Here is a 144,179-nt window from a genome sequence, read left to right as displayed (position 1 = left end):
GCTATTATTAAAAATACCAACATTTAAAATTTTTTGGTGAATAGTGGTGTCACTCCCACTGTATGTGTCACCCAGTGCGGTCCGTATCCCCCTAGCAATGCCACTGCCTGGTACACACATTCATTTCTTCTTCTGAAAATGGGACAATGATGGTGACCTTAAGCCAGTGTTGGTACCAGATTGCTGGGAGTTCTTTAGCAAAATTGTGTCCCTTGATGGCACTGTTACTGAGGTTTCAGGTGTAAGCCTGGTCAAATAGGCCCTCCAATAAACAGGGGTCCTTAGCCACTGCCTGACCTGGCCAAGCCCTGATGTCACCCCTGCCTTCAGCCATACAAAAGCCAAGAAAGATTGCTGAATTAAAATCAAATACAATGGTTACAATTCCACTTTTTATTGACTGGCTTCATATGCATTAACTGTGCATACATTTTACTCTTTGGGATGCTGTTACCCATTGCCCTATATATACCCATGCACAAGTCCATTAAGCAGAAGTACATGGTAAGTTGAGGAGCTTAAATGCAACAGAACTGGATCGTGGATAGGGCTGGTAGTGATGTAGGGCACACTCCTAACCCCTTATGTCAGTGCTTTCCAGCACTGACATAAGGGCAATGCAGCTCTGAGGTAAGGGAATAAACATTCCTTTACTTTGAGGAGGCCTCCGTGAGTGAAACCCAACTGCAGGATGCAGCACATGTTCCATTGGCACCGCTGTGCCAGTGCTGGAAAGTAGTGACATAAGGGGTTAGGATTGTGCCCCTAGTGTGCTCAACTAACATACTGCATACACAATCAAAGGAAGATGCAAGGTTCTCATTGGGATATATTCTCATGAACACCACGGATGACATTTCAATCTTTTGTAGCACACAGCAAAGAGATTTAAACTGAGGGAGGCCTGATCCTCTGGAGGTTTAAGTCCACTCTTAGATAAAGTCAAGATTTAGTTGCAACAAAGTAATATTTAAGAGTATTTGTGTTGGTTATTTTTAACATCTCATTAGAGCAACATTATCAACACAGACCAAATAGTCACATTTTAAGTAAAGGGATTTGTGCCTTTGGAGTGCAAATGTGGTACATTTAAATTGGTTGCAACATTAATCAGTGTCTTGAACCAGCTAGGGGGCCCAAAATATAGATGCTCAGGAAGAATAAACACAGCCGGTCTAAAACCAGGGGAAATTTATCACTTCCCTAAATGGCATTCCTGGTGGAAGTTTCCCTTCCTCCAAGTATCCAGATGGAAGCAAATTTTCCTCCAAGTGTACAACATTACATCTGGTATTACTGAAACAAGAGAACAGCTGGTTGAAAGGTGGTAACATGTCAAATAATGAGAAATGCACCTTTAAAACCATTCATTTTTCTGCAAGAATAAAACAGAATTTGAGCTCTGTTTTCATCCCCACTCACACAAAATATCCAATTATTGTCACAGGCAGCCTTGTTGGGGTCTTGATCGTGGATAAAAGTGATTCCTAAGCTCTCAGGTTGCCAGCTGACCAGAACACACACATTCTCTCTCTCTTCATCCCCATTAACAGTAGTTTCACTTCACAAGCTGGCAACTCTAGTAGGACATTCTTTCTCTGAATATCAGCTGAATCTACATGCTAGTTAATCTAAAGTGCATAGATGTGCAGCCAACAGTTGAAGCAGATTCATCTTTACTCAGAAACAAATCTCACTGTATTCCATGGGGCTTGCTCCCAAGTATGTATGTGCTTCCAAATATTTGTGTATAGGACCCACACTCTGATTTACATCCACTTCAGCCCCCTGAAGATACTCCTGTAAAATGGGTCGTGAATACAGCTGTGGCTTACTTTTAAGGTTCCCCTTCAGTTCATCTCCCTTAAATGATCATTCATCAAGTTCAAGAGCAAGGCTGATTGCAATTGCTTTAAAATTAACCCTACATAACCTATTGTGTTAAAGCTATAAGTCACTCATGCCAACCATCAGTGGGACTTAGAATGGAACTGTATGCACCAGCTTCCTACAGTCTCTTTATGTGCAGGGTAAGGAAAAATATCCTATTATTTGTTTTGATTCCTGAAGGGATGAGAAGTGGAGGGGAGGACTTTTCTGTATTCTGGAAAAAAATGTATTGGTTAACTCTGTGGGGAAAGGGGGTGAAGTTACTATTGACAAGTCTGCGAAGATATCTTCTAAACCATGGGAAAACATGGAGAAATTGTTTAGACTCACTGCATTCAAATCCATTTGTGGGTGAATTACCAAAAAGGGAAAAAAATGCACTTTCGCGCATTGTTGGCCTGAAAGGCTATCTATTTATCATCTCATAAGACAGCTCCAATGATCTTTATCTGCTTTGCCCACTTTCTGACCCAAATTCAGGGGGTTTTATGGAAAATTGCAGTCAGTTTGATTGATGAAATCCAAAGATGTCTAAAATGGCACCAAAGATCTCCAACTGTGCAGACTCCAACCGAGGGCTTCAATGTTGGCATTGTTCCTGCAGGGTGGAAAAAAAGTGGAGAAAATGAGCAAAAGTTAGGGAATTTCTGTTTAAGAAAACTTCAAATTTCAATGAGGATCCCCAAAACCATTATCCTTATTCACATGGGGGCAAAGTGGGTGAATGTCCCAGTGATTTCCCACACATGGGGACAACAAAACCCAGCTTTTCAGCCATGCTGGCTTTGTAAAATGCTAACTAACCATCACAGGAAAGAAAAAGAAAAGAAAAAAGAAGCAACTCTCATGTTAAAATCAAATATTAAACAGAAGGTTGAAAAACAGCATCTAGTTCTAAGAGGAAAAGGGCACTGGGCATAATCCAACCAATGTTAGGCACTCTTAACTGAAGTCTCATTCATTTTAGTGGCAGTTCAGCACATGCTGCTCAGTTAAATCCTTATACCTCTTCACCTGGAAACAAATCCCACTGAATTCAAAGGGACTTAAGTAAATGTGATAGGACTGCAACCTTACAGTCCCAGTCCTGAGCATGTTTGCTCCATGATAAGCTCCATTGAGCTCAATGGGGTTTATTCGCAAGTATACCTACAGGATTGCAATTTTAAGCTCTCCCATTGGATGGATTGTACCAAATTGTTGTTACTTCCCACTATTTCCTACCCGCAGGGTGCTAGGCACTGTATGGGAATATATAACTTTGGCTTTTCTTTTTCAATAAAATAAAATATAATGATGTATCACTGAATGAGTTTTACATTATTTTCAAATTAGTAATTTCTTATGGCAAACAGCAATGCAGAAAAAGTGAGGGCTCAAAATACATATTCTCCCCTTTCCTGATCCTCTGTTTTGCAATCACCATGAAACTACAACTTGTCTTCTAGCATTTAGCAAAGGCTCCTAGCCAACTCCTCACAAAAGTGTTGAATAGCCCCAAGAAGGCAACATTTAGGGCCCAATCCTCTCCATCTTTCCAGGGCCAATGCAGCCATGCCAATGAAGCACACATGGCAACCTGCAGTGGGCTGGCATTCATGGAGACCTCCTCAAGGCAAGGCAACATTGTTCCCTTACCTTGGTGCTGCACTGAGGCTGCACCAGTGCTAGAAATTTGGGTAGGATTGGTCCTATCCCTTGTTCTTTAGTCCTGCCCATTTAGCAGCACACTCTTCCACTAGAGACCAGGTCCCTTCTTCAAAGAAACAAATATAAAGCAACATTATATAATAGAGTGCTCTGAGCACATACAGAGTGCTTTTACCTCACAATTGAAACTTTACAGACTGCCTTCATCAATGAAGGAGCAGGGCTTCCATGGGAGCCTGACATCTGCCCATATGTCTCCTGACAACATTTTGAGAGCACAGGCCAAAATGTCCTTTAAAGTTTATACTCTATATAGCTGAACTGCCAAACCACCATGGAATCAGTGGCATAGCTAGAGGGGGGGCAAAGCACTAAGTTCTGCAGGTGTCTGAATGTGCCAAGCAAGCGGCTCCTCCCCCTCCCCTTCCAAGCTATTTTGGGTGATGGGAACAAAATGGAGGTAAATGCCTTCATTTTGCTCCCACTGACCGGAATGGCTTCAAAGGGGAGGGACTGCTAGAGCAGCACATTCAGGTGCCTGCAAAACATAGTGCAGGCTATGCCACTGATTCCATGGTAGTTTGGCATTTCATGCATGGAATGTATGCTGGTACTCCATACTGGACCATACCCTGTTACTTTCACCCCAGACAATAAATAGGCAAGTAAGCGTGGGACAAGAATTGATCAGTGACAGAGCCATGGTCTTTCTGTCTCACCTAGGGTATTTACAAAGACTATGATGTTCACCTGCCTACTGGCTGAAGGTGCTGGCTTCCTTTTCTTTATAAAAGCTAGAATGTGGCCATGTTGCTAGGACCTGGTGTTTGATGAATGAAAGTTCTCTTTATAAATAAATAAAAAAAAGTCTTGGGAGCTGCCTCTTGCTATCTACCCTTGAAGGAGCCAACTATAAATCTTTCTTCATTTTAACCAGGATTAACCTTCTCCCTCCACCCCCCTATTATTTCCCCCCCTCTCCTCCTCCAGGCTAAGTCAGGCTGCTGTGTTAAGCTGGCCCTGATGTGCCAATGGGTTGGACCAGCTGCTCCTAACTAGAGACAAGCCCTTGTCAATTAAGCCATTGAAGAGCAGGTCCTGGGAGCCCTGGGGGCAATTGCGGCAGCCAAGCAGCATGCAGCCCCTGCAATTAGTATCCATTTGGAAAGGGACCTCTGGGCCACAAATGCACAGGCAGGCAAGCAAGGGAGGAATCGAAAACTCCATCAAGCAGCTCTGGCAGTGGCAGAGAGAAAGAAATTGGCTCCAGTGATACTGAACAGACACCCAAGATGTGAGAGGAAGAGAGCCAATCTTTCCGGAGATGGGAGGCGATTGCTTCCTTTTCTCTTCCATATGGCAATGTAAACGGGGTAAGGAACAAAAAAAATAAACACGCATCACTGGGGGGAAACAAGATCAATGGGCACATTCATTGGCCTGCAAGCAGAGAGTTCCTCCTTTTGTGACTGGGGTGTCACCTCAAGGCAGCTGGTGGCATGCAAGGCTCCCACGGGGTTGGCCTTTGGCCCAGGGGGAACTGGACAAGGCAAGGGAAGGCCTGCTGATGGCTCAGGTCAGGAAGGCCAAGGCGTCAGTAGGCTGAGCCAGGGCTGTAGCTGAACAAAACCCCCAAAAGAGCAGAGGGGAGCCTGGGGGATCATTAGTGGGGGGTGGGGGGTGGGAGGTGTTTGTTTAAGTCATTAGGAAGTTGGTAGCTAGGGATTGAGGGAGGAAGGCAGGCAGAGGGTAGCTCAGGCCTAGACTCTGTGACCCCCACCAAGTTCAAGAACAGAACAAACAAGCACAGGCCATTAGGAACAGCAGTCAACTAGGAGGCCACAATAGACAAGGAGGGGAAAAAATGAGATTGGGCTTCAATAGGGGAAAAAGGATGAGGTAGGAGGGGACAACCAAGGGCAGGGGGTCAATGAAAGTCAACAGGAGAGCAGGCTTAATGATGGCAAGAATTTAATATCAAAAATCCATAAATCTGCCGGCTCCCAATAGGCAGACAAGGAGACAGCGTCAGAGTCAACATTCCCTCAGCAATAGAGCCCCCGAGGAGGTCAGCAGCAGCAGCAACCGGGTCGCTCAGATTGGAAGACAAACGCCAGGGACAGAAGAAAAGGAGGAAAGGCCACAGCGAGGGGTGCAGGGATGGTGCTGCACTGGCTGTAGCACTGGGTCTATGTTAGCCTTTTGGATCACTGATGGGGAGTATTCTTTGCTAGGACGTCCAGCATACCAGTAAACTACTTAGTAGCATAGCCGTAAAGAAGGGCATGGTAAGCACATGCCGTGTAGGTGGCCCCTTCCACTCACCTTTGGGGCAGAGATGGCAATATGTGTTGCCCAAAATGTGCTGCCCCAAATGGCTCCAACAGCAAGTGGGGAGCCTCTTACACCGCACACTGCAGCACCTGCTATACTGACTGCGGTTTCCCCCCTCTGGCTACGCTACTGAACTAGACATAACCCCAACTGTGTACACCAAAGCAAATATATACAGACCCAAGAAAACATGATTATGTGCAAGACTGAGATGTGGATTTGGATGCATTCAATTTCGACATGTAGAGGCTGAAAAGGTAACATGCAGACCTGCTCCAGCAGGGAATGAGTTCTTGGGGGTCTTGTCTTTCCAGAGTGACGTTCCTCTGATCTTCCCTGTATTAACTTTAGTCATCTTACCTTTATCCAGCTCTCCATTATCAAAATCGTTCCCCTCTCTCCTTGTTCAAACCATGCAGTGCCTTTTGTCAAATCCCTATTGGCTTCTCAGCCCCTTCTGCATTCATAAGGACTCTTTGGTCCTTACCTTTAAAGCTCTCCACTACCTTGCTTCCCCTTCTCTGCCTTTATTTTCCACTCATAAATCTTTGTTCTTCCTGTTCTATTGTCTTCTGCTCTAAAGGTCCCCTAATCATTTGAATGACTCTGGTCATTCTCTGTGGCTGCCTCTAAGCTAAGCATTCCCTGCTATAATACCTTCATGATATCCCTCTTTCTCCTACTCCCTCTTTTCCACGAAGCAGATGATCTAATCCCTTCATACTCATTGCTAGCCTTAACACAACTTGAAGGTGGATAACTGCACTGCATTAACTCACCTCCATCCCTTGCTGTCCCAGTTGGATTGCTCTACACGTGTTTCTCTCTCTCCAATTGAAACGTATAGAATGTCAAAGAATTTAACTGTGGCTTGGTTCTGTCCTGAATCTGTAAATTAATGTGCAATTTAAATATATATATTAAAAATGGCTATATCCTGAAAGCTCCAATAGGCTCAGTGCCTAGATGTGAAAGGCAAGAGTATCTCCATCCCAGGTCAGGAGGTCACGCAAGCGTAGACACAGCATGGGAGTTATTTATGTCAAATCAGCTTATTGTAAAGTCAAACCAGCAATTTGCAGGGGGAAAAACTCCTTGGGGCTGCCAGTGGGCCAGCACACTGAGGTCAGTGGCAGTCCAGTCTGTCCAGCAGCCTCCAGGAGACAGTAATTGTCCCAGGCCTGACACCATATCACAGGGATTGAGCAACTCCATCCATCTCCATCCACTTAGTGCTTGTGCTCCCAGCAGGACTTGGCCTGGCCAAGGCCTGGAAGGAATGATTCCCGTGGACATTCATTCACTGCTTGTAATAGAGCTGCCTTCTTCCTTTGCCTCCCTCTGAGCAAATGAACAAACTTTGTAGGAACTGAGCAAGAAATAGACACTGGACTCCCTAGTTTTAGCAGCATAACCCAGTATATTGTCTCTGACTGTGGAGTTGCTCTAGGAAAAGTACAAGATCATCAACAGTCTACATAGAGTCATTGTGAGCTCCATTCATGCCAGAGTCCATTCTCTATGTCTGTTTTCATTGTCAGGGCTTAACCCTAAAACATATTAGGAAGAATAGATTAAGGGATCTCTGAGCAGGTGCAGAGTTCATTTTCAAATAAATACAAAAAATCCTCATGCATCAAGATTGGGAAAGGGTCTCCAAATCAGAAAGTGGTTTGGAGTGGTCATCTGTTTCCTAATAGATGTGGATTCACATGATCTATCTTGTTAGAAATTAAGCATGAGTGTCCTTTAGTTACACAAGCAAAACAAAAAAACAAGTCTTTACCCCAAGGAGTATACAGTATAAATCAGTGGTTCCCAACCTTCTGTCAGGTGCTACCCCTTTAAGGAGGGTAGTGACTCGACTGGGGACCCATAGGTGATGTTAGTGAAGGCACTTCCAAGATTAACTGCTGCTGCTGCCACCAAATCTGGGTAAATAAAAAAATCTTTTTTTTTTTTTACTTACCTGTGATTGGTGGCAGCAAAACCTGGAAGTGCCGGACCATGGGTCCTTAAGGGCGCAATCCTAACCAACTTTCTGGCACGAAGGTAAGGGCAGTGCAACTCTGAGGTGAGAGAACAAACATTGCCTTACCTTGAGGAGGCCTCTATGACTGCCCCCCAACTTAAGGATGCAGCACATGCCCCATTGGCACAGCTATGTCAGTGCAGGAAAGTTGGTTAGGATTGCACCCTAAGGGGACAGCATCCCAAAATCAAACGTGAATGCCTGCCCTGGGGGGTCAGGACCCCCAGGTTGGGAAACACTGGTCTAAATGTACTCCACATATCATGTGCTTTACAGCACAAAGGAATTTACAGTAACCCCCAAGGCATAAAGCAACAAGCAAAAAGATAATCTGATTGTGTAGCAACAATATAAAACAACCACCAACTGAGCAATAAAATAATACACAGTACCCAAACATATACCTTCACTCCACACCAAAAGCCTTATGGAAAAACCAAAAGTCTTCACTAACTACCTAAAAGAAAGCCGAATGGGAGCTTGATGAGCCTCTAAAGGGAAGGAGTTTCTACATGCTGGTGCCTCCCATCAAGTCCTGCCCTTAATGAACAACCTCTTCAGCTCTGATGGCAGTGGCACCTGGAGGAGGACTGTAACTGTAAAGTGATGAATTCATATCTCTCTGTCTGTTCATTCATTCATTCCCAGTCTCTGTGGCCATTGTGGTGGAATGAGGGGCTGTCCTTAAACCAAAAATTAAATATTTCAAAATGTCCTTTTAAGAAAAGTATAATTAAGAACTAGCAGCATTGGGGTGCAGGCCACCTTTCATTGAATCAAAGGGTAGGGTGCTCAGTTTTTTTTATAGATCCGAATACTTCTCCATGCACTATGCAGCTTTTATCATTGAATATATAGATGATCACACAAATTTTTGAAGATGATACATTTAGCATTAACTGTATTTGTAATTGCATGCAACCCTACAACTTCTCATGTGGAAGTGAGGTCCACTGGCACCCCCTCAAGGCATGGTGCCTGGAGTAATGTTCCCTCCTGCCAACCCTTAGCTACGCCACTGAAGTGTGTGTCTGGCTGGCTTGCTCACTCACACACACATTTAATGTCAAGGTAGTGATAATTTACATTAAGATATGCCCTACCTGTTCCCTATATTGAATAATTTCTGCTCATTTTAAAACCTATAATCAATCACCAATAATCAATAGCCCTTTTCTGTCTATAAAATGGTCTACAGTTGTCTTTTAGTTCTCTGAGTGTATCCTTTTTTATTCCATGTTTGACTAATTCCCCCCCACAACCCCAATTGTGTATACCCTAATTTATCCTAGTATACCAACCCCCTCCCCCTTAATCATCCAGGCTTCCTGTTCACTTCCAGTCTTCCCCTCCCCTCCTGAATCAAGCTGTCTCCTCTAAAGAAAACGCTATAATTCTCCATGTTATTATTATTGTGATGATTCCCTGAGATATTCTTACTTTTGGACAATGTCCTAGCCTAAAGTCATCATTCTGGATGACAGTGGCCATCCATCTTCTCTAAAGGGGAAACAAAGAGGGTGAAGGCAGGCAAGGAGGGGCTCCTTTCTTGAACCTCTCAAACTCCTTGTCTATTTTGAGAAGGGCTGGCCACAATGGGGGCCTTTATGAACCATAATGGTTATGTTTATGAAGCCGGTGATGGCAGTGTATGAAGGCAATTTTATGCCTAATTAGAAAATGATGCGACCCACAAGGGGGGACCACAAAGGGAACCTGGTTCTCCTCATTCCCTGCGGGAATGGATGACCCTCTCTGTGCCTTACTAGGCCCAGTGTGTGGATAACACCGCCTCCATGCCTGGTTTCCAAGCCTGTTTATGGTTATCTGCAGACAGTTAGTAAACCGGCTCAATAATGCAGTAAATCCCAGATATTTTCCAGCCATGACAAAGACAGATATATATATATATATATTTCTCTTTTTTGGGGGGGTGGGGAAGAGAGCAGAAAGTCTTCTACCTCCTAAATTCTATCCAAGGGGGACCTCACCTCTGGGAGGACTCCAATAACTTGCATCTCCCACCCCACCCCACTCCCCACTCGATTAAGGGATAATTTTTAATATATATGCAATAAATGTTCACTTTGTTAGATTGAATGACAGGCAATAATATCGGCGGGGCTTCCTCTCCATCCATTACCGGCAAATGAGGCTTGCCGAGGACATATCTGCTTTTTGATTAATTTATTTGCAGGCTCGGCTTGATAAAGCAATAACTATTTGGTTAAACTTGACATTTGGTCTTTGGGGGGTTATCAGACCAAATTCCCTCTGGTTCATTGAGTGGGGGGGGGCGGGGTGTGAGGGAGGAAAGGGAAGGGGGGTAAAAGCTGTTTAAAAAGGGATTAATTATTAATCGGTTGCAATTAATTGCCTCCCTTTTCTCTGCGTTGACAAGCAAACAGCACCTTAATGCACCCCCCCACCCAAGTCCCTTCCCCTGCCAGGCGCTCAGAGCAGAGGAAGATGAGTGCATCGCTCAGAAGGGCCATCCCCCCCCCCCAACAATGTATCTTCAGTGTTGAAACCCTCTCTAGAAAATAGTGACAGGCAACTGCTGCTTGACAGCCCAATTCACACGTTGTCCCTAATGACGGGATGGGAACGCGGGCGCACGTGTTTGGCATTTGCTGCATCCGGAGTCATTTATTCTCTCGCAGTTGTCCTGCTGCCCAAGCCTAAGCGTGTCTACTCAGAAGTAAATCCCATGATAGTCAACGATCTCCCAGCAGGATCTCCCCCCCCCCCTTTTGCTGGGATGTCTTCTTGGGCTGGGTGTTGACAGAGGCGTAGCTAGAGGGGGTGCCAGGCACTAGGTTTTGCAGGGAGCCTCAGGGCAGCGTGCAAACGTCCCCTTCCCCTCCTCTTGGTGCTGAGGCTCCCTGCGAAACGTAGTGCTTTGCCCCCATCTGGCTACGCCACCGAACACAACGCTGGTTGGAAAATTAATCTCTCCGCTTCAAAAGGAACTTCCAAGCACTTGTGAAGGCAACTTGCTTCCGAGTAGGCGCACGTCGGATCGTGACCATCGCCTTGATCCATCAGCACCAGAAGGACCACCGCACACCTCTCCCCTATGACATGGTCTCTCCTCGAAGGTCAGCTGAGGAATCCTTCCTGCATGGTAGAACTCCTTCTCATCTCAACACGTGTTTCTGCGTGCGATTGAAAAGGTTACTTTAACTTTCGGAGTTTGCCTTGACTCCTTTTTTTGGGGGGGGGGGAGTAGATTTTGGGGAGTCTTAGCTCAGAGCGCTGTTTTATCTTCTTTTGGTCTGATGTGCCTACATGTGTTGTTTTCAAATGGTCCCTGCAAGCCCCTTTGGAGAGGGCGAGGCCGAGGACAACTATTAGGACAAAATTCCTCTTTCGAAAAAGGCAACCTGCAGAAACGTCAGACCCACTGAATTCAATAAGACTTACAGCGCCTTCCTGTGCAGGTCTACTCAGAAGTAAGTATCACTGAGTTCAATGGGACTTTACTCCCGGGTAAGCGTGGATAGGAGTCTAACCTGAATGAGAGCCCAAGCCTCCGCATGTCTACTCAGAAGTAAGCCCCATTATAATCAATGGGGCTTACTCCCAGATAAGTGTGGATAGCGCTGCAGCCTCTGAGCTCAAGCCTATGCATGTCTACTCAGAAGTAAATCGCATTATAGTCAATGGGGCTTACTCCCAGGTAGGTGTGGCTAGAGTTGCAGCCTGAGAACCCAAGCCTTTGCATGTCTACCCTGAAGTCAGTCCCATTATAGTCAATGGGGCTTGCTCCCGGTAAGCGTGGATAGGGTTACAGCCTGAATCATCTGGCTTTCAATCGACCCGTTAACTAACTAACTAAATAAATAAAAAGTGCCTATTACCCAAACCTCAGTACATAGATGCCTTTTGAGGAACTGAGGAGTGGGTGCTGAACCACTTCTTCCTTGATTTCGTTTTCTTTTTTTCATCATCTCCAACGCAGCAAGACCCAAATAACTTCAAGAAATAAACAGGAATACCCTTAACTCTGCCCCCCCAATTAAAATCCACCGATTAATCCTCAAAAGCTTTGGTTAATTAATCCATCGTTGAAATCACTTAAATCTTCCGTTGCCTAATGGTGTTTTTTTTGGGAGGGGGACAAGAGGAAGATGGTGATGATTTCTGCCCAAGAGGAGGAGACACAGCTGAGTTCCAGATTCCCCCTGACCTTAAAAATAAAACAAAACTTGTTTTCTTTTTTAATCGTTTGCTGCTTAATACCCATCGCGGATGTTTTAAAGAGACAAATCTGTTCTGCAAATAGCAGAATATCTGCTAGATCTAAATATTTTCTAGGTCAGTATTTCCCTTTTGGGTCGCGAACCAATTTCAGGTGGGTCCCCACTCTTTTCAATATTTTGTTTCTAATATCTTAGACTTGATGCTACCACACATGTGACTGCATTGGGGGAATGTTACAGACCTGTACTTTGAACAAGCTACTATGTATTTTCTTTTAACAATGACAGTAAATGGGACTTACTCCTAGGTAACTCTAGGTAGGATTGCAGCCTAGAGTTGTGAAAAATTTTCCTGCTTGATGATGTCACTTCTGGTGGGTCCTAACAGATTTTCATTCTAAAAAGTGGGTCCCAGTGCTAAATGTGTGAGAACCACTGTTCCAGGTAGAGCACAGGTGAAAAGTTAGAGATGAATTTTAGGACATCACAAGTGATGGTGTCTGAAGCCCAGGTTTAAAAAAAGAAGCCTTCAGGTAATATACAGAAGAGCACAATCCTCAGCATGTCTACTCATAATTAAGTCCCACTGTGTTCAACAGGGCTTACTCCCAGGAAAGTGCACCTAGGATTTCAGCCTCAACCTGAAAGAGAAGGACGGAAGGAGAGATGACATCCTTGAGGTTTAATCTAGCTCCATTGTTTCCATCTCAACAGGAATCAATTCACATCTCTTCTCCTTGTTCGCCCCTCCCAACACTGAAACCACACAAACCCGTTCCACGCTTTATGGTGTGCCTTCTCAAGACCAGTTAACACGGATTGCGGGGACGGGACCAACACAAGGGAGGTCGATTCCCTTTCTACCCATCCAAGAAGGCTGTTTGTTTTAGCTGGTAGGGAAGCCTCCTCGCCATCAGCGGCAGTAAATCCCATTCTCCTCCCCCCCTCTCCCAATGCGATTTCTCAGCCAGAATGTGTGTGGACCCAAAATATAAAAGGAACTCCCTGTTCAGCACGTTCACACACCCAACCGTACACGCATGGGTTGTTCCAAACGTGGAGTCCTCTATACAGGGCGATCTCTACGTAAGAAAGGATAATGCTTTGGTCTACTCTAGAGCCACCTTCCTGTTGTTGTTGAACCGCGGGAGGGAACATGTGCCACACGGGGCTCAGTCCTATGCATATCTACTCACAAGTAAATCCCATTGTGTTCAATAGGGCTTACTCCCAGGAAAGTGCGCGCAGGATCCCAGCCACAGTTGCGTGGAAGGCTCCCCATCCTCAGTTGAGTGTTGTATATCCACTCAGAGGGAAGCTGCGATTGAGACTCTCGCCTAAGCATCGCACACTATTTCACACCGTGTTTTCACACAGATCAGTGTTTTTCCTTCACACGTGTTCGTGACTGCACAGGGCAAGTGTCACTTGCGAAAGGGTCTTTTAGTTACATGGAGGGTGGATTTTTAGAGCCCAATCCTATGCATGTCTACTCAGAATTACTATTATAGCCAATGATGCTTACTCCTAGGTAAGTGTGAATAGGATTTCAGCCTTCAGATCTCGACTCTGCTTGGAAGGGGTGTGGGGAGAGTATCCAGCCTTCTGTGTGTGATCAACCCGATTGTGTGAGCCAGTGGCGTAGCTAGAGGGGGGTGCAGAGCACGCAGTTTTGCAGGGAGCCGAGGCAAGACTATGAACACTTTCCTGAGAGTAAGCTCCATTGGAAACAATGGGACTTACTTGTGAGTAGACAAGCATAGGCTTGTGCTCACAGGCATACTAGGGCGTTGATGAATCGCTTCGGGGACGGCGGGGGTTCTCCACGGCTGACTTTACTCCGCTCCTGATGGATGATCCGGAGTGTGTTATCGCTCCATCAAGCTGGGAAACCCTTCCCTGGACTACTAATCCGCCTCCACATTGCAGGACACAAACTGAGACCAAAGGGGAGTCTCTGCCCCCCCCCCTTGTCAGGAAGGCCAGGCTTCAACTGAGCAAAGGGGGGAGAGTGAAAGTGGGTTTAGGTCTACAAGCAGCATAGCCTGGATCGGATGAGGGTAAAAGACACCCCCCCCCCCAGATCCCTCTGTGGGGCTCCAGGGTGGGTTTGTATCAATTCCTATCAGTCTCGAGTTGCATAGAGAGCCATGGAACAGGACCTACGGTTATTTGCACACGGTTGTTTGCACACATAGGGAGTGAAAACAACTTGGAGAGGGGGAAGGGAGCAGAGAGGAAGGGGGGAACTTCATCGTTGTCCAGTCCCCACCTAAGCAGGGTGACCAGATGACAGAACCACAAAAGAGGACAAAATATAGGACCTCCCAGAAAAATGTAGGATATGACAAAATAAAACCTAATAACTCTCGTCTATGAATTTCAAGTGGTTAATTTAAACACTATTATTACTTATTATTAAATTTAAAACTCTATTACAACTAATTTATTACATATTTATTCATTAATTCCAAGAAGGCTCTGCGCTGCCTGCTCACACGGAAAAGGAGGACACAAGGCTAAAAAAAGAGGACATGTCCTGGAAAAAGTGGACCTGGGCCTAAGTCAAGCAGAAGGGCGCGAATCTGAGAAGCGGTTCCAGTGGAATGGTCGTCTGAACGCAGGACCATTTCGGTTCCACGCCGGGTTGGTCCGAGCTCTGTAAACGGGATTCTCTCTCCCTTCCTCCGGAGTAGGAGGAAGGGAAAGGGGCCTCTCTCCCCACGAGCTGGCTGGAATGATGCTCTGGTTTGGAACTGATTTTAGAGGGGTTGATCCCCAGATAGCCTAGGCTAGAGCAAGATCCGAAAGAACTTCATTTCTGCCCAGCCCACATTTGATCCCTGTTGCGTATACGCAACGTTGGGCAGACACGGCTTTTAACAGGGTCTCCCACCCACGCCGGGAATAAGGACAGTGGGCAGCATCTCCGTCACCCCCACGCTTGTTGAGAAGCTGAGAAGCTGTGTAGGATCGGGGTGCTGGGCAAGGGGATGGGGTGGCCCGCTTGACCCGAATTTCTTATTCGTCTGAACGGGGACAATACCATGAAAAAGAAGGGTTCTGTCTCCGGGGGGCAGGAAAAGATAGATCAGGGAGTCAAACCAGCAGCGCCCATTGAACGTGTCCGAGCCACAATCCGGGGGATCTGGGATCTAAACCCCCCCACCCCCAAACTGGGCTGGTCGTTTTAATTCTGAGGATTTCCACGCAAACCAGGCGTACGTCTGAAAGGGTCACACGTGCATCAATCATTACCGAAAACTTTGTCTTGGGCAAGCAAGAGAATCCCCGCTTCTGGCGGAGCAGGAGGCAGCCTCCAAAGAGCCGTCCTTTTCCATAAAGGGGTTTCGTTCCTTTTCCCGTGTACAACGTAACGTGAGAATGCAGGGAAGATTCGCGGCGGCAAAAATTCGCGATTGGGGAAAAAAAAATAAAGCTCCCCGTCAGTTGTCACGGGTGTCTCGGCTCCAACCTCTCTGTGTCTGCGCGGCAGACACGTGTCACGGGTTAGCTTTCAAATGACACGATATATTTGCCATTTCGCGATCCAGCTGAACAAAAAAGGGCCCCGAGTGGGAGATCCCTGCCGCCCAAATCCTAGACACGCGTACTCTCCGAAGTAAGTTCCAGTGAGCTTTGTGAGATTTACTCCCAAGTAAGAGTGCAGGGGCTTGTGGTCTCCCGTTTGAACCGACGGGTCCGTCTCACCTGTGCGTTTCATATGAGCCGAATCGAGCACCGATATTACATCCACTCTTCGATTCGATTCGTTTTACACGCAACGCTTTTGGGTTTTTATTTTTATGTTTAAGGAGAGATTGAGTTTATTTCCTCCCTCCCCCGCCCACTCAACTGCAATTTGGGAGTAAGTAATCCTTACTTTCCTGGGAGTAAGGTCCAATGACTCTGATGGGACTTAAAGGCATAGGCTCGGGCGCTGAGGATGCAATCCTATCCACACTTTCCTGGGAGTAAGGTCCATTGACTCTGATGGCACTTAAAGGCATAGGGCTGGGCTCTGAGGTTGCAATCCCATCCACACTCACATAGCAGTAAGCCCCACTGACTATCCTGGGACTTACTTCTGAGTAGACACGCCTCGGCTTGGGGTCTCAGATCCTTTCTCCAGTCCCGAATCACAAGAGATAAGCACGAGACGGTGCTATAAATGGATGCATACTGGAGAAGGGGCTCTTTTTCCTGGATTTGGGGTGGGGGGAAAGACGAGCCCCCTCCCAGTAGAGCCCAAGCCACACAGGCGGGAAGACCGCCGCTGGAAAGTCTACGCCGAAGGACGTAGCCCGGTTCGATCGCACACCCACCCGGGCAAGAAGGCGAGAGAGCGTCCTCTGGGCCTCCCCCGACACACCTCCTTTGCCCAAGACCCACCGAGGACCCTACAGGGACTGACTCCGGAGTCAACCCGCTTCGGATGGAACGCAGAGGCTGCGCGCGTGGTCTCCGCCGTGGCCTCCTTTGAAACCCGGGTCGAGGCATTCACACGAGGCGGCGTCTTGATTCTCTCTCCCCCCCCATCCTCTTTACAACCCTCTGGACACCTGCCCTTTCTTCGCCCTGTTTGCTCTGCAGCTGTTGTTCAGCCTTTTTGGGGGGAGCGAAGAAAAGAAATGGGGTCCTTTTATTCCCCCTACTCCCCCAGGATTCCTATTTGGGGCGCCCCTTTGATCATGCCTTCCCTTGGACCCCACGCGTGAACGAGCAGCCTTCTGTTTCCCTCCCGAGTTCCCTTAAAGCGGGGGGGAAGCGCCTTCATCACTCCCGCTGATGGATCCATTTTCGAAGGGGGGGGGGAAGCGATGCGAAGCCAGACCAAGAGCCCGTCGGCAGGGCTGGCGGCTGGGCGGAAAGAAATGAGGTTCTTTCGCGACGCGTGTGGAAGGACCAGGAGGAACAAAAGCACCTCCAAAAACACAAAGCACCCCCCCATCTCTTCCAGACGTTGGCTGCAATCCTATCCACACTTTCCTGGGAGTAAGCCCCATTGACTATAATGTGACTTACTTCCAAGTAGACATGCCTAGGATTGGGCTGGTTGTCGTTTCTCTGAGAGCTGCTTCGTGTTCAGAATTCGGTTTCAACAGGAAACCACAAAAGATCGGGTACACTCCACTCCGGAACGCAGAATTTCTTTCCCTTTCTGGCATCTAAACATTATATACACAACCCTAAACACACACTCTCTCTCTCTCCTACGATTTATTCGCCCATCAACTCCGCTTTTCCCAACACTCCGATTTAAAAATACAATTCGAGGGTTTCATGTTCAACGGGATTAAAAAAAACCCTTCCCTGAAACCTTATGAAAAGGAGTCACCCTAAGAAAAATATTCAGATCTCTGCTGGTATTTGTTTGTCACCAGAACGCAATAATAATAATAATAATAATAATAATAATAATAATAATAATAATAATAATAATAATAATAATTTTTATTTTTCATTTTATTTGATTCTCCTCGCAGTCTGGCCAAACTTTCAAAATTACAGTCAAAATTCAAAACGAAAAATTACTTTGGTAAGTTTCCAAAGGACAGTCTGGTCCCCTTGGAATCGTTTCAGCCTGTTTACACAGAGCTGGTGGATGGAACCAGTTCCTGGGTCAAGCAGGTGCTAGTTCTACTGCGCTCAGTCTTGCTGCCTGGGGGTGAATCTTGGGGCTTTCAGAGTCCAAACCTAGGCACTCTACTCAGGAGCCAGTTCCCTTAGAGTCAATGGGGCTTACTCCCAGGAAAGCGTGGCTAGGATTCCGTTTCATCGTTTATAACAGGGGTGGGCAAACGTTCCAAAGATCTTGGACCTTTATTTAACAATCGTGTAGGAGAGAAAACTTTCTATACAATTGTCAAAGGTCCAGGATTCCTAAAGTTGAAAGTTTGCCCACATGCTGGGCAAGAAGTGTGTGCGTGTGCGGGGATTGGGGTGGTGGTCTGCTCCCTAGAATTTCCAAGTTTAAAAAAAAATAAAATAATAATAATACTGAAGTAAAATTACATCGTGGTTTTTCTTCCCCCCTACATAAAAGTCTCCTTTCAATAAAATCAAATCAAACCATCATAGACAGTGGATTCTTCCCCTTTTTATGGCCAGGACTCCCAAAACCTGATGGATTTTTGGAGGTTTCGTTCTGATCCCTTCCCAAACGAATTATGGAAAAGTGAAAGAGAGAGAAAAATCAACGACTCTTAAAACAAAACACCTCCGCCCCCCCCCCCAAAAAACCCGCCGTCTCCCCGCAAGCAATGGGGACCTCTCAAGGGTAGACAGGTTCGAAGTGCCTGGATTAAGGACTTCTGGGGACTTTGGACAAGCGCCTCGGCTTGGAAAATGCCTCGATCCAGTCGCACGAATCTCCTAAGCCCCCCCGCCCCGCTACAATCCTAGTCACAAACTTTCCTGGGAGTAAAGCCCCCCCCCATGGAAAACCATGGGGACCGTACGCTTTCCTGGGAATAAAGCCCCCCATGGAACACAACGGGGACTGTACGCCTCCCTGGGAGTAAAGCCCCCCGTGGAACACCATGGGGACCGTACGCCTCCCTGGGAGTAAAGCCCCCCATGGAATACCACAGGAACCATACGCTTTCTTGGGAGTATGGAACACCATGGGGACTGCACGCTTTACTGGGAGTAAAGTCCCCCATGGAACGCAATGGGGACTGTACGTTTTCCTGGAAATAAAGCCCGCATAGAACACAATAGGGACTGCACAATTTCCTGGGAGTAAAGCCCCCCCCCCCATGGAACACAATCGGGACTTAATTCCGAGTAGACAGGCATAGGATCGGGGTGCTGATTCGCACGGCGAAGTACTTCGGCAGCTCGAGCTTTTCTGTGTCTACTCGGAAGCAAATCACACGGAGTCCAGTGGACACTTGCTCTTGAGTAAGTACAGGATCGAGGCCTTACAGGCTTTGTTTGGGATGCGAGTTTGCCAGAGAGAAAGAGAGAGGAATGCATTCCAGTGGGGGGGGGGGGGTGGAGAGGAAAAAAGGTCTGGGAGTTCTAGACATCGTTTGATCCCAGAAAAATACACTCACACACAACCTTAAACCCCTAAGGGAGCCCTGATCCTCCAAGGTCTGGCTTCTGGGCTCTGCTGGGCAAACCCAAATCAGACCATGCGAGATATTTGGAGACACAGCTTTGGAGAAGCAGACAAAACGTCTCTAGCTGGACTGCAGAAGTGGGGTAGGGGGGCGAGGGGGGCGAAGACACAAAGGGTGACTACTTACATTTGAGGCGTGTGCCTTCCTTGCCGCATCGCCCTGCCTCCCGTGCTTAGACATTTCTCCCCCAAACAAGTGGGGGAAATTGGGCTGCATCCTAACAGCACCATTTTATACATGATGAGCCGTCAGTAATAGGATTATTAAACAAAAACCCGTCTCAGGCGCTGGCGTTAACCTTCTCCTTCTTCTTCCTTTTTTTTTTAAATGGCTAATTAGGTTTTGCACAGGGGAAAAAATTAGATTTAACATTGCTTACATTTGCAGTGGATGCTCCCATCATTTGGAGGGGGCCAGGGCTGGTAAAACAATTCAGAGAGATAATCGGGGGGGGGGGAGAGAATTAACCGCTTTAACATATATTACAGGCTCCCTATCCTAGGATAAAGGCATAGAATATTTTCCTGATCCAATATTATATACATAAAACTAATTACCTGGGGCTTCTGCCTTGATCAATTTAGAGTCCAGATGAGAGGGCAGCGGCGCCCTCTAGTGGCTGAACCGAGACCTGCACCTACCTGCAGCGTACTGGTCCCTGCTGATGGCTTATTTATACGGGTCATGTAAAACAGAGGTGGGCTCAAGGTGATCAGCTGTCCTCTTTTTCCAGGACATGCCCTGGGAAAGAATTTAAATGTCCTCCTTTCACCTGTAGGCAACACATCACCTCCTGGTAATTAATATATTTATGTTATGTTATAAATTTGTGTTGCTTTATAAATTTATAAACATAATTACAAGATGCAATTATTACCAAATGGAACAAATTGTATGTAATATAGTTTGAAATTTAATAATAATAATAATAATAATAATAATAATTTAATAATATAGTGTTTATAACACTACATAAACAAGTGTTTATATTTAATAATATAGTGTTTATATTATAAAGCACTTATATATTGTTTATATATTGTTTATGTTAGTTATATATTAAATATAATATAATATAACAGAGTGTTTAAAATGACCACATGACATCAATATACAAGTGGTTTTACTATCTGTCATGTCCTGCTGTTTTTCTTTTTTGTGGGATGCCCCACATTTAGGGGTGCCTTGTCCTCTTTTATGACATCTGGTCACCCTGGGAGGGCTCAATTATGAGTGGGCACAAGGTGGAGAGCAATTGCCAGAAACAGTTGCCAAACTGGAGAGCTTAATTATTATTCAAAGTAGAGATACATTGCATCTCATAAGAGCCCCTGTTGCTCATATTGCATGATAGATATCCTAACATTACCGCCTCCATTTAGCCTTGACTTCAGCCAGTGTGACAATATATAGTGGATCAACAAAGACAGGCAATGATTAAAGTTTAATAAGAAAGAAATACTTCTAGGTATAGTATACCTGTTTCTGTGACTGAGAGGGATGCAAGTATGACTTTCAAAAAAGATGTAAACATCTTTGCAGTGCTCTCTCTCACACACATGAAATCTAAATGGGGGTAAAAAGCCTCCCCATGATGGTGAAATGCAGGGAGAACCACAATCTCAGTGCTCCATAGCAGAAGAAAAACAGATATTTCTAAGATGGCTGAAAATTCTCAGGAGAAAAATAACATCTTGCAGGGAAACAAGCTAACTATGAAGCTACTGTAATCGCTGCCATTTTTATTTTTTTCCCTATTTTTTAAATCCTCCAATCTGAAACCTTTTTATTTGCTTTTGTTGCAGTTTTGATTGTTTTAATTTTGAGGTGTGAGCTGCATCGGTAGCTCCTTTTTGGGAAGGGAAAGGTGGGGTAGAAGTGCAAAATGACAAAATTAAAACATGACATTAACAACAAGCACCACCCTTGCTTGTTTACGGCTGCAATCCTAGCCAGGCTTAGCTGAGAGTAAGCCCCATTGACTATAATGGGACTTATATCTGCATAGACATGCATAAGATTGGACTCTCAGTCTGGCTTTAATCAGTGGAATTGGCATTCAAGTGAACATGAGGCGGGCAGCAGCCATGCTGCAGAATCCTATTTATGCTGCAAGAAGCCTACTACTTGTTATTTACACATTAGGTAAGAATGTATAGGATTGCGGCTTCAACTTTTCTTTTAAGCCATTCGTGCCCAATGTTGCATATACACAACAGGGGTCAAATGTGCACACCTGTGGGATGGGCAGAAATGGAGTTTAAAAAGAGCATTTTATTTGGAGGGCCAGTGACTGCTGATTTTGTAGCCAGACTTCAAGTGATGGGATGTTCTGTGACTGCTAGGTGAAAATCAGGATTAAGGTGCTGATTATTCCTTTTCAGAATCCTGTATACCGGCACAGCGACCTGCTCAGAAAGTCTGGTGGATTTTCCCTGGGGGAAAAAAAAACTATACAAATCCTCTTGACAGCCATTCCGATCATGCCTTCATCATATTCAGATGTCTGGTCACCCTTGGACTCTCATGGTCCAAGATCTTGGTCTTCTTGAACACATCTTCCTATTTAATCCATTTGACAGAATGGGATCAATAATTAATCAGCAGGTATCATCGTTATTTAATTCACTGTTGATGTAAACTGTGTGGACTTTATATTTCAATTTTTAATCAGAACTCCCTGAATGCTATTCACGTGTGGATGATGGCTTTTGGAACAAGAAATCATGGTGCACAAGCTGCTTGAAGAGGCGTTCCAAGCCAAGGTGGTTTGCCCTGGAATTGGGAAGCAGGTTCGGTAGTTTGTATTGTTGCTGCTCCAAAGCCATGACAGTAACATCCTTTGCAAGATCGGCACCAGGCAATAGCCCAATAATGGAACCAAAGACCACCCAATATTGACTTGATCTCCATTGAATTAAGCTACATTATACTGGCCACAGGTCTACCTATGGGAATTTTTCCTAGCTGGACAGTTACAAACTCATTGTGAAGATCTCTTTCCCAGCCCTACCAGTATCATGGAGATCCACTGAACTAGAGATGGGTGACCAGATACATACAATGGAGGACAAGAGTGCCTATACCTTTAGCCATTGTATAGAAGAGGGAATTCTGGCAGATGCAGCTCAACATGGAAGGGTTTAAAAAGCTGCACCTGCCAAAATTCCCTCTTCTATACAATGGCTAAAGGTATAGGCACTCTTGTCCTCCATTGTATCTGGTCACCCTGATAGAGATACAAAAACTGAACAAGGGACCATGATGATCCAATGGCCAGCTGCATGCAAAGCTGAACCACTGAGCACAAAACGGTTCTCTTTATTGGGCATCCAACCCTCCCTGTGTTGCCATATTTGTTTTATACCCTTGTTCATATTCCTACTCACCTTTACACAGAAGGAAATGTTATGATTTCAATGGGATACACAACCAAGGCCCTGACTGGTGACCCTTAAATAACATAGGCCTATGACACTGAAGGTCAGAAAAACTTTTTTCCCCCAAAAATTTATTTGTGGTTTCTTATCAATTTGGGGTGCTGATTCCAAAAATGGCATCCAGCACCCCAAATTGATAAGAAACCACAAATAAATTTTTTGGGGAAAAAAGTTTTTCTGACCTTTACTGATTCCAAAAATGGCATCCATTTTTGGAATCAGCACTCCAAATATACCTAGGAATAAGTCTTAATAGGTCTTAAACCCAGGAATAGATTTTTTTAAGACAGCAAAATGTGTGTTGGCCTGTGTAATAGTTAAAGCAGCAGCAGCAACAACAACAATTCTAATTATAAGCAAAGTTTGTAAACACTAAGGATACTTTTCAGTGGCATAGAATGTAAGGCATGCTGTAGGAATGAGCTGTAATATTCGGTGCATGATTTACTAAACAAAATTAACTGGGAAGCCATTTTTCCAAGGGGCTGCTAATTAATCATACCTTTGAGTGGGTGTGTGGGAGGGAATAAGGGGAGGTTGGGCTGTGTCTAGTGTAATCTTGCCCCAAGGCTATAATTATCTCCTGGAACTCATATCCCCACATGTCACCCTAGATTTTTCATCTAATCGATCCTCTTCTGTCTTTTTTTTTTTTTTAAACAAAGGGTGTAGATCCACACTAGCCCAGGAAGATAGCATGTACTGAAGTGGAAGATGTCTACAAACCAGGAGCAGCTCTCCTTCCCTTGGAACTCAAATTCATATTGCAGGGATGTGTGATGATAGGCTGTTCTCACAAGTGAGTCAAAGCCATCTTTTAGCTTTTCTGACTTTGTATTATTGCTTAATAAGATGACTGCCTACAGTAAATTTGGCAAGTACCAGAAGGCATTTCTAAAGGGGCTGAGAACATGCCCATACCTTTTACAAGTGATTTTAAGAAGTGTGTGTGAACCCCCCTCGCTCATGGTTAGTGCAGCTTTGGACCCAGTAGTAATGCATTCAAGGTGGGCTTGGAACCTCACATGCCCAGCCTATGTGGGAGGAGGCTTTCAACTTTAGCAGCAAGGGAGATGCTCCTTAGGTACATGGGAGCGACCACATGGGACCGGTGGTCCCCATATCAGGAATACAAAATCATTTAACATTCTTTAAATTGGGTACTGAAGAATAAGGAAAAGAAATGAAGTGTACCTCTACCCAACCAAAGTTTTCCATTTACACAACAGACTCATTTAAGCCTCCCATATGAAAACACATATAAGCATTTCATGTGCCCTTTGTGTTCATGTATGCACATGCCTTTAAACCAGAAGGAGTATCCTAAAAATCAAATGGACATTCTAGCTATGGTGGGGTTGATCATTTAATGATTTCTGGCCCAATCCTACTCACCCCATCGCCATGGGGTATGCTTTTCAGCCATCACAAATGGGTTTCCAAAAATGCATAGAGCCATGCACTTCCAGAATGCTGGCAGTGAGGCCGAAGTGGCCCTGTGCATAGTGGCAGGACATGGAGTACATGTCAATGAAGGTAGGTTGGTGAGGGCAGAACAGTGCAGGCAGGTGGGTGGGCGAAATGGGTCTGGAAAGGGGTCAGATTTGGAGATAGTGGCATCTGCAGCATCCAGGCACACTTCCTGGACCCGATCCCACACTGCAGGTCTGTGAATCTGTGCTGCGATTTCACTAGCACAGGTTTGAGCAAACCCCTCTGTGCTTCAGAGACTTACTTCTGAGTAAGGGAACAAATGTCATTTAAAAGCCATTTACTTATTGTTTCCTGATCATCTCAGTGGTTCCTTTGATAGGTCTAGAAACATAAAAATAGAAAATGTTCTTCCTGGTTTGCCACTTTTGCATATGCAGGGAGTTTTAAAATTACTTTTAATGGAGGTGAGCTTTGAACAGGGACATGCAATGTGGGGGTGGCAGGTGAGGCAGAGTTGCCCTGCTGTAGTCCTTCAAAAAGCATCACCGCTGAGTTCTGCGTGCAGGTTGTGAGTGCTTGCACACCTCACATGGTGGTGGTGTGGTGCTTCCGAAGGACAATGGTGGGGCAGCTCTGCCTCACCTGCCACCCCCACACCACAGGACCCTGGCTCTCAAGCATATGATTCCTGCGCCTGTGGTCTGAAGCTGCAATCCTATACACCCTTTCCTAAGAGTATGCCCCATTAAGCACAATGAGACTTACTTCTGAGTAGACATGCATAGGCTTGTGCTGTGAGACATCACATGAGCCTGTCACTCAAGTTGCTCACCCTAACGCCACAAATGATGTGGGTAGAGCTGTCCCTGGTTTGGCATTGCTCATTCTCAGCCATGAGGAGACCAAGGAGGGTTGAGGAAGAGGACTAAAGGGATCATCTGGCTGAGTCCATACAATCCCTGGTAAAAGGCAGCAGGCAGTTTGTCTTTTATCCAGAGTAGATAGCAATGGCAATCTTTTGTACAGGGGTCCCTGTGATTGAGGGAGGGACACGTGCTCACAAAGCTTCAGCTTCACAATGAATGTCCTCCCCTTTGTGTTTGTTCCTGCCTCTTCTTTCTGCGTTTCATCTCTTCTGGCAGAGGATCCATTAGCTTCAGCTTCACCTAGCCTAATTGACAGGCCGCTTTGTTCTTTTCTTCAAACATTTTTCTTTCCTTGTCTTTTTGGCCTTTCTCTCCAAGTTTGACACGACCATCTGAACTGTTTCTTTCCCGTATTTCCCCATCCCTTTTGTCTCTTCCTGCCCCTCCTGCCCAACCTCAAATACCCGCATCAAGACATTTGTAGGCAACTTGGACAGGACAGGCAAGGCAGAAATGTAAGTTCCTGACCCTGCATGGTGAAGCAAGGGGAATAAATAGGAGGACCAGATGCCAAGGATTGCTGGACTCTGGTAACTTTAAGAGCTGTGCAGGTGGGAATTTCACCAGTTTTCCTCAACCCCCCACCCCATACCAGTTTTGGATTCAGCATCCCAAATATACCCAAGAACAGGTCCAACTTTTAAGACAGCAAAATGTGTGTTGGCCTGTGTAATTTTGCTTGATGGGAGAAGCAGCCCACAACTTGCACGGGTTTGAGAACATTTAAAGCCTGATGGTCCACTCAAATTTGGCTACAAGCAATTTGATCCCACTGAAAACAACAGGTGCAACCCAAGAACCCAGCTATAGTTAAGCCTGCCAAGCCTCTTTTGGAACCAGTAGCACTTGGGCCAGAAATACACATTACCAGGCCATCACTTTGCCTTTGTAAAGCAGCAGTAGGATGGATGATTTGCATTGGATGACTGGAAGGTGCTTAACCCTTTCCACTTGCAATTATCCCAACCAGTTGTTTTTCTCCCCACTTGGGCTTCCAAAACCATGCTTGTGAAGGAAGCATAAGTCTGGTAGCCCAGTGGGGTGGGAGGAGGGGGAAAGCAACTGGGGGCAGAGTGGGGAAATGGCAGGAGAAAAGTGGCAGACAAGGAATGGTCAAATATTCTCATCCTGTTTGCTACTTCAGATTGCTCCCACCCAATTCTGCTTTGCATAGAAGAGGTGGCTGGGTACCATTATGCAGCTGTAACTGTAATTCAGTAAAATGTTTAGCCATCACAGAGCTTTAATGAATTTTAAATGACACAGGTTGCAATCCTAACCACACTTTCCTGAGAGTAAGCCCCTTTGAACAAAACAGTACTTACTTCTGAGTAGACCTGGTTAGGATTGTGCCCACACTTTAATGAGTTTGGTTAATATGGTATCCAGTGGTTCTGAAACCGTACCATGAGCACAGCGCCCTTCTTTCATGGCAGCCTCTTCTTCCTGGCTATTCCAGGTGCCGCCATCTTGGATTGTGCGAGATCTAGCACAGTTTGTGGCAGAATTGTGCAAGATCTCACACAGTCCAAGACGGTGGCACCTGGGAGAGCCGGAAAGAAGAGGCTGCCAGAAACATCCCATGGCACCCCTGTGAATTCACCATGGTGCCATCAGGTACCACGGTGCATAGTTTTGGAACCACTGTGTTATCCTCTTAATGCAGGACTACATATATTGGAACCTCCTCATGCCTGTATTGGCTCCCAGTTCCAACAGCCACTATAGGCGGTCCTCTCCTTGCCTAGACTCTTGGTGAGGAAAGAGCTGCCACTTCCACCCACCCACCCTCAGAACAAAGCTGGTGGGTTTGTTTTGTGGGGTTATTAACCAGAAAGCACTGAACTGACTTTGCTCTTCATCAGCTGTTTTCAGCAGTGGTTGCTCTTCTCTGTAGTTGGACAGGTAAGGAATTTATTAGCTTGTCAACTGCTTAGGGTGATTCAGAAAATGCCTTATACAGACGTAATTAAAACAGCCCCTGGCAACTGTAAATTAACACTGTGAGCCTGCATGAAACTAAGTATGAGGAGCTTCTCATGCTCTTAAAAGTGCTCACTGGTGGATTTTCTCAATTTCATTTCTCCCTTTAACACTTCTAGTAAACAATCTTTCTCCTCAAAAGCTCTGTGGATTTTCAACAGGAATACTAGCACTTGAACAGATGTTTACAACAATGACATCAGGGCCTAAATTGAATGTATTGTCTTGATACTGAGGGAGCTTTCAGACTTGTCCGCTCCCCTTCCATTCAGATCAGGAGAGCTCTGCTTTACATGCTCTTGCTTCCATCCCTAGAACAACACATCACCTGCATTCAACATCTACCTTCAAGCAGCAGTCCTATCGGAGATGATGGGAAAATAGATAGGCAAAGCACTGAACGTGCACCCCCCCCCTTCCAGTCCTATCCTCAAAATATCATAACTTTGCGGTAGCTTAGACTCAAAGATGCCAGATGTAGGGGAGAGCACCAGGATGAGGTCTCTTGTTATCTGGTGTGCTCCCTGGGGCATTTGGTGGGCCGCTGTGAGATACAGGAAGCTGGACTAGATGGGCCTATGGCCTGATCCAGTGGGGCTGTTCTTATGTTCTTATGGTGAAGGACCAGAAGTTACCCAAGGAGCTCAATGCTGAGTGGTGGAGATTTTAGTTTGGGTCTCCTCACCCCTATTCTATTCACAACTGGGGACAGTACCAGAAAAAAAGTGTACTGGGAGGAGGACACAGAAGGGGCATGTCTTGCAGGATGGGACAAGCTTTCTCTGAAAGAGAAATAACTGCATTTCACATTAATGCTGCCATCCTAAAAGGGTTCTAGCCCAACAAGAACTCCTGGAGCTTGAGGCAATGGGTCAAATGATGGCCCCCTTACCTGGTGTAGCACCAGCCTCTGATCCATTCCCTGAATTGGAAAAGGAGAGGAACTGTGCAAAAGAAGAAGGAGAGGGACTGTGTGTTGGTCTGTGGAACTCCTTGCCACAGGATGTGGTGATAGCGACTGGCCTGGACGCCTTTAAAAGGGGATTGGACAAGTTTCTGGAGGAAAAATCCATTACGGGGGTACAAGCCATGATGTGTATGTGCAACCTCCTGATTTTAGAAATGGGCTATGTCAGAATGCCAGGTGCAAGGGAGGGCACCAGGATGAGGTCTCTTGTCATCTGGTGTGCTCCCTGGGGCATTTGGTGGGCCACTGTGAGATACAGGAAGCTGGACTAGATGGGCCTATGGCCTGATCCAGTGGGGCTGTTCTTATGTCCTTAAAAGAGAAAGTGGAGATACTCGAGGCCACTACTCATTTCCTCCACACTCCTTCTGTTGCCCCTCCTCTTCCTTTTACAATCTAGGGAGCAGGAAGAGGAGGAAAAGTGGTGGAGGCAAGTGGATGGATGGGGTGGCATCTTCCTGCCAACTTGCTGCTGCCTGTGAGCCTCAGTTAGCCTCACAGATGGTTCTGCCCTGTGTCGTAAATGTATGTTGCCTTCAGGAAGCCCTACTGGTTGATGTAGTTAACTTTCAAGTAAACACACTTAGGAGTGCACTTTAACTGTAATCTCTAGTTTGTGATTTCAGAAATCAATTTGGGGGAGGGGAAGCTACTTGTCTGTAACTTACAGCTCTCTTCCATCCCTTGCTCTCTGTGTGTGTGTGTGTGTGTGGCATGTGTGCCTTTCTGTCACATTGGGGCATCTCCCCAAGATTGGCAGTAGTGACTGTTGCTGTGATACTAATTCCTGGTGTTGCAGGGAGCATCATCCCAGCAGCAGCCACTCATTGGACTTGTGTCCCCTGCTTGCTTCACCCTGGCAGCACTTCTCTGGCCACAGGCATTGGGCCTGGTGGGAGGAGTGGTGATTGGTTCTTTGCATCTCAGGTCAATGTCAGGCTGACATCACACTGACAGGGGACCAATATTGTGTTGACAGGCTACCTCTCTATGACTGGCTGTGTAGGGCAGGGGTATCAAATATAAGGTCTGAGGGCTGAATGCGGCCCCTGGAAGCAATTTATCTGGTTATAATTTGGTTCTCCCAGTGTGATAATTGGGATCTCTCAGATCTTGAAAATATGAACAAGATATGCACACTTTCTCTTTTGTCATTTGCAGCTAATCCTAAGTGAGAACAAAGTGCTTCTTTCTGACCATCATCTGCTTAATGATGTCACTTTCTGCTTAATAATGTCATTTCCAGCCCTCAGCAGGCACCATGAATGCTAACTTTGGCCCTCTGCATGAAACAAGTTTTGACTCCCCTGGTGTAGGGGTTTCTGTGGGCTCTCATTTCCCCCTCCCCCTTTGTGTTGGATGGATTTAGGATTTGGTGGATGTCCTGCAGATTGGCATCATGCCAATATAGCAACAATGTTGGCACAACTTCAGCATAGGATTGACCTTCAAACAGGCACAGTAGCACATGGGATGATTGACTGATGTTTGCCACATATTTTGTGAGCTGCGAGGGAAAGGAAAGTCTCTTTCAAAGACATTGTTCATTCCTTTGTTCATTTGACACAAATCTATCCAAGGAAGGGTTGCTGCTGGCCCTCATCATCTCTCATTTACATCATTTCCCATGCTGGGGAATGTTACCTCAGATGAATTCCACCACCTGAATCCTGCATTCACTCAGACAGGTAAAAATCATAGCAGCAGTTCTGCTAGGGAGATAACTCCCGAGTTGTTTACATTGCTGAGCATTGCTGGAGCAGGCCAAATGCACATCTAGTCCAATTTTCTGTACCTCACAGGCTTCCACCAGCTGCCTCAGGAAGCACATAGGATAACAAGAGACCTGCATCCTGGTGCCTTCCCTTGCTTCTGGCATTCTGAAGTAGCCTTTCTAAAATCAGGAGGTAGCACATAACCCATCATGGCTTGTAACCTGTGATGGATGTTTCTTCCAGAACTCTGTCCAATTGCCTTTTAAAGGCATCCAGGCCAGGCGCCATTACCACATCCTGTGGCAAGGGATTCCTTCTAAAATGAGAAGGTTGCACAGACCCATAATGGCTTGTAACCTGTCCTTTTTAAAGGCACCCAGGCCAGACTCCATCACCACGTCCTGTGGCAAGGGGTTCTACATACTACTTCTAGAACCAGGAGGCTGCACAGACCCATCAGGGCTTGTAATCTGACTTTTCCTACAGAACTCTGTCCAATCCCCTTTTAAAGGCACCCAGGCCAGATTCCCGCACCATGTCCTGTGGCAAGGCATTCCACAGACTAACAACAAACGGGTAAAGCTGTCTCCACCCAAACTGGTTTGGGCGCCAGTTTGAGTCAGTGGTGGCAATAAAAACAGCCACTAGAAGAGCCGGCTCTGCAAAGAAGCAGCAGCATACGGCAGGGCAGAGCTGGGCGATGCCTACAGAGCCAGGAGAATGACCTCCTTTAGGAGGCAGTGTAAAAATGCTGAGTCGTAGTAGGCAGAGTCCTGACCCGCGGGGACTACATTACCCAGCATGCCCCTACCTACCCCGGAAAAGGGCTTCCGGCGCATGCGTATTGCGCAACGGCTGTCCGTGAGGTGTTGCTTCCCGGTGGAAGGTTCCATCGCCTTCCTTGCATTCGGCGCTCGCTCGCTTGCGCGCGACGGCCCCGGCTCTGCTGCTCGCCGTCCTCCTCTTCCCTGCGCGGCTGCTTGACCCTCTGGTCTCCGAGGCCCTCCTTCCCTCAGGAGCGAAGCCCGGCGGTGGCGCGGCCATGGCGGACTCGGCGCAGAACGGGCCCATGCAGGGAGGCGCGGGCGGAGGGGCCGTGGTGAGTGGCTGGCCGGGGGCGGCCCAGGAGCCCCGTGCAGGGGGGAGGCTGCTCGAGGGCGGGCTCAAGCATTGAACTCAGTGGGGCCCCTCTGAGTCCAGTGGGGCCCCGTGGAGTTCAGTGGAGTAGCAGTGGGCTCTGTGGGGCCCCATGGAGTTCAGTGGGGAGGCAGTGGGCTCTGTGGGGCCCCATGGAGTTCGGTGGGGAGGCAGTGGGCTCTGTGGGGCCCCATGGAGTTTGGTGGGGTGGCAGTGGGCTCTGTGGGGCCCCATGGAGTTTGGTGGGGTGGCAGTGGGCTCTGTGGGGCCCCATGGAGTTCGGTGGGGTGGCAGTGGGCTCTGTGGGGCCCCATGGAGTTCGGTGGGGAGGCAGTGGGCTCTGTGGGGCCCCATGGAGTTCGGTGGGGAGGCAGTGGGCTCTGTGGGGCCCCATGGAGTTTGGTGGGGAGGCAGTGGGCTCTGTGGGGCCCCATGGAGTTCGGTGGGGTGGCAGTGGGCTCTGTGGGGCCCCATGGAGTTCGGTGGGGTGGCAGTGGGCTCTGTGGGGCCCCATGGAGTTCGGTGGGGAGGCAGTGGGCTCTGTGGGGCCCCATGGAGTTCATTGGGGTGGCAGTGGGCTCTGTGGGGCCGCATGGAGTTCAATGGGGTGGCAGTGGGCTCTGTGGGGCCCCATGGAGTTCAGTGGCTCTAGCTACTCTCCAGTCCAAAAAAGGCACTTTGGGAACGTTTCTGCAGTTCTCATAGGAACACCACTCTGGGTCTTGTGCAGATGGCAACAGTGCGGACTGATGAGATGTTGGTATTTGGCACAGTTTAAAACAGCACTGCTGTCTGGAAGTGGTGAGAAATATTACTGTCTGGAATCACCCCTTACAGCGCAGTGTTAATCGAACTGGCACACAATTTAAGTCTTACTGATTTCTGATTTAGTGAGATTTTCTTCCAGATAACTGTGCTTTGGACAGCAGCTTCATTTCTCCCAAGACCAGTACAATAACAGTTGGTGATGCCGGCAATGCAGCTAGTTCTGTGCTGTATGGGCTAGATGTGAACAGACTGAGAAATTTGTAAATGAATCAGCTGCAAGCATACCATGGAAAAAGGAGGTGGTTGAGGGAATACAGTCAACCTCTTGACTGTGTTTCGTGTGTAATCAGTCTGTACATAGTCAGGCTCTAGTCATGTATAGGTAGTCTGTACATGGCATGGGTGTGACCCTCTACTACTAAAAGCTAGATGTATCCTGCCACATTTAGTTTGGAAGCAGGCAGAGCGCTTGTCGCTTGGGAAAACCTGCAGGGTAAGTAAGGTTTCTGTTTAGGTATGCAAAATACTGTATTGCTCACTGGTAAAATGAGAGATTTTACAGTACAATACAATACAATACAACAAACCTTTGTTAGGCATATAGTTTTACAACTAATATCTCCAAACAGTCATGCATGAAGGTATATATTAAAAGAACATGGAGGAAATAAGAGTTAAAACACACCAGTTTGCTTACACAGTTACTCCAAGTTGCTTAGAACCAGCAACTTAGCCCGCTTCAAGTTGCTCAAATGTAGAAATTTAGCAACTGGAAGGGTCACAGATTCAAATTCACCTGCCAGCAAAAGTTGTAAAAAGGTGATCTCAGAAAGACCTTTTTTGTTTCCTGATAATGAGGGGAGATACTGGTCTCTGAGCACCTGATTAAAAGCACAATGCAGAACAATGTGTGGAAGAGAGTCTACCTCTCTGAGGCCACAATTGCAAAATCGTTCTTCCTTCGAGGGGATTTTACAGTATATGTGATAGTTTACACCAGGCCTGCAATTTGTGACTTGTCCACCCAGATTCAGCTCACTAGCTATAAATATGGGCCCACCAGATTTTGACAGGCCCATTGTTCTTGTAATCCCAGGCAAAGATCCAAAAGAGAAGACTTAAAGCTCTTGGTGAGTTGCTATGTCTGGCTAGATGAGTTGCATTTGACTTGGAATTATGCAAGTCTTTCTTACACCCTCATACTGTAAACTGTCACAATCATGTTTTAGGAAGACATCTGATAATATTCATGCAGTGCCAGTGCAATATCATAACTGGTGATACCATCAATGATGAATCTGTTAGCGTGTTTCATACAAATTCTTCTATCTAGTTGCAGCAGGTTCTGGAATTGGCCTATTAGATATGAATTCTTCCTGATACCAGATGACCCTTGTGGAGGAAACTTAGGCATAACATTCTTCTAACATCCTTCTTTTTGGCAAATATCTGGGCTGTATTTGTACCTGTGTCTGTTATGGGTTGTACCTTGCCTGCTAACTGCCTGTACACCTGCTCACTGTGTTGAGGGTCTCCGTCCCCCTGTATCATGCATATCCTAGTGTCCTGTAGAAATGTCCTCCCTTGGCATTTGGTAGAGCTGTGAAAACATTCCTGTAGTAGTTTGAAATCTGTGACTACCATTGCTCTGGACCAGGGGGTCTCTAAACTTTTAGGCCAGAGGGCCACATCATATATCTGGCATGGTGTTGAGGGCTGGAAAAATAAATTTTAAATATAAAATTTAAATAAGTGCATTAGAAGCCTCAGAAAGCCCAAGGTCTTCATATGGCCCAAAAAGTCATTTCTGGTTTTTCAGGAAACCAAGAAATGATGTTTTTAGGCCTCTAGAAGGCATTCTGAAGGGAGGCGCATGGCCTTCCTGGCCATCAGAACACCCTCCCAGATGCAACTGGAGCACAGCTCTGGTCACATTCAGTTGAGAGGGCCAGAGGCTTGCTGCAGGCTGGATAGAGGCTTGTTGCGGGCTGCATCTGGCCCCCAGGCCAGGGTTTGGAGACCCCTGCTCTGGATACTAAAAGAAGGAAGCAGCTGAGAAGTCAGGTAGCCACCACTTGAACTAATCATGAGAATTGTGAATACCTTCATTCTGTGAGCAGTACAGGGATATCTTTGACTTTTTATCACCAGGGATTTGGTTTTAGTACTTCCTGCCCCATTGCCTCATAGGGTAAGGTGTGCCAAACTAGCTTTTCCTGGTTGCTAGGAAAGAGCAATCTGGATACCCTTGCTCAAATTTCATTTGCCTCCTAATTCATTGTTCTGAGTACAAAAGGGGTGTGTGTGTGTGTGTGTACACTTGTCAGCCATGTGTGTTGCACTTTATATAAACTTAGAAAAGGGCAGATGTTTATGCAACACCTGTGCATGCAACTGTGCATTCTTTATCTTAACTGTTGCCTGGTGGGTATTTGTTCTTTAATAGAAGGTATTACATTTCTCCCCATGTTTTCTTTTGTAGCAATTTCTGATGACCAATAAGTTGGACACAGCAATGTGGCTTTCCCGAATATTCACTGTTTACTGTTCGGCTTTATTTGTCCTGCCTCTTCTGGGGTATGTATAATAATGTTCTTGAGGTGTAGTGCCCCTGATACCTGAACCCTAGAGAAGATGCGGTTTTGCTTAATGAAGAATGGAACAGAGAGGACACAAACAACTCACACAGCTTTATAATATTTAAATGCCCTGTATCATAATTGTATAAATATGGAGGGCTCCATCTGATCGCAGATGGAGGGCTCCATCTGAAGACAGGCGATTTTGTAGTTCAGTAGAAGAGTTGAGCACATGCTTAAATGTCTTCCATTGGCATCAATAGGATATGCAAGCCCTTAATTTTGGCCAAATTGCATCCAATATTTTACAAATATTAATGTTTAATACAGTATTGAACAAGTCTTTATTTTATACCTGTTCATCTGTCTGTTTGTATCTATGTATTCAATGTCGATGAGTGCAGGCTATTTTAGATGTCAGCTTTTATCTTCACTTAAAATCTGTTGAAATATTAGAGTCCAATTACTGCATTCTTATATCTACCTCACTTTGTTTTACTTCCAAAGTCACAGAAAGTAGATTTTGTGTGTTAAAAGTATATTTGTGATGCCGTTTTTTTCACTTGGTATATTGGTAGCATTTGTACTAAGTACAAGGAATGCTCCTTGGAATGAATAGTAATTGTGCCTTGGCTGTAGAGCACAGGGCTGGCTTGAGAAACGCTGCAATTATGATGCAATTCTTGGGGGAGAAAGACTTGGAGACTGTGGCTTGGTTTGTATGGTAACCTCTCCTTTGATAATTCTCAGGTTGCATGAAGCCGCTAGCTTTTATCAACGTGCCTTGCTGGCGAACGCTCTCACCAGTGCTCTTCGACTTCACCAAAGGTTACCACACTTCCAATTAAGCAGAGCCTTCCTGGCCCAGGCATTGGTGGAAGACAGCTGTCATTATCTTTTGTATTCCCTCATCTTTGTTAATTCCTACCCTGTTACAAGTATCCTTTATCCAAGAGTTTTCTGCATAGTTGGAATACTTCAGTTTCATGACAGTGTTTGCAAGTGTGATGTCAAGGCTAGACTTAGATGGGGGACGGGACGGGACCTGAGTTCAGAAGTCTGCTTGGCCACATAGTTTTAGTCCAGAATCACTCAATAAACTATTTCTCACCCTAATTCAACTTACAGGGCTATTGTAAGGATTAAAGGAGAAAATGCAACCCTCTGCAGTGCTCTGACCTCTTTGGAAGAAAAATGAAATAAAATGCAATAAGTAAATCTTCCAATTTGAGAATTGGTTATAATCACGCAGTTGTTGTTGTCCAGTTAAACAAAAAATTTTAACTGATTGTGTTTTAGTCAGTCAGTTAGTTGATTACACTTGCATAAATCTGCTTATGCATAATAGTTGAGCTGAAAAAGTGCCTGTTTTGTGAATCGGGCTATGTGATTTCAGTAGGGTTACCCTCAAGTGAAATTGTAGCATTGCATTTTTACAACTTGCTCTAAAGTACTAAGGATAAAGTTGTGCCTTAGTAGTGGGTTTGGCTGATGGTCCTTTTTTCTTGTTGAGCAAATTCCTCCAAGGGGTGAGATGCAAAGCAGCTTCAACTCCTTCCCCTGACATCTGTAGTATCACCTGAATAGAATGGGAGGAAAATGAGAGGTACCAATTTAGAAGGGGAAGGGAGGAGAAGAGCAAAAGAAATACGTCATCCAAAATGGTGTTTAGTTAATCAGAGACCCTTTATAGTTTGTTTACCGTGAAATTCTAAGCAAGTGTACTTGGTTGTGAGTTTTTGAGTGCAAGTGATGTCCTTAGTGAGTGAGGACAAACCAACCTTTTTCTAGATTTTCTGCTATCAGATATAATTAGGGTTACCAGATACAAAGGTGAACAGAGTGCCTATACCTTTAACCATTGTATAGAAGAGGGGATTTTGGCAGGTGCTGCTCAGCAAAGAAGGCTTTAAAAAGCTGCACCTACCAAAATTCCTTCTTCTATACCAGGGGTGCCCAAACTTTTTGGCAGGAGGGCCACATCATCTCTCTGACACTGTGCCGGGGGGGGGGGCCGGGGGAAAAACTAATTTACATTTCAAATTTGAATGAATTTACATAAATGAATATATTAGAGATGTAACGTATATGAATGAGTGAAGGTCTTGCAATAGCTCAAGGTCTATAAGAGGCCTTGCACAAAGCAAGGCCAGCCTAACAGTTGGCCATCACGCTGAGAGCAGTTGCATTAGGCTAGCATGGGCTCCAGCAAGTCTCCGGAGGCTCATTGGAGACTGGGGTCTCCATAAGGGCCGCTTTGGGATTCCTCGAGGGCCGCAAGTGGCCCCAGGGCCAGGGATTGGGCATCCCTGTTCTATACAGTGGTTAAAGGTATAGGCACACTGTCCCATTTTTGTATCTGGTAACCCTAGATATAAATAGGACTGTTTACCAGTTAGAAGAATTTGTAGCTGATTAATCATCTTCTGAGTCAATAAATGTGCATATTCCCAGAACCTCTCTGTCGGTGCCTTTCAGAGATACTGAAGAAAGTAAGAGAACTGAAGTTAATCAGCAAGGGCCCAGAACTAGAGATGATGACAGACACAAGAGCTTTTCATGTGTAGGATTTAGCACCCATCTTCCCAAAGTTCTAGCTTCCCCTAGTTTGTATGGGGGGCACAAGAGACTGATGGGCCAGACCACATTTGCTCTAAAGTTGCTGTTTCCTTATTAGAAGGAAATGCTACCTCTGGGGGTGTGTATGTGTTTTTCTGTTGTAATACACTAGAACAAAGAACATGCTTCAGAAAATAAGAAACATGCTGTTGAATCTCAGGTCCGCCAGTTGATGAACTAAAACTTTAGCTGACTGACTTACAGTAATCTGCAGTCCTAATAAACGACTGTTGATGCACACAAACATTTTGACAACTGGCTGTTGCCAGTCCTTGTTTTGAAACATCATGCGAAAGTACAAGGTTGTTGCACCCTTGCTTTAAATTTCTGAATGTTTAAGGTCTGAACAGTTCCCTATACAAAAGATTTCAACTGCTTTCAACAGTTTCCTATACAAAAGAGGGCCCACATTGCATTCCAACAGCATAGTGAGGGATGTGCTTTAATAGTCTAGTGATAAATATGTGTGGTTTGTGTAATTTTTCCTTACCTTTCACTTCAGTGAGTATTTTCCCAGTTTTGTTGTTTTCTTTGCTTCATGCTGCCACCTACACAAAGAAGGTTCTCGATGTAAGTATGCTAACGTGTGTGTTTCTTCTCCTCCCCTCCATCATTTATACTTCCACTGTTACTTTTAAGGAGGACAGGATAAAAACATGAGGAAATGAATGGAGTTTCAAAAGGGAAGCTGAAAATGGGGCTTCTGGCTATTTTTGTCATAGCTTGAAGCAAGGGCAGGGGTCAGGAGATGCTGCTTCCTGTTGTATAATGGGGTTGCTGTGTAGAGGAAGAAGTCATTGGGAGCCAGTGTGTTGTAATGGATAATGTGTTAGACCCGGATCTGTGCGACTCGGTTGTGAATTGCCATTCCAACATGAATCTCACTAGGGGCCAAATTCTATCCAACTTTCCAATGCATTGGTTCTGGAAAGTTGGCTCTAGGTGTCCTTGGGCAAGCTGCTATCTCTCAGTCTAACCAGCTTCACAAGGTTGTTGTGAGACTACAAGGGAGGAAGAGAACCAGGTATATTGCACTCCAACTTCTTGAAGGCAGAGTGAGAAAAACATGTAAATAAACACAATTTTATGTCCAACTAGCGTGATACCCATGCTTCACTATGGTATTTAACTACTTTAAGCCTTTTCTGCCCAGTGTTGCATATACACAACAGGGACATAAGAATAGCCCTGCTGGATCAGGCCCAGGGCCCATCTAGTCCAGCTTCCTGTATCTCACAGTGGCGCAACAAATGCCTGAAGGAGCTCCCAAGACAACAGACACAACCTGTGGCCTGGTGCCCTCCCCTGCATCTGGCAATCAGAGGCAGCCTGCCTCTAAAACTAAGAGGTTGCACATACCTGCTATGACTTTAAACCCGTAATGAACTTCTCCAGAAATTTGTCCAATCCCGTCTTAAAGGCATCGAGGCAAGATGCCATAACTACTTCTTGTGGCAAAGAGTTCCACAAACTAATTACATACTGGGTAAAGAAATATTTTCTTCTGTCTTTTTTAACTCTCCCAACACAACTTTCGTGGCTGTCCCCTAGGTCTGGTGTTTTGTGAGAGGGAAAAGAGTGTCTCTCTATCTGCTCTGTCCATCTCCTGCATGATTTTGTATGTCTCAATCATGTCCCCCATCAGGCACCTCTTTTCTAGCCTGAACAGGCCCAAACGCTGAAGCCTCTCCTGATAGGGAAGGTGCCCCAGCCCAGTAATCATTTTGGTTGCTCTCTTCTGCACCTTTTCTATCTCCACTATATCCTTTTCGAGATGTGGCAAAATGTGGACAAAATGTGTATACCTGTGGGCTGGGCAAAAATGGGTTAAATCCATTTTGACTCAAACTTTCCTTTGATTATAGTGAACAATTGAAATTTAGCACAACTAACCCATGTCAGGTAACACCCTCTAATTATTGAAAGTAATGGTTCCATTGAATTTTTTAAAGAAATGGTTCTTTTGGCATTTTGAACTGGTTTTATGCTATAATAGAATACTACCTGTGCTTTACAAAAGTATTCACAAAAGTAAAGAAAATGTATATGTAGTTTGTATAAAGCAAAGCATGTTGATGCAGAAAAATGATGAAGTGAAATTTGAAATACAATATTTGAGGAAGAAATAACAAAGAGAAGATTGTAGTGAAAAAAAAATCGTGAAAAATACCTACAACCTTTGGTTTTCTACTTAAGGACCTCTTTGTAGACCACACTGGTGGGTCTTCCATCAGGTGCTAGGGTCACCAGGCTGCTGGGTGAACTCACTCTGGAGCAGGTCACATAGAACTGCCCACGTGAAAAGCAGTCCTCCCTCAAGTCAATTCCTGCCACCTTCAAGTGACTGCCCCAGGACTTGTTAATGGTCATAGCAAAGCTTGAGGGGGAACTGCAGTCTCTTGAACTTGAAGGGGTACTCTCATGGTATACATAGTATGAATAGCTGGTGAACTCTGTGGCCTTGATGACGTTCCTGTGGAGGGCCTTCACTCCTGCCATTGCAGAGTTTGGGTGGGTTGAAGTTCTGAAGCAACATTGCTGGAGCCCCCACTTTTAGGGATAAGTAGAGCAATATCTCCTGTGAGGGAAGTGAGACTGTGCCACACAACTCTTGAGCCAGGGCCCTTCCCTAACTCTCCTCTCACTGTAACAGGGATAAGCAGAGCAAGGACTGGCAGGAGAAAGGCTTGTCAAAATCTTGGGGTAGCAAAACTTCACATTGAGCCAGACGTACACCATTTTACTTTTCAGAGTGAAGACTAAAATGACTGTTGTTTTTCTGATATTTTACTGTTACTACCCCTTGCCGTACCAACTTAAAAAGGGTAAAGTTAAAAGAGCCAGCCTGGCCTCATTTGCCATGTAAGCCTCAGGCATCTCCCAGGCAGTAGCACAGGGGAAAAAGCCAGCTAGACCTAAGTAATAGGAAGGGTTCTATAATTCACCCCTGAATTTAGATTTGCCCTTTTAGGGCTTTAGCGAGAAATTCTGAATTATGTTTTTAAGCAATTGTATGGGTAACCTTTGTAAGCAAAAACCAAGTCCATATTTCATCAGGCCTAAGAGATAATCAGGAATTTGTGAAAACATATTTTATCCCTTTTCACCCCCCTTAGGGATTGCAGTTGTAAAATCCCTTCTTAGTGGGGCCTTACGACTTGGAAGGAATATACTCCCTAAATTTCATATTTCTAGGTCCAGGGGTTTGGGCTGGGTGTTGATGAGTTGGTCAGCCAGGGCAATTGTTTTTAGATATAGATATGTGAGAAGCAATCCTGATGAAGCAGAAGGTTAAATTGCGGTTGGGTTTTAGGCTAGATGCTGTCCTGCACAAGTGGGGTTGAACTCAGTGAAAATTGCATGGGAGAGCACATGAGCCTTGCAGACTTTTCACCCATTTTAGTGGGATGTCTGCAAAATAAAAGTTGGTAAAGATTGTGTATCTGGTGTTTCTGTGACCCATTAAGCAAGGATATAAATTGTGTTTAAAACACATCCTGTTTTTTGTGTTATTGAATAATCTCAGTCTTGAAGCTATGTGTTGCTTTTCAAAGTTTGTAAAATAATTAAAAGTACAATATGGCTGAAAATGTGATTATAATATTTTGTAAAAATTGTCACCAAACCAAACACTGTTGTTTGTCCTGATGTTGCTTGTTTACTTCTTCAAAGGCAAGGGGATCAAATAGTCTTCCCTTTCTTAGAAATCTCTTGGACAAATTAAGTGCAAATCAACAGAACATCCTAAAATTTATAGCCTGCAATGAAATCTTCTTGATGCCAGCTACTGTGTTTATGCTTTTCAGGTATGTGACAATGAAAAGTTACTATTATTATTATTCTGAGGGAGGAAATTCTGCATGCAGTCTGTTGCCTCTGCAAAACTGGGCAACTCATGTAAGGATTGCACGGGACCCAAATGTGCTTGGTTTTAATGGATGAAACAACGGGCCTTACCCTGACATAGCAGCTCATACGGTCAGGTATAACAACCCCACTTTCTGTGTGGCTATACAACTGGGTGTTGTCTAAATGCATTTTATTAAAAAGTTTGAATCATCATTAGAATATTATGGTTGTTGCTTTTGAATGTATATAATTGGATTTTTGCAGGAACAAAAAGAACTTCTAACATGACCTAGAAAAATTACTGTGTTTTGTTGTGGAGGAGATGCTTTGCTTATGCTGTAACCACAAAAAGAGTTTATTTGTTTGTGGATCTAGATCTAAATAAGCCACTGCAACAGCTTAAACATTTCCATTTCTGCAATTGACTGCAATCCTGTGCATTCTAACCTGGGAGGAAGTGCCATCAAACACAAAGGGACTTGCTTCTAAGTAGCCATGAATAAGATTGTCCTATTAAGCTGCTTTCTAAAGCACTCTAATTTATAGCAGCTATGTTTTTGTAGTCTTATATGTATGTCTTATAGTTTTTGTGTGTTTGCATTTAAACAAAAGTTTTTTTTAATTTAGCTATTTTTGAGCATGAAAAGCATAACTGTGAAAAGCATAACTCATTGTAAATCATGACTTTTATGCTATATGAGTGACGCTGTCTTAATTCACCACCTTTTTTCTTCTTAGTGGGCAAGGAAGCTTGCTGCAGCCTTTTATTTACTACAGGTTTCTTACACTCCGTTATTCATCCCGCAGAAATCCTTATTGCCGGTAAGAAATCATTTAAAAAGGTCTACTTTCTTACAGTTGTTGCACGCTAGAAACCTACTGTAATGTTAAGACAGCTGGGTCCTGGGAGTGACTATATCAGCATTAAAAGGACCAAAAATAATCTCTAATGTTGTAGCTATTCCAAGAAACCCTTCCTCACATTACTTGCACCTTTTCTGAATGTGCATCAGAAGAGTGAGTTCAGACAGAGAAAAGGGCAATAGCACAGTCAAATAATGCATGGTTTGCATGCAGTTGATCCGAGTGTTCAGATGCTGGCATTTCCAGTTGCCTGAACCTGATGAACCAGTAGTCTGATTGCTTAATGTAGCGCTACTACTGAGCAAAGGCCTCGCCTTCTGGAGGACAAACCCTTTGTGGACCTTTGATTTCTTGTGTCATAAGATGCTAGAGCTACCTGTTGCAGAGAAATAGCTGCCATTTATTAGTGGGATTGCAGATGCACCACTCAGGGGTGGTAGACATCCTGTGCTTGCCAAAGGTTCGCTGTTGTTGGCATCTTTAGATAGGCAAGGAAAGCCCTCCTCCCTTCTGGCAACAGTGCTTTGGGGTTTTGGTTGGTGTAAACCAATAGTTCCTAATTTTTAAGAGCCTGCACTGAGGCAAAAATTGGAATTGTGGACTACATGCAACCCCCCTCCCCCCACTCACAAAAAATACAATTAAACTTGGTAGTCTGTGGGGAAACACTTAGCAAGATGCTGGAAGTTCGAGCTGTGGGCAGTCTGTTCTCCGTCCTCTCTGGTGATCTGTGGGAGAGTGCTAGCTTGGTGAGATGCTGGAATTGATCAAAGGAGCATTTTTTTCCTGAGACCCTATGGACCACTTCTCAGGGTCTCGCAGCTTACCTGTAATCAGTGGATCACAGGTTAATAACTCGTTGTAGACCATACTGGGCTTAGAATGACTGGTGAACTGACTTGATACAAGACAGCTTTATGGGTTATGTTCAAGCACTCCCCCTAGGTTTATTCTATTCCCTTATCATACGACACATTTTAATTAGGATTTAATTTTGAATGAATTGTAGGAGCTTCTATTGCAGTATAAGCGCGTTGCTGAAACCCTCCCCGCTTTATTTTTAGGACTCTTTTCACAGAACTGCGGATTGTCGTGGAACATGTCATCATGAAACCATCATGCCCTGTGTTTGTCCGAAGATTCTGTCTCAGCAGCATTTCATTTATAAGCAGACTGGCACCAACAGTTGCATAGCGATTTTCTGGAAGCATGAATATACGTACGTGTGTGTGTTGTGCGTGTTTGTGTGTCTAAAGAACATTCTGAGCAGCTGGTATTTCTGCTGGTGATTTATAAATTCTGGATCTCAGCCAAGGTTGTATACAAATAAGTTTCCTTCCAAGAGCCTATTCTGTGAATTATATCCTATGTGTTTAAAAAAAAAGAAAAGAGAGATCTTGTTTTTCAATAAGATGTTTCTGTGCTTTGTGGAAGGTGGATGCCTGCCATCTTAGACGAGATACTTTTCAAGACAAAAAACAGCCTGCATTGTACAATATGGCATATGTGCTGTCATGTCTGTTCTCATCAATGCTGAATGAAAATACTTATTCAAAAAGAAAAAACTCTCCAGCAATGCTAGCTGGATTGTTTCTAACAAGGTGTAAGATGTTACTGCAGTATAATTGATAACCTCATATGGGTAGTGACTGGAATAACTCCATATGCCGTACATTTGAGTCAGTATTCCTTCCATTCAGTAAATGAAAGAAATTCACTCAATTGAGTAAATCATTATAGTCAATGCAAATCAATTGGCGTCTGTTCTGAACGTGAACAGTAGGAATAAGCATCTAATTTTGTTGTTCCAATTTATTTTCATGCTTTTAGAATGGAGAGTCTTGCTCTTCACCCAAGCAGTCATTTCTTTGTAAATATTTATCTAGGGTGTCTGTCCACCCTACTGTTTTTGCTATCTTCCAAATGTGGTACTCTTAAAAAGCCAGCCTCAACACACTTTGAAAAATCTGAATAATAAAGATGAATGTGACATTTGTTTCCAATATAAATGGAGTTTTTCATTGCCCTAATATTAAACGTCATAAAATTTGGTTATTTAAGTTTAACTCTTAAACTTGTCTCGTATGACTTTTGCCCTAATTAATATCTAATCCAGCAGTTCTCAGACTCTCTGGGAGTTTGGGAACTGCTATAAGTCTTTGCAGGGGAGTAGCAAAGGCAGCCAGGATTATGCCTCTGCCAGGGACAAAGGGTTTTTTTTTGTACTTACCAGGGCAGCACTGGCCTTCTGGGGGTTATGGGGAGCCCACGGACACCTCTGCAGGGCTCCCCAAGTCTCAGAATATCTGAAAATAGCAATTGCGACCAACTTCTGCTTTTGCGATCACTCTTGCTAATTGCAGATATTCCAAGGCTTGGGGATTCCTGTAGAGACATCCGTGGGCTCCCCATATCTTCTGGAAGGCTGGTACAGCTACTGGTAAGAATAGAAAAACCCCCTTTATCTCCGGCAGCAGTGTGATCTTGGCAATTGCATTGTTGCCTTTGCCATTGCCCTGCCCCTTAAGGGGGCAGAGACAGAACTTAACCTCTGATCTAACCTGTTTTTGAATGGGAGTTACACTGTGAAACCCAATGGAACTCACAACTTTTTTTTAAAAGCATGTCCTTCCTTGTTCAGAGATAGCACTTGCCCACATAGGAATCCCTGTATGAAGATGGTTTTTTGATGCCTCTCCTAAGCATAGATATATGGGTACAGATGCATGTATTGCACCACATCATAGTGGAGAATGGGAGGTCTGTACGTGCCTTCTGTCTAACACCCTTCTGCTTGGCTAAGTACCTAAATTAGTGAGAAGGAGGGCTTTAGAAGAGATCCCTTCACATGTTGCACTTATATGGAGAAGTAGCATACCCATTGTGTGCCGACAGGGAAGTGATAACTGCTGCAGTTATTGCATAGAATCAAACATTCAGATAACACTGCAGTTACCAAAGTGTGGCTGTTTTTTAGGCAAGTGGAAGTCAGATAATACCAACATTACAAGAAGGAAAAAATGCATGATCAGAACTGCCAACTGCCTTAGTTTTCCTCTGGAATACCTGATGGAGAACTTGCTCAGGGCAGAAGTATATATTTGTATGTGTCTCCCCCCCCCCCAATCTAAACTCCCCTCCATTCACTTAACTGGAAGCAGAAGGCACTGAGGCATCTATTGCTGCTGCTGCTTGTGAAGTCCTAATAATTCTTTCACTCACCTGCATTCTAGGATTGAGATACTGTGATAGCATAGGCATTTATTCATTGATTCTTGTAAACCTTGTTATAATTCACTGTCTTATTACTCAAGCATGAACAGATCTGACTGATATGCTAAATAGTTTGAAATGATACTATTTAGAACAATATTTCCTTGTAGCTACCCTGATTTTTATCAAGTACAGCGTGGATGTCACTAAGATTAAACTAATTCATTGGTTTGTCAGTAGCCAACCCTGCTTGCTGTACCCAGTGCTGGAAAAATGTACTGATTTTTAAATGGGCTACGCTAATAGTTTTCCTTTTCGCTTTTTGGCTCGTAAGCACCTGTTTATGAAGTTGTGAACCATTGTGCAGGTGTACTTTGCGGTTTTCATTGATGCACCCTCCTCCTTTGAGGTTTTTATGAGAACTAGAACTTCTACAGCAATAAAGTGACTTTTGGGGGGGTGGAGGAGGGGTGTAATGGAATGTTTGAACCTAGCTTGGCCTTATTTGTAACTGTAAGTGGAACCCTGTGATGATAGTGGAATCCTGAGGTTGAGCATCAATATAAAGGAATGGAATAGAGGCTCCTTTACAACTCTAGTTGTGAGGGTATAGTTGGATGTAACAACATATCACGTTGGCTGTGCGTTTCCATTCTCATTAGATACTGCATCTAGCCCACTTCTGTAGGGCTTGGATGGGCATTTGTGGTTGAATTCACACCTGTGACATGCACAGATCTCTCAGACAAACTGAGATTCTGCATTCTCTCCTATTGGAGTAACTGTTCTTAATCCTAAACTAAAGCCTGCTGCCCTTGCATTCTGCTGATTTTGGATCTGCTACTTCCCTTTTACCTATCTACTGTAAATAAACTTTATATCTCTTGGAGGACCACCTTGAAAGGTCTTGGATTTCTTTTTCCTTCTTGAACTATGTTTAAACAAATTATATAAGTCTTCTAGATATGAAAGCTGGTGTCCAAAAGCTGTTCAGACTCCAGTGAGGATCTTGTACTAGCACAGGGCCATTTTATTTTTTTTTACTTTTTCTGCTGTGGAAATGACTATCTCTCATGTTACAAACTGTTTTTTAAACTCTTCCCCCCACCCCCCAGTGCAAAAGCAGTTGCTCATCAGCTATGGAGGTAAAACAACCCTAGAGTCCACTTGGGCTCCTGGAATTGGTTTTGCATTTTTTTTATCCCAACCAGAGCCTCCCAAACAGGAAAATAAAAGGTCACTGGGCTGATGTAGGCTAAATTGAATGTTCTAAACACTGAACTCACAGTTGTGTCCATGGCTAGACAATCTCATCCCATACCTAGGCCTGAATATGATCCTTTGTTTTTTAATACACCCAGAAAATTCAAGTGATTCTTTTCTCTCCCCTCTCCCCCATACTGTATCCTGCAGAGTGTATGCAAACTGAGCAAATTTGCAAGTGCTCTTACTAGGCATTATATTTAAATGTTTGCCATTTTTCTTCTGATTTTGCTGTCATGGGAGGGAAAAGGATGCTGAAATCCTGCCCCAACTCCTGTAGATCATCCTTAGCTTTCTTTACTGCTTCTGACATTTCAGTAGGTATTGTCCTTGAATGTTTAAGCTTATCTTTCGCATAAAGGCTAGAAACTTGCTTAAAACGCACCCCTGAGGTTTTCATTAAGCTGATTTCTGTGCTCAGTGCCATATTCTGTGCTTCTGTCTGCACTCCCATGGAAGGTCAGCATAGGCACCACCCTGCCTGTAACTTGGATGTGGTGCTTGCATTTATTTCTCAGATCTTCTTTGGTAGCACATCAGGTCTGTGCTGTGCCATTTTAGTGGTGTCTCTTGTGACAAATGGAAGCAGAATCCCTTTAACAACAAATTGACCCTTTTGTATCTGATGTACCCAGTTTCAAACCTTCCCATGACAGCAGTTGCTCTAATGTAGATCATATTATGTATTCATTGCTTAAAGGGCTGTGGCTGTAGCATTTGGCCTTTGCCATTGCAGACAGAAAAGATAACTGTTGCTCTGGCTGTCTTTGTGCATGGAAGCCACTATAGCTGTTAAAAGCAGATGCTGCCATCCTCGTGAAAGGGACAATGCAAGAGACCTAAAGTTGATTTGGAACTAAAAGAGAAAAAACTGAAGGCTTGGAAGTATTTTTTTTTTTTTTGCTTTTTGCTACTGATACAACAAGGGTGTTGTGTTTTGATCTTGCAGAGAAAGCTCAGACCGCTTTTCTAGAATATAGGATAAATATTGGTCTACATTGCAAGGTTCCTGAAAAGATTACCAATATAATGTTTGAAGCACTTTAGACTTTGATATGGGGTATAATAAAGTGCCATTACAGGAATATTCCCTCAAAATTACTCAAAAATTTCCTAACCAATGGGTGACAGTTTGGAAGGATTTCTGAACCAAGAAAGGGGAGAATGAAAGTTTCATTATCTTGACTTGGAAACAGTTTCTCCTCCACACCAAGTTATCTTAACTCTTCAGAGAACCTTGCAGCAAAATTAGTTCAAAAGACCTGGAAGGAAGCAGGTTTTCAATACTGAATGGGAAACAGTGTCCACAAGCTGTGTGTCACTGGAATTCAGATTTATGCCTGCAGAGTGCTGCATAACCTGCTACAAAGCATTTGATTCTGGTCCTATTTCAATTGTATGGTGTTCATGAAGAGTCAGTTCCATTTATTTCTCATTGTAAATGAGAATGCATGCTTCCTAAACTGTCTTAAAAAGCTGATGCAGAACACTATAATCCCATCCATGTACATGGCATTTAATAGGACATTAAAAAAAATTTAAAAAGAATCCCTATCCCAAATAACTTACAGTATACATTTCATCAGAGGTGAAGGAAGAGGAGGGAAGGGATGAATACGAGCAAGGGCAGTTGTACATCTGTGGGCTATGAATGGGCTCATTCATTCAACCTCTCTGGCCCTCAGAACACCCTCCAGAAACAATCAGAGCACAGTTCTGGTCATGTTCAGCTGAGTGGGCCAGAGGCTTTCAGGAGACAAGAGGATGACCGCGGGTTGGAAAGAGGCTGGCTGCGGGCCGCATCTGGCCCCCGGGCCGGGGTTTGGAGACACCTGGACTAGAGTAACCTGAGTTCCATTCCTTGCTCAGCCAAAAAGTTCAATGAATGACCACAATGCAATCGCCATCTCTTCTGAGGGTGATAAAATGGGGACTATGATGACGACTGTATTAGCCTGAGCTCCTAGACCTTGGGGGAAGTGGTGGAATGAAAAAAACAAGTATAGTAGTGCAGTGGCAGTGACCATGAGATTGCTGGCAGCTCACCCTGCTGTGCAGTGGCATAGCTTGTGACCCTGGAAGTGCCCGACCCAGAAGTAATTGTGGTGATGTAATTACATCATCACTAATTACTTTTGGGTTAAGGCAGCACTCTGAGTGGTTGACTGCCTTTTTTTTTTCTTTTTTTTTTCTTCCCCTTGTCAAGATAAAAAGGTGAAAAAAGCCTTTGGCCACTCAGAGTGCTCCTGGCTTGACACCCCCTCAGGCTGTGTACCCCCCCCCGCCCCCGGACCTACCTTAGCTATGGTGCTATTGCTGTGTGGTCATAAGGCCCTGCCTAGACAAGTCTCAGTATTGCTAACACATTGCTTACACCCTGTTTCTCCAAGCCAACAAAGTACACATGTAACAGCCAGAATACATCCATAACCTTCAAAGAGCCTTTGAAAACGACACTACAATCCTGCCAACCAGCTGTTTTCAGTTACAGGGGACTCAGAGGGCCTGAGTTGCATCTTCCTCTCAAACAGAGAAATGGCAGAATTTCAGCTTTGTTGAGGGGCTTTTGCATACAGTGGCTCAGCAGTTAAACTGGGAAGGAGAACTGTTTGTGTGCAGCACCCATTCATGTACACATGTCCCCATTCAGCTAGGGCAGCGGTGCACCAGGAAAGCCTTCCCCAGCTGGAATGGTACTTACTGTTAGCCGCACCGTGGCTCTTCTGGGCACCAGATCTGGATGACACAAGGCTCTGGGCTGTGGTGTCTATGGACCAATGACCCAGCAGGCATTGTGCTTGGATTTCTCGGAAGATGTGACTCCCCAAAGCATTGCATCATCCAGATCTGATGCCCAGAAGAGCCGTAGCTTGGCAGAATGGTAAGCGTCATTCATGGGGGCAGGCAGGATTCTCCCAAATGCCAGATTCAGTCCACGGGCCGGGGTTTGGAGAGAGACCTGGGCTAGGGTTACGTATACACAAGCCTGGCTTTGCACATGTTGGACCTTGCATCAGTCTGTTGAAATATGGAATTGATTCCAAATATTTTGGTGCAGAGCACCTAGTCCTTCCTCAGTAACCAAATCCTTTTTAGGTAGCAGATTGCCTTCAAGTGTCACTGCACCCCGGGTGCCACTCGCCTGAGCACAAATTTCAAACAATAAATGGAACAATTCATAATTTTCCCTGTCTTTGAGGAGTGAAGCACAAAATGCTAATGTCGGCCTCAGAGGGGAAATAGTTCTCCTGCATATTTGAGAAAATGTGAAACCCTTTCAAGGAAATCTAATAAACATAATCATCACAGCCTGCTGACACGAAGGAAAAAGGACCTCATTCGCTCTTTCTTTTTTCCTGCTGCAATTTAGTGGCCCCTACTGATTTACAAATTGGATCACTACAGTAAATTATCCATGCCAGTACCTGTGAAAGTAAGCGCCGAGATTCATATTTGCTTGGAGTTCTGCTTAAATCAGCAAAAATGATAAATTTGATGGTCTGAAATTGGAAATATCAAGGGCCTTCTGCAATGATCGAGCAAACTGTCTCCGCTCGTAATTTATTGTGACCCTCTTTCATTCGAGAAACTTTGTATGTCTAATATTTATTTCAACGCAAATTAAATTGCTCCCTCCTATATTGTCACATCTCTGGTTTTATTGATGTTGGCAAAATCAAATTGCACTTTTTTCCCCCTTGGATTCCAAGCAGTTGCACCAGTTTATATTACTAAAGGACATCTGGTACAAGAGCTCTTGCTTCTTTGGCCTTTCTGTGCCTACCTGGATGGTGCAAGATGGTTCAAAACTGTGGGATCCATGTGCTGGGTTGTTTTTGTTTTTGGAATATTGAGGAAGTGATGAAATTAAATTTCATATTGAGGAAGTGATGAAATTAAACCTTGGTATGTATAAATAATGCCATCATTGGAAAGGTAATTAAATGCTGAATGCAATGAAAAAACTGCCTTGGAATACCTGTATTCTATCAAAAGTTATGGCCAATTAACCAGAAAACAATTTCCTTGTGAAAACCTTGGTATGTACAAATAATACCATCATATTATATATCATTGGAAAGGTTATTTAACACTGAATGCAATGAAACAAACATATTGGAATGTCTATACTCTATCAAATGTTATGGCCAATTAACCAGAAAACTTTTTATTTATTTACGGGGGTGCGCACTACAAAATCTTTGACCTTGGTTAGTGGATGCTTTAGCTATTCCACTGCCCCATTTTTCACTTTTTTAAAAGTCTTAGTGTGACATCACTTCTGGAAGTGACATCACTTCCACGGCATCATTCTGCACTTGTCACCAGACTACATTTTCATTAGCTACGTCACTGGTTTGTGGTTCAAATAACATGTTCTGTTAAGCCCATCATTGAGAGACAGGTTTAAGACCAGAAGAAAATGAGGCATTCTGTTTACTGTAATAATAATAAAAAAAAAGTCATGGAAGGGGCAGTTACCCAGATCCACACAATGGGGAAACTAAGAGTGCAATCCTAAGCACTCTTTGGGCTGATGCATGTCCCTTGAGCCAGCCCAGGAGGGTTGCAAACATGCCGTAAAGCATGCTCGCGCCTCCGTGGGAGTAAGCTACGCCTGCACATGGTGGTGTGCCAGTATGCGGCGGCCAAATCTAGCCTCCACAGTGAGAAGGAAAGGTAAGTCTAGGCTGGCCAAGCTCAGCTGGTGCAGGGGTCGGGAGGGACAGGCAGGAGGTGGGAGGGAGGCATTTTGAGGTGGGGGGAGGGCAGGTGTTGGTCAGGCAGGGAGCAAGAAATGGGGCCTGGACTAAATTATGCTGAATCAGTTATGCTGGATGGCAATTATGCCGGATCCTAGGCTCCATTCTCAGCCAGCACGGAGTGGCTCCTGGCTGCTCTGCTCTGCTCAGATCTGTGCCATCTCATCAGGTGGCGCAGATCTGAGCAGACCCATTGGGGCTGCTGAGCCTCTCCCCAGGGTAAGGCGAGAAGTTTCGCCTTGTCCCTGGCTGAGCCACAGTCAGCGTTGAACTTGCACTGGATACAGTGCAGGCCCACTGGCCTGCCTGTTACAGCACAAGTTAGAATTGCACTGCAACAATGTTGCCCTGTGCTGGTCTATTTTCATCCTGGAAATACAGTAGCTTGTAGCAAATAGCCACTTTGGGTGCAAATTGGTGGGTTCTGAGCATGTGACAGCAACTGATTCAATCTTTTTGCCTGATGTGAGTCTGAATCCAAGCCCAGCACAGGGTTGTTATTGCAGTTATATTGTTTTGTATCTTCCTAGAAGTACAAACTGCCTAGACTCACCTATAAAATTTTTGCCCAGTTATTGAGCTCCAATTCTCACTTTGCCTTATCTCTGGGTCAATCAGAGGGCAGAGCCTTTCAACTCTGAAAAGTTTAGGTTCTTGCTAAAGCTAAAAGTCATTTGATTTGGGTTTTGGTTCTTGCTAAAGGTCATTTGTTTCTATAGTAACTTTAATGGGAAATTCCAGCCAAAGTTAACCTTCTATTCTCCTGCAACCTGGTTCCTTTTTGTAATGCAGGCATGCATTTGGCAGAGGTCTCTTTTTTTCAGCACCATGATGGGATCCTCCTTCCATTTTAAATAAAGTCACAGGCTACAATTCAGTGCACCATTATTTAAGAATAACTCCCATGGAAAGCATTGGGTCAACTTCTGAGTAAAAAGGTTGTAAATATATACAGCTGCATCTCTCCGCTGTGAATTGAATTGTTTTCTCTTTCTATCTGTCTGAAGAACAGAAGACTCTGCCTTTGCAGGTTTTGCACCAGGAGTGTGCTGAGAAATTCTGGGTGATAGATCACTTTCCATATTATATTTCAGCTTTTTTTACTGTGCTGGTTTTCAGTCACTGGTTCTACATGAATTGATGACCAAAAACTAGCTATTGGTGGAGTTTTCACAGCCAACTAGCTACCTCCCTTCCTGCCTTGCTGGTCCTTGCAAGGCATTCTGGAGCACAACCTGCCTTTTTCTGCCATTATTCCTTTCTTTTTCAAGTACCCCTAAAGGTCCTGTTGAGTGTCCCTGGGAGTACATCAATACCAGGCTGGGAACCATTGTTTTACTGGTATGTAGTTTACAGTCCACTTACTCTGATAGTGTTTACAAAACAGTGGTGAAGACCAGAATTTAAAAAACAATAAATATGTATCTTACTATCTTTTACTATGTTTTTAATAAGAGACTACAGTTCTTAAGTAACCATTAGTGGTAGGTTATTTTTCAGGATCTGGCCTTGGGTAAAATCAGACAAAACTATAGTCAGACACCCCTCTAAGTTTAACCCCCGACTTTGAGGGTCATAGAAAATTCCATGATTTTTTGCTAAAAACCTGCCCTCGACTTATCTGTGGGATCGACTTACAGGCATGTGTCTGCAGTAGATGATTCTATTATTTTGTACCTGCCCTCAGTATTTTGCTCAGTCTTGAATTATTTCACTAATGTTATGCACTCTTGACATTTCAGACGATTGTACACACACACTATCATGCTCTTAACATAGGATTCTAAATGGTCTCCCATCTATGGTATTGATCAGATCAGGAATGCAAGAGGAGAAACCACCACAAAACCTAAATATGCATTATCTGAGGTAGTTTGTTGTCAAGCAAAACTGTAATTCAATCAATGCTTAGTTCAGAATGACCTAGTTTGGTCTATTTTGAAGAAATGAAGTGAGCCCTTCTTACTCACAGTTCAGTTCTTTCCCTCCCAAATGCTGCCCTCTGGTGGTATTTTATCACATTTAATTTATATATTGGGCTATGGAACTTAGCAGTTTTGCACCAGGAGATTTCTTTGATTTTTGACTGAGTGAAGTTACTGAGAAACACCACCATTCCCCTTCATTTGAACATCAAAAGAATAGGTCAAAGCATTAGGGCACAATCCTAACCAGGTCTACTTAGAAGTGAGTCCTATTTTGTTCAATGGGGCTTACTCTCAGGAAAGTGTGGTTAGGATTGCAGCCTTAGTTGCATTCCTCAAACACATTAACTAAAGGAGAGATCTGAAATATACCTATTGAGCAGCATGTGTGCAACATTAGATGCAATGGCAGTAGGCACATAATTGGGTTGCCAGAGAACCCCAATAAAGCATGTGCATGGATTATTTACAGCATAATAGAGGAGGTGGAATGGAGATTATTTAACCCTTAATTTGTTAATTCCCCTGAAACCACATATTATCTGCTCTCTCTCTCCCTCTTTTCCTGGTTGGGAAACCAAATGTACACCAAGCCAGGAGAAAAACTGGGGACAAGCAGGTTCAAGGAATAAAGGTTAGAGATAAGGGACTATATTCTCTCACCCACCACAACTGTGCTTTAAATCTCCCCCAACCTTTACAGAGATTTGCATGACTAAAGACATCTAGTTTGACTGGAGTGTTGAGAACATGAAGTAGAACTTTTGAAGAACTCAAAAGTTCTGCCCAATCCTATGCAGGTCTACTCAGAACTAAGTCCCAGTGTGTTCAGTGGAGCCTACTCCCAGGAAAGTGTGCATAGGATTGTAGCCTCAGACTGCAACTGAGAACTTGATTGGGCTTTGTTCTGCATTGACCTGCATTGGATTGGGCCCTCAGATGTGAGTGCAAAGACTCTGGGTTGAGGTTGATGCAGTGACTGCTGAGTGAGGCATTTCACAAAATGTCATAACTGTGGAGGCTCATATTTTGAATGGGCCATGAAATCTCATGGCTGCAGGGATTAATATTCTTCCAAAAATGTGCAAATATGAAAGTTTTGTTTGTTTGTTTGGACCAGGCTTGCATTCTAGTCCTTAACATTCTTATCCTCTACAAGTATGGTCGGTATCATCTGTTCTAGCCCAGAGTGTGAACAGAAAATAACAATTCCCTGGAAGTTTTCTTTACAACTTACCTATAGCTAATTTAGCACTTAAATCCACAGTAGTTCATCTGGTACTTAATGAAATGACATCTGTTGCTGTATTTGTGATACACTTGGTACATGGTGATTGAACCATCTGAAGGATTCATTTTGGAAGACATCATTAACTCTAACAATCCAATCTACAACCCAGTTATGCTAAAATACTTGGATTTGTATAAATTTATCCCTGCTGGTTCAGTGGAGCTAAACTGAATATCTAAGTAATTAAACAAATTATCTAAGTAATTTGACTCACCGTGATGGTAGACAGGCTGTTCTTAAACCCATTGGCCACAATCTAACTCAAGTCAGTTATGAGTTCCAATGACTTAAAGATTAGGCTATATTTTACACTATCCTACATCTGGCCTAAACTCTCTCTTAGCTTGAACTACCTCATTGGATTGTTGTGAGGACAAAAGGAAGGAGAGCAACTATGTACACTTGAGTACCTAGGAGTTAGGGTGGCCTATAAATGTGCAACATTTTAAAAAGAATCGGTTTCAAGTCAGTTGCAAGTCAGTCCCACTGAGTTCAGTGAGGCATATTTCCAAGTAAGGGTGCACAGAATTTATTTATTTTAAAACACCTGTATCCTACCCTGCCCCTATTCAAGTAAAAAGGGCCCAAGCTGGCTAATAACAAAATGTAATGCAACATAAAATAAGCATTAAGACAAAAACACAGAATAAAAGTTTAAAAGTTAACAAGCAGGGATAAAACCGAGAGAGCAAGAAAGAGGAATGGGATGAAAATGTCTGCAGTTTGTGCTGAAAGGCTAACAAGGAGGTTCAGGTTGATTCAATAGGGAGGGAGTCCCATAATTCTAATGCCTCTACAGAGAAAGATCTATTTCTAGTTGCCACCAACTGAGCTTCAGATAATGATAGTATCTGCTGGAGAACCCTCCCAAATGACCCAAGGGGATGGGCCATCTCATATGGAAGGTGGTGACTCCTACGTTATCCCAACTTCATGTATGTCTCACTGGTTTGATTCTGATGGAACTTACTTTCCTATAAATAAACTTACCTACATTAAGTCTTTATAAATGTCCCTCCATCAGATTTATACAGCTAGTCTGGATCTATTTACTTAGAAATAAATCTCAGTGATTTAAATGGAATTTGTTTTCAGGAAATTAAGCTTGAGATGGCAAACTTTGAGGAATTCTAAATCTAGCCACACTATTATCTGTAACCAGTGAAGTTTCAGACATATGAGGTGCAACAGAGAATCTTCCATGGGTTTGTTCAGTGGAAGAAGGTTTAAAGTGACTCTGATTGCAGCATCTATATGCATTGGACCCATATAACCTTTACTGGTGTATGGAAAATATGGGAACTCTAATGAAAACAGAACTAGGCTGAACAGAAGCAATTTTCACCTGCTGTCAAATTCCAGCAAGGCCAGGTCAGGTTGGAGCTCACAGGTACCATGACTAGTAAACAAACAGCAGAGACAATAGCATCTTGAACGGATAGACGTGTCAGTGGCTCTGAGGGCCTGGTCTGGGATAATAGGCAGCAAAGCAAGGTCAGTATCAAGACTGTCAGGACCATGGACAGCTCCTGGTCCTGCACTAGACCATTTGTTTGGATAAAGACTAGGAGAGGTTAAATCACTTCCTTTCTCTCAAGGAAAGTTGCAAGAGATTTAAAGGGCTTGTCCAGAGCTATGCACTATGGTAGCACTGAATGACCTCAAAGTGTTTTGATTGTCTCCACCAGTGGGGTTTTCTAAGGGGAGCAGCCTGGCAATGTTGGTGGCTAGATTAAAACTAAGATTAACAACCCAATCCTAAAGGGTCTTTACGGTGCCGGGACAACAGTTCCAGCAGTGTAAACCCCTTTATAATGGTTGCAAACATGATGGCAACAGCATGCGCAGCCTTGCCGTCACCACAGGCAGTGAGTGGCCAGGCCTGTGTGATAGCAGAATCATGCTGGAGCAGGTAAGCCCAAACAGGTTGGAGGGAGGGGGTGGGACAGGGGGTAGGTGGATCAGGCTTGAAAGATGGGTTTGGCAGCAGCCATACCTGCTGAATCCTAACCCCCTTCTGGGCCTGACCTATCTTCCTGGGATAATGCGGACTTGCGCCAGCTATAGAGATGGTGAAGAAAAATCCATTATGGGTTACAAGCCAGGATGTGTATGTGCAACCTCCTGATTTTAGAAATGGGCTATGGCAGATGCAAGGGAGGGCACCAGGATGCAGGTCTCTTGTTATCAGGTGTGCTCCCTGGGGCATTTGTTGGGCCGCTGTGAGATACAGGAAGCCAGACTAGATGGGCCTATGGCCTGATCCAGTGGGGCTGTTCTTATGTTCTTATGTTAAGTTAATCCATATTGGCTGCTGGGGCTTACCCCAGGGCAAGGGAACAGATGTTTCCTTAACCCGAGGAGGCCTCCAGAGGATGAAACTCTCATGCGGGATACAGTGAAAGCTGGGTTGGCACCGCTGCATCACTGCACAAGGAGTTAAGATTGGGTTGCCCATCCTGTTTCTCCTAGGTTACACTATGGACTATATGCCAAGCAGTTTCCAAGGTTATGAAATATCTGGAACAGATGATCCTAGCTCAAGGAGGATCTAGTGGACTAGTGAGGAGTTACATTATCTGTTTTTATTTATGGACAGTGACATCACTAGGCTGGTGTGGGGAGTGCGGACTGCACCGGGTGACACCATCAGGGATGGGGGACACCAGTAGAGACTTCAGCAGTGTGCCCACCTCCATGACAGGCAGAAGTTCTCTCTGGCTGGCATGGCATGGGTGAATGTCTCAAAAGGCCCAGGGCCCATCCCTCTCTTGCAGCTGGATTACGCCACCAGAGTGCCCAGGCAGAGCACCGGAGACCTTGCAAAAGTGTGTGTGTGTATACATGCTTGGAATGACAAGAGGCTATGGACTTGCGTTCACACACACAAAAGCGTGAGTCTGGTGGGCAGTTGTGAGCCTGGGGGCCAGCAGAGCCATAACAGACTCTGGCAGGGCTCACTCTGAAGGGCTGGGCTGGCCCCCACATATGCTGCCCAGACCAGGAGGCACAAAGGCACAAAATGATGCAATAACATCATCACATCACCGCCAGATTTCTGAGTTGCTGAGCTCCGCACTAACGCTAGTGACACCACTGTTTATGGAGATCTAAACAACAACAACCCTGTAGAGTAGAAATCCTCCTATTGAAAATCCTCACTGTTGTCCTTCAGAAATGGAAGGGGTAATTTTTTTCTTTATCATCAGGCAATCAATGGGAACATTAATGTTCCTTGATGGCTGGAAATCCTCTCTTCTTTAGCTTTCATCTAATACCTTTCATCTAATGGGAGAGAGAAACTAATGCTAGAATGTTTGAATTCTAGCAGACAAGGGGGAAGATATAATGAGTGAATGGAAGGTGCAGCATCTTGACCTGAAGTGGGTCTTTTTCAATCCAATGCAAAATTAGCTGTTGTGCACCTATTATGGAGGTACCTGAGTTGGTCAGACCTGACCAGAGTGGTGACCTCCTTTAGATTACTGAAACGCACTCTGTGTGGGGCAGCCCCTGAAGATGGTCTGGAAACTGCAATTAGTGCAGAATGCAGTGGCCCATGTGCTTACAAGGACTTGGTGGTTCAAAACTATCAGACTACAGCTCTAGCAGCTGTACTGGCTGCTGGTCCATTTCTGGACCCAATTCAAGGGGCTGCTTATGACCTTAAAAGACCCTAATGGCTTAGTTCCAGAGTACTCGAAGGACCTCCTCTTCCCACGCAATGGCGCAGCTAAGGGGGGCTGGGGGGGTCAATCGCCCTGGGTACAATGCCTTAGATGTGTCAGGGGGGTGCTTTTCAGAGGCTTTTTGAGGCCCAGGGAGGCTGTGCACAGCCTTCTCATGCCGCAGAAGGCCTGTCAGCCTTAGAAAGGTACTTCTGTTTTTTGCAAAAACCTGAAATACTTTCCTAAGGCCTCCAGTACGCCTTCTGAGGCATGGGGATGCTTCCCATTCCTCAGATGCCCCGGGGGTATTCTGGGGATCTGGCCCCTAGGGGGCGTTAAAATGTTTTTCGCATCCAGGTGCCAGATCTCTTAGTTACACCACTATTCACAGGCATACCAGCTTGCCCCCTGAGATCTTGAGAGGGCCCATCTGTTGGAAGTCAGGGGGTGGCAATAAGAAGTAGGGCCTTCTCTATAGTGGTGCCGCAGTTGTGGAACTCCATCTGTTGTGATTTAAGAGCAGCCCCCTCCCTTGAGGTATTCTGGTGGGGAATAAAAACCTTTTTGTCTGGCATTTTCACTGTAAATGGATTGGTTTATTATGATCAGGAGTTTCTTTGTTTTTACCACTGTTTATCTCCACTTTTTATTAATATCATGTTTTCTGCATGCCTTTTACTGCTGCTTTTATTGCTCCATTTATTGGTTCAGTGCTTATTGCCTGTCTCTTGCTATTTCATTGCTGCTCATTGTTTTTCGCTGCTCAGGATTTACTGCTACTTTGGATGGTTTTACTGATGTTTCATATAGGTTGGAGGCCATTTTAATGTTTATTTTTAACACTGTTTTAGAATGAAGATTGTATATCTGGAAAAGTTGTTAGCCGCCTTGAGTGCTCACAGTGTGGGGGAAAAGCAGTCTATAAATGCATTAAACAAATAAATGGCAGATTCACTGATGTATATGTTGCAGGGCTGTACAACTTCAAACCAGAGATGGGGGAATAGAGTATTGGAATGTTCCCCCCCCCCTAAATAAAAAACCTTCTGCATATACAAAATTGGCACATCAGATATGAGTACTTGGCTAACCTGAAGCTGCATTTTTATGTGTGCTTTTCTAGGAGTAAGTTCCATTAAATATAATATAATGGGACTTACTTCTGAGTAAACATTCAAAAGCTCGAAACCTTTCTTGAAACTGTGTAATAGCTCTAACCCAGGGTGACCAGATACAATGGAGGACAGAGTACCTATACCTTCAACCATTCTATAGAAGGAGGGGAATTTGGGCAGGTGCAGCTTTTTTAACCCTTCCATGTTGAGCTGCACCTACCCAAATTTCTTCTATACAATGGTTAAAGGTATAGACACTCTGTTATATCTAGTCACCCTGCTCTAACTGAAATAATAATGGGACTCCCAGGAGTTAAATGTCCCAATCGCTGCTATTAAGCAGTTGAAAGGTGTGGATGGTAAGGAAGATACTCTCAAAATGAATAGTGGTTCACTGCACCAGCCTCTCATTTGTTTTAGACATCCCTAGAATGAAAATACTGAATTCAGAAGTACTCTTGATGCACATTGTAGTACAGCTTTGCAACCCCTGCATTTGAAAAAGCTGAGACATTAAAGCCATTATGCTATAGGCTTAAGCCATCAGCCAGGAGTTGATCCAACCAGAATTAACACTGGCAGCTCTACACATGCCTGTCTAATGCTCATTAACTGGAGCTAAACTTAAATCTCTGACCCAGTGCACAGTGACGTGAATGGCTAACTGTAACAATGGCAGGCAAGTTTATGAACTCTGCTCCTGCCAGCAATTATAATAACTTTGCTACTTGATTTATAGAGAATACAGATTTCCAGAGAATAGAATTCTGCTAAATGAAAACAAAAACCAGTTCAACAAGAAACAAAAGCTTGATGTGAATGTAGATAGTTCAAGAAATGTACTGAAAAATCTGGGAATCAGCAGCCTGGACCTAAACCAGCTACCACTTACTTAAGAACATAAGAACAACCCCACTGGATCAGGCCATAGGCCCAACTAGTCCAGCTTCCTGTATCTCACAGCAGCCCCCCAAATACTTGAGTGAGTCAGATACAGCACAGCACAGATACAGCATGCTATGTCTTGGAGACATGTACTTGAAAATCCTACTGAGTTCAATGTTTGGTTACAATGAAGAGTGCTGGAAGGGCATAATGGGAGTGGGGAGTGGGCAGCAACAGGGCAGGGACCCAGGAGGGCAGGGTCAATCCTGGGTCCCCAGTCTCATACTTTATACATTTATTGGGGTTGTAGCACAAAGAAGGTTGAAGAACACTGCTCTAGGACAGTATTTCTCAAGGCGGCGTCCCCAATGTACAACTTGCTCCAATGCTCTCCATAGAAGCACTTACCACTGTAAGTAACTGGCAATAACATCATTGCCACTTACTTCTGGGTTCATAAACATGACAGGAGCGTCTAATGGCAAAAAGAGGCTCAGGGAGGATGTTTTCAAGGGTGTGAAAACCATATGCTGGAGCTCTGCCCACTGGGCTGAGCCTCTGACTGCTGTTAGAAGCTCTTGTTGCAGTCTTGCTGCCAGACAGCAGGTGCATAAGAACTGGATCAGGCCAATGACCTATCTAGTTCAGTTTCCTGTATCTCAGAGTGGCCAACCAGCTGCCTCATGGAGCACACAAGACAGCAAAAGACCTGCACTCTGGTGCTACTCCCTTGCACCTGGCATTCTGAAGTGGCCTGCTTCTAAAACCAGGAAGTTGCACACACCCATCATGGCTTGTAATCTGTGATGGACTTTTCCTCCAGAAATCTGTTCAATCCCCTTTTAAGGGCATCCAGGTCAGATGCTGTCACCACATCCTGTGGCAAGGAGTTCCACAGACCGACCACACGCTAAGTAAAGAAATATTTTCTTCTGTCTGTCCTAACCCTTCCAACACTCAATTTTAGTGGATGTCCCCTGGTTCTGGTGTTATGTGAGAGTGTAAAGAGCATCTCTCTATCCACTCTGTCCATCCCCTGCATAATTTTGTATGTCTCAATCATGTCCCCCTACCATCGCACATTGGGTCGACACTTTCATCGACCTGTCCACCATCAGCCCATATGTGAAGTTTTGATTTTTTGCCCCAATGTGCATGACCTTACACTTACTGACATTGAAGGGCATCAGAACTACTTACTCAGAAGGAAGTCCCATTACAGTCAGTGGGGCTTACTCCCAGGTAAGTGTGGACGGGACTGCAGCCTCAGAGGCCAAACCTATGCATGTCTACTCAGAAGTAAGGCCCATTACAGTCAGTGGGGCCCACTCCCAGGCAAGTGACTGTGGCCCTACTGAGGCTGTCCAAACAAGGATTGGAGCCTGCAGCTAGTTGCAGCATCCTGAGACACCACGTGGAACAGCGCATGCGCTCAGTTGCGCAACCCCCGTGGAGATGCGTACGCGCAGCCTGGGGCCGGATCATAGAGGCGGAGAGGACAGAGCGCCCCTACTGATGTTTGACATCCGGGTCCCGCGGGCTCCACTTCCGGCTAATGGGGTCTGCTCCGCAGCCTGCGGGGACCGGGCGTCCCTGTGAGGAGCGGCAGCCGCCCGCCCGCTTGTCCCCGTCGTAGCCACGGCAGTAGCGGGAGGATGCTGCCGTCGTCGCTGGCCGTCCCGCGGGGCCGGGCGTGGGGCTGCCTGTACCAGCTCCACCTGCTGCGGCGGAGGAGCCGGGGCTGCCAGGCGGGGCTGTCGGTGGTCCGGGCGGGGAGCCACGGTGAGTGGGCGGAGGGAGGGGCGCCACGCAGGTCCTCCCAACCCCTCAACACGCACCCTCATGAGGACTAGGAACTTAGGAGTCCAGTGCTGTGCATGTCTACTCAGAAGTAGATCCTACTGTAGTCAAGGGGGCTTGCTCCTGGGTAAGGGTGGCTAGGACTGCAGCCTCGGAGCCCATGCTGTCCAGGGTCCTGTGCTCCGGAGGAGTCCACTACTGATGCCTGCTTTGGCCTTGTCCAAAAGAATTGGGCCTGGCCAGCAGCTGGGCGAGTCCACCTCCCCTTATATCACCAGCACGGGGAGGCTTTATTTTTTTTGCCCTTGCAGCATCAGAAGCAGAAATCACATCATTCTAGTTGTAAGGGTTCTTGCAGTGCCCCCTCCCCTTCCTTGCAGTGCCTGTCCTTGATGTGGTGTGTCACTGCACTTTATCGGGGGGGGGGCATTGTTGGGAAAGTCATGGTGGGTGTGATGCACTTGTCAGCCAGTTGGTTCTGCTTCTGCTACTGGAGCAAAAAGAAATATGAACCTTTGCCGTACTATTGATCTCGGGGAAGGGGGTCCAAAATAGCAGAGGACTCACTGAAGCCTGCCCAAGTAGCTTACACGTATGGCATTTGCAGGAAGTACTGGGCAAGACTTGTGTAGGACCAAACTAACTGCGGGAGAGAAGTGTGATACCTGCTTTGCTTTGCCATATTCAATTAACTTTCAGATCTAAGTCAGTCTGCAGAAACACTGCTTTAAGAGCAGTAGTGCTCAGCAAGGTAAAGTGGCTGCAGGTTGGGTGGATGAGTGTTGCTCCCCTCCCCTGCGTACTTCTCTTGGCATTTTTTTAAAAAGCGGACCCTTCCGCTGCTTCATAGGTGAATGGGGCAAGTGTGTGTTTAGCAAATCCATGATTGCTTTGAATGTGTAGTGTGACCAATACTGACAAATTTGAACCCTGAAAGTTGGGCAAGCCCATTCAGCATGTCTAGGATGTAAAACCCGGATCTTGTCACAGCTTATCAACTTGAACAAGAATCACAGACTGTGCTTGGGGACGCAGTGTCATTGGTATGCCAAAACCTACCAGACACTGTACCCTCTTTTATTTCTTATAGCTCGCTCTATGAATGGTCAAGAATTGCTCCTATACAAGTGGTTCCCTATTCAGGCAGCTTATGAGACCTGGCCTGCTTAGTTTCAGCTGTGGAACTACATAATGTGCTTTCTGAGATTACAGTATGTGCTGCTTCTTGCCCTCTTGCACTTGGATGTGAGATTAGAGCTGGGAGTGCAGCAGTCATGATGTACCTATGCTTAAAGTTCAGCCACTGTGCATTTTGTCATACCCAGTTATTTCCTGTGACTTTGGAGGTGTGCTTGCTTTCCATGTGAATATGTCTTTTATACTGAGGCCCAGGGCTTTTTTTGTAATAGAACGCACCGGAACGGCGTTCCGGTACCTTCCCCCCCCTTTCACTGAGGGAGGGATTCGAACCTCTGACCTCGTGCTCCACCTTTTTTTTTTTTTTGGGGGCACCCCCAGCTCTGACTTTGTGCTCCACCTTTTTTTTAAAATTGCAGGCTAGGAAGGGATTCAAACCTCTGACCTCGTGCTCCACAGCCCAGTACTCTCTCCATTGGGCTATAGAAAAGCCTGTAGTCAAAGTGCTCAGAACTAATACATAAGGTCTTGAGCCCAGCTGGTGGTCATCAGCGCCTCAAGTATTAGTTCCAAACACTTTGAGTCTATGCTCAAGTGTTAAAGTGCTGGTCTGTGGAGCCAGAGGCGAGGGGCTCAAATCCCTATGAGGAAGAAATTTTTTTTTAAGGAGGGGAGGTGCTCCATGGCTGCAAAATATAAAGGTTGGTTGCCAGTTGCCAAAAGAGGGGGGGGGGCAGTTGAGCCTGCAAAACTCTTCAAAGTTCAGTTTAAAAATAAATAAATAAATAAAATAAAAGATTAACAAGTTGTGAGTTCCTGCACCTTTTTTTTTTTTTTTTAACAAAAAAAGCACTGCTGAGGCCAGTTCTGTCTTCTCTAGCTAGCAGTAGTTCTCCGAAGTCTCAGGAATCTTTCCCAGTCAGGCTGCCTGAAATCCTTTTAATTGGAGATTCTGGGAGATTAAACCTGGAACTTTTGCATGTAAAGCCTGTGATCTGCCTTCTGCTAGTCTAGCCCCTAGGTCTACAGCTTCTACATCTCTGGTACCTTCTGGACAGTTGAGCAGTGTCCCTTCATATCTTTTCAAAGCTCTGTGTATGTTCTTCAGCACCTTGACTGCATTTTGGTAGAATTGCTTTATTATAACACATGTGAATTGGCCCATATGATATAGTCCTCTTAGATAACCTCACCTTTTCAGATATCACTGTGGATGGAGGGGTTACTTGATTGAAATAAGTCTGCATAAAACTACCTGCACTCTGTCTCAAGACTGCTTCAGATTGTAGACCTTGGGACTTTTCCATCACATCTGTGAGTCGTCACTTTCCACCCCACTCTGGTTTGCTTAACACCCACCCTGAAGAGAGTTGTAGAGAACTTGAAATCCTGCCCACTGCTTATGATATCTTAGTTGGGCCTAATGAAGCCTTTGTTTATTTTTGGATTTTTTTTCTGCTGGACCAATATTTTGATTTTCATGTTTTCACATTTGCCCCAGGCATTGGCATTCCCAGGCTATTGACCTTCTGTTGGAGAGAAATGTCATTTCCAATTCTGATTTTCTGTTTGGCAAGAAAGGAAGACCCCTTCACTTGACAGCTGTGTAGTGTCCTGAGTTCTTGAAATAGTGTGACAGCTCTAACAACTAGTTGATTTCAGTCCTATTAAATCAGGTGTTGCTGCAGCGGAGAGAGCAGAACACTGGGACTCTTCCTACAGCAGAAGTGGGGATGCCATGAGTGCTTAGGTGCTGCCTTTGAAATTTTTTGCATAGGACCTTAGCCAAAAAGAATATTGGGCTCAGCAGGAAACAAACTGAGAAATTTGTGTAAGAGCCTATGATAATTTCTAGACCAGTGTCTGTCCAAAAGGTTTCTTGAGGGATAGTATGTAGCTCATGTTACGTTGAGGCTACAATTTATGTAAATATTCCTGGGACTAAGACCTACTATACACAGTGGGACTTTCTTCTGAGTAAACATGAAGCGGCTAGCACTTTAATATACTGTCTATATTTATCTGAGATATTGTATTTTTAATTACATTTTTTGATTTGATTTAAGCCATCTCTGCCCAGTGTTGCATATATGCAGCAGGGATCAAATGTGTACACCTATGTGCTGGGCAGAAATGGGTGGAACTATTGTTACCCACTCCAGGTGTTTGGGATGAAAGGAGCTAAATCTTTAAATAGAGTTTAATGGGTTTCAGAGTAGGAATAAGTGTCAGGAGAATAAGACAGTCCAGTGAAGCAATTTAAAATTGATTTTTTGTGTATGTGTGCATTGTATGGTCTTGGGTGTAGCTATGGGGAGGTGTCATGATGAATCCTTGCTCTTCAAAATCTACTACTGCACCTCTGTATCCAACATCTCCATTCATACTGCTGTGTGAGGTGTGTGAATGTGATAATAGCTCAACCTTGCAAATGTGCCCAGAAAAATGTCTTGCTTTGTTCTTTCTTGCTGGTGCAACACATACCATTGGGATGTGTATAATATGGGGCATAGTAACAGCCTGGAAGAAAGACATTGATTTGCTTCAAATTCAGAAAAGCATCCTTACCTGGTTTCCTATAAACACAGCTTACTTGACAAAAATGCCTTGTAAGCAACTATTTGCAAACCTTTTTTTCCTAAATCTTCTTCTCTTTTTTCCTTCTCTACCTGCCTGTAGAGCTTTTGTAAAAGCAGTTAAACTTAATGAAGCCTGTTAGTGAACATGCTAAAGTATGCTAAGCTTATGATATGTGAGGTTTTGGGAGCAATATGTACATTAAAACATGAATAGAGGAAAGAAATATGAGCAGTCAAGGAATCTGCTGGAGAAATGTTTCTGTAATGCTTGATTGAGTGATAACAATCTTTACTGTGCCCCAGCTGTATGTGAGAGACCCATGACATACATGCAGGGAAAAGTCTAGAACTTTGGAGTTTTGCTTTCTACTCTTGTTCAGCTGACTTTAAAAATATCAACCTGTTTTCTTCTCTATTTCTTTCAGGATGGCAGGTGCCTCTTAAATTTGGAAGTCTCTTGCCCATTCTACCATGTAGTCGCCTGCCTATTCATTCAGCGAGTCAAGTCAGAGTTTACACCTCAGATGGCCAGAAGAATAGCACAGGAACAAAAGGTTCTTCAGCTCCGGAGAGCAGTGGACAGAAGACAGCAGCAGGTCTGCATATTTTGGCTTAACTCTTTCTTCAAGCCACAGTGATGCCATGTTGCAGTGTTTCTTTGGTTGCAATCTTGAATTCCACTGTGTTTCTACTGCAGCATCTTCTGCAGTTTTTGGCCAGATTTGTTTTTGTGCTTTGCAGAGCTTAATTTGAAAATGCAGTGGACAACTTCTGGTTCTGATTGTGGTTCGAGATGTTGAGCATCTTCTCAAGGGCATTGAGAACAACCCAAGGAAGTCATGAGTTTCATGTCACGTGTGGTGTTTATTTGAAATGATGTCCAGAGAAATAGTACAAGAGCACAAGATGCAGGCTCTTCATCCCCCAAAGCAGTGGCATTGCTAAGGGAGGTGGGGGGGGAGTCAATTGCCCCAGGTACCACACCTTGGGGGATGTTGGGGTACCTTTTGAAGGCCTTCTGATGCCTGGGGAGGCTGTGTGCTGCGTTCCTGAACCCCGTAAGGTCTCAGAAAGTGTGCTGGAGGCCTTAGAAAACACTTCTGGTTTTTACTAAAACAGATAGTGCCTTTCTAAGACTTTGGCAGGCCTTCCAAGACGTGGGACGCCTCCCTGCACCTCAGATCAGCTTCTGTATGCCCCAAGGGTTATTCTGGGCATCAGGCCCACAGGGGGTGTTAAACGTTTTTGCCGCGGTTGCCAGTTCCTTTGGCCATGCCACTGCCCCCAAGGCAGCATGCAGAAGAGAGTGTTTATCTGTAACTACTGACTTTCCTAGTAATGTGCAACTCCACCTTTAATGTTCTGAGTGGACTAAGGGTTCTTTACATGCCCACTCAGTGAGGTAGGCCAGTGCACCTATTTTACAGGTGAAAGAGTTGAGGTGATTATCCAGAGACTTGCCCCAAGGCTACCATGCTAATAACAACAACAACAGTATTTATATGCCGCTTTTCAACAAAAGTTCACAAAGCGGTTTAGAGAGAAAATCATAAATCTGATGGCTCCCTGTCGCAAAAGGGCTCACAATCTAAAAAGATGCAACACCAGCAGACAGCCACTAGAAAAGACACTGCTGGGGGTGAGGTGGGCTAATTACTCTCCCTCTGCTAAATAAAAGAGGAGCACCCACTTGAAAAAGTGCCTCTTAACCAGTTAGCAGGGGTTATATAATAGAGGTTTTAATTTCAGCCTTCTGCACCTAGTGTGTTATTTCCATTTTGACTACCATATTAAAGGAATAGTTAGGTTAACACTGAGAAGTCAGTCAATGCCAGATTTTGGTTGATGCCTGACTTCTTTGTTGTGTGTGTGTGTTACAAAAAGTTACCAAGTGATTCCATATTGTTTTCTCTCTGTCGTTTGCTTCCCTCATTCCCTGGCAGATTTGATTATACGAGGGACAAAGACTGTACATAATAGATTCTGTCACCTTCTTTTTTCTCAATATGGAATATTGGTGTTCTGGAGAGTAATTTTTTCAGACTTTAAATGTTACCCTCCAAAACTTTTCTTAATCCAGAAATCAGCTACCATGTATTTGAATACCTTTTCTTTAACTCAACCCACTGCGCTTTTTACATGCCTCTAGGCATATATATAAATTTATTTTTAAAAGGGCATGCTATGTTGCCTGAATCTTCAGTAGTGAATCTTGACATTTGGTAGTGATTATTTTTCCCAATCAAAGTTTATGGTTTGACCTTTTGTTAAATAATGTCACAGTGAGAATCCAGCGTACAGTAAAATAAAATTATCCTAAAAACAGTCTGTTATGTCTGGCAAGCCTGTTTGAAACAATGACATTAGCTTTCAGCAGTGGGATATCAGTATAAAACCTGCCTGTTACTCCTATAAAGATAAGGGAGCAGGAACTCCCTTATTACAGGATTATGGCAGGATTACTAGGTCTTCTTTCTGCTTCTTGTCATGGAGAGTGTGTTTTTTTTAGTGGTGTCTGCAAAGTTGCTTTTCTATAGGGATAATTTTAAAAAACTTCCCATGTTCATTACATCTTCTCAATGTCTACATTATAAAATGGCAAACCATTATCCTGCCATTCCTTCTCTCTGTCTCTCGGAAACAGAGTAAGGTATGCCAGCTCATTTTCTGTAACTTACGGCAGGAACTAATTACTTGATTTAAAAAATAAGTTGCATGTACAAAGAGTGTTTTTAAGGAGACCTAACTTCTGAATAATTCATACCACATGTTGGGGCCGCTGTTAATAAAAACAGTGACCTCTTTGAAGCATTGTTGAGTTCAGAGGGCTGATCCTAACGTCTTCAGTTTCCGTAAAATTAGCTTCAATTTTACTGATAACGGATGCATGGCAAGCATCCAAAATCCAGAGACTGAAGCAAAAATGTATTGCCTTTTGTTATTGGAATCATATGAACTTAGTTCTGTCGATATACTTAATTAAGACAGAGATGTATAGAGGAATGGGGGTGGGTGGGTACATGTTTGTGTTTTTTTCAGTGAAATCAGTGGAAGTTCTTAGCTTTTGGAAGTACTTACTTTTGGAAAGAGGAAAAAAGAATTTGCTCCTGCTAATAAATGCTTTTTTTAAAAAAACAGCCCGGGATTCTAGCAGTCAAACATCACCTTTGTCACAACAGCCGATCCAAGTGAAAGGTAATCAGCATTCATAATTTAGCATTATAGGTGTGTGAAGATTTGCTTGGAGTAAGCCTTGCACTGAAAGTACTGGCATGCACAAGACTGCTGCTAAAAACATCAAACTTGTGTCTTGTTCTGCTGTTTTTAATTGCTGTTTGGCTTTTGTGCTAATTGCATCAATATTTTTTATAGTTTTTTGGAAGTTGGTTTGAAGAGGTTATCAAAAACCTCTTCAAACATTCATGAATACAAATAATCTTGTGCATGATGAGAGTGCCCAATTTGTGTGATGGTACTGCCTCTAAAATATGGAGGGGATTGTGCAGTCAGGCATCCAAGTGGAGTGTCTGTGTGTTGCAGACTACACTACATTATCTGTGTAGTGGGTGGAAACTTTCACTCCACTATCATATGAGACTCTACAACAGTTTATATCCTATGAACTTTAACATTAGTCATGATGAATGGTCTTACAATACAGCCCAGCCTGAAGACGTTTGCAGAATCTGAAAAAGTCTGAATGAGTTCCAGAACTGGTTTTCAAATAGAATAGGTCAGTGGTTTTCACATGTTTAGTACTGGGACCCACATTTTAGAATGAGAATCTGTCAGGACCCACCGGAAGTGATGTCATGACCGGAAGTGATGTCATCAAGCAGGAAAATTTTTCACAATCCTAATCTGCAATCCCACCCACACTTACCTTGGAGTAAGTTCCATTTACTATCATTGTTAAAAGAATATACAGAACAGCTTGTTAAAAGTACAGGACTGTAACATTTCCCCAAATGCAGTCACATACCATGGCAGCATCAAGTCTAATAGATTAAAAATAAAATATTGAAATGAATGGGGACCCACCTGAAATTGGCTTGCAACCCACCTAGTGGGTCCGGACCCACAGTTTGAGAAACATTGGAATAGGTAATATAGGTATACAGTAATACCTCCCCCAGTGCTGCTTCCATTAGTGCTGATTTGTTACAGAGATCTGTTCAGATGTGATTGACAGCTTTTCTCACCAGTGGGAGCAGTGCGTTCTGGGAATTGCAGGGCCAATCAGTGCCAGTTTCCTGCCTTAACAGTGTCTCCTATGGTACTGTTTCACATGGCATGCAACTTTTTAGAACAGATCCCCAGTGTTATAAAAAGTATTACTATAGTTGTAGCACAGCAGAGGAAGGAGGAAGAAAGTTGCCTTTGAGTGTAATTTTGTTTGTTGAACTCTCATTTACTTATGCATCCGTTCTCATATTTGTCTCAGGCAGGGTCTAGACAAAGTCAATTTATGCTAACTAAATTTAGTCAGTTATCACTAAGGAAGAAGCCCTGTGCATGCATACTTGAAAGCAAGTCCCATTGAATTCAATCAAATGTTCCTGGGTAGTCATGCATAGGACTGCACTGTAAGGCCTACTGATTTAATTGACATTTAGTCATGGCTGGGATACAGCCTGTGCATGTGTGTGGTGGTGATTTAGAAAAATTTAGTACTAGGAAATCAGAAATTCTCAAATAAGCCTGTTAAAGATTATTTAAATCCAAGGGTACGTGAGTAGTTGATTTAATGACTAATAATGTGTAATTCTCATATCTTCAGTAGCTGAGGATATGTACTTTGTCATTTATTTCCTATCAGTGTACTTTTGGCTCTATTTGCTCTATGTTTTGCCGTGTTTAGTTTCTTTTTTGCCAAGAATGCTTGTCAAGTTTCTTTCGAGCCTATATAAATGAATGCATACCTATGTTTGCATGTATCATGGTTGCTTCCATTGTAGGGTGTCTTTTGGTGGCTTCTGGAACTGAATCATCCTTCTTTTTTCATTAAAGTGAAAGCTGTGCTTAAAAAGAGGGAATATGGACCAAAATACACGAAGAATAATTTTATCACTGGTGTCAGAGCAATAAATGAGTTCTGCCTCAAGTCCAGGTATGATTGTTGCATTGGCATTGTGATGATATTGCATTATCTCCTACTACTTCATATATAATCTTTTCATCATTTTAGCCAAAGATGCCCCTTCCCACTATTGCTTGTGGAATTTGTAGCTTTTTCCATATCACTTGATGCGAATATGTGACTTGAAAAGTTGCAGCTCCAGCTAGGCCACCATGACATGGCCTCAGCTTGCCCCTTTTGTCTCTTTTCCCACCCTACCCTCCCATAAGCTACATTCTCATATATGTACTATACCAGGGGTGGCCAAACCATGGCTTGTGAGCCATGTGCAGCTCTCAGAAATATGTTGGCTGAGCTCCTTTTTGCATCACAATTAATATATTATCTGGGCACCGTCCAATGAACACTCGAGACAACCCACATAGGGGAAAGGGCCACTTTATTAGTATTTTAATACAGAAAGGAGGCTGAGACATGCAGTTGCAGGGGCAGCGAAAACCCCTTTGTGGTGTGGAGGCGGGACCACTGGGCGGCCCCAGAACCAAATCTGTCCCCCAGGCCAGATGTGCACCCGACTCCAAGCTGCTTGGGCGACGCAGCTCATCCAGGTCTGTCCCATAAGGGGAAGGCAGCTGGACCGCGGGCTGTGCCGCTGAGCCTCTGAGGAGGACCCCCGTGGTCCTGTCCAGGGCCCCAGTCAATGTCCTCGTGCCGCTGAGCCCCTGAGGACTGCTATTGAGTTCTGGCCTGCCTATGCTGTCTGAAGGTGCACTTCAAAGTCCCAAGCACGTCTCTACTGCACCACCTGCCACAAGGAGGGGTCAGCCTAGCGCTTGACCCCCCGCTCCCAAACGGGGAGAAGCGCCTTAAGGTCATCCTGCAGGCTCTGATTTTAGAAATGGGCTATGTCAGAATGCCAGATGCAAGGGAGGGCACCAGAATGAGGTCTCTTGTTCTCTGGTGTGCTCCCTGGGGCATTTGGTGGGCTGCTGTGAGATACAGGAAGCTGGACTAGATGGGCCTATGGCCTGATCCAGTGGGGCGGTTCTTATGTTCTTATGTCCACCTCCTGCTCAGACACGTACCCCATCTCCTCTATAGAGAGCAGGCACCGAGAAGGCAAAGGCTGAATGCACAATGACCTGTCCACCTGTCCGTGCCACAAACTGGCCAATCTCTTTGGCAACCTTCCTCCTCATCCTCTCCACCTTAGCATAGCGGCTGGCACCACGCCACACCCGCCACTGTAGGAAGTCCAACCAGACCACTGTGATGCCAGACAGCCAACCCTGAAGGGTAGCAAGCTCCTTGCCTGCTCTGGGCCCGAGCGGCAGCCCGGACATCCCACACAGATCATTTTCACGCAGGTGGATCACCAATACGTCAGGCGGCAAGTTCTCCTTCAATTACTCTGCCGTTGCAGGCAGCAGCTGGCCCCACCGCATGGACCAGCTTGCATGGCGGGGCCGAGCCCGAGCTGCATTCCAAATTGCCTTGCAGCTGCCCACTTGCAAACCCAAACTACCATGGAATGGCTGCAGACAGTCCACGAACCGGCTTTTCACTGCATCCTGCAGAAGGAGAAAGGGTTATTGCCACAACCCCTGCCCTTTGCAGCGCCCCCCCCCCATAAAGGGGGGGGTGCCAATGAAGGAGCCTGCCTCTAAAAGAACCGAATGTAACGCCTATAAGCTGCAGAACGCCAATGTCCTATCCACTGAATGTCGCCCCCGGACAGGCACAACGCTGCGGATGCAGAAGCCGCTTTGATATGCAGGGAATTAAGGCTATACCCCTTTGGCTGCAACTCAGGGGCTATGAGAGCATGCAAAAAGACCACCCTAGACTGGAATAAAGTCAGCGGGGAGCCATCTGCGTGCTGGAACAGGGCTCCTCTCACGCTGCTGAATGTGCTATGTACTCCTGCAGTGCCTCAACCAGGCGCTTGGTAAAAAGCGGTTGGTAACACTGCCTGTTAAGCAGGTTGGTAGCAACATTGCTGACATAACTGCAGGCCGCGCCTTGGAGCCCCACTAAATGCGGGAGGGGGGCCCTCTGGCCAGGGGGGGCAGTCCCATTGCTCGCCCAAATGGGGCAGGGGAGGGGGCATGAGCGCCCTTCAAATGGTCACCCCACGGGAGCCCGTTCTACAGGCAGCCTCCCCCTCCCAGGGAATGCTCCCATAGCCCCCCCCAGCACCGCCTAGCCTGCTCACACATCACGAGGAGGATCCCTCTCCCCTTGATGCTCAGCCGCTGGCTGGGTGCTGTCTGCTCGGTGCCCACGAGCAAAGAAGGAAGGGGGGCTGTTGCTGTGTCCTTATAATACCTCTGCTCCCCCCAGCAACTGCCCTCTACCAATCCCCTCGCAGGGGAAGGGGCTCGCGTGTTCCGGCCAGGCCATAACAAACTCCAATCTCCCTGCATGTAATTGGGCGATCGGAAGACTGTAAATACGAAATTTTCAAGCTTTATGATTATTTACCAGGTATAAACAGAATCCACTGGATTGAAACATATTTAATGTTCTTGGTGGGTAAATATATTTAAGGATTTAAATGCTTCTTAAATATTGTGACTTTCAAACATCTCTTGCAGTTCTCAAACTGCAAGTTTGTTGAATGTGGGTCTTATGTTAAGCAAGTGTGGACACCCTTATCCTATGCCGTGAGTGGCTTGTAGATTTGGGGGAGATCATATTTTTTTCCAAGGCTTTGCCTTGATATTCTTAAATGCCCTACTGAAATGTACAGTTACTCTTTCTCATTGCTAGTCCATGAGCAAACTATATGTTGCTTCTGGAGGATGCTATAAAATTGCTGAAAACTAGAATTAGGTTGGGAGGAAGGTGGATAGGGTCTAGTTAGTGTATATTGCTCATTTTCAAGTTCAACGGGTACCTTCTTGTCTTGTAATACTTTTTTCTTTTCAACAAACCTTTCTTATTCTTCAACAGTGACCTTGATCAGCTCAGGAAAATTAGACGGCGAAGCCCTCACGACGATACAGAGGCTTTCACTGTGTTCTTGAGATCAGATGTGGAGGCAAAGTAAGGGCATGTCTGAAAACATTGTTTGATTCTGGTTATCTAAAACAGCAGCTAAGGGACTGAGCTGATTCAGAACATCCTTGGTTTGGATCTTGCTTCTTCCAAGAATTCATCAAGTGACCTTAGACAAGCAATTTCCTCTCAGCCTCAGCTCTGCAGCTGCAATAATAATGCTTATTTTACAGAGTTGTTGTAAGGAAAACATCAAGGATAATATGTGTGAAGTACTTTGTGTGCTCAAAGTGTTAATAATAAAAAATAATACATGTGGGGCCTCTTTATCCACGGATTTGCCTTACCCACAGATCCGCAGATATACTGGACTCTCAGATTCCCCCCCCCCCAGAGATTTCCCAGACACAACTGGAACTTTGTTTGTTATCATTTATTAACTTCTAAAATATAAGGCTTGTCCACCAGTTGCTGTGGAAAATCACTTTGTTTCAAGTGGGAGACGGTATATCCAGGAGAAGTGATGAGGCTGCAGTATGTGTGAATGTAGTGGAATGAACTTGATTTGCGAATATTCCCATGAACTTTCAAAATTATTTGTACTCTCTCTTTGTGGGCTTTGGGTATGAGCTTTGTGAGACCATAATTCCAAATCTATCAGTGTTTAAAATCTCCAATTGGGGGAAGGAAGAATACTTAAGCTGCTGCCCTTGTTTGGCATTGGAAAGCAAAGTATAAGGGCTTCCCTCGCTTTTCAATGATCCGCTCTTTCCACCCTTTGCAATTATAACCAGAACCCACACATTTGATGTGCGATCAACTCTTTCGACCTATATCATCTTGTTTCCACAACCTTTCACACACTTCTGCAACCATGTGCTGCTTGTTCATTTTATTGTACTGTTGTGTGTGTGTGTGTGTGGTGTATTGTTCAACTTTTGTATGCATTTGCAAATATTGTGTAGTGCATTATTTAAGTTTTTCGGTGACCAAAATGTATTTGCAAGCTAAAAAAAGACTGTTCTGCATTTTAACAATTTCTTGTTTTTGACAATATTCTATTCCATAACCTCTCAGATAAGAGGGGGACAGGACAAACCTGTACTATTTATAAAGCATAACTAACACCAGTTACAGGAAGGTGTTTGTTTCCTTTGTTCTTTTTTTTTTCCCTGATACAGGTCTTTGGAAGTTTGGGGAAGCCCAGAGGCTCTTGCTAGAGAGAGAAAGAGGCGTAAAGAAGCAGAAATAGAATACAGAGAAAGTAAGTGCAGAATTAGATACGTGCTTAATTGTTCTGATAACTCTAATCTTCCAGAAAGAAACAAGGGCTATTTCATCAGTATGTGCCTTGTGACAATCTTAGTGAAGTTGATGATTGTCCTGTATTGTCATCTTAGGAAACATGAGCAGACCTATCTTAGCATTTTAAGGACGTAGTCCTAATGAGGACTTGGGCCGGCCAGGGAGGGTCGCAAATGTGCCGTAAAGCACGTTTGTGCCTCCTGACGAGGAAGCCGTGGCGGCTGACATAAGCCTCCGTGGCGGCTTCCCCACAGCTGCTTGTGTCAGCGTGCCCGCACTGACACAAGCGTCAAAGGTAGGCAGCGGGGTGGGGAGGAGGAGGGAGAGAGGCGTTCCTGGGTGGGGGGAGGGAGGACAATGGGCGGCCCCGGGGGGGGTGCACGGGGAATCGGAGGTTGGGCTGGGATCCAGCAGTTATGCCGGATCCCAACCCCTGTCCCCGTGGAGAATGGAGAGGCTTCAAGCCTCTCCGCTCTCCTCGGACTTGCACCACCTCCAGAGGTGGTGCAGGTCTGAGGAGACCCATTGGGGCCAGCAGCCCTTACCCAGGGGTAAGGTGGAAAAGTTTCTCCTTGTCTCTGGCTGAGCCGTTGCTGCCCACAAACCTGCGTTGGATGCAGCGCAAGCCTCCTCGCTTGCCTGTTCCAGCGCAGGTTTGGACCGTGCTCTAAATGTTTTTATATATAGGCTTAGATTTTTTTTATAAGAGTGGTATACAGTATAGTTTTATGTGTAACAGAGATGTTAAAATTCTGCTCTTTTTCCCCTCTTGGTTGATAGCTGTAACTTATATCTTTACAGATTTGTTTAGAAACCAAAAATTGCTGAAAGAATACAAAGATTTCCTAGGAGAAACTAAGGTGAGAGAATGTTCTGAGATGGTGTCTGCTATGGGATTGTATCATCTTAGTATAAAATGTGTTTTTTTCCAGAATTGTTGCTTATATGTAAATATATTAAAGAGCGTGTGTGTGTGTTGATATTTTTAATGGGCTGATTTTAAAAGTGTAAGTATAATCTAATAAGTATAACAGTATTTCAAATTATAACTCTGTAACATTGCACAGAAGCATGTATAGAGAGAAAAGAGAGGTGTGATGTATTTTAATCTGTGTTTTTGTTTTTAATACAGCCACGCTCCAGCACATCAGCTATGTTTCTAAGGGGACCAGGAAAAGTGGTGATGGTTGCTATCTGCATGTAAGTGTGTACTGTGTATGTGTGTTTTTTGTAGCAAGATGTACATGTGCTTAGCTTATGCTAAACACTTAAATTTAAAATGAACTTAGGCTGGAATCCTAACCTCACTTTCCTGAGTGTAAGTCTCATTGAACAAAATAGGACTTACTTCTGAGTAGACCTGGTTAGGATTGTGCCCTTAGAGGCTTATGCATACAGCTGAAGGTGCATTTGTATTCTGGAAAATGGCTGTTTTGAAAGTGAAATTCTAATGTTTCAATAAAAAGTTAGTGAATGCTGCATGCTTATGCCCTTTGTCCTCTCTTTCATGTAAATGACCCTCTCCTTTCTGTGGTGTAGTTCAAGTGCCTGCATCAGTGCTTGCCATTTATCATTTCTTAACCAGGGTTTGAAGTGAGGACTTGAAACCAGGTTAATATGTCTTAACCAGGGTTTGAAGTCAAGACTTAAAATTGATCTGCAGATTCTGATTAGATGGGAATCATGTTTGAGACATACAAAATTATGCAGGGAATGGACAGAGTGGATAGGGAGATGCTCTTTACACTCTCACATAATACCAGAACCAGGGGACATCTACTAAAATTGAGTGTTGGGCGGGTTAGGACAGACAAAAGAAAATATTTATTTACTCAGCGTGTGGTCGGTCTGTGGAACTCCTTGCCACAGGATGTGGTGCTGGCGTCTAGCCTAGACGCCTTTAAAAGGGGATTGGACAGATTTCTGGAGGAAAAATCCATTATGGGGTACAAGCCATGATGTGTATGCGCAACCTCCTGATTTTAGGAATGGGTTAAGTCAGAATGCCAGATGTAGGGGAGGGCACCAGGATGAGGTCTCTTGTTATCTGGTGTGCTCCCTGGGGCATTTGGTGGGCCGCTGTGAGATACAGGAAGCTGGACTAGATGGGCCTATGGCCTGATCCAGTGGGGCTGTTCTTATGTTCTTGTGTTAATGCCAACCATCTATAACGCTGATGCAGTTGTACTTCTACTCTATGGCTGAAATAAACTATAGAAGGGAGAAGGGAATATGTGTATACTGTCTCATCTAAACATAGTCTGGCAGTTGGTCCAGTGCCAAAGTTGTCTTCCCAGTGGGAGTGCATTTATTTTCAAATGCTTGAATAGCTGGGTATTTTCAGTTTGGGGTGATTCACTCTTTTTCTTTTCCTCCATCCCCAGAAATGGCTTGAATTTTTTTTTTAAGATCCTTGCTTGGATTTACACGGGTTCTGCAAGCATGTTCTCAGAAGCCATACACTCTTTAGCCGATACTTGCAATCAAGTGAGTACTCTCTTGGTCTTTAGTTATCTACTCATGTCTTTTCAGTAATGTAGTGTGGTGGGATTAGTTTCCCAGAAGATATGTAGATCTTTTGATGTGATGGGGTGGGGGGATTCATAATAAACACCATTAACTGTGGTACTTGTGAAGCTGCCTTATATCGGGTCAAGCCATTTGTCCATCTAACTCAGGGGTGTCAAACATCCAGCTCACAGGCTGTATCCAGCCCTTGGAATCTCTTTATTCAGCCCCTGTGTTAATTTGGCACTCCCAGCACCACCATCAGTTGCTGAGCTGCAAAGTGACTCACAGCCCAGTCCTGTCCTGTGCTGGAACAGGCAGGCTGGCCAGCCTGTGCTGTATCCAGTGCAGAGTTGTTGCTGGCTGCGGCACAACTCAGGGCAAGGGGAATTAAATCCCCTTTCACCAGGTAACACGGCAGCAGCCTGAATGGGGCTACTCGGATATATGCCACTTAAAGAGGTGGTGCTGATCTGATCAGCCTGGTACTAGACTGGGCTGCCTGGGAGGGGGGTTAGGATCTGACCCCAAAGTGCCTTCAGATTGCCCTCCCCAGACCTCTGCGCTGCCTGAGGCAAGCCGGTGCAAACTTACCCAGCACTGGCATACTGGAGGCCAAATTCAACCTCTGGAGGCAAGCACACACCACCGTGTGCCAGCCTGCCTCCTCCTGGGATGGTGCAACAGTGCCTTATGGCACTCTTGTGACATCTCTGGGCCTGCGCAAGGGACGTGTGCCAGCCCAACCGGGCGTTTGGATTGGTCCCTCATTGGCAGAAGTGGCACCACTGAAAGGCAGGTACTGGCAGAGCCCAATTATCACATGGGCCCCTCTTTTGGCATTGCTGTTTCTGCTAAGATGTCGCTTATGAAAGAACAGCCAATGTGATTGGGCTCATCCAGCACCGCTGTTTCAGCAGCGCTGCTTCTGCCAAGGCGCTTAGAGGGAGAGACAGAAGGATGCCTCAGAAGTTTAGGAATTATACAGGAGAAGAGGCAGACCAAAAGAGATGAGGAAGGAGAAGCTGCCAAGTTGCTGGGAGAACCAGTTGTCATGTGCTTTCACATGACCACATGTGTTTGTGTCACACAACCTTTCAGCAGTGCCCCTTTTACTGAGGCATCACTTTGCAGGTTACCTTTCAACTGCTGAGCTGTGAAGTGACGCCTTGGCAGAAGCTAAGCTGCTGAAAGGGTGTTAATCAGAGTCTTCTGTATCTTGAAAACATAATCACAATTTGCATATTTCCTCTTCTGTCATTTGTTGCTAATGAGTTCCTAAGTGAGAAAAAAATGCTTATTTCTGGTCATCACCTGTTTAGTGATGTCACTTCCTGGTTAATAATATCACTTCCAGCTTTCAGCAGGAACCATGAATGCGTTTCAGATCACTGTATGAGTTTTGACAGCCCGATCTAACTGAAAACATTTAAATTGACATACGTCTATGTGGAGGATTACTGAAGCAGTGTTTAAACTTTCCCAATGTGATCAGTAATTAAACATTTCTCTACATTCTCTTTCCTTATACAGGCATTGCTAGCATTGGGAATAAGCCAGTCTGTGAGGACACCAGACCCAAGTCACCCGTAAGGACATTGCCACGTTGTTTTTTTATAGATCTTACCTGTAATGAAATAATTAGTGTCTGCCTTGAATTCATCTGTGGCTCTGAGGTCTTTTGAAGGTCCATGTCCCCTTGTATGATGCTTACCTGCATGAGCTTTGTATTCTGGAAGTTCGGGGGTGATGTAATGACATAATTACATCTCCCCTGACCTTTTGGGCTATCACACTGCTTTTAATGTGAAACACCGGCCTTTGGGCCAGGTCTGGTGATCTTCTGCCTTCTCTGGGCCTAGTTGCTTCACATTCTCGGTGGTGAGCAGCGAAAACACAGTCATTGGCAGGAGTGTGAAGTGGCTGGACCTGGAGAGGGCTGATGATTGCTGAACAGAGGCACAAGGTGTCACCCCTCGTCTTGAGGGTGACAACTGGTGCGGCCTGCACCAGCCGCACTCTTGTTGTGACGTCACTGCTCTGACTGAACATCTCAGCAAATCTGACATGTATTTTGCCTTTTGAATATATCTGATTTGTACCACAGCATAATATCACTGTGCTTGGGTTTAAGATCTGAAGAAAATTTGGGCTTTTTCATTAGCCTCTCGGGTTTTTCTGTGTAAAGCACTACTCATGTCCTGCTCTCTTGGGCATCTTGCAAATACCTGAAGGTAGCACATGACAAATGCAAGTTGGAAAGCATTTTATTAGAAAGAAACTGGGTAGTGTTTTGCTGAAGAAATGTTTGCAGGAATTTTTATGTAGTTCATTGAAGCTGTGGTGCAGATAAATATAAATGGGTCAAGCATAAAGCAGAATTAGAAAAAAGGTATGATCTTGTATAACATGAAGTATAGTGGGTCCTCGGTATCTGTGGGGGTTCCATTCCTGGAACCCCTGCAGATGCCTAAACCTGCAGATGATGAAATCCGTGGGTTTGGGCATCTAAAATCCTATGAACACAACCAGAACTGCACTCCAGTTGTGTCTAGAGGACCTTCCGAGGCCTGGGGATGCCTCCTTGGTACTCAGAAGGCTGAAAACTGCAACTTCATGTTTTTGGTTGAAAACCAGCAGTTTTTGACCTTCCGGAAGTCCTAGAGGACCTTCTGAGGGCCATGGAGGCCATGTGCAACTCCTGTCTCCTCAAGAGGGTACAGGTTGGACCTACCTTGCAGATTTGGAATCTGTGGATAGTCAAAACCACGAGTCCTGAATCTGCAGGTAAGGAGGGCTGCCTGTATTTCTTTCCCAAAGCCAAATTAGCCAAACGTTGAGAGACATCAGTTTTTTTAAATGTTTACTGAATCATTGTGTAGAAAAGTGACACTTTCCTATGCTCCCTTGCAGGTATGGCTTCACAAACATGCGCTACATTGCATCCTTGATTAGTGGTGTTGGCATTTTCATGATGGGCGCAGGACTTTCATGGTATCATGGTATTATAGGTTTACTGCATCCTCAGCCCATAGAATCTCTTCTTTGGGTAAGTGGGTTTAGCAATCCAGTGCTTTACTCAGACCAGAGTTTCTCAAAGTTCTTTCCCTGCTGTACCATTTCGCTTGATCCATCTATTGGAAGTACCACTAGAAGTAAGTGGTGATGATGTCATTGCCAGTTATTTCCAGATTGGGAAACTAGATGCAACATGCCAGACACCGCTTAGAGGCTCAGGGTGCATGAAAGGGCTTTTTCGAGTGTGCGAAAAGTGCACACTGGAGTTTTGCCTGTCGAGCTGAGCCTCCTGCTGCTGTTCATTATATTGCATTGCTGGTCTCGCTGCCAGGTGGTGGGAGGCTGGGAACCATGCAAGTACCACCATAAACCACCATTGAGACCAGCATTGAGAAATGCCACCATAAACCACCATAAACCAGCATTGAGAAATGCTGGTTTACAGCCCAACCCTATGCCTGTTTACTCAGAAGTAAGTCCCATTAGAGTCAATATGGCTTACCCCCGGGTAAGTATGGATAGGATTGGGCTGTTAGACTACAAATTGTGCCTCAATATCCATTGATTTGACTCACCATGGATACTGGGGCCTACCATTAAATGTCTTGTAGCAAGGAAAAAAAGCAACAAATCTCATTTCCTATCTTTGTGCTGTTAAATAATTATAATTTCATTCCATTATATTCCATTATTCACCCCATTTAGTGACTGAATGCAATATAGCATCTATACCAATGCATTCTGGAATGACAAGGGAGGAGCAAGAAAACTGGAAATGAAACTTTAAAGCTATTTTTCCACTGATCTGGTATCCACTGATTTATTTTTTTTATCCACTGAGGGTTCTGGAGTGGAACCCCATTGGATAACGAGGTGCATTCTGTATATCTGATTGTGGTCTGGTATTTTTTGGATAAAAAATTCAGATCGGAAGGAGATGAGGTACTGATCATATCTAAGGTGGCAATTTCCATGGATCTGCTTATGTGTAGCTGTGGCTTAAGCATCACCTTGTAGACCCTCATCCAGTAATTTGCTAACCAATTTCCAAGGGTTTTGTAGATGTTCATCACATATTAACTGTTATTGAAAGAGCAGGTTTAGAGGGGGGTCCTCAGTCAGAAGATGCTGTTGTCTCATTGTTGTTGCTGCTTGTCATCAGTTTAATTTGCTGTAATTTTCGTGGTGGTTTGTGTTGTTCACTGTTCTGGGTCCTTGGGAAGAAGAGCAGTGACTTGTGACATTCATTGACATTGCCGTCCCTGGTGACCACAGGGTGGTAGAAAAGGAACATGAAAAAATAGACAAGTACCATGAACTGTGTCTAGAAACCACCCGATTGTGGATGAAACACACTAAAGTGTTGCCAATAATCATAGGTGCGCCATCTCTGCAAATTTTCACAACTATTTGCAACAACTGAATGCACCAGCAATTACACTCGCTGAGCTGCACAGAGCTGCTATTATTGGAACTGCGTCAATTATCCGTCGATACCTGCGATGATCCTAGGCCACTGGTTGGGGCCTGACCTTCACGGGCAGTACCAGTGATACTGTGATTTTGCTTTTACAGTCACAGGAAGCAGCTGGGGTTTTGCGTGGCTAAAAAATGTAAAGACTGAGATTAGGAAACTTGAAACTCAAGGCATCTCTCCATGCTATTATTTTCCTGAGGTTTATAATTTCTTGTGGTTTGGGAAAAAGCCATCTAATAATTTAAGGCAGGGATGGGCAACTAGTAACCTGTGGACTAAATCAGGCCCCAGAGTAATTATAATTCACTGTTTCACTTACAAGAAGAGAAGAAAGGCTTTCAAGTTGTAAGAAAAAGAGTATTATGTTTTTAATGATCCTTGTCTTTCTTTGTTTTTGTTTGTGGCACATACGTAATATTTGTACTAGCCGCATTGGGTGCCCTTCGGGGAGAAAATCGGAATACAAATCTAATCAATCAATCAATCAATCAATCAATCAATTAGTAAAAATAATTTATTTATTTATGTAATGCTATAGCTGAATGTGCATGCTTTATAACTGGGCAACCCCTCCTTCTAGGTGTTGGCCTTTTAATTATAAAGATTAAATTAAATTAATCTTTAATTATAAAGATTTAATTATAAAGATTAGCATCTTTTTTCAGGAAGATGCTGTTCCAATCCCTACACTATTGTCTGGAGAATAGAGTAGTCTCTGAGGATAGAAAAGTTGGCTATCCCCAAGATAAACCATTGCCACAACTTAGCATTTTTGATCTCCTTGCTTTAGGCTAATCTCAAGAGTAGGAGACTGTTTTTGAATTCTGCCTAGTGTATAAGACTCCCTGCTATATATATGTAACTAAATTCTTTATTTTTCTCCCTCTTTTAGGCTTATTGTATTTTAGCAGGTTCATTGGTATCTGAAGGAGGTATGTTACCTTGTAGGAAAATGCTTCATGACTTATCCTGTCATTGTTTTGCCAGTGTGTTAAAGGATGCTTAAAGTCGGAGTCAACTTGCTTCTTAATACTTCTTAATATATGTTCATATTTTCAGATAGTATATACCTATACTATATAACATGGTATATACATGATAGTATAAAGTATGATATTCTGCTCTGTTGTAGCCTGTTCAGAGGAGCCTTTTATCTATTCGCTATAGTTGCCTCTACAAAATATGTTTGAAGTAGCTTATGTGGAACTCCCATTGGTTTCCTATGCAGCCCTCAATTTGACCCACGACTGCTTGACCAACTGAGCAGCAGCATTATGGAACTCCCAGGCAGTTCGCTGAATTGTATTGCATCAATATAACCCTCTCATTGATATGCTGAATGCATGTCAGGTTTCTAGTACACTTTATTATGTGAAACAAGTAATTGATATATAAAAAAATAGACCTGTTGTGAATGTAGATCTAGTAGATCTGATGTAATGGTTGTGCTTAGAAGTCTTCAAATGAACAAATGATTCCATTAAAGATTTGTTTTGTTAGGTGCAAAATAAAGGACTTGATGGACTGGATCCTAGCCAGTATATTTTCGATGACTCCAGTCTAACACATTCCATGAGTTTAAGAGGACTTCAGTTTTATTTTTCAGTTATATGACGTGACACACTGCATGACAAACTGCTTCTGAAACTGAGGGCAATTTTAAAAACCTGGTATCAGCAGGCTACTGATCAGAGAAAAACTCCAGCATCTTGATTCAAAGATGTGAATTTCTTGAACTGCATAGCAAACATCTTTTGAAATTACATAAGAACATAAGAACAGCACCACTGGATCAGGCCATAGGCCCATCTAGTCCAGCTTCCTGTATCTCACAGTGGCCCACCAAATGCCCCAGGGAGCACACCAGATAACAAGAGACCTCATCCTGGTGCCCTCCCCTACATCTGGCATTCTGACTTAACCCATTCCTAAAATCAGGAGGTTGCGCATACACATCATGGCTTGTACCCCATAATGGATTTTTCCTCCAGAAATCTGTCCAATCCCCTTTTAAAGGCGTCTAGGCTAGACGCCAGCACCACATCCTGTGGCAAGGAGTTCCACAGACCGACCACGCGCTGAGTAAAGAAATATTTTCTTTTGTCTGTCCTAACCCGCCCAACACTCAATTTTAGTGGATGTCCCCTGGTTCTGGTATTATGTGAGAGTGTAAAGAGCATCTCCCTATCCACTCTGTCCATCCCCTGCATAATTTTGTATGTCTCAATCATGTCCCCCCTCAAGCGTCTCTTTTCTAGGCTGAAGAGGCCCAAACGCCGTAGCCTTTCCTCATAAGGAAGGTGCCCCATACCCATAATCATCTTAGTCGCTCTCTTTTGCACCTTTTCCATTTCCACTATGTCTTTTTTGAGATGCGGCGACCAGAACTGGACACAATACTCCAGGTGTGGCCTTACCATCGATTTGTACAACGGCATTATAATACTAACCGTTTTGTTCTCAATACCCTTCCTAATGATCCCAAGCATAGAATTGGCCTTCTTCACTGCCGCCGCACATTGGGTCGACACTTTCATCGACCTGTCCACCACCACCCCAAGATCTCTCTCCTGATCTGTCACAGACAGCTCAGAACCCATCAGCCTATATCTAAAGTTTTGACTTTTTGCCCCAATGTGCATGACTTTACACTTACTGACATTGAAGCGCATCTGCCATTTTGCTGCCCATTCTGCCAGTCTGGAGAGATCCTTCTGGAGCTCCTCACAATCACTTCTGGTCTTCACCACTCGGAAAAGTTTGGTGTCATCTGCAAACTTAGCCACTTCACTGCTCAACCCTGTCTCCAGGTCATTTATGAAGAGGTTGAAAAGCACCGGTCCCAGGACAGATCCTTGGGGCACACCGCTTTTCACCTCTCTCCATTGTGAAAATTGCCCATTGACACCCACTCTCTGCTTCCTGGCCTCCAACCAGTTCTCAATCCACGAGAGGACCTGTCCTCTAATTCCCTGACTGTGGAGCTTTTTCAGTAGCCTTTGGTGAGGGACCGTGTCAAACGCCTTCAGAAAGTCCAGATATATAATGTCCACGGGTTCTCCCGCATCCACATGCCTGTTGACCTTTTGAACTGAGTTTCAAAAGCAGTCTGTGATGTGGCAGAGGGATATACCAATGAATGGAAAAGGTTGAGCCTGCCCTTGGGCAAACTGAGGCCCAGCCAAGAAGTCCATTACAGTAGTTTCTTAAATGCAGTCCATTAATGGATATTTGATCTGTAACCCATTAGTCCAGAGCATTCATATTAAAGTCAGAGGAGGCATTCTGGAGTTAAGGGGGTAATAGATGGAAACTTGGAAATTTATCTTCACATATTTCACCCTTTTTAAAAACTCTTCCTTTTTTTCTTTTGGAAAAAAGTCTTTACACCCATGAAACTTTATTAGCAAGATTTCCGAAATGAATGTTATCATTTTTTAACTTACGTTTTTTCTTTTATCCAAATAATTCTTATCACTTTTTTGGTTTGTTTCAGCTACTCTTCTTGTAGCAATAAATGAAATTCGAAGGAGTGCCCGGGCAAAAGGTGTATCGTTCTATCAATATGGTATGTACACGTTTAATGTGGGAGGAATTAACTCCCTTTCTTCCTTGTTTAGAAAATCTGGTTTTTTTACCTTAACTTAGATCCATTTTGAATGTATGCCTCTTAATCCCTTTAGTTAATCCCTTAATACCTTCATAAATTGGAAGCAAATCCTTTTTGGTTCATATGTGCAGGCCCAGCAGAAGCTTTGGGCCTTCTGAAACGGTGGTGGTGGTGGGGCCATATACTGTTTGACTGCTTCATAAAGCAGCCAGGTAAACAGAGAAGTTAAACAAAGAGAAGCAGAACGCAGTGATCCTATGGCTCTGGTGCAACCTTCCTTCCTCTATGCCAGTCATGTTTAAAATAAACATAAAAGGGCAGAATGGAGCATGCTGCTTTATTTTAAATAGGACCAGCACAGAAGAAGGAAGGTTCTCTATGCCCTCTATGCTGGAGCTGTAGGTAAGGGGGTGGGATTGGGGATAGGACTGCTGTGCTGCATCTCCCCTTGTCTACTCAGCTGCTTTGCTAAGCAGCTAGATGGCCAAGGCAAGAAAAAGAGTTCTTTTTCCCATTTTCCTCCAGAAGCACTCCAGGGAGACGGTGGCTGGCGCTGGCCCAATTCTCTTCCTGCTTGCACTGAGCAAGTGGGAATAAGATCAGAGAGCCAACTGAACAGCTCAGTGCGCAGCGAGCCAGAGGGGGGCATCTCAGTTCTCCCATCTCCCTCACTCACCACTCAATGCGAGTATTTCGGCCATCTTCATGGCATTGCATTTGTGCATCCTAAAACTTGTGGCCACCAAGCAGATAACTGCTGAAGTATGCTTCTGCATGAATGCCCTCTTAACTCTGATGAAGCATCCAGAGGGAAGTGTATTTGCTCTTGTGTGGCTAACTGTAGGCCTGGCTAATTCAAGGCACTGGCAGTGTATCACTATAACCGCTTTTTCAATTCTCAGTCATGGAAGCTCGTGATCCGAGTACGAATGTTGTGTTATTAGAAGATACTGCGGCAGTTCTGGGTGTGATGTTGGCTGCTACTTGTATGGGCCTGACCTCCCTAACAGGTAAGCATCTTTATTAAGTGAACACAGACATGGCTTGACTGGGCTTAATTTTCTTGGAATTTGCAAGCAGGCCATGAACCAAGGCTAGTTTATACAGAATCAGTAGTTTTCATTTTTAATACAATAAGTGCACAAAATGACTTGGGTGCTGTTCAGAAGCTCATTTGGCAAAGTCTTCCCTGGACCGTACGCTTGCAGATTCCAGGTCAGGGATCACATGTTGGAATGCTATCATTTGGAGGGGAGTTGGGGGTGGGAAGCCCAACCCAAACATGTTAGTTGTAGTAAAATAGCATGCTGAGAATAAGGCTGAACTGGAACTTGCTTTCCTGACATGCTTGATTGCTACATGCAAGGAGTTCTTTGTTTAAATGTGTGGATGTTTCATCATGAATTCTCCGAACTGCAGCTGAAGTGGTGTAGTCTAGGTAAAGCTTTACTGCTTGATTTTGTTTATTGTGTAAGCTGGTCTTAATATATTTTCTTGAGAGATGTGTGTGACAATCTGTTAGTAGGTGTGTGTGATACTTACCTTCACCATTTGTGCACTTCAGTGTTGTCGTCGTCGTCTTACTGCCTAGTCTTCTGATTAGTGCGTAGGAAGCCAGATTGTGACATACTAAGTCAGATTATGGGTCCATTTAGGCCAGTACTGTCAACACACACTGGCAGTAGCTGCCCAAGGTTTCAGACAGGCATTTTTCTCTGGCCTACCTGAAGATGCTGGGGTTTGAACCTGGGACTTTCTGCATGCAAAGCAAGTGCTCTACCACTGAGCTGAGGTGCTACCCACAGTGATATTGGGATTTGCAAGAGTTACATACCACTTCTGATTTTGTTTTATGATGCATTTAAAAAAAAGTATAAGAGTGTCCTCTTTCTCTTCCTTTCATCAAATCCAAGGCACTTCATCTAAACCTATTCTTTCATCTTTGGAAGGTGGGTTTTCAAAAGAAACCATTGCCTTAAGTGCTTCTGCCCCATAATTACCCTGGTACTGGGGGGGGGGGGAATAAGAGCACTTAATATACTTTCTAGGTCATTTGTTTCCAAGCCATCATCACTGTAAAGAAACATTCAAAGGCATACAAAATGATTGCCTTTGAGGAAATGAACCTCTTTATGTATCTTTGCAGGTAATCCTTACTACGACAGCCTGGGTTCCCTTGGTGTGGGAACATTGTTGGGGGCTGTATCAGCATTTCTGATCTACACCAACACCGAAGCACTGCTGGGACGATCTATCCAACCTGATCAGTTGCAGAGACTTACTGAGTTACTGGAGAATGATCCTGCAGTAAGGTAAGAGGGTTGGATTTGAAGACCTTAATCTCAAAATGCTTTTTCAGCCAATTAGCAGAACACTAAAAACAGCACATAGATGACTCCTGATTTAAAGTCTGTCGGGATAATATTTAAGAGGAAAAAATGAATAATTTTTGTCCTGTGGCAGCTTGCATTTGTCAGTGTTAAAAATGTCTGATTTGTTTGTTTGTTTGTTTGTTTGCTTTATCCCACCACATTTTACAAAATATTTATCTTAGAGCAATTCATGATGTTAAAGCCACAGATATGGGAATGAGCAAAGTGAGATTCAAGGCAGAAGTAGACTTTGATGGACGGGTCGTTACTCGATATTACCTGGAGAAGCAAGACATTGAGCAACTGCTTCAAGTATGTTTAAAAATGTGTTACTGTTTTCAACTGTTCCAAGTGATTGCCTTTGGAAAACTTGAGGGTGCTAAAATGAGATTTTACTAGTATGAAATCCAGTGTATTTTTGCACAGTTCATCTCATGTTTGTGGGCTCTGAAAGTACAAATCTGCTTTGTGGGTATAAATGTTTGAATAAGTAGATTTTATTTACTTTGTTGGGGGCTGTATTAGCATTTCTAATCTACACCAACACTGAAGCACTACTGGTGCGATCTATCCAGCATGATCCGTTGCAGAGACTTACTGAGTTACTGGAAAATAACTGGAGAGTTACTGGAGAATAAGAGTGATGTAAAGTTTAAATTGCTGCATTACTCATCATCGGTATTGTAATGTGCTCTGGGATTTTGGGAGGCACAGTGATGCTTCTGGCTAAACTGGTGCCTTGCCTTAGAATGTTCACAAACATTCAGAGCACCGAATGCAACTTGGAAGGCTTGCTGTTAGTCTCCTCTTATGGCAGGGGTTCTCAAACTTACTAGGGTACCTTGTGGTCATGTCACAGCAGCACCATCACTCAGCTCTCCCTGGGTGTTGCCATCTTGGATCATGCATGATTTCATGTGATTCAAGATGGTGGTCAGTAAGAGAAGGCAGCGTGAGACATTTTGTGCCGCCTCTGTGAGTTTGCTATGGCATGTTTGGGCACCACAGTACAAAGTTTGGGAGCCACTGTCTTAAGGTAAAGGGGTCCCACTTGGATTGTATCATGTTAGGCTGCAGGTGTGGTGGTTGGTTGCATGTTTAGATATTTCCCTGTGAGCAAAACTCCTATACTTAGAAAACCATGTGTGTCAGAGAAGAATGGTTCAGCCTAGTTGTTGCCTTGATATAGTACCTTTCTGCATCAGAGGAGGGTTTGGTGGGGGAGAGTTTCAAAACTCCCCCCCCAACCCTCGAAAACATAGTTTTCCCCACCTGTAGCCTGAAGTCAAGAAAAAGCTTTGCCATTTAATCCTGCTGCCCTTAATCGAACAAGAGAGAAGCTCTGGGGGGAAAAAGTCGGTCACCTCCTCAGACACATGGCAGTTCTTCTTGGCATCTTAATATACTTCTTCTTATATAGTTCCTCTTATATAGTTCTTCTTGGCATCTGTGCATATGTGCTAGTTTCAACTTTTGATTGAGACATCCATGGTTGTTGGACACATGGCAGCTTTTAAAAAATAACCAAGCTCTTATAATGAGTCATGTCCTCCACTTGTGGCTTTTGTGTTCTCTAGTAGGCTGAGACCATTAAAACTACTTGCTTATTTGGTTAAAAATATGAAATACTGATAAGAAGCTTGAATGTATATCTTAAAACAGGAGTGGCCAGCCCCCAGGAAACCACATACCACTTTTTCATACAAAATTTTGAGTGTGCCATTCCATCTTGTTTTGACCCTCTCTGGGCCTATTTGGTGGTTTTGCCAACACACGAGATCTGCTGAGCCTCCACTCTACTATGTTTGCCCTGCCCCGGCTCATTTTCTGGGCTTTGAACTGGGAGGAGCGCTGTGTACTTGTGGCTGTGGAGCCCTGCATCAACCAGCATGGCTATGACAGATGACTGTGAGTGCCACTTTGAAAGAGTCTGCCTGCCACTAGTGGCTCACATGTCGCAGGTTGGCCACCCCATCTTAATTTAAGTGACTGAAGCACTCAGTAGGATGTTACCCACTGGCTTTCTTTTTCCAGTGTTGCTGGAAGCGTGTGCAACTGGAGCGTGTGCAAAAACCATGGGTGACTTATCCAATAGTTGAAAATAACGTTACAGTGATAAGGAGTCTGAACTGGTTCTGAAGAACTGCTTCCTTATCTTTCAGGAGTAGTTGTTGTCCTTCATCTGTGCAGTGTTACACTTCTCATGCCCCTTCTCTAGACCAGAGGTGCGAACCTTTTGCTGAAATACGGATCCTTTTCAGGACAGCTTCTGCCTGTTGGAGCAGGCAGAACTAGCTTAGCTTGACCCAATGGTCAGTCAGACTCTAAGGCAACTCTGTTCTGCCAACTGATTCAGACATTTTAGGGCACTAATCTTGCTAATTTTAAGCTTTTGCATTTTTAGTGGGAGACAAAAAGTATGCACTTCAGTTACTTATTTAATTCAATTGGACAGAGCCCAAACATTCATAGGTGTGCTTATTCAGAATTGCCACTGAATTCAGTGAGGCTTACCCTCCAGTAGGTGTGCATAGAATTGCAGTCTTGAGTGCTTAATGGGCTGCATCCTGTCCTTTTCATATTTAATTCTGCTATGTTAGCTTTAGGTCTTAGGATGGTTTGTTATCCACTTCCAAAATGTTTATATAAAACCTCTAATAATTTGCTTTTTTAAAAATGATGAATGTTTTCAACTTGTGAATAATATTAACACAGCCAGGACTATTTATAGTCTATATTTTTTGAAACACAAGCCTGTCTTAGCGTAACCCAAATTCTGCCCTGAGGAAAGTTGGACTCAGTGACCTGTATGAGTAATGGAAACTTATGCAGTTCTTCACTGTTCATCACTGTTTCTGTCTGATGGCCAGTGAGCTTTACAGACTACTCTCTCACTCATGCAAAATCCTCATGAATTCTGGAGTTTTTGGCAGTCATTGTCTGCAGATGTTTACAGTTTAGGTTTGCAAGCAGACTAGAAACTTTTTTTAAAGAGAGCTTGAAATATTACAATATCTAGCTGATATTGCTGCGCTGTGCTTACACAAAAATATTAAATACAATGCACCACCGGGATCCACAGATTCGACTCACCGTGGATACCAGGGGAAAGCCATTTCTGATTTGCTCGTCAAACCAGAAGTGGCCATGGATTTGCATACCCACAGGGGATCCTGGAACAGATCCCCACGAATAAAAAGGGCGGATTGTAGAGGATTCTGAAAATAACCAATTTGTTCATTTATTTAGCCAAATGGAAATGACATGTTGTGTTCCACACCATACTATTAACCTCAAATGCTTAATTTCATGGCAGGAAATCCAGCAGGTGAAGAATTTTGAGGAATTAGAGACTTTCATGCTTAAGCATGGTGAAAATATTATTGACACACTAGGAGCTGAAGTAGACCGGCTAGAGAAAGAGCTAAAGGTAAGAGCTGGTAAAAAAGGAATAATTTATAATGTACTTTATTGAAAAAACTAGACTACGTGACTCATAATAGGGGCACATTGAGGCCATGGAGCACATTTCAGAAGTGGCAAAAAGTTACGTAGAACAGACAGTGGCCAGAGAACTTGCATTTTGTCCTCCCTTTGTTCCCCTTGCCATATAGTTTTAGCATGCAACCCACTAAAAAATTCTCATTCATGAGTCGCATTAAAAGTGAGAGAGAACTGCACAAGAGTCCTTAAGAAGTAGCTGCTGAAGGACGGGTTAAAGATTTGCTGTTCAACTGCCAAAGGCAGTAGTCGCAAGGATCTGAGAACTAATGTGATGTGTTGGACTAAAGCTGGAAGATCTGGGTTTGAATCCCTGCCCACCCACGAAACTCTCTGTGGAGCAGTTGTGTGTTCTCAGTCTGACCTACCTCATGGAGTTGTTGTAAAGAGAAAACTGCATTACACAGTTCTGAGCTGCTTGGAAGAAGGGTGGAGTAAAAACATGTAAGCAGTAAATTCCTTGTTTGACATACACTCATTATTTATCAATCACATTTTTGTCCTGCCTTTCATCCAAGCAGCCCAGGTGTACATGATTCTTAGCTTGTTATCCTTTCCACATCTCAGTGAAGTAAGATAGGTTGAGAACTCTGAACCTGTCTTCTCGGGGCTTGCACGGTCATGAAATGCATAATGGAATAAATCAGTGTTTCTCTGGAAGAGGAAGGGGTTAATTCTAGACTGTGTGGGATGCCCCTCTCTCTGCACGAGATAGAACTGCTGAGTTGTATCCTCTGTTGGTGGGGCATCCTGTCCTGCCCCAGTCCGGTCCTGGCTCGCTAAGGGACAGGTCGGGTTTTTTGGCTGGCTCCATAGAGCTCAGCTTTGTCTCCAACTCTTTTCTTTCCTCTCCAGAGATCCTCTCCCTGCCCTCTTTCCCCTCCATTTTTCCTCTCTCCTGCCTTTCCCGACCCAGCTCCCTCTTCTCAGTCAGGGATTGGGCCCACTTTGTGGGCAATGTCGGGGGTTTTTGCGAGCTGCAGCACAGGCCCAGCTCGTGGGCGGCAGCTCCAGAGGCCAGCGTGGAGAGCACCAGCCCCTTTGGGTGCAGGTGGGGGGGGGGTAAGCTACCCTGCGAGTGAGCGCTTTTAAGCACGCCACCATAGGAGCAGCCTCTCTCTCTTCCCCCTTTTTCTCTCCTTCTCTTTCTCCCCCCCCCCCCAACCTCCAGAGTGGCCACAGGCCTTGCCCCAGAGGTTCCCCTCCCACACGCTCCGCATGCGTGCAGGAGGAGGGGGAGACTGCAACTGAGGCACCTGCTCCCCTGCCTTGCTCTGGCATGGCGTCAGCCCCAGAGCTCCTTCCCATCATGCAAGTCCTGGGCATGCACAGAAGAGAGGCCAGCCGCACACCCTCGCACACTGCCTCTCCTGGTGCGACTGCAAGCCCCGGGCTGGTGGTGAGCGAGCGAGAGCTGCACAGGCGGCGGGCGTGAACCGCCCTTCTCCGGTGCGGTCGCGGACCCTGGAGACACACCCTCCCCTCTCTGGCCTCTGGCTGTGAGAGGGAAGGGACCTGGACAAGGCAAGGACGAGCAACAGGCGGAGGAGCAGCAACCCAGGCGCATGGAAGCAGCTCCAACCTGCTCAGCCACCGTAAGGGGATGGAGGCACAGGTGTGTGCAGGTGCCCCATCCATGGCAAAAGTTGGATTCGATGAGGGGGAGGATTGTGGCCCTTCAGAAGGGGGCATCTCCAACTCTGGTCCTACCAACAAGGGGGGGGGGTCAAACCATCTCCCCCACCCCTCAGGATATCTCTAAGGCTAAGTCTAGCCCCCCTTCTTCCTCCTCCTCCCCTTCTTCCTCCTCTCACTCCTCAGATTCTGAGAGGGAGGAAGGGGAGCTCTCTGGCAATGAGGATGACTGTGAGCAGCCACAAAAGGTGGATAGGCCTTTTCCTGTAGACCTGTTCCCCAGGATGATGGGTAAAGCCTCCCAGTCTCTTAACCTTGCTCCTGAGACTGAGGTCACCCAGACTAAGGGGGGCGGGGGACATTGGCAAACTTGCATGGGCTGTTCCCTAAGGGACCCATCAAACCCGAAGTAGTACCCTTTCCAGATGTCTTTCAGTGCATTCTGGATCCTGAATGGGCCAATCCCAGTCAACAGAAGCATAGCACCAGCATAGTCTATCCATAGCTGATAGACAAGTTGTATTCCCTGCCAGACAAGGTCCTCCAGTCTCTGAAGGTTCCAGTGGTGGATGTTCCCATTGTGGCACTATCCTCCAGCGCACTGCTACCATCCGAAGGGGAAGGAGGCCCTAAGGACAGCTGTGACAAGCGAATTGAGGGATCCCTAAAGCACAATTTTGAGGTCACTTCCCTCGCCCTGCGTGCTGTGGCCACCAATTCCATCATGTCCAGGGCTGCCTTCCTGTGAGCTGAGGAACTGGCAGCCTCAGAACATGGGCTATCTAAGAGAGTAAGGAGCTCCTTGAAAAAGATAGCCCTGGCAGCAGCCTTCACAGTAGACTCATCGCTTGATGCTATGCAGCTGAACGCTAGGGCGCTGGCCTCCAATGTGGCAGCCAGGTGCCAAGTGTGGCTACGATCCTGGGATGGCAATGCCGCCTCGCAATCCAGATTGGCTGAGGTTCTCTTCCAAGGGGGTAAGCTTTTTGGAGAGGCCCTGGATCCCCTCCTGGTGGAGGCCAAGGATAAACACAAGGTGCTACCCTCGGAAAAGGAGGAGTCCAGTAAGAACAAGCCAAGCTCCTTTCGTTCCTTCAGATCTAGCTTCAGATCTTGGGACATGCAAAAGTCCAGGGCTAAGTGGGCCAGATCCCGCCTCTTCCCCCGAAACAGACCCCAAAACAACCCTGTTGCAGGACAAGCTCCCAAGTCCACCAAGGACCACAGGGGGGCATGACGCCAGGCATGGCGGCGACCCTTGCCCTATTGGGGGGCGCCTCCTTGGCTTCACGGACTCCTGGCGGGGTGCCACCTCCGACGTCTTTCTCCCAGTGCGGCTGTTCCGACGGGGAGCTGAATACCCTTCTGGCATCCGGGCGACAGTCTACCAACAAGGTACATGGCTCGACCTGAAAACGTTTTGTGCATTGAGCCGTCTCCAAGGGCGTTAACGCCGTTAGGTCCAAGACTAAACATATTCTGGAGTTTCTTCAGGAAAGGCTCCAGAAGGGGCTCAGCACATGCACTCTTAGAAGACAGGTAGCAGCACTGAACAGCATTTTGGGGGCAGGACTGACGCGTAACCTTTCTACCCACCTGCATATTAAACACTTCCTGAGGGGGGGCAGCCCTGCTCAACCCCCCAACAGTGCATAGATTCCCTACCTGGGACTTGGGGAAGTCCTGTCAGCCATGCTGAAAGCTCCCTTCAAATCCATGGCAACAGTTCCCTTGAAGGAGATCACTTTTAAGACACTCTTCCTGGTCGCTGTTACTTCTGCCAGGAGGGTGTCAGAAGTGGGGGCCCTCTCAGTCAATGCCAATCTCTGTGTCTTTCACAGGGATAAGGTGGTCTTGCGCCCAAACCCGTTGTTTCTCCCTAAGGTGATTTCGATATTCCACCGGTCACAGGACATAGTGTTACCCTCCTTCTGTCCCAAGCCTGCTCACAGAATGGAGAAAGACTGGTACACCCTGGATGTACGCAGGACTCTGTGTTACTATACAGAGCGCATTAGAAAAACTGATGCTCTTTCGTCACCTTTGCTGGATTGGTTCCAGGCAGGAGGGCCTCAGTAGCCTCCCTGGCCAGGTGGCTCAAGGGGGCCATTGTCTAGGCATACAGAGCTCTGGGGGAAGTGCCCCCCCAGGGGATCACAGTGCACTCCACCAGGGGGACAGCGACTTCCGCAGTGTTTGAAGGGGTGGCCTCACTTGGTGATATCTGCAGGGCAGCCACTTGGGCTTCTCCAAATACCTTCACCAAGCATTACAACATTTATATGACTGCCTCTGCTGAAACCGCCTTTGCAGGAGAGTGTTGCAGAAAGTGCTGCCGCAATAGAGAGGTTCTCGCCGGGGCCACCCAGGTGATATGTAGCTCTGGCATATCCCACACAGTCCAGAATTAACCCTCTTCCAGAAAAAATTGGAATTCTTGCCTGTGAATATCCTGTTCTTGGAAGAGGAAGGGGTTCATTCTGCCCACCACTTCCTTGGCGAGATCCCTCTATTGTGTTCCCTCGGTGGCCTCTCCATTGGTTGGGGGTTGGTAGCTAGGGCATCCTGAGGCCAGGTCCCCTATCTCCCTCCTATCCTAATGCCGGAGTCGTTTGTTTTTTCCTACTGGCATGCTGGCCAGGGTGTTGGCAGCAGGCTTTGACCTTCTGCCTTACGTAGCTAGGAAGTAGTGGCATTCCTTTCCGGGGAATCCTGGTGCTTGCTCCTCAGTTCCAGACTGGGGCAGGACAGGATGCCCCACCAAGAGAGGCGACAATGTCAGCAGTCCGGTCCTGTCTCGTGCAGAGGGAGGGGTGTCCCACACAATCCAGAACTGAACCCCTTCCTCTTCCAAGAACAGGATATTCACAGGTAAGAAGTCCATTTTTCCCATCCTTATCGGCACCACAACCCACCTCATCATCTGGGTTGTGATGCTGATGGTGTCGGGGGGGGGGGGGTCTCTCTGGCTCACAACCCATTCTACTGGCCTCTTCAGACCTCAGAATAGCCCATGGAAGCCTCCAAAAGTCACTTCTGGTTTTCTGAGGCACTTCTGGTTTTCTGACCCAGGTTGTCTCTGAAAACCAGAAGTGACTTTCAGAGGCTTCTTTGGGTTGTTCCGAAGCCTGCAGAGGCCAGTAGAGTGTGTCGCTGACTCAGCGCAACCTAGAAGAAGCCTCAGGAGTTGCCCATTTCCTCCAGAGTTGCTCCTATTTGGAGCCATTTGGACGCAAGGGTGAGCGGGTGTGCCCATCCTACAACCCACTTCTCATGGGTTCACAACCCACAGTTTGGGAAAGGTTGAAATATGTCCAACCTGTGATCTGTTACACCATGTTGGTGCTTGTATTTCATGCTTGTTAAAAGATTCATTTTATCTTCTCACAGCAACGTAATCCGGAGGTGCGACATGTAGATCTGGAAATATTGTAGGGTTGGCGGAAGTCTTTTGAGATGTCTTCTGGATCAGCTTCGTTGGGAACAGAGCAGCCATCCAAACCGAGCAGGGATCTCAAGATGTTGATTCATTCTAAACGTCCTGATTTTTTAGTGCTGATTTTTCACCAGAAGAACAATCACTTTCTCTGAACTGGTTTCCCAGGCCAGCTTTTTGTCATCTCTTTACATGTGAACCTGAAGTAGAGATGAATTTTTGGAACTAGAAACTTTAAGTTATTTGAAATATCAGTTTCTGAAAATACACAATATATATTTGCTGCCCTAGTTCAGTTTTTTTTGTAGCAGTTTGTACACTAGTTTTGATTCAGCTGCTGTTTCTAAATATTTATTAGAGAACTAAGAGGCGTGTCTATACCCTCTTAAAGGCTTCATTCCTCCAAGTCAAATTGATGTATTCTAGTACTGTAGCCTTTCTCTGGCTTTTCCTGTACAAGTTCAGTACAATCCTTGCTTCTTCCCTCAATATCATGAGTTGGAAATTTTCCTTCCTGTAGCATTGGCAGTTCTTGAGAACTTTAGAAATCAGACCAACCTGAATGCTGCCACTGACTATCCCAGAGCAAACAGAGTTACTGTGTAGTAAGTATCTGTGTATGCAGACTTGTCCTATGGTGCGTTTCTTTTCTTTTCATTACATTAAGTAGTGTGGTTGGCCATGATCCTGCGCTTCCTGCCATGCCAATCCTAGCTGTGTTGGCAACTTCCATCTCTATGATTAGGGTAGATTGAGTCATGCACCATGATAGTGGCATGTTTCTGTAATGGACAGTTCTCCCTAGCCACATGAGTAGCAGTTGCAAGTATTACTCAGAGTGGCATGGGAGCAACTGTGACATAGCAGCGGCTACACCCTTGGAGATAGTATATGAATGGGGCTTATGTCCTGGTTCTCCCCCTCTGCAGCCCCTTCAGAATTTTTTAATCCACCTCCTAACTTTCTGAACTTGCCTCTCTCTCTTCATTATGCCTGAAGCTAAAAAATGGTAGTCACTCATTATGCTGTTTGCTCTAAACCTTTTTTGCTCTTTGAGTTTCCTCTGTTCTGTTTTAAGGGTCTCTGAGCTGCAGCAAAAATTATGGAATTGATCTTTTAACATACCCTAAGATGCAATGAGCTTGTATTACCTACAAAAGGAGGGATTCAAGATCCAAAGAACTGTACAACTAATTCCATGCTCCCAGGAGAGATTCGGACTTGTGCTTCTGAAATGGCACTCCCTTTTCTCCCGCATATGGGTCTATGTTTGCAGAAAAAATAATCGTTTAAAAATCCAAATACATTGCATTAAACGGCAACTAAAGTAGCTGACTGGCTCAGCTTATGTGTAGTTCACTGACAGATGAAGTTGCATGGAATGAAATGTCTTGACTGTAGGAAATAAAATCCTACATTTGCTTTCAGTAATCTGAAAGTTTTAATATATTTGCAGTTGGATTGGGAACATTGCCCACAATGGGAGTTGGGGAAAGTGGAAATCCAGATTGCAAGCTGTTAAGCTTGTATGGAGATCCTGGGCCTATTTAGTTTGAAAAGAGTTTTAGAAGAGGAAACATACCCTTGAAGCTTTCAGCTTTTATTGAGGCCCAAAGTGAGCATGAATCATGCAGTGTCAGGGTTGGTGACACATGCGTATGCATCGTTCAGTTTGAAACGCATTCTGTTTGAGATGAGGGGCAGTTTAATTAAACTTTTATGTCTGTGGTGTTTGATTTGTGATCATTTATACTTGCAAGTCACCACTTGCCACGGGGATGTGCCACCACACCACCACCACGGGGATGTGTAAGTCATGAAAGCATCTGTGGTAATTTTGCTTTGCAAAGTGAAACTGTTTTGGGCACTTTAAAAATAGTCAGGTTGCTTACTGGACCAGCTTTGTCCTGAAGACCAATCCCTGGAGTTCTCAGTGATGTAGAGGCTTTGGAAGGCAACGCAGATTGATGATTATGGTGGACACCAAAATGTCAGCCTTGTTCATAACTTTTAAATTTAAAATGTGACTTTTTGAATTGGAAGGATTGAAAAGCATGCCTTTTGACAATTTTGAAAATTGACAATCGCATGCATTTTTCAGTATAGTAATGTTCCTAAGCTTAGGTTTCTGAAATGAAGATGTACATATTGTAATTCAGTGTATATTGATAACCTTGTTGCATATATTTAAAAGAGCTACTCATTAATTTTTTAAGTACATATTTAATTGTAGTGGTTCAATTTTCCCTCTACTAGGTTACAACTGCCCTGTTCTTTATCATGTTCATGCTACGCCTGCAGTTCCTTGCATACTCTTTGCTTTTAGGTGCACATGAATACCTTGTGAAGACAAACATTTCTCTGTTCGCTTCACTATGTAAGTCCCTTTGGTTACATGGAACTGATCCTCCTATGGTAGTGGATGGGGAAGTTCACTTGCACTGGAACTGTCTATGCAATTAAAGGCACTAGTGGACTCTGTGTCAAGAGCCATCTGTAGCATTAATTTGAGTTGAATCTAATGCTATGTAAAATGGTCAGATTTGTAAATGACCACTTACATAGTTGCTTATGGTAAATAAGGACTTCTGCAGGTGATGAGGTTTTTTGTTTGTTTCTTCTGACCAACCAATTCCTTACACGTTCAGAGGGGCAAACTAGAACCTTTTCAATGGACTTCTTTGCAAGGGTGGCTCAGTACTGCATCCTAGATGGATCCATAGATGGAAAATAAAGCTGTTGTCTCAGTTATTTAAAGTTGTGTGTAATTAAAAGCTATATTTTTAAAGGCAAGTTGTAAATATTTGTATAAAACTATAACTTTGGTACATGTTGAATTATCCTTTGTTGTGCACTGTAATCCACAGTGGTCTTCCCAGATGAGCTTCTCTGCCTCCTAGTCTGCTGGCAGCATTTTAATCTGTTAAGGGTTAATGCTTTGGTTCTCAAACTGCTGAAGGAGTCTTGGAGGGGAATAGGATACCAGAAAATGGGTGTCCAAGATTCTAGGATAAGACAGAATGTTGTATTCCTCTTTGACTGGCACTGCTGGATCAGTAATCCTACAAATCTTGCATCCAGTGGGAGGTTGTGTGCAGCACAAACGGGGATCTCTGTGCTCCCAGTATGTTTCATATTCTTGCTGTTTGATTAGATGTGGCTGTGAGATGGAATAAGTTCAGGAGGGAGGAAGCAGGGAAGGTTGAAGTTCATAAAGTTTGACAAATGATGGGTTAAGTGGACAGTTTCAGCCATAGTGAAAATGTCATTTTCCCCATCATTTCTTTAACCTGTACGTTGCTACTTTTAAAGCTTTCAGAACATTATAGCAAAATCCTGTATACACTTTACCGTATACTTTGTTCAGCTTAATGGGGCATGCTACATTCATAGGATTTCACTATAAAGGTGTTGGTTACATCTGACTAAAATGTGCAGCAACAAAAGAAAACCCCCCTTCTTGAGGGAAGGGGATGTAAAAATCTGTGCACACCAGGTGCAAATGTGTTCAACCCACGGTGGGTTGTCACAAATGACATCTACAGAGAGATTTTGCACAACAGAAATGTTGATTAATTATGGGACTGGGAGTTCACATCTCGCAAAATGGATCTATCACTACAATGGACTGGAATATGCTCAAACCTGAGGGTCTAATCTGAGCTGTAGTTCTTTAAGGGGGGTGATATATGATTGCAGTTGGCCCCAGACAAAGTCTATGCAATATTTTGTTAGACTGTCTGCAGATCTAGAATCTTACTGAATGCTATATTTTATGTTCTGATAGCCTCTTTTCTCTTGAAATGTTATTCCTGAGCTGTAATTTCCTGAGTGCCCCACCTCTGCTGATGTCATTGGCTTAGCTGCTTTGATGTATCACAGGTCCTAGAACTTTGGGCACCTTTTTTTAGTTGAATTTGAGATACCTTCCCAGCAGCCATTGCTGTTCTTAGCTATTTGTTGAGATTGCATTTTGGTTTGAAACATCGTAGTTAGGTGTAAACTTTCACTGCTTTGCAGTTCTCTGTATGTGATAACCAGTTCTCAGCATTCTTTCTTTGCCATGCCTTAGGTCAGTGATATTTCAACCTCTTTCATTACATGGCACACTGACAAGGGGCTAAAATTGTCAAGGCACACCAGTGTTTTGGACAATTGACAGGGCACACCACACTGCCATTAGAGGGTTCACATTTCCCAATGGCCCTACTAATAAATGACCATCCCCAGACTCCTGTGGCACACCTGCAGACCTTACATGGCACATCAATGTGCCACCGCATAGTGGTTGAAAATTGTTCTCTTAGGTGGTATGCTCTGTGTGTGTCAGAGGCAGGTAACTGATGACGCAGAAGTGGCAGGGGGTCTCTGACCTTGTGGCCTAGCTTTGGGAGCTGGAGCCCAAGGACACATTGTCCAGTGTGTGTTTTGACTCCTCCTTTGCAAATCCAGGGAAGGGGTGAAGCAAATAGACCTGCCTAAAAGAAAAGTCTCCCCTGCCATGAAATTTCACAGACCTTTAACCTAGCTTTCTATAAATACCAAAGCCAATTGAAATTAAGGGTCACTCTCAGGCACACTGAATGTTTACCAATGTGATTTTCTTTGTCATCTGTTTCACATTGTTAGGAACAGTGTGCTTATACTTTTGCCTTCCATTTCTTTCCCCTCCCAAGTCATTACAGCCTTGATTGTTCTGCAGATTGCAGTCAATGATGCTTTCTAGCACATTTGAAACCTCACAGCTGAACAACAATTTCCTTTTTTCTATTTTTTCTTAGAACAGTGGTTAAGAACATAAGAACATAAGAACAGCCCCACTGGATCAGGCCATAGGCCCATCTAGTCCAGCTTCCTGTATCTCACAGCGGCCCACCAAATGCCCCAGGGAGCACACCAGATAACAAGAGACCTCATCCTGGTGCCCTCCCCTACATCTGGCATTCTGACTTAACCCATTTCTAAAATCAGGAGGTTGCGCATACACATCATGGCTTGTACCCCATAATGGATTTTTCCTCCAGAAACTCGTCCAATCCCCTTTTAAAGGCGTCTAGGCTAGACGCCAGCACCACATCCTGTGGCAAGGAGTTCCACAGACCGACCACGCGCTGAGTAAAGAAATATTTTCTTTTGTCTGTCCTAACCCGCCCAACACTCAATTTTAGTGGATGTCCCCTGGTTCTGGTATTATGTGAGAGTGTAAAGAGCATCTCCCTATCCACTCTGTCCATCCCCTGCATAATTTTGTATGTCTCAATCATGTCCCCCCTCAGGCGTCTCTTTTCTAGGCTGAAGAGGCCCAAACGCCGTAGCCTTTCCTCATAAGGAAGGTGCCCCAGCCCCGTAATCAGCTTAGTCGCTCTCTTTTGCACCTTTTCCATTTCCACTATGTCTTTTTTGAGATGCGGCGACCAGAACTGGACACAATACTCCAGGTGTGGCCTTACCATAGATTTGTACAATGGCATTATAATACTAGCCGTTTTGTTCTCAATACCCTTCCTAATGATCCCAAGCATAGAATTGGCCTTCTTCACTGCCGCCGCACATAGAGTTGACACTTTCATCGACCTGTCCACCACCACCCCAAGATCTCTCTCCTGATCTGTCACAGACAGCTCAGAACCCATCAGCCTATATCTAAAGTTTTGATTTTTTGCCCCAATGTGCATGACTTTACACTTACTGACATTGAAGCGCATCTGCCATTTTGCTGCCCATTCTGCCAGTCTGGAGAGATCCTTCTGGAGCTCCTCACAATCACTTCTGGTCTTCACCACTCGGAAAAGTTTGGTGTCGTCTGCAAACTTAGCACACATTTAGCACTGGGACCCACTTTTTAGACTGAGAATACGTCAGGACCCACCAGAAGTGATGTCATGGTTGGAAGTGACATAATCAAGCAGGAAAATTTTTAACAATCCTAGGCTGCAATCCTACCCACACTTACCCAGGAGTAAGTCCCATTTACTATCATTGTTAAAAGAATATACAGAGTAGGTTGTTAAAAGTTCAGGTCTGTAACGTTTCCCCAAATGCAATCACATACCATGGTAGCATCAAGTCTAATAGATTAAAAATAAAATATTGAAATGAATGGGGACCCACCTGAAATTGGCTCGCGACCCACCTAGTGGGTCCGGACCCACAGTTTGAGAAACACTGCCTTAGAGTATTAAACCTGCCATGTGTTACTTTCAGCAGTCTTTGGTAGTTTTGTGATATGGCCAGGTTATCAAGAACCATGCAGTTATTTCCATGGTTTATGGGGCTCAGTTGCTTCCTAAATTTAACAAACAAATCCTCTTGTTGAGCAAGCTACCTTAGCTGATGGATAATTATACCTGCAGTCTACCTTGGTCTCAGGAATCCCTGCAGTAGCACAGCTGGGTAAAGGTAACACAAGAGCATTGTGTGTGCTGGGAGTGGGTGAGGTGGGTTGGGTCTTGTGCAACATCCCAGGGCTGGCCATAGATCTCCTGGCACCAGAGGCATTGTGTCAAAACAAAAGTTGCCTTCTCCTTATCTGGTGATGTGCCAGCCTATGCTCCCATTATCTGACTTGAAGAAGTGTAGAAGAGAGAGTATAGAGGACAGGAGAGGGGTGGCTCAAACTCTTGCTCTGTTCAGTGAGTGGGAAGAGGGACAGTGGAGCTGAATGAATCAATGGAGGCAGCCACAACCCATGAATATGCCATGTATATGCATCTCGGTCAACCTCATTGTGGAGATGGCCTCACAGCCTCCCATACTGGTTCTCAGATGTCCTTTGTGTTGGCATTGCAGCTCCTGAAGACTAACCTATATCTCTGTGTCCATGGCTGCCTTCCATTATGGACATCACAACACTGGACAGTAAAATTATTTTCTGTGTGTTCATGGTTTTTCTAGCTCACTGAATGGTCCCATTCGCCAAAATTCTATGAATCCACAGGCACACAAACACACACCGTTCACAGAGGGGAAATACAATCATGTCAAGGCAGTTTGGATGGCTTAGCATTCAAAAGCATACAATTAGTTGATTCTCAGATGCTTTTTAATGCCTAAAGTAGATTAATTTACGTTTTTACAACTTTTCAAACTATTGTGTTTTGCACATGGGCAAAAGGGGAATGATTCTGTCAAAGTTAACCTTTCTTAATTTCAGTGGAAGAATGTAAGAAAGTGCAGAATTGTTTTTTTTTTGAGAACTTAATAGCATTTAGCTGAGTCTCGTTCAACATTTTTTGGCATTAATTGCCATGGGACCGTAAATGACCAGTCTATAGCTAAAGCAGAAGGAAAATTGGAAGGCTTAATCTCATTTCTGAATAAAAGCAGCACAACTGGTGGCCTAACTTGGTTGGCAACCTTCAGTCTCGAAAGACTATGGTATAAGCCTACAGCACCTGATATTCCCAGGTGGTCTCCCATCCAAATACTAACCAGGCCTGACCCTGATTAGCTTCCAAGATCAGACAAGATCAGGCAGGTGCAGGGTAACAGTTGCTGCAAGAAGTTGGTGAAGTCTGTTCCCACAGACCTCCCATGATCTCCCACAGCCGATTGCTGATTCTTTGAATTGTGCTACTTTTATCTTTTGTGAAGGAAACGAGGTGGATTCAGATGACTGGAAACTGTGTGGTAGCTGCTTTACAAACTTGAAAATGGTACTTGTAACTGCATGGAGAGACGTTCAGCTACAGTATTCACCCACAAAGGTACTTCCCTGTGCAGTGCTTTCAGTATTTGGGGAAGCTAGTGAGTGTTCTAACCGTATGACAAGAAGCAGGGCTGGCACTGTCATGAGGCAGAATGAGGTGACCTGTCTCAGCCAACGGGTACAATGGTCAGCATAAAATGTTAAATTATTTGTTTTAACCACCATCTTGGTAGTACAGCAAGTCATAACTTTTAAAAGTTGTTGATAGGTTCTTGGAAACTGCAACTAGAAGTGGAACAACTTGGGACTAAACAAATTTTACCGTAGGAGGGCTCAATAACATTCTCTCAAGTGGTGGGCCCACTGAACGCTTTCTTATTGTGCCACAAAGCATCATCGCATCTCAGAATGCCTTGTGGAAGCCACCTTCAAGGCATTCTGGGGTGCAACGAGGCCAAGGAAGTGGGTCGCGGGCCCAGTCTGACCTAGAAGTGGATTCCGGTAGCCCTACAATGTGCAGCTGCAGAAAACGTGGCGGTCAGAAGATTGAGAACTGGTGGCCAACTTTAAAACAAAACCATGTTGAATGAAACAACTTTTAAGTGAGAACTTTAAGAATTTGGATGTTCTGTTTCAGGGTACCAAAATGTATTGGTTACCTCTTGACAGAAGCCCACATTGCTCCCTGTACAGTACAGGTGTCATGTTTAATGATACAATAATCCTTTATTAGTATAATGTCTAATGCTTTGGAACAAATACTGCATGACTCTTGGTTAAAGGAATCCACCCATAGGACTTAAACTCGTCCTGAGCTTGGCCCCATTAGTTTTAAGCAAATGTCCCGTATATTCCTTTTTCTGGATATTGCCCCACCCTTTCTTCTAGGGTAAATTTATGATTAAGGCTGCCTACACAGATTTTCCTATGCTTTCCCTCTTCTTTGGTGTATCCATCCATTCAGTGTGCTGATTCAGCTATTTTCTGGGAGTGAAAAGTTTGAAGTTGCACATCCTACTTCACTACTCCGAAGTGTTTCAAGATATCTTCCCCTGCCCCGTATTTACTGTGTCCTTTAAACACCAAAGTAATTTGACTATGTGCCATTGTACCCATACAGTGTGATTTTTTTTTTTAAACCTTTCAGCCAACTGTTGTTTTACCCTCAAATCCAGAACTCTGAAGAGTTTAAGTAAGAGATATGTGCAAAGATTAACCATTTGGGCACTGTATGGCAAACTGAAACACAAAGCAATATGACCAGTGAAAACGTGCCCAGTTTGTGTTTCTTGTTAATTTTCTTATGCTGGATGTTTTAAACAGGAACTACGTAAGAAATGTATTTCCTTTAATGCAACCACATTTGTTTCACAAATGTTATGTCCTCTTGTCCATCTTCGGTAATGACTTTTGAAATTTTTTTTTCTTCCAACGAGCTGCTGTGCAATGATGATTAAAGCACAGATTTTTTTCTCACTCTGAAGGATTTGTGTTAATTTATACCTTTTTCTTCATATTAGTACAGACTGTATCTCTGATGATTGTAATTCAGTAAAACTGAAGGTAAATCCGCCCCCTCCGTGTTCTAATTTGAGTTCAGAATTTACATTATCCTCATGAAATGATGGAAAGTTATTGAGTACATTTATGAAATTTCATAGGGCTTTGGGGTGATGTTGTCTGTCTGCAGAACAAGGATTTTAAAAAAACACACACTTCAAATGCATCTGGTGACTACAGGTGACAGTTTGGCAGTTTGCCATGGGGTGATTGAAATGTCATGTGGAACCAGTACCTGTGGCGTCTGGCCGTGTTCTGACATTTTGCCACATCTTTCATCAAAGGGTGAATAGCACGACTGGCCCGAGACCACTAAATGGGTGGCACACTAAATACAACCTTCTTACACAGCTGCTGCCTCTGCTCCTCAAAAACGGGGGGGGGGGCACAGACTGATAGCAGAAGGATGAAGAGTGGTGGACTACAGCTCTGGTTTCCCCCTTGCCTCTCCCTCCACATCTGCTGTTCTGTTTCCTCTTTTTAAGGAGGCTGCTCTAGTCTATCTGTTGCCTGATTGCCTCAACCAGTTTTATGGATGGACAGTTACATCCTATGCATTAGCAACTCCCTATTGGTAACTGACTAACAGTCCAATCCTATCCACACTTTCCTGGGAGTAAGCCCTATTGACACTAATGGGACTTACTTCTGAGTAGACATGGATAGGATTGGGCTGTTAACCAACATTATGAGCCCATATCAACTACCAAAACTACTACTGTGGCCTTTACACATATGACCTATCGAGTTACACAAATTTTACTACACTTCATCCAGTCACAAATCTGGGAGAACTGTAAAGGGTACTATTACCTCTTAGCATGGCAGCATGGAGGACTTTCTGGTGTTACTTTTGTAGCATGACAGCAACTGTAGCACAGTCCTTCCCTGTGCCAGGAAAGTCAGAAGCCTTGGATCATGTTGGTGGTGCAGAAGAAAGATATGCTGTTGTATCTTTCATAGTATGATTGGTTCTAAAGCAGTGTTTCTCAACCAGTGGCATGGATAACACCGGTGGTACTTGAGGTGATGTCTGGTGATACTTGCAGGACCCCTGGGCACCTGCTGCCTGGCAGAGAGACCAGGAGCGCAGCACAACAAACGGTGATAGGAGGCTCCAAAGCATGCTTTTCCACACTCAAGAAAGCCCTCCTGTCCACCCTGAGCCTCTTACTGGTGTTTGTCATGTTGCATCTGGCTTCCCAATCCTGAAGTAACTGACAGTGATGTCATTGCCAGTTACTTCTGGTGGTACGTTGAAGAGGTGGGCCATGTGAAGTGGTACAGTGAAGGATAAACGTTGAGAAAGCCTGTTCTAAAGCATGGTTTGAAGGCACATGACATAGTTGTCTTACTGGAGTGAAGGAAAAAATAGGTCTGGTTAGCTCCTGTGTGGGGACCCTGGCAACCTGCTGTACCTCACCTTGAACTCCTTTATAGGAAAAAGTATTTAAATGCAATACATATAATTTGTTAAGCTAACAGCAGAAGGGTCTACAGATGACCGGTGTACCAAATGATCATGTGATAAGGCGTTCCAGAGCATTATCACAGCAATATCTTCCATCTTGTTAAACTTGGGATAAGTCTGCCCCAGAGTTCTTTCTGGTTATGGAACTATTGCTTTGAATACTCAATAACTTCCCATCATTTCACTTTATAGCTTTGAAAGACTAAAAGAAACCACCTTGACCGCTGTGGTCTAGGAAGGGAGTACAACTCTTGGGACCAAGATTGGCCAAATGTACTTCTGTAATAATGATACACGAAACAAGCATTTTCTAAATTGTAGGCTGTCACCCACTGGTGTGTTGCAACCCCAAGTGTGCTGGGCCTCATGCAACGCTCCCTATAGCACCACAATGCCTTACTGGGAGCCCTTGGAGGCCACTTCCGTTTCGTAACAGGGCTGTTACCCACTCCATTGGCCTCTGTAGTCATTAGAATGCCCCGTGGAAGTGACCGGAAGCAAACTGAAAGTTGTGTCCACTAATTGGAAGTTGCTTCCAGTCACTTCTGCAGGACATTCTGTGGCCCGCAAAGGCCAGTGGAGTGGGTTATGGGCCCAGTGCAACCCCGAAGCAGCCTCCAGGGTCTCCCAATAAGACAATCCAGCTCTGCAAGCGAGCACTGCGTTGTGACCCACCATGAAGGATGAGGCACTAAAATGTTTAGGAGCTGCTGCATTCGACTTTTCTCAAGCTGGGGATGTTATGGTGGCTAGACAAAAGAATTGCCCCCATTTACTAGGTTCGTTTTACCTACAACTTGCTTCCTTCCATCGAGTGATAGCTAACTGCAGAAGTATACTACTATGTAATGTTTTCGCACATACACACCAAACTGTAGGCAGAAGCTAACTTTTTATTGTGCATTGTTATGCAACAGGACAAATGGATTTGGAGGTATGTGGTAATAAAACCCAATATTTAAATAAGAGTTAACACCTGAAATAGTAAATTCTAGTAACAAATGTGTCTTTATAATCAAAAAATATCACTGTTTTAAAAAACCATCTAAACTTTTTTTGTGTTTACTTCCTTAAAAGAAATATGTGTCCTGATGTCACACAGAAAACAATTCACAGAGCCTATACAAATTCTCACTAAAACATACTAGTCTATATTACACTATTCACTTTGTACAGCTTCAGGTATTTGTCTATTCCTAGCTTTTAGTTATTCTAAACAAGACAAACTGTTAATAGAATTAAACTACACCATAACAATAAAAATATTAGGAATAATGAGTTCTTGGTCACAGTATCTCCACAAATATTTTTGTCTTAGAAAATAGAGCAAAGGCATGTTGGCACCGGTATGTGTGTGATACTGATACACAAACTTTGAAAAGGTAGCTACAGAAATGGGAGGAAGATTTAATGATCAGAGAGAATAAGGCAATGATGTGTTTTTCCCCAAAAGGTAGTGGAATTATGTGGTGCTGTAGCCCATTTCAATTTTACCTCTATAAAATGCAGTATACCGGAGGACTTAAAATGCAAGGGCTTGCCTATCAGTTAACTATGCTGAGGAAGTGAGACTGGTGTGGGCAGAGCTTGGGTGGCTTGAGTAGAGGTAATTCAGAGTTTAAAACAAACAGTTCATAAGGTACTTGTAACCTTGAGGTTCCAGTGAGATGGCCCAAATTAGGCTCTGGCACCCAAAACAGGAGGCAAATCCTGACCTTGATAATGAGGTAATCTTACCACTGGTTCTACCTATAATATTTAGATGGACTATAAGGTGCTGTCCATTGTAGCTACATTTGGTGAAATCGTTCGGCTGTTTTTGAAGCAGTTTACACACACAGCAGATGAAGGGGGGAAGTCACTGTTTATCAGTGGAGAACATCATGTTCCTTTATAGCAGAAACCCTGCACCCAGAAGATACTATGTCAGGGAAAAAAGAGTTCTAGCCTAGTTCTCATCCCAAAATGGGTCGCTCATATATGCATAAAACTTGTTTTTCCTTCTATGCAGGGATGGGCAAACTTTCAACTTTAGGGCTTTTGTGTAGGAGAGAAAATTTCTGGGAGATGACAAGCTACCCCTGCTGAAATTCCCTCTTCTATACAATTGTTAAAGGTCCAGGATCCCTAAAGTTGAAAGTTTGCACACCCCTGCTTTAGGGAAACATATTCAGCCATGCAATCTCACAGTTGTAGCCTGAAGCAATACAACCCAACAACAATTTTAATCCTCATTTGCTGCTTGTGTGAATGAGGCCTTCTAAAACGTATTAGTTCCTCTCGCAGTTGCCTCCGTGGTCTGCAAGCAGTAAGTATATTCCTAGACCACAAAGGACTGAGGACCCGATCCTATCCAACCTTCCAGCAGTGGTGCAGCTGTGCCAATGGGACAAGCACTGCATCCTGTGGTACAGTGGCGTCATAGAGGCCTACTCAAAGAACGGGAACATTTGTTTCCATCAGGCTGCACTCAGGCTGTATCAACGCTGGATAGTTGAATAGGATTGGGTCCTTGCATAGGTAGGTGTGGGCAGACAGGCAGGCAAGTAAAAAAAGTGTCAGTTAGTAGTTGTAGTGGAATTATGTGCAAAGCTGCTTTAAGAGCAGGTTCATGCTATTAACTTTTTAATTGAATAACTTGAAACATCAGCTTCTTTGTCACAGTCTCCTTTGGACCTTAGTCTTTCCTTATTCCGCTGAGGTTGCAGGGCTACACTCTCCTCTTAAGGCCTTGCAAATTATAATCTGAGTGAGAAAATACTCCTTGGGTAGAAGAAAGAGACAGGGAAGACTTTGCACAAGGTCAGCTTGTTCCAGACTCACCCTACCCTGAACTGGCGTGTGGGACAATGAGCCTAGTTTGTATGGCAACTTTACAACAGTAATTAAGATGAGATTTTCCTCCTGGAAGCTGTCATTTAAGTTTAAAGCACAAAACTTCACATCCCAGGCTTGCTATCTTGGAGTTCTGTAAAAATTCTGCACTGCACCCATTGGTGACTTTGCAATGTCTTGTTCAATGTTTAATGATGTTGTTCAGCTGCCTGAGAACAAAATATTGGCTGGAGTGGATATGAGGTGGAAGTAGGGCTCATGGAATGGGTCTGATGTTCTTTAAAAATGTCTGCAGTATAGTTGAGGCAACAGCACATGTAACTATGCAGCCAAACCACACAGGATGCTTAAATGTGTCATGCTTTGGTCTTAGAGTGGCAGGTGAAGATGGATCCAATCCTTATTACAGCCTTGGTGTGGGGCTTCCCTAACATCATGGTCCCCATAAAAAATACTCCCCAGCTACTACTTGCTTCAGGAGGGAAGCTGCCATTGGTGCCAATCTAGATTTATTCTACCCACAGCTGCTTTTTAAAAAAATGGAAGCACCATTACGCTTCCAGCATCATGTATAATTTGGCCTGAGGCTCCTTTCAGATGATATTTTTGCCACTGTGTGTTCCTTTCACGCTACTGCAACTTAGGCTAGCAACATCAGGAACCCATGGCTGTGCTGTGCCACAGCCCCAGTTTCCAGGAGGGGTAATGCCTGCATGAGAAAGAGTTGGATGGTGTGGCCTAATTCTTCGTTACTGGAGTGGTGCAGGAGGAACACACACCTTTATGGTAATAGCAAAAGGAGCCCTTTTACCTGCTTCTTATGTTACCAGTGCAGTGTGGAAGCAGCTTCCATAGGAGTAGTCCCATTTGCACCAACTACTCCTGTTAAGAGAATCCATATGAATTGGGTGAAGAACATCATTAAAGAGGGATCACATGGATGCTGTGACTAAGCTGTTTTCTTCCTAGGGAAGGGAGCCATTTCTTTGACCTGATCCATTTTGGTTCCTCTTTGCAGATGGTACTAGGACTCTTAGGCATACGGAAGCAATTTCCACACTGTACTGTAGAACATATAGATGGAGCCAAGCTAGCAACTTCGAGGGCACCTTTCATTTTCAAACAGAGCTATTGCCTGAACAAAACCCCAAATGATATTGCTTTAGTGAGGTCTGTTTACGTGAATCTGGTGTGCATAACACAAATGAACTTTTTTTTTACTGCCATACACAACATTGGATTTTCACACTGCTTATACAAAAATACACTATAGCGAGATTATACTGTGGACAAACGTGGACTCATGCATTCTAATTGACAATTTTTACCAAGTAGATCAGCAGGGGTCACCACAGGAAACATTCACCAGCATCAGCTTTGCAACATGATAGTTGATGGTATGTGTTAAGTACAGCAGGAACAGCTAGAATGGAAATGCTGTAATTTATGAAGGATGGTTGCATTTATCTTCTCTATGGGACTCCTTGTGGCAATGACAGTGTCCTGCTGATTATAACAATTTGTTTTAGAAACAGATGGCACTGGACAACTCCGATTAACATGATCAAAATTCCAAGATGGTATTTTTCTCAAAGCAACATCACAAAAAGTGGAGGGTATGATCCAGCTAAAGTTAAGCTTATTTAAGTCCTGTTGCATTAAATGGGAGTTGACCATCTGCTTGACTTTCTCACAGGTATCCCAGGGACTTAAGAATGCTTAGCTCCTGCTGGATCATGCCCTATTCTTAAAAATATGTGGAAAACAAATTATTTATGAGACAACATCTAAGTGTGTATTACCTGTATTCAGAAAAGGGATTCTCACAATGTCCCAAGTAAAGCAAGGTTTGTTCCATTCGTCCCACCCACAATAATTCCATACTACTGATGTAGGTGTCTTAATCCAAGAATCTCATTGGCAGGGTATCTTGCATGGATTTTGCACAGCCAATCAGTCTCCTTCCTCTCAGAAAGAAAGAAAGATCCACTAGTCCCACTCAAGAGATGGTGAGTTTCTCATACATGTGTTTTAAGATCATGCTGTATTGAAGTACTTCTCCTGCCACTGTGCTTGTGTGAATTGCGCCTTGCTCTTGCACTGAACAGAACCTTTCTTGCAAAACCTCACTCCACTTCTCTGGCCGGGGCCATACAATAACAGAAGCCATTTAATAACAAGCAAAACCACCACAAAAACAAACTTTTCAAATGGCCTACCAAAGCCAGGCTTTGATGACAGCCCAGAATGGAAATTGTTGGAAGGATTTCAACCTGTGTTCAGCATTTGCTGCTGTAGACAAACACTAATCATGGGGGGGAGGGGGTCCTGTGAGCATGCCAGCAGAGGGTAGGGATGAGCAATATGCTCTCAACCCCCCCCCCCAATGTGGTCAACAGCTACAAGAAAAAAACTTATCTGGGCTATCGAATTAACTGGACCAATTTCAGTTCTGCTTCTTTTTGGGAGCAACGTAACAACCATACCTTAATTTTTTCCCCCCACTGGCAAGCAAATAGGAGGGTTTCACTTAGATGGAGAAGGGGAGGGCTTTTCTAACATTTCTGTAGGTGTTCACCACAGAGACAAGGCAATCAGACAAGCCCTTTCCTGTGTTATGGCCCGCCAGCTTGAGTCAGCAAAAAAGCCAGTGTTTCCCAGTCCAGCCTTTGTTCAAAATACGGTCAGGAATTAGTTGTCAAGCAGGAGGGCAAACTCTGTTGCTCGTCTTATTGCCAAGAACAGTGCAATCCTCAGTTATGTGTAAAACTGAAAGGTACAATGCAAAATTTTTATATAACTTCAACGAAATTGGTCTTTTAAATGACAAAAACAAATTAGGACAAAAGACATTTAGGCTTTGGACAAAAATAAACACACAGTATTAATTAACAATAGGAAACCTTCCAAGTTGGCAGAACTCGTCCTGAATTTGATACATTCCATGTTTTAATAAGGTTGTTATCTGGACATTCAGATAAGGCAACTGCCTTTGTTCAACCTTAAAATTGCACATGAACTCAGAATAAAGTGAAACATTTTGTGCAGGTGGGAAAAAAACAGATTGCAGATTTGGACATTTTGAATACTTTTATATGGAAAATTAGCTTTCATTGCATAACTTGGGCCCAATTCTCACAGTCAGCAAATGAAAATTGTCAATTTGGGCTTAGACCATACCACTTGAGATTGCAGGTGAGGGTTCAGTATGGAATTCTCCACCATACACACAAAAAATTCCCTACACAAATAAACCTAGTATGTTAGGCAGACAGGTTCTCACCTGAAATGCTCATTTTCTACAGGGAGTTTTGTATAGGTTTTTTTTTTTTTGGTGCAGAGGAGTATTCAGTCATATGAAGTCCCACCTGTAATTTGAAGTGGCACATGCCTGTCACAGATCTATCTTTTCTTTTGTGGTTTGTGATCATTAGCCCTAAGAGATGGACTGTTTAGACACTATGGAGTTTCACAAGGAGGCCTTGGACGAAACAGGACTCTGAACATGCTTTGGATTCTCAAGTCACATCAAAAACAGTACGTTTAACACATGGTCTCATTCACTGCCTCGTACATTTGTATGGATTCTTCCCCTTGACCATCAGTCTCCAGAACCATCGTGGACACCCCTACTGAAGAGATCATCCTGGGAAACAAGCTGGTCAATCCCTTCATAGTACGAGTTGCCATTATGGAGAAACGTCCCCACTGCGCGCCCTTGCCGAGCATGTCCTACGGCATCACTGAACACCTTGTTTATCTGTTCTTCAGAAGGCATCCACCAATCGGGGTTGGACGTGCAGTGCATCCTAATGAATTCTGTGGGAAAACATGGATTTAGTAAATGTGCCCCACTAACTACACCAAGTAATTTACTTTTAAGTAGTTGGGCAGTGGCATGTAGAGAGTGTTAATATGCCCCTTCATCTATACTATACAGCAACGATTTTCAATCTTTTTCATCTCATGACACACTGACAAGGCACACAAATTGTCAAGGCACAACATCAGGTTTTTGGAAATTGAAAAGGCACACCATGCTGCCAGTGGGGGGCTCACATCCCCCACTGGCCCTACTAATAAATGACCTTCTCCCAAATTCCTGTGGCACACCCGTGGACAACTCATGGCACACCAGTGTGCCACGGCACAGTGATTGAGCCTTGCAAAGAAAGCCGTCAACCCTAATAAAACAGACTTTCTTTAAACACATGCAAGATGCAGTCATGGAATGCATCATCTAAAATCATGTGCTCCTTCCCAGTTTCTTTATGGGATTGCGTTATATTGGTTTCTGGCATATTTTGGGGTTTTGGGCTACCAACCGTGGTGTTGGAGGGGAAGGCATGATGGGATGTATGGAATGTTAAGGAACAACAACAGGGATTGAGGGGCAGGAGTATAAGGACAAAAAAGTGTGGAAATTTGTGCACCGGAAACAAACTGCTCATTGACCAGGGCTGTGTATATCTGGTACTTCAAAATAAAATAAAATATCTATCCAGGCAATCAAAATCCTGCACCAAAATTAGAAATTTGCTACTGGCACAAAGTGAACACGTTGGCATAATTTCTTACATTCTGCACCATTTATTTAGTCATTCTTACTACTTGGCATAATTTATTCTGGCTTTGCTAGGGGAACGGAGGGGCCTGGACTGAGGCAGGACACTGAGAGCTGCTTTCAACTCAACAGGGCATTTGAGATTTCAGCAGGCATTGCCCACTGACCTTCAAGTACAGCTTTGCAATCACTGAGGAAGCTAGGTGCTTCTAGTCATAGATCATAACAGTAAGTCCAGATGCCCAGATCACTGAAACCTTGTTAGAGTGATGAGCTAAAACCAGGGAGATTCAGGTTCAAACTCCCAACTCATTGGGTGATCTTTGGCTAGTCACCATCTCTCAATGGGTTATTGTGACAATAAAAGGGCTGGGGGGAGAAAGTTGTTGTCCTGAGCTCTTTGAAGAAAGAGCCAATATAAATGCAAACAATTATAAATAATGTTGCTCTTTTTCTGCACCCCTGCAGATTTACAACATTACACACAGCTCTACCACCTATCAAAGGGAATCTCCTGGATATCTCCACTGAATTAAACATTTCAAAGAAAACACTTGTGTGTTTGCAGCTTTAAAAGTGCTTAAAAATCCACTTTTTAACTGAAAGCCGAGATAGGACTCCAAAAAAATTGTCTATTTCAATGTTCAAAAGCACACAGGGTCTAGATAGTGAGATGATCACACCACTATCAATCACAGTCTTCTATATGGCTGGTTCCAAATATCTAATTTAGAGCTCGTTTTATGCAGATTGATACCACTGTAGCCCTATGGTGTTCACTCATTATTAGTATTTAATGGAACAATCCTAACCCCTTATGTCAGTGCTTTTCAGCAGCTCTGATGTAAGGGAACAAACATTTCCTTACTTTGAAGAGGCCTCCGTGAGTGATACCCAACTGCAGGATGCAACACGTGTCCCATTGGCACCAGTATGCCAGTGCTGGAAAGGGGTTAGGATTGCGCCCTAAGGATACTCTGCTTCTCAGAGATGTTCTATAGTCAAAAGAAGTTTCTTCGTATTTTAGTTTTTAGACAACTTTTTGAAATTATTCAGTGACTTTCTTGATTTCAACAAAGCTCTTTTAGATGTCTTTCAATGCACAATTGGTTTTCTACTGCTAGGCTCAGCAACCTACTGGCAACTAGTCTTTGATATTCTAGGTGGATGCCAGGGAATGGAACAGTGGACCCAATCCATACATGCTTGCACATAATGTAGCACATCCCACCCAAAAAAGAGGATGGTTTGCCTCTCATCCAAAAAGTAATGTCACTGCATAGATGTGTACCTGTATCCAGACTACACACCCATGCATTGATCTGGTACAGAGAACATTGAGCAAAAGCTGTTTTTCCACACATATCACCCTTGCTGGATTGAGAGAGAGAGTGTGTGTGCGAGAGAAGCACAGCTAGATATTATGCAGCTGCCTGAACATAAATGACAATTTGAAATTAAAGGCATTTAGCTGAACTTGCATTCAACTCTTAAACCCTTTAGTTCCAGATTAACTTCAGATGTTGTGCATATAATGTAGGGACTACAAACTATGTAGTGAACAAAAAGCATTTCTGTCACTTCTTTTAAGCTCCAGCAAACAATTTTGTGATGCTATAACATCTGATGATAATTTTGAATTTTTTTTTAAATGTAGTCGAACACACAGTGCCAAGCTGTATAACTCATATTGTGACTTGCTGGGTGCTTGACCCCCACCCCTCCAGCATCCAACCTCTTTTAGACTTCTCAGAGCAGATTTATTAAGGCCAAAATGTGCAGAATTCAGCTTGATGCGTTGGTTGCATTTTAATCTTTTAAAAGTATTATAAATGGTGAGAGGCATGGGCTGCATTAGTAAAAAAAAAAAGGGGGGGGGAAAGCTCCACCATAACAAACCCTCCAAAAATATTGTATAGTCAGTAACAATGGGAAGACAAACAGCCCAACCATCCCAAACATTGACTCAAACAGTGTCTTGTAAAAGGATGCTTACATCACATTAAAGAAAAATGAATTATTGGCCAGTTCTCCCAGTTAATATTTGCATATCCTGAACAAGGATGCCTGTATGCATTTTATAAAGTTTGTATTTGAAAGTTTATTTATTGTATTTGATTTCATGACAAGCACACCAGTATCAGTTGCCACTGAGGCTTAATAATTGCCTCTGTCCAGCATGAGTGATCTGTATAAAGAAGCAGACTTCCACAGTCCACTTTCACATTTTAATACAGGTTCAGTATCCTTTATCCAAAAATCTGAAATGCTCCAAAATTTGAAACTTTTTGATCAGCAACATGAAGTGGAAAATTCCACACATGACCTCATGTGACAGGTTGCAGCCAAACGCAGATGCACAACAGACCATTTATTCAGCATCCCCACTGAATTGGTTGGATTCCTCTTTTTCAGGATGCCCATCGCTTTCTAGAATCATGTATTTGCAAGCAGTGCCATGCTCCAAGAGCTGGATTGGGGCCAGTGTACTTAGTATAAGTAGACATCTCCTTTCCCTTCTTTAAAGCTTCAATGTATTTATGTATCACTGCATTACTTCTGGATATTGTAAAGAGAAGGGAAAGAAGAGGAGCACCTAACTTCTGCCTTCCTGAAATAATTTGATGTATTACATACCTTAACATACCTTACAACCTCTATTTAAACCAGGGCAAGCCTATCCATGAGGCTAGCTGACGCAATTTGCATCAATGGCAGATTGCAAGGGGTCCAAGAAGATGGCAGATTCAGCAGATTCCACCTTGAATTTGTGCCACTTCCCTTAAACTCACTGCTAATGCCACCTCCTCCCAAACTCCATTTGATCCATGTATTTTGAGGTTATATGCATACTTGATTAATGTATAACTGATTATATCAATAACTTCCAAAAGTCTTAATGGCCACATTCCTTGTTGGCTTGTCTGCCAAGGAACCCTTAAGTAAGCTATAGTAAATTCTGGAACATGATTTGGGCACAGTTAGTCCACTGGAATCACTGTCCAGGCCTGTTGAGGCTCACCATCACCCAGCTTTCTGAAAATGCACTCTTGAACATTCTCCCCTTGAGGAGAAAATCAGTAATGATAGTGGGCCAGCTGACTTTCGGGTAAGCTTGTCCACCATTACTTATCTTCTCACTGAGAAAGCCCTGAGAACCTTCGAAAAAACTCCAGGGTTCTGTAGGACACCATTTGAAAATCACTGACTAAATTGATTAGAAGGCAGGTGATTAATCAACTCCATTTGATCCCTAATTTTACAGGAAGCCCCCCACTTCCCTCTACATTGCAAGAAGCCAAATATTTTTGTTAAGGCAGCGTCAATGTGGTGAAATGAGATTGCATATGGTGGACACTGAGTTAAAAGATGCAGTACCTCTGAGACATGTTACTTTTACTGGATCCAGAGGACGTCTTTCAGGACCAGTGTCTCCTGACTGCACTGACCTTTTCCTTTTTCCAAGGCCGCACGAGTACTTAAGCTCATCGGTTGTGAAGACAAATCTGATGAGGTACCGAAGGAGCCGCCGACCGTCTTTCTTGGAGGAGTTTACAGCCTCATCCCACTGTTTGCTAGTGATGTAGACGGGGTAATTGTTCAGCAACTGCTTGCTCCCCTGAAAAGGTGAATAACGGGCTTCTCATTATTACAGAAGGCTAAAGATGGGCCAAGAAGATGATGTCAGTTGCCTAATAAATAAAGTACAATAAAACATTAGGCAACTGTGAATTGCTGACAGTGAGACACACTGACGGGAACACGGCATTGCTCATATTGAGAACATGCGTTTAAAAATATTACATTTGCATTTTCTATAACAAGAACCAGTGAGGTATAATGAACACCTTTAGAGAGAAAGAAGCTATTTATAACATACTTTCGCAGGTAGGTTAAAAAAGTGTCAAGATCCAGTGATTGGGAAAGCAATTTAAATATAATCTTCTCCCTTCATCTATTAAAATGTGCAAAAGTATCTTTTGAAGAGTGTGATCAAACAGGACTTTTCATGGCAGCTGACGGATAGCTCCTTCAGAAGTCACTTTTAAAAAAGAAAATCTATTTATATAATTAACATATTACATTTGGTTTAACACGCCTAGAACCTGACAGCAGTTATGTGGCAGAGAAAAACTCTACAGCAAACAAAGTTAAAACTGTGAGTTTCCAAGGCAGCATAGTGATTAATGAACTTGGCGTGATGCAAAATGACGGCTGCTTTGCACAAATTCCAACACAGCTGCTAATGACAACCCCTACCATGAACTCTCCTGGCTTAACTGCTCAGCCTGACACCAGCAGAGAAATTCCAGATTCAGTCATTCTCCTTGAAATTAAGCTTCACTTATGAGCTGGTTCAGATGATGTCTAACTGGGCCACCCTTCTCCTCCAAACTTGGAGCATTGTTTTGCCCCTGCATGATCACATAGGCGACAAGCATGTATAAAGTGCCTTTCATTGCATAGCTATTAGGTTTAATTTTGCATTATTTGAGCAGTTTGGATGGTCTACTCCCCCCATGTGACTATGTGTTATCCCTGGTGGGTGGCGCACACCCTCTCCTCACACACCAGGTGTCCGGTTTTATCCAAGCTGGCTCATTGTGTAACTGGATTTCCTGTTATATATGCCGCTCCCTTCCTCTTCTTCAGAGGTGAAATTTAGATTGTAAATTCCTCAGGAGCAGGGACCCATCTTTTGGTTTTTAGCGTATGCTATTCTGTAGAAGGAAGGCCCATAGCCAGGGAGACAGACCAGGGACAGACTGCACTTGCTCCCAGTGTGGAAGGGATTGTCACTCCCGAATCGGCCTTTTCACACACTAGACACTGTTCCAGAACCACCTTTCAGAGCGCGATACCATAGTCTTTCGAGACTGAAGGTTGCCAACAACAACAAATTCTGTAAAGCACTATGTGAAGTGAGAGTGCTTTATAAATAAAACAATATGGTCTTAAAAACCAGAACTTAGTAAACATTCCTAAAAATGTCCCATTTGTACACACAAGGCTGGGGTTCTTACACAGTAGTGATCCATATGGCAGTTTCACTGGTGAAGTGGTGGACTGATCTGCAATACTAACCTCCCAATCCTGTCCACCACTATTGGTACTGATGCAGCCACGGTGGCGGACCATATGTTCATCCAAAGGTGTGGGGGGGGGGGAGGCGATCAGAGAATCATCAGGAGGTCAGTAAAAATATTGTTTGCTTACCCCCTGGGTAGGCTGCCCAAACACCTTTGGGTCTTCCTCAGACATCCACCAGCCATTTTGCTGGTGGATGTCTGAGGAGAGAAAATGGGTGGGGTGGATTGAGAAAGAAGTTCTGTGCATGCTGAAAGCCTCGGGGTAGTGTACATGGTTCCTTGCCCTTTCGTCCTCACAATCACCCTGTGAGAGCCTAATCCTATCCAGCTTTCCAGCACTGGTGCAGCTGCAATGCAGCCCAGAAGCAAGGGAACAAATGTTCCCTTACCTTGTGGAGGCCTCCATTAACTACTCTCACACTGCAGGGTCCAATGCATATTGCATTGACATGGCTACACCAGGGCTGGAAAGTTGGATAGGATTTGGCCCCGAGTCAGGTTAGGTTAAGAGTGTGACTAGCCCAAGGTCACCCAGGAAGCTTCATGGCTGAGAGGGGATTTGAACCTGACTCCTCAAAGTCTAACTCCTGAACCACTTGACTACACCATCCTGGCTCTGCATGCTATACAAATGCCTGGTCCCAAACTACCCTAATCCTGCCCCCTCCCAAAACTCATTATGGCAATTCTTTGTATTCTTGCAAAGTTATGGATTCAGGGTCCCTCATATTGCAGTGAACCATGTTGCTGTACAGAAATAGATTCCTCTTTAAGCTCTGACTTGACTGTGCTCTTGTCAAAGGGAAACAAACACTGGAGGGGTCGGGCAGCTCAATCCTATACTCCTTGACGCCTGGAAGAACAGTGGCACCACAATGGCGACTGCTTTAGCCCAAACACTGGGAAGCTGACAGAGGTCTCCTTGGGGGAAGGGAACTTTTGTCCCTTCTCAAGTCAGCCTGACACAGAGGAGAGGATCTGGTGGAGCAGGGCTCTGCCGGTCCCACCTTCCTCCTGGGTCACTTACTCCCCTCGTCCCACCCTCCCCCTGCTCTGAAAGCCCATACTGCTGCCCGGAGCACTTACCTTCCTTCAGGTGCTGGCCCGGCATTCCCTACTCTGAGAGTGCCATAAACGTGCTTTACAGCACGTTTATGACACCCAGCATGGTGTTGGAGCTCAGTGCCAGCGCTGTGGGCCTTTAGGATTGGACCTTTAGTTGTTCTAAGCACTTGGAACCTTCTAGGAGGCTGAAACTAGTTTGTCAAGCTTGACTCTATGCAGTGTGGACACAAGAAAACAGGTAGCACTGCGGTTTTGGCTTTGGAATCGAGAAAACCAGAATTATGTTGTTATGGATCTGTTATGCACCCCCCACCCCCCTGAATAGCTGCTCAGCCTAAATACTTGTAAAGGTAACACTACTGCCTCCAATGCTCCCCTTTCCAAAAGAAATATGTAGGCTATTCCTCTGCATGCTTACTCAGAAGAAAGTTCAAGGAAAATTCCTCTTCGGTAAACATGAGCATAAGATTGCAGACTTATATTGTAAAGGCTCTCCCAGTTAGCTTACTGCTGGGGGGTGGAAGTGGAGAATGAAACAACACTTCTAGAAATTAATAAGTGGCAACCTATTTTCAAGGTCAGCACAGAATTTAAGCAATTTAGCCAATGGACATGTAAGTCTTTAATTGTAATCTAAACACAGGTCCATATGGCTGGAGGGGGCAGGGGCTGTTACGATCTCATTTCGTTTTTTTCTTGGGGAGAAGATATTAAACCTGACTTAATTACAAGGACCACACTGGAATCCCCACCCCCTTTTAATAACCTACCTCTCCATTATTATTAAATGTGCACACAGTGATCCAATTACCATTTGCTCTGCTGCACTTGAGAGACAATGGCACCTCTTTGTGCCAATAACTCATTTTGGGATACAATAATCTCTTGTAAAAAGTATGCTGGATTTTGGCACAATCTCAGGCAATGAAGCAAATATTTGGATAAAGAACATTGTAATCTCTGTACTAGCACAGGTTGTTATCTATAGAGACAGATAGAGACTTACAAAACAGAATTAAAAACCCTCCAACAAACAGGGTCAGGGCCCCACACATGGAGACATGTAAAATCAGGCAATATTCAAATTGGTTCCTCCTCTCCTGTTACATGAAGGCTGTAACTAGACTATACACCTGTATTTCTTCTATACTATTGTAAGGTACAGAGTATTCCTTGATTCAGTTCTCTATGTGCCTTCCTTACTACAATTCCCAAGGAAGAGGGGATTACTATTAAAACTACTTGGGACATGCCCTTAGAAAGAAATGGACCACTCCATTGCGAGAGTGAAAATTCACTATACCCCAGGAAGAAGCACATGACTAGCTTATCCTAAGTAGAAGTGACGCTAACAGATGTTTTCAACCTTTTTCATCTCAAGGCGCACTGATAAGGTTCTAAGATTGTCAAAGCACACCTTCAGTTTTTTGACCACTGAGAAAGTGCACCACACTGTCAGCAGGGAACTCACAACCCCCAATGGCCCTATTAATAAATGATGCTCTCCTAAACTCCCGTGGTACACCGGCGGACCATTTGTGGCACACCAATGTGCTGCAGCACAGTGATTGAAAATTGCTGCTCTAGACCAGTGGTCTCCAAACCTTGGCCCACTGCATAACACAAAAGCTATCTGGACGTGGCGCTTTCCATTCCATGCCATAGCCTCCTATCTTTTGTGCTGACCTTAACATAAGAAAACAACATAAGAACAGCCCCACTGGATCAGGCCATAGGCCCATCTAGTCCAGCTTCCTGTATCTCACAGCGGCCCACCAAATGCCCCAAGGAGCACACCAGATAACAAGAGACCTGCATCCTGGTGCCCTCCCTTGCATCTGGCATTCTGACATAACCCATTTCTAAAATCAGGAGGTTGCGCATACACATCATGGCTTGTACCCCGTAACGGATTTTTCCTCCAGAAACTTGTCCAATTCCCTTTTAAAGGTGTCCAGGCCAGTCGCCATCACCACATGCTGTGGCAAGGAGTTCCACAAACCAACCACACGCTGAGTAAAGAAATATTTTCTCTTGTCTGTTCTAACTCTCCCAACACTCAATTTTAGTGGATGTCCCCTGGTTCTGGTGTTATGTGAGAGTGTAAAGAGCATCTCCCTATCCACTCTGTCCATCCCCTGCATAATTTTGATTCTTCACAGAAACTTGTGCCTGGCAGCTGCTTCGGCTGCTTCAGCCATCATCCCAGCAGGCTAAGCACCACAATTTCCAGGCAAAAGAGCTGCTGAGTTTCTGAGCAGATTGGCTTGAAAGACAGCAGGCTACAGCGCAGAACAGAAAGTGCTGCACCTGAACAGCTTTTCCTTTGTGCCGGATGCAGTCCGCGGTTTGGACTATCCTGCTCTAGATTATAGTTGAGTGCAACATGAACTGCTTAGTACGCACAAAAAACAGGAGCAGAAGTTGAAACGGGCTTGCACAACTTCCCCCACTACTATGTATAATGTGTGGCATGAACTGGGGCCTGTGTCTTCACCAGTACGCCTCACTCACAGGACTTGTCTACCTAGTATCCAGCAGCAGACAGATTGTTTGACTGAGGTTAAGTGCCTAAACATTTCTGCACACAAACTCCAGCTGGTGTTAAAGTTTATATGCCCAAGGAGTGAGGATGTGTGACCTCAAGGCTTATGCACAGGATTAAGTAACTAATAGCGAAATATTTTACCAACAGAAATATTGTTCCAGCACATACTTATTTATGTCCCTGTACATAAGTATTTGCTGATGTGTCAAGCATGAAGGCATTACTTATCACCGCAGTATACTACCTCTGCTGGCTGGTCCACTGGCTGAGGAACCAGAAGCTGGTTATGATGCTGGAGAACAGTCTTCAGGTAATCTAAAACAGTCTGGCAGGGCACTGTGTAAGAGACAGTAGAAGTTATTGTACAGATGCTGCTGGTTATTAACAAACAATTCACATAACAGCCAGCTTAAAAATAATTTCATAAACGGGAATAAATCTGTAGAAGAGATTCTTCTGTCCTCCTTTGCCGGCTTTGCGCTGGCCTTCAATCAAAGCCTTGCAGGACTGCTGCAGAATTAAACATACCTCATTCACAAAAAAAGACAGGATAATAATTCAAATAAAATATAAACAGATGCGGGCAGGGAAAGGAAAAAAAGACCTGTTAAAACTCTCAACTAATGCAAAGCACTTAGCTTCAAACTGGTTCATATAGCAACTTTCTACATACACTTGACAGGTTTGCATATTTAATGCTCCTGAGCATGTGCAAGTGCAATGGAGCATGCTCAGTAGCAGCAACTAAGTTCTGGGCCCTTCTGCTGCCCACGACTGGAATCAGATTTCACCAACACACCTTTATAGTGTTGTATAGGCTGCCCTGTGGTAGGGAATTGTGTTAGAAACAAGTGTTTGCAGATCCAGCCATAGAATATACTACCAGTATACCTATCAGGGTTGTATGTTTCCGATGGTGCAATAGACTAAACAGCAGATTCTCAATACATTACACGCCCACAGTCTCAGTTCATAAAGTATATGAACTGTTCACTTGTATATATGTAGACCTAACTCATGTCAATTGAGCTTATAGATGTTATGTCTTGAGTTGGATCCAATGCACTAACTTATTGTATTATTTTATTGCATTGTTGTCGGAATTCATTGCAATAATGTCGGGGATCTGTTGCTGAAACTGGTCAGAATGTGCCACTCCTACTGGCTGTAATAGCTGTCAGTCAACTCAAGCTGTACAGAAACACTGCTAAAGGAAACTGCATTATCAGAGATATTATTGCATACAGGCATGTACCTCCCCATATCAACAGATCCAGTTATTCGCAGTTATCAGCTATGCCCCACTGCCACTACCATTGTTTAGCTTCTTTACTCTGGCACCAAGCAAGTCTGTGTCTTCCTTTTACTGAGCTCAAAAACAGGACTACGAAAGGCAGGCAGGCAGCCTGCATGCTAGGGGGACAGTCAGAACATTAACAGGAAGGAGGACAATTCCTGCATCCTATTAATGTTTCTTCCTCTAGCATGCAGATGGTCTGCCTTTCATGTTCCCATTTTAGGTTTCAGTAAACGAACCAGATTTGCTTGGCACAGGGGTAAAGAAGTTAAATAAAGGTAATGGGAATGGGGGAGTCACGGAGAAGTACTGTACTTCTCTGTATAGGGTCCCCATTTATCCACAGTTTCTGTATCTGTGGAAGGGGGGACACATTCCCTGCGGATATGGGGGAACGCCTGTATTTATAAAATGCTAATGTCTCAAAAATGATTTTGTTAAATTACCTGGAATGCTCTCCAGCTTTCTTCGGAGTTCCTCGTTCTCTTGTTGCAACGAAATTACCTCATGTTCCAGTTCTTGGCAACGAGGACAATAGCCTTCCTCTGCTTCCTCTTCCTCTTCTGGAAGCGTAGAAGATGATGGGTGGCCGTGGGACTCAGAAGTTGCTGGGGACGTCCATCCACCTAAAGTGTGCGCTGGGGAGGTGGACAGTGGATCTACCTCGGCCAAATGGCCAAAATCACTCAAGGAGGAAGTGTTCTGAGAGGGAAAGCTTCCAGAAAGCAAATAGTTTTGAAGAGAATCAGTAAAGACCCTCAGGAAAGCAGAAGTCTGCTGCTTCTTGTGCATGTACTGCAACTCGAGGTCTAAGTTGTCTGACGTCTGACTATGGACCATTTTCCCAAGCTGGCACTGCTCTGGTCTCTCATTAAAGCTCGTGCCTTCTTGTTTTACACAGGAAGCCAGTGATTGAGAGCGATGGTTGTTGTCCAGAAGTTTTCCACCGCAGTTTAAAAGACTAAGAACCCGGCTGCACTGTTGGGCAAAGGCATCCAGAATCATACGGCTTTCTGAAATGGAAGAAGAGATGGATCACAGAAACCCAGAGTCACCTGCTAGTCACAGAGCTAACTGGGTGGGCACACATGAGAAAGCGTGACACTGGCTGGCATGAAAAACCAAACGTAACACCAGAGCACATTAACCGTACCATGCCCCTGGTCTTTTATTTACAGTTGGCCCTCCGTATCTGTGGGAATTCATTCTAAGACTTGCCGCGGATACCAAATTCCAAGGATAAAAAAATCTGGGGGCAGGGGCAGCGCTCAGCACTGCAATTACTTACCTGGGGGCCATGCCTGGCCCTCCAGAGGTTGCACAAGGCCTCCTGGCCCCCACAGAAGTGGCACTGCCAAATGGGTGGCGCTGGAAAAGCCCAATTGTCACACAAGCCACCCTTTTGGCAATCTTTTTGAAGATATGATCAAGATTTGTGTATTTCCTTTTCTGTCATTTGCAGCTAATGAGTTCCTAAGTGAAAAAAAAAAATGCTTATTTCTAGTAATTGCCTCTCGTTGTACATTTTATGCACATCACTTCCTGCTTAGTGACATCATTTTCTGCTTAATGACATCACGCAGCAGGTGCCATGAATGCTATTCAGCCTGCTGTACGAAACAAGTTTGACACCTCTGCTTTAGACCATTTGCCAGTCCCTTAAGAAGCCTCCCAGCCTGACGCTCCAACTGCACACAGGGTTGTGTCAGGATCACAGAAGTTATGATTACATCTGCCACCCTGAAGGGAAAAACAGGACATGGATGTGACCAACACAGAAGTCCAAATATTTGCAGTGCCTGATTGCATGGCCTGAAATGTATGAAACCCCTGCTTGAACTATCCCTATATTTTATGTCTCCATCTTGCCGACTAATCAGTGTGCAGTGATGGTAGCCATGATGTACTCAAGTGCCTGTTCAGAGGGATCAGGATTTGAAGGTGGAGAAGGTTTAATTGCAAATTTAAAAATCCCTAATTTTTTTTTGAATTGCTACATGCCAGGCAATTTGAGACAAGTGTCTCCTGTTTCGCACCCTGATGAGAAATTGGATGAAGCCTGCCCATTCTTCAGCAGTGCAGTTGTTACAATTTCATGAGACAATAATCAAAACATTGATACCTCTTATTTAAAAGAAAAAAAATACTGATGGAGAAACAGATAAAAGGCAGTCCTGGGTTTTAAAGGCAGAACTAGACATGAGACACCACCAAAAGCAAAGCTCCCATGTCGAGCTGGTCCCTCCCCAAGCAACGTGTACCAAAACTTCCCCATCCGTTGGTGTCCCCATTCTGGGCATTTCTCTGCTCCTCTTCCACTTCATTGGCTAAAGCAGGCAGATAAAACATACAATGCAACATCAAAGATAAGTGGCATTGATGTTGTGAAGAAGTGAACAAGCATTTGGTGGTATATCTCCCAGCTTCCTCATTTTACCTAGATGGTGTAATTCTACCCTCAGAAATGGCATTTTAATTCCTTCCTTCCTGGTGCTAACAGCACAACAGTGACCTCTTTGGAAGAGAAGACGCCTGATATGAGGATCCTAAGAGATGTGGTGTGGTTGTGGCAGACTGCTATCAAAGATGCTTCTGGGTATCTGGGGCTCCAGGCAGCTGCTGAAAAATATACAGGGCTCTCTCCATCAAATGGTAGTTTTTTAGTGAGAAGTGTTCATGCCAGGAGGTGAGCCATATGATTACCCTAGTACAGTGGTTCCCAAACGTTTTAGTACCAGGACCCACTTTTTAAAACGACACTCTGTCGAGACACACCTAGCTTTACCAGACTTTTAAAAAAAGATCTAGAAAGAACTAATATTTAATGTAATTATTTATTTATGAGTAATAATAACCAGAAAAAAGACCTCTATCTCTCTATATTTACACATGCTTGTAAACTGCAGGAGCTCAGCTGCTTGCAGGGCAGTTAGCAGCTATCTTGCAAACTGCAGGAGCTGTACTCTTTGCAGAGTAATTAGCAGCTACAGAATCTGATTCTTCAGTAGACTCAGGGCTTGGGGAAATTAGTGATCTGATCTTTTCATCACCCTTTGGCAACACACCAAAAATCAGGTCGTGGCCCACCAGTGGGTCCTGACCCCAGTTTGCGAACCATTGCCCTGTACAGTGGTTGCCAAACTGTGAGCTATGCTCCCCAGGAAGCTGCAGAAACCAGCCAGGGGAGCTGCAGAATCCTCGCGAAAAACCCGCTGCCCTATGTAATGTATAGGATTGTAGCCTTAATGGGGAGCCTCGGCCAATGGCCTGGGAGATCAAGGGAGCCGTCACCACTGCCCTAATATATCCTTTGAGTAAGTTTGAAACCAAACTGGAACCAGGGCTGGCCCAAGACCTCCTGACACCTGAGGTAGCATGCCAAGTACTTGCCCCCCTTACCTGATGACATGGCAGCCTCTATTCCCCCCATCCTCCAGTGTTCTAGCTCTACACTTTCCTCTCCTCCCTATTCCTTCTCTGTTCCCCTCTTCCGTTTCCAGTCTAGGGAATAGAAAGAGAAGCAGTGGAGACATGTAGCTAGACAGGAATGGGCACCCCCCCCCACCAACCTGTTGCCTGAGATGGCCACTTCAGCTGGCTTCATGGAGGGGTTGACCCTGCTGGAATGTCGCATTTTGCCATGTATTTTTCAAATTGTCTCTATTTTGATGATAAATCAGGAGCTACAGCATGTTGTAACACAACGCTACTTGGGAAGCACCCAGGGTTTAGAACCTTGGTGCCTGAGTGAGAGTGCTAAAAGCAGAAGCATTCTGAGGGTTTGAAAGTTAGAACTCGAGCAGCAAGAAGTCAGAGCAATGAGAGACACAGCAGACATTCAGAGAGTTGATGCAGGGAGAGCTAAGCCGGAAGTAGGACGGTATGAGATCGAGAGAGAAGTCCGCCCTCCCGGCTAGCTTCCTCAGACTTTTATTCATTCTCAAAACACATGATGACACTAAGGAAAATTACTGAAGGTTGCTGAAATCTGCACTGCTAAGAAACCTGCTGGCTCTGGCTTGACTGCAATACACATTCCTAGATATGCACTTCTTCATAACATCCTCTGTTTACAGACTCTGGGCGAAGACTCAGCAACTGGCCCACTCTGGCGTGCCTGAGTGGGAGGGCAGCAGGTTTGCCTGCCTACCTACTGGTTGCCATGTTACCAAGGCTAAGCCCAGCTCCTGTGCATTTTCCTACAACAGCATCCTGTAAGCACGATAACCAAGAACCTGAGGTCTCAGAGTATTGACAACTCACTTCTAACAATCCTGCAGTTTGTTGGAATCCTCGGAGTCCTCAAACAGAGGATGTCTTGGTGTGTTCCCTGCACTAGTATTATGGGAATATGGGCACTATAGGATGCACAGTTGGAAACACTTAAAAAGGAGTTGTCCTTTAGACACCATATGAGGATTTTCATGCAAGATGTTAGAACATCCAAAGCCACTGGGACGTCTCAAGACTTTAAAAAAAATTGAGTCCAACTATTCCTTATCGTAATCCTTTTTAAAAACAGCTGCATTTAAGAATAATGAGCTGGTCAAGAGCATATCACCACAGCTGCCCAAATGAGCAGTGCCAAGGTCTGTGTCTCAAAATCTCTTGCAGCAACTCTAGTCAATACCTGATCCCCGTGCTGATACCTCTGGAGAGTGGGTAGATCAGGGCTGCAAAATAGCAGCAGACAAGGAGCAGTTAGCGGAGAGACAAACTTAGATGTTAAAAGTGGGTTCAAGTAAGTCTCCCAATTTTCTAAAAAATGAAACACAAGAGGCTGCAGACAGAAGCAAAGGAGCAGAAGATAGGGAGAGTGACATCACAATGGGGGTGTGACTGGTGCCACTCTCCAGATCGGGTGTCACCCTCAGGAGGGGGTGACATGCTGCTCAAGCTTCCATTCAGTAATCTTTGGCCCACTCTGGGCCCTGCCGCCTTGCGCTCTTGCCAACAAGTGTTTTTGCTGCCTGCCAGCAAGAACACTAAGTTACTGGCCTGGAGCAAGCTGAAGATCTTGAGTGTTGGGAGAGTTAGGACAGACAAAAAGAAAATATTTCTTTACTCAGCGTGTGGTTGGTCTGTGGAACTCCTTGCCGCAGGATGTGGTGACAGCATCTGGCCTGGTTGCCTTTAAAAGGGGATTGGACAAGTTTCTGGAGGAAAAATCCATTACGGGTTACAAGCCATGATGTGTATGTGCAACCTCCTGATTTTAGAAATGGGCTTTGTCAGATGCAAGGGAGGGCACCAGGATGCAGGTCTCTTGTTATCTACTGTGCTCCCTGGGGCATTTGGTGGGCCGCTGTGAGATCCAGGAAGCTGGACTAGATGGGCCTATGGCCTGATCCAGTGGGGCTGTTCTTATGTTAAGATGGCCAAATGGAGGTGGTCTAGAGGCGATCAGGAGGCAGATTTTTGGCATTAAAAGGAATGTGATAGCCAGGAAGGTCAGGGGAGACATGATTACATCATTATGTCACCCCAAACTTCTGGAATGCCAAGCTCCTGTAGGCAAGCACTACACCAAGTGACATGCACCCCCAGGTGCCTCTGGATGGGGAGGGGGTGCTTAACCCTTATTTGGTTGCCAGTTTGTTTCTATGTATCATTGAAAATGTTCCTCGTTATCTTTCAAGACCTAAGCAGCTTCAGGGCAGGGTACCATCAGTACTGCCTCTCTCCATAGCAATCTGCCAGTCCTTTGAAATCACCTGGGGAGGCCCTCTTGCATGTTCCATTGCCATCAGAGGTGGCATTGGACACCCTGCTAACATTCTGATGAGACGATAAAAGAATCATGAAATTTAAATAGCAGTGAAAAACCTCAATATCAGGTTGCCTTCCCTCATTATTCATTCACTCCATTTCTCTTTTGAAAAAATATCAAAGGAAGATATTGATTGGAACTTTGTAATTCAAATACACAGCAGTTTTTCATTCGTTTTAATCTTTAATCAGATTCGAGACCCAAGGCTCTATTTATTGTGCCGGTTTTAATCGGGATGCTCCTAAATTTTCAGGAGTTCCTCTTTTGTATCCTTTGTCCGCTCCTCTCCTCCCCCTCCCCCATTACTCCAAAGGAAACAACATTTGAATGGAAACCTGAACAGCTATTATGGTTTCTCCTAAACAAAAGGAATGATCCAATATTGACACCACAAATTGAAACGTAATGAGTAATTGATATTTATAAATCAGCAGAAAGCAAATTGATATGATATTGCTAAACCTTGGGTGATGCGGTTATTGTCCTGTTGATTCCCTTATTCTTTTTTATTTCATAAATTTGTAACAGCGCAGTCCTATCTTGTGCTGGAACAGGCAGGCCAGAAGACCTGTGCTATATCCACCGCAAGATAAGGGCCCAAAGTGGCTCAATCGGAGGTAAAAGCAGACTCTTCCCCTTACCCCTGGGTAAGCCATTGCAGTCCCATTGGGTTTCCTCAGACTCGGGTTTGAGGCCTCAATGGGTTTGAGGAGAGCGGAGCAGCTTGCAACCGTTCCACGCTGTTTGGGAAACAGGGTTGGGATCCGGCATAAGGGATCCCAGTCCTACCTCCTGCCTACAGGACAGCCCTCCGCCCACCCTACCCCCATCCCAGAATGTTTCCCTCCCACCTTCTCCCCGCCCATCCCAGACCCTTGTGTCGGCCAAGCTCAGCTGACACAACCCTCCCAGTCAGAGTCAGCGTGGAGGCTAGATTCAGTCTTTGCAGGCCAGCGCACGTCCCTGCGCCAGCCCAGCCGACTTTTGAGGAGGTGCAAACATGCTTTATGGCACATTTGCGATCCTGCTGGGCCGGCGCAAGGGACTTGAGCTGGCCCAAAGCACACTTTGAATTGCACCCTAAGTGATATAGTTGTTCATATCAAGAGCCAGAGGAGATGCTGTGAATATTAGCAAGCCCTGTTACATTGTCCTGAATCAACAAGTATAATCTTGCTAACACTAACTACAAACCAGCCCACAGAGTTATCTATGTAGGCAAGAGTGCAAAACAGAAGGTCTTAGAATCAATCTAACGATTACTGGAAAATGCACTGTGACAGAGTCAATCAAAGTGTGTACAAAAAGCAACCCATCCTGGGATGTTATCTCTTTAAGACAGTGGTTCCCAACCCATGGTCCATGGACCACAGGTGGTCTGTGAGACCCTAAGGTGTGGTCTGAGAGGTCTCAGGGGAAAAAAAAATCACCTTCAATCAGTTCCAGTGTCTTGTCCCCCACAGATCACCAGAGAGGAGGGAGAACGGACTGCTCGCAGCCAGCCACAAAAGCAGCAACCCACAAATCTTCTCCATAAATAATAAATCTAACAAATATCTAAATGTTCTCTAGTTAGCAGGGGGATGGGAGGTTGCATGTGGTCCACGACGATTGGACCACAGGTTCTCAGTGTGGTCCACAGGCTCCTAAAGGCTGGGAAACAGTGCTTTAAGAAACAACCAAAAGAAAACTCTGCACATGGAAAGTGAACCTAGACAATTTGATATGCTAGGCTATAACTCTCCTTGAGTCACTAGCTTTACAAATGCAGGGATTTTTTAAAAACACATAGTGGAGGAGGGGGCAGATGACTTTCAAACAGGCAATTTCTCACCTGCAGCCTGATACTTTGGTGACAAGATGTGAAAGACAGACAAACCGCTGCAATAAGGACAGTCAGTAAGGACAGTAAGGACAGAAACTCATGCAGCAAGATACACAGAGTCCAGATATGGAGACAGCACACACATCCCACTGTGGTCTGCAAGTAAGAACTGCCCCCCAGGCCTGCACGTTTTTGTAAACTGAACAGAAATGGATTTTAGTTTCACCTAGTCTTCAGGCTGGAAATAGGTCACAAATGACTGATATTTGGCCTATATGGGCAGGCAGTGGCATTGCTAGGGGGTGTGGGATGCACTGGGTGATGCGAACGGGGGGGGGGAGTGACACCACTATTGGCCAATTTTTTTAAAATCTTGGTATTTTTGAATAATACCATCATGAGACATATAATTCGATTCATAATTTCATGCAGAATACAATGAAACTAACCATGTTGAAATCTCTCTATTCTATCAAAAGTTATAGCCAAAAAAACCAGTGGGACAGGGCAATGGTGCATCACCATGTGCATCTTTCAGGGCATGGCCCCACCCACTGCATGGCAGGAGGTCCATCATGGGGGTTATGCACTGGCCTCCCATACTGGGTGAAGTAAACCCCTAGTGACACCACTGTGGGCAGGTAAGACATTTTGTGCACGCTAGTAACTGTCATGGACTTATTTGCAAAGTTAAGTATACATGCTATTATGAAAATGCATGCTTTCATGCCTCACATGCTCATCTTCAGGTAGAACGGGGATGTGGTGACTCAGAAGAATGTCTCTCTGAGTGCCTATTAGAACTATGAACTCCTAGGCCTGGTTCAGAGCAAATACTTTCCCTGCCACAGGTCCGAGGAGACCAACTGATGGCCAGGCAGTCTAGGGAGGGAGTAAAAAAGATATTTTCTTACTTATCCTGAGCTAAATACCCGCCCTCTACCATAACATGAAGCACATGCACTGTTGGTGATGTTGCAGGCCATGGACTGGTGTGGAATAGGATGGGCCCCAAACTTGTGTAATGTTTGAATTAAGTGTGGGCATGAAACATTCATGTATACATATATATGTAAAGTCTGTTTCTCCCTCAAAATCCAAGAATTGACCGTAAGATGATGCCTTACATTTTTGTGCATGCACTATCTATTCAAACATCACATGCACATGTAGTTGCACAGATAAGTAGGGATGTGTGTGTGGGCAAGCTAGAGTGGGACAGATGGGACAGGAAGGTGCTACCTCTCTCTCCATCTTGCGCATGGGAAGAATATAGCAGAATTACCAGAACTGGGTGCTAGACCCATCCTACACCTCAAATGGACAAAGCGGTCACAAGGTCCCCCTTCCAGCATGCATTTCCGCTCACTTTGACAAACAGGGTCTCACTCTTCCTTGGGTATGACTACTTGTACTCTTCCCCAGGGATGATTTTCTGGTGCCAGCAGCTATTTTATTTGACTATCCAAAGTGACTAAAATGTGTGTACTGTTAATGAGCCTTGTTTTGTATACAGCACATTCTTCCTTCTCACTTTACCTAAAGAAAAACACTGAGATGCTGAAATGTTTGTATCCTCTTGACAGCAGACAGTAAAAAAAAAAGAAGCAAAATATGTTTTAATAAGGAGCAGCAATTTCAACAGACAGCTGGTGAGCTGCCATTTTGCCATTACTTTCTGAAACGCCCCTACACAGACACCTCGTGCCCACATGTACTTTTCATTCTCTTGGCCCAGTAACGCAATCACATTCTGTACCCAATCATATTTACCAGGCAATTAAATATCTTCTGAAGGGCATTCGACTTCAGAAAAGACAGCACTGGTGTTTTGATAATGAAACAATATAATAATCTCTCTTCTTCCCTAAATAACCTGAATTCCCTTGAGATGCCAAAGTAAAAATGCAGATAATTATCAGTTTAGAAAAACTGTTTATGTAACTGATATGGGTCGGAATGGAAGATTGACAGTTAAACACAGGTACCTGAGAACTTTCAGGGCAGAGAACAACAATCTGAATAATTGACGCTTCAATGCCTTGTTCCGTTATGTAGAACAAAATTATTTTTTACAGAAATTCCTATCATTGGTGAGAGCACTGGGTCATCAAGAAAACTAATACAAAGGGTACCCAGGAACACAAAGGCACAAGTGCGCACACAAAAGATATGGGTTTTACATCAGTGTAACTTATCTAGATAAAAAATCCTAGGAATTGTAGTTTGGCAATTTGTCAGGGATCCCTGGAAAGGGAATAAATATTAAACTGGGTGAATCCTGTAGATATGCTTTGAAAAAGCTATTGGGACCAATAGGCTAGAGCAGGGATATCCAAACATTTTGGCCAGAGGGCCGCATCAAATACCTGGCATGGTGCTGAGGGCCAGAAAAATAAATAAATAAATAATTTATATAAATAAATTAGAGATGGCACTTAGATGAGTGAATAAATGAATGAATAGGCTCATTCATTCAAACTCTCTGACCCTTAGAACACCCTCCAGATGCAACCAGAGCTCAGTTCCAGTCATGTATGACCAGAGCCATGGGCCAGAGTCTTTCAGGGGACAAGAGGCTGGCCGCAGGCTGCATCTGACCACTGGGCCAGAGTTTGGAGACCCATGGGCTAGAGCAGTAGTTCCCAAACTTTTTAAATAAGACCTAAAGGCTGCTGCCTGATTTATAACTGCCAGGGGGTGTGGCTATAATGGTGATTGGGCAGCAGTGTCCCCCCCCCCAAAATACCAGCTTGTTTAACCCTTGATGCATCTAGCCTAATTTGCCCTGTCAGTTTCGTGACTGACCAAAAATTGGGTCACAATCCACTGGTGGGTCCTGGAACCACAGTTTGGAAACTGCTGGGTTAAAGTAACAAAAGAATAATTAATAATAATAATAGGTATTTATATACCGCCTTTCTTGGTCTTTATTCAAGACTTTATTCAAAGCGGTTTACATAGGCAGGCTTTTTATTTAAATCCCTTATTAAATAGGGATTTTTACAATTTGAAAGAAGGTTCTTTCTTTCAAGAACCACTACATTCAAGGTGTTTCATTCCAATCTGGCTTCACATTCTGGCCTCCATCCTCCCACACTCAGAGCAGATGGAATTGCTCAGCTTCAGCTTGTCAGCTGAATCAAGGTCGCACGGTGCCGGTGGCCTCGAAGTGGCGACCTTGTGGATCTTATCTTCAGGCAGACGTAGGCTCTACCCTCTAGACCAGACCTCCTGCCCTGGCATGGCTCCCTGGCATGTAGTCTTCATATGTGATGGATAACAAGTCTTGGACTTACATGCATTCCTCCTAAGACAGGTCAAATGCCCAGAGCACACTTCTGTACCCATACAGACCACAGCTGGGTGATGTCTCTCACATATGTGGTGGGAAAGGCATGCATTAGCCCAAGATACAGGACCTTTTCACATGCACCTGTTGCTGAGTGGAAGACACTTCCCCATGGTGCAATTCCATGCCACTGGACAATGTGTATGAGAATGAAAGAGCCACAAGAAACAAGCAAGTCACACATGGGCCTTTTCAACCTGATCAACTGGGAAGGAGGGCAACAGATGATTATCAGGAGGGGGACCTCTCTGCAGTTGGCCCAACTGACATGGCCACTTCAGGAACACATTCACTTCAGTGTTGTGGGACAGCACCACTCAGAAGCGGCTCCCCCCTGGAGTGGGTACGCACAAAGGGGGGGGGCCTCATTCCCACTGACCATGGCGCATGTAGCCTACAAGGAGGGGGGGGGGGAACCTGCATGAACCAATCTGATGTATGTTACAAGTTTGATGGAAGGAGTCATTAAAAAAAACCAAACAATTGCATTTGTTAAGGGGAGAAAATTAGGAGAGAGAGAGAGAGTGAGAGAGAGAGAGAGAGAACATGAACTGTCATAGCTACCAGGCTTCCATTCGTCCCCTCTTCCTTTCTCCTAAATAAATAAATAAACAAAAGGATGCTTCAAAATGAACAGATGAATTGAGATGCCCAGTGCTGTCCAAACCAGATGGTTGCCTCCCAGTATTCAGTGTGTTTGGTCAAACCCTGACTGTTTCCTTGGACCCACAGTATATAAAGCGGGGATGCAGTTATTTGTGATGGCAAACAAAAGCAATCATGCCTGCCAAGCACATACTATAACAGGCAGCCTTTCAGCTCTGCTAGACAGAAAGTAATTAGAATGCTTTTAATGTCCAAAAGAATGATGCTGATAGGCTGCCACAGATGTGTAGATTTATGAATATTTATATGGTGGTTTATAGCTGACACTTTTATCAGTTGAAGAAGATAAAATATCTGCCTGACTCAAAAGCTTGACAGTCAGGTTAATAAAATCTCATTAAAGAGAATGACCTATGCAATTATATAGGATTTATTGTAATTCATTTTTGATTGTAGTCTGCTTAAAGATGCAATTTCCCATTTCCTGGTGCCAGATTTAGGCAGCATATCAAGAACTACGTGAGCTCCAACACCAAGGGGAGGAAGGGGGGGGGAGAGAGAGAGAGAAGATGCATTTAACATCTTAGCAGGTTATATCTTCAGAGAGAAAAATATTTTGATCTTGTCTTCGTCTCAGTTTTTTTTTTTTAAAGAAACAACCCCCGAGGTTCAAGAAATGTATCTGTATGAAGGAATGAAACATATTTGTGCATCTGGCCTTGGGGTGCCCCCTTTTTAGCCCGTTTCCTGAGAACAGTCTATATCTACAGTCTGCACATTGCACAGAAGAGTCATGGAGGGGTGCCTTCTCAAAACTGGGGTTGCTTCCGTCTTGCCCTTTCCCATCTCATTGTTGCCCTTCTAACAGACCAGGTTGCGGAAGAGAACAGAATTGCAAGAACCTCAACCACAAGACCATTCTGAGATTTTGCTACAGCATACTAATCCACCTTTGACAAAAGGTTAAGATGAGACATGAAAGACACCTTCAGAGAGGGTGACAACTGGATCCCTTGGGGGCAGAAATCATCTGCGCCCAATGGAAAAAGAAATCTGTTTAACAAATTGAATGCATGAGGCTATTATGTATGGAGTCGGGCCCCTGGTCCATCTCTGCCACAAAACCACCTGCTCCAGCAAATCACAGCTCTCTTAAGACATCAGTTTGAAGTCATTTCAAGCTGTTATCCCTTTTAAACTGGAGATGCTAAGGCCTCATCCTGCTGCCTTCTTGCATGTGAAGTATATGCTCCATCACTAAAGCTAAGGACCCTCTGAACTACATGAGATTTTGCACATGTGTGAAATAACCAGGCATGTGAACCTATGTGAAATAACCTATGTGAAATAACCTATGTGTGAAATAACCAGGCATGTAAGATTGGCAAAAATGCACTAGAGAGTTGTTTTTTTTTTAAGGGGGAGGGGGAAGGACTGGATAAGAATGACACATGCACTAAGTACACCATGTCCTTCCACATTAACTCCTTCCACCACTTGCAGGAAACAGCAACAAGATCAGACACAAATCAGAGTAAACATGAATGTGACTTGAGTTCACTGAGGCCATTTCTAGGCTACAAAGCAGATTCTGTCGAGAAAAAACTCACTTAATTATATGGGATATGCAGAGAATCCTTGGGATTATCTACACTCTAAATTGTAAAGGAGATTGATCCTTCAGTTTTTTTTACCTTGGGTGGCCCTCTAAGGGCAATGCTTCTCATTGTGTGGCAGGCAAAAGACCCCTGGAGGGAGTGCTGCAAAGCTTGAGGGAGGGGGGAAAAGTCTCCCAGGAGAAGTTCAGCATTGCACCCACCCACTTTGGTATGGCAAACCATGGAAGCAGTTGGAAATAAGGGAAGATATGGAAACTTATAGCCTCAGTGGCTGTTTCTCTTCTTCCTGCTTGGTTTGCAGTTTTTAATACAGAATCTGTGATAACCTGTTAGAACTGGTATGCCAATGATGGAGGAAGAGCCCAAGCCACAGATAAGTAGGTGATATCAGAATTTGGTGCAATTGCTAGCCAAAAAGATGGCTGCCAGGGGGTTGAGGTGCTCTGGAGATAAAGTTACTTTAAAAAGTTTGAAAGCTACACCAGGGTCTTCTCCAGGTGTCCTACTCCTTCTTCACTGCAAAAACAAAGAGCAACACCATGCAGGTCAGCTGACTAGGTCAGCAACTTGGTTCTGTGGGAAAGCCACTCTTAAGAAATGAAGGGCTGGATGGAGACCAGGAGTCCACTCCTAACCTTTGGATTGGATTGACTGGAAGTCCTGTTGCTGCCTGCCCTCACTCCTTGGCTCTGGACTGGGCAGATGGTGTCCTCAAGCAGCCAGTCCAGCTGCTGACCTCAGTAACTGGATGCTCTAAGAAACCACACTCTCTCTACAAGGTACTTGCCTTTCTCCATGCCCAACACTGGTAATCAAAAGGTTGCTCTCCCAGCGAAACCCCCTCTCCAGAATACAAGCCTACTTTGCTCCCCTTTAGTTTCTAAAAAATGAGATGCTGGGGATCAAGCCTGCCCAGAAACTGGCTTGTAAATCATACCTGCAAGCCTTAAACATGTAGGCTGGGGTTATTAGGAGATGAATATTCTGTGCATGCATGCACAGAGGCTGTTTTTCTTACTATTACTGTGTTCTAGATCTACACCCTGATACTGGAAATGAGTTCTGGGATAGAGTAGATGTACTCCCCAATATCATCTCCTTAAGTACGCAGGAGCCAGAGATATAAGGAAAGGAAGATCACCCTTAATCTTCTGCAAGCCCCCTTTATAATAGCACCTTGGAGTGGTTTTGCACAGGAAAGACTAACCCATACTACAGAGTTACTTCACCAACACACCTTCTGACAGAATACAAATAAATTTCTCCCTCCAAACAGGGAACTTCCTTAGATTGAGAGAACCCCAACTCTGGTTTTACTCTCAGGCATCCACAGCCTTTAATAACTGGACAAACCCAACATCCAAAAGCCAGGCTAGATCACAGCAAGCTTATCGATTAGGACTTTCTCACCTGAAAGCCCATCTCAAAAGGATCTCCAACATACAATTGAGCAGTGATTAATTCATTTCTAAACTAGGACGCACCGTCCAAAATGCATGAGGATGACTACAGCTCCACGTGATGGCTAATGCAGTGCACTTGAGTGCGAGCTAGTAACCCCCCAGTTTAAGGTTGCAACCCTAACCACGCTCACCTGGGAGTAAGACCTATTGACCGTAATGGAACTTACTTCCGAGTAGACATGCATAGGATTGGGCTGTAAACACACCTTGACATGACTATTCGCTTAGGGCACACTCCTACCCAGGTCTACTCAGACGTAAGTCCTATTTTGTTTAATGGGGCTTACTCTCAGGAAACTGTAGCAGCCTTAGCCTCAAGACAGACAAGACACACTCCTGCAATAGAGGCATTAATACCGGCCTGCCTTATAATACTGTTGCAAAGTTTCGACGGGATGCATGCAGAGCACTTCGAACGCATTAAAAGCGCTCTGCTCGTCCCATTAAGGGGTTGGCATCTTGCACTCTGCACATGCTCAGAGGCGCATGCACTGCTTTAAACCAGGAAAACGAGCCACGGCATACAACAAATATACATGGGGGGGGGGAGAAAGTTTAGCCTTACACCAAGGCTTGGGCGCACCAGAGACCCAGAAGCGTCACATGGGGGGGCAGCCCTAAAAGTTGGTCCAGTACCTTTGCTGAGCTCCAGGCTGCCGCCTCCCTCGCCGCTGCTACTGGCCGCCCCCTGGTGGCTGTGGCTGTACCTGGAGGAGGAGGAGGAAGCGGCAGGAGCCGCCTGGGGTCCCAGCAGCGGAGCCGGAGTCCTGGCAGGGGGGCCCTGGGAGGCTCTGGGGTAGGAGCTGTGCGCCAGGTAGGGCAGCTGCTGCTCGCCGACGGAGGAGGAGGAGGGCAGCGGCTGGAAGTGGTGCTGGTGCGGGTGCTGCCCGGCCGCGGACGCTGCCCTGACCTGCGGGATCTCCACCATGGTGGGTCTCTCGTAGCGCCTGCTCAGCGCCGGTCTCCGGCTGCTGGGGAAGGTCTTGAGGACGCTGTAGGGGCTGCGCTGCTGCTTGTAGATCTTGGCCGCGCTGGGGCCCTCCTCGGCCGCCTGCATCTCCTCCTCCGCCAGCATCTCTCCCTCTCCGGAGCACCGTCCGCCTCCTCCGCCGCCCGGGCTCCCGATGGTGGCGCTGGGGGAGGCGCGGGGCTGGGGGGGCAGGCTGATTGACAGGCAGCCCTGCCAATGCCTGGAGGGAGAAGGGAGGCAGGGAGGGAGCCCCCCACCCCACCCACCCCCTGATGGGGACGGCCTGGGGTGGGGAGGAGGGATCGCCTGGGGGAGGGCGCCAGGGGCGCTGCTGAGTGCGCGGAGTCAGTGCCGCAGGGGGCGAGGAGGAGAAGGGGGGGAAGACAGAGATGAGTTGGAGGTGCTTCTCTTAGACACACTTACTTGGGAGTAACAGCCCAATCCTATGCCTGTCTACTCAGAAGTAGGTCCCATGACATTCAGTGGGGCTTACTCCCAGGAAGGTGTGTTTACACTTACCTGGGAGTAAGCCCCATTGACTATAATGGGACTCACTTCTCAGTAGACATGCATAGGATTGGGCTCTGAGGCTGCAATCCTATCCACACTATCTGGGAGTAAGCCCCACTGACTATAATGGGACTTACTTCTGAGTAGACAGGCATAGGATTGGGCTCTAACCCTCATGCAACCCGGTGTGACCGCCTTCCAAGGAAGCCACAATTGAGCTGCATTGTCTGCCCTGGTGGTGCGATCAGAGACTTGGGCTGCAAGCCTACACTTAGCTGGGAATCAGCCCCATGGACTCTAATGGGACTTGCTTCTGAGTAGACATGCCTAGGCTTGGGCTCTTGAGCCCTGTATTGGTGTACCCGGGATGGAGCAACTCCGAGCGGTAGTTACTCGGGAGTAACGCCAGTGCGAGACTAACTCCCAAGCAGTGGCGTAGCTAGAGGGGGTGCAAAGCACTAAGTTTTGCAGGGAGCCTCCCCAAGGCATCCAAGCGGCCCTTCCACCTCCCTTTGAAGCCATGGGGGGGGAGCAAAACGGAGGCCAATTCCTGACTCCTAAGTGGAGGGGCCATTTCCATGCTGCTCCCTGCAAAACTTAGTGCTTGACACCCCCTCTAGCTATGCCACCGCTCCCAGTTTGGGTGCGTGCAGGATGGCATCCTTGGTGAAAGGACAACTGCACAATGAAACCAGAATTAAGTTAAAGGAATTGTCCTTGGAGCTTGGCAGTGGAATCTCTATTCACCCCATTATTTGGGGGGGGCAGCAATGGTGTCCCTTGGGATCAGGATCACACATGCACCTTCAGGCTGCCTAACTGCCATTCATTCTTGAACCCTCTCTGCCTTCCTCACCTGGCCCCCCCGTCTGCCAACAGCCGGCAAGATCCCCGCGCCCCCCTCCTTCCTCCCTGCTCCGAATTTATTAGTGATGGAATAAAAGGATGCCAATAAATAAAAGTATTGGGGAGTCCAGGGAAGCCGTCAAGGCTGATTAGAGCGCAGAGGACATTTTGTGGCTCATTATGCAAAAGCCGCTTCATGGCGAAATAGGAGAGGCGGCGGGTCTGCTGCTGCAACTCATGCATGTCAGATTTCCATGAATCCCAGAGATTAATCATGTTGCATTTGCAGAAGCTCATTCTTGGGCTTGGCCCATCTCAGGGGCATTGATGGTGATTTTCTTTTTTTCCAAAAACTCTTTAATGACCTGGACACGTGGCTGGCACCACAATGGCATGCGCCGCTCAGATAGATACACACACATACACACGTACATTAAGGATAAGCGTGACAAGGCTGAGGGAGAGACAAGAGAATGAGATGCTATTGTCGGGAGCTGCGGCTGAGAAATGAAGGAGATGTATGGGTGAGATGGGAGACAGCTTAAATCGAAGAATCGGTGTGGCGAGAGAGAAAAAAGAGGCATAACTAGAAGCCCTGGCGCCTGGGGCAGTGACATCAAGATGTCTCGTGACATCAGCTCCCTTCAGGGAGCCTCCACAGGAGAAGGAATGGGAGCACAAAGCCGTCAGCACCTCCTCCTCCAGGGAGATCCTGGAAGTGACTGTCTTGCATGTTGCAGGCCCCCCATCCGCATGGCACCTGGGGCAGGTGATCCTCAGGCTCCACCCTAGTTACTCCTCTGGAGAAAGATTAATCGGACCAAATTGCTCTTGCGTCCGATTCTTTGCAGCTAGGCAATTGCCTTTTGCGCTGCTATAATTTATCAGGATTACAATAAACCCTTTAGCAAAATCAAATTGCAGGTTCCCTTATGGCAGTGATTCCGAAACTGTGAGCCGTGGCTCCCTAGGAAGCCTCAGAAACCAGACAGGGGAGCCGTGGAATCCTCATGAACCCCCCCCCTTGCCACTGCCCTATGCAATAGGATTGTAGCACTAATGGGGAGCCATAGCCAATGGCCCAGTAGGTCAAGGGAGGTGCCAGTTGAAAATGTTTGGGAACCTCTGCCTTATGTTATTCTTAATGGCAGGAGTGCTTCATTGTCACATGGGGTTTGCTATCTGATCCCCCCATCAAACCTCTCCCATTTCTGCCTTGAGTCCTGTTTGAATTGATTCTGCTCACTTGGAAGCAAAATTCCATTTAGTTCGATTTCGATCACATGCTGAAGGCCGGAATCCTGGGCATATTTACTTGGAAAATTGTTCTGAACTAGTGGGACTTACTTCTAAGGTTTGTGGGGGAAATAAGGTTTATTTCTCAGGAAAATCAGGATCCATATTGGCAACTTGGAATCCATATTGGAATCCATATCCATCTGTGTATCACAAGATTCAAAAGCTGCTAGGCCAGCTAGTGAGGGCCCAATCCTATTCAGTTTTCCAATGGTGTCAGTGGGATGTGTTCCCATTCAGTTTTGCAATGGTGTCAGTGGGATGTGCACTGGATCCTTTGGTGGAGAGGCAGTCTCAGAGGCCTCCTCAAGATAAGGGAACATTTGTTCCCTTACCTCCGGGCTGCATTGTGGCTGCACCGGTGCTGGAAAGTTGGATAGGATTGGGCCCTGAACCTCTGATATCAGTTACTAAACTTCAGAGGACACTACTAGGGTCAGGAGGGCAGGACATGGCCAGAGTCTGCGCATGAATAGTTCTTTAATGGATATATCCTGCTCCATATCTATTTTATCACTCTTGTGTATGGGCTTTATCTGTTTTCTGTGTATACCAACCCAGCTGTCATCACAAGACCCTATATATGTCTTGTGAACTGTTCATTAAGTTGTCAGCCTTCCCATACCATCAAGGAATGCTGTCCAAAGCACTCCAATAAACAGCTAACTTCTAATTCCAGCCGAGCCTTTGCTTTCTTTCCTTGACAGGTTGCCAGTTGACCAAGGGGAAAAAAAGTCTAGCCTGGCTAATTCTTATGCCTTTCACAGTGGTTTGCTATGTAGAAATGGGCTGGGGAAACTGTTCACAGCTTGGAGATAAACATTACAGGACTACCTGACTGTGCATCAAGTGGCTGTGAAAAAAGGTGGCAACACTCCTTCAAGTCGACATAGGACATCCTATGAAACCTTTCTGAAATCAATGGGACTTTTAAAAAGGGTTGCATGTTTTAGTGGTTATCTAGCACTGGAAGACTTCAACTACCTTCCACTCCACAAAGTGGCAAATTAAACTTGAGTTTACAGAGTTTGGTGGGGTTTGGCACTGAGCACCGACCCAGCTAAGTACAGTCAAAGCTGCAGGTATAGCTTGCTTACCTGCGGCGTCAATGTAAAACATTTTTATCGCGGCCTGGTGGGCTGATATTTCAAGTTTCTTTTTCCTATTTCCCTCAAACACCGCAACTCAGTCAAATAAAACATTATTTTGAGCTGAGAAAATCAGAATACCGGGTGCATGCTGCTTTCTTCCTAATTTCAGAACTGAGTCAGCCCTGGAATGTGGAGCACCAGAACTTCCATGTTCAGTGGCTGCAGGGCCGACTCCTCCATGAGGCTAACTGAGGGCCAAATCCTATCCAGTTTTCCGGTGCTGGTGCAGCTGTGCCCATGAGGTGGGGAGGGGAGAGGAGGGGAGGCAGTCACAGAAGCCTCCTCAAGATATGGGAACATGTGTTCCCTTACCTCAGCTGCACCAGTGCTGGAAGGGGGTGCTCTGTGAGGCCTAGCCAGAATGGTGACAGCGGGAGAAGCACCAGCCATGGTCACAAGATGGTTGCCGCTATCTGGCAGCTTGGCAATCTGGCTGTTGCCTCCTTCCTCACCCTTTGGAGGCTCAATGAGAGTCTCCAAAGGAGAAGGAACAGGGGAGGCTGAGATGCCTCCTCCAGGAAAACCTGGAAGTGGCGTCATAATGTCATGCCATGTCAAGCTGCGTCATGACATCACCACCCTGGGTGCCG

General features: G+C 44.7%; 3 protein-coding genes across 3 annotated transcripts; 2 read left to right on the top strand and 1 right to left on the bottom strand.

The window, feature by feature from the left end:
• The first annotated feature begins 30,580 nt into the window (after positions 1–30,580).
• TMEM33 (transmembrane protein 33) lies at positions 30,581–43,847 on the top strand. The gene is made up of 7 exons (XM_066632389.1): positions 30,581–30,805; positions 34,094–34,188; positions 34,941–35,128; positions 37,312–37,379; positions 40,482–40,615; positions 41,397–41,480; positions 42,587–43,847. Exons 1-7 carry the CDS (start codon positions 30,749–30,751, stop codon positions 42,714–42,716), a joined length of 756 nt encoding a protein of 251 aa, XP_066488486.1. The 5' UTR covers positions 30,581–30,748; the 3' UTR covers positions 42,717–43,847.
• Positions 43,848–61,200: 17,353 nt separating this feature from the next.
• Positions 61,201–101,132, top strand: SLC30A9 (solute carrier family 30 member 9). The gene is made up of 18 exons (XM_066632370.1): positions 61,201–61,427; positions 65,587–65,757; positions 68,300–68,356; positions 70,172–70,271; positions 73,197–73,289; positions 74,423–74,505; positions 75,348–75,406; positions 75,679–75,746; positions 76,931–77,033; positions 78,588–78,643; positions 79,968–80,103; positions 82,442–82,481; positions 85,046–85,117; positions 86,062–86,169; positions 87,306–87,471; positions 87,714–87,843; positions 90,848–90,961; positions 96,058–101,132. Exons 1-18 carry the CDS (start codon positions 61,301–61,303, stop codon positions 96,100–96,102), a joined length of 1,728 nt encoding a protein of 575 aa, XP_066488467.1. The 5' UTR covers positions 61,201–61,300; the 3' UTR covers positions 96,103–101,132.
• A 12,086-nt stretch (positions 101,133–113,218) lies between these two features.
• BEND4 (BEN domain containing 4) lies at positions 113,219–139,876 on the bottom strand. Its single transcript, XM_066632706.1, has 5 exons — positions 139,453–139,876; positions 124,628–125,194; positions 123,129–123,220; positions 117,560–117,800; positions 113,219–113,436 (listed from the first exon to the last, which is right to left on the bottom strand). The coding sequence occupies exons 1-5, from the start codon at positions 139,871–139,873 to the stop codon at positions 113,219–113,221; spliced, it is 1,539 nt and encodes a 512-aa protein (XP_066488803.1). The 5' UTR covers positions 139,874–139,876.
• Positions 139,877–144,179: the final 4,303 nt, after the last annotated feature.

This window comes from Tiliqua scincoides, chromosome 6 (genome assembly GCF_035046505.1).
Source record: "Tiliqua scincoides isolate rTilSci1 chromosome 6, rTilSci1.hap2, whole genome shotgun sequence".
Lineage (NCBI taxonomy): Eukaryota > Metazoa > Chordata > Lepidosauria > Squamata > Scincidae > Tiliqua > Tiliqua scincoides.
The sequence above is the reverse complement of the archived record's forward strand: the minus strand, read 5'-3'. Positions and strand labels throughout refer to the sequence as shown.

Bases quoted from the DNA above. Each gene is read 5' to 3' on its own strand.
- TMEM33 (XM_066632389.1), top strand. From the start codon at position 30,749: ATGGCGGACTCGGCGCAGAACGGGCCCATGCAGGGAGGCGCGGGCGGA. The intron at 34,189-34,940 runs GTATGTATAATA...GATAATTCTCAG, and splicing joins TTTGTCCTGCCTCTTCTGGG to GTTGCATGAAGCCGCTAGCT. The intron at 41,481-42,586 runs GTAAGAAATCAT...CTTTATTTTTAG, and splicing joins CGCAGAAATCCTTATTGCCG to GACTCTTTTCACAGAACTGC.
- BEND4 (XM_066632706.1), bottom strand. From the start codon at position 139,873: ATGCAGGCGGCCGAGGAGGGCCCCAGCGCGGCCAAGATCTACAAGCAG. The intron at 125,195-139,452 runs GTACTGGACCAA...CTTCCATTTCAG, and splicing joins CAGCCTGGAGCTCAGCAAAG to AAAGCCGTATGATTCTGGAT. The intron at 117,801-123,128 runs GTAGTATACTGC...TCACCTTTTCAG, and splicing joins CAGTGGACCAGCCAGCAGAG to GGGAGCAAGCAGTTGCTGAA.
- SLC30A9 (XM_066632370.1), top strand. From the start codon at position 61,301: ATGCTGCCGTCGTCGCTGGCCGTCCCGCGGGGCCGGGCGTGGGGCTGC. The intron at 70,272-73,196 runs GTATGATTGTTG...ATTCTTCAACAG, and splicing joins GAGTTCTGCCTCAAGTCCAG to TGACCTTGATCAGCTCAGGA. The intron at 87,844-90,847 runs GTATGTTTAAAA...ATTTCATGGCAG, and splicing joins ACATTGAGCAACTGCTTCAA to GAAATCCAGCAGGTGAAGAA.